The sequence below is a fragment of the Mesocricetus auratus genome, unplaced genomic scaffold (assembly GCF_017639785.1).
Source record: "Mesocricetus auratus isolate SY011 unplaced genomic scaffold, BCM_Maur_2.0 Super-Scaffold_100008, whole genome shotgun sequence".
In the NCBI taxonomy this organism is placed as follows: domain Eukaryota; kingdom Metazoa; phylum Chordata; class Mammalia; order Rodentia; family Cricetidae; genus Mesocricetus; species Mesocricetus auratus.
This window is the reverse complement of record NW_024429192.1, coordinates 11169962-11314140: the sequence shown is the minus strand read 5'-3', so window position 1 is coordinate 11314140 and position 144179 is coordinate 11169962. Positions and strand designations below refer to the sequence as shown.

Genomic DNA, 144179 nt, shown 5'->3' with positions numbered 1-144179 from the left:
TAAAATTTCAACAGTGATGTCTGATCAATATTTAGAGTATCCATGCAGTAGTAAATATAGTTACATGCCAAATTTGCTTCTAATATTCTTGCCATTTTCTAACAACTAAAGGAATTAGTTTGAGGTTAAAACATAAATTAATTAAAAATGAGATGAAATAATTCTTGGTTTTAAGTATATTGTAGATGTATTCGTGTTTGTTTTTAATAGGATCTTTAAACGTAGTGTATCTCATTGGGATATGCATATGCCATACATTTTGGTTTAAAAAAATGACATTGTGATTCACACAAGAAAAGTGAAACCAAGAACTATAAAAGGTATTTGCTCTGCTGTCTGGGAAAAACATTAGTTTCAACCTTACCCTCTTGGGAGGAAGAGGTGTGTTTGTTTCTTGGCTTATAACTTTTTCTACTGCCAAGACTGCTTCCCTGATGTCTTCCAGGGATTTTTCTGGAAGATAAATGGAAAGTGGAACATGGATGATAGCAGAGCTGAAGGACAGAATGATCCTGAGTGCATAGTTGGTGATGCTTTGGTTGGGATCTCTCGGGAAGTGTCACCAGGAAGCTAGCTTACCCACACTCTTTAAGGGATGCTGACATGACCATAGACACACAAAGGGGCACACATGGGGAACTACAAACAGGCATTACATATTACCAACTGACCTTTCCTCTCATAGCTTTGTTTATTAGATTAAGAAATGGCATTTGATTTGAATACTCCTTTCCTAGATGGCCGAACAGCTTTTAGCATTGTTGTGTGTGGTGCTTTCCATGAAATGCACAATACCAGGCATTTGGATGCTTGCTGTCCAGTTGATGACTCTGTTTGGAGAGTCTTAGGAAGCGTGACTTTCTTAGAGGAAATATGTAATTGATTTTTGCTGTATTTTACTCTTCGGGGGTCCGCCACTCAGCTCCCAAATAAACACATCGAGACTTAGTCTTACTTACGAATGCCTGACCTTAGCGTGACTTGTTTCTAGCCACCTTTTCTAACTTAAATTAGCCCATTTCTCTTTAACTATGTTTTGCCTCTGGGATTTTTACCTTTATTTATTCTATGTATCTTTCTTTCTTTCTTACTCCTTGATTGATTGCTTGACTGGATGGCTGGCCCCTGGCATCCTTCTCTCCTCCTTTATTTGCTCCTTGCTCTTTTTTTCCTCTCTAGAGCTCAGATTTCTCCTCCCATTTGTTCTCTTTGCCTGGCAGACCCGCCTATCCCTCTCCTGCCCTGCTGTTGGCCAGTCAGCTCTTTATTAGACAAATCAGGTGTTTTAGACAGGCTAAGCAACACAGCTTTACAGAGTTAAACAAATGAAACATAAATGGACACAACACATCTTTGCATCATTAAATATTCCACAGCATAAACAAATGTAACATATCTTAAACAAATATTTGTGATGACATATTGTTTATGGTGATACACATCTTTAATCCCAGCAGCCACACTAGTTAGTCATAGAAGCCTGGTGGTGGTGGTATACACTTTTTATCTCAGCACCAGAGAGGTATATAAAATAGGAGTAGAGTCTCAGACCTGGCATTCAGTCTTAAGGAATTCATCTCCAGCCACATTGAGGGCAGGATTGCCCCAGCCTTGGTAGAGGCAAGAGCTCTCTCTAGTGACTTGGTTGTTTTGCTTTTCTGGTCTTTAGCTTGAACCCCAATATTTGTTTCTGGGTTTTTATTGTTTGTACTACAAATATTCTACAACAGAAGTGTGTCTTTGTAAGCTGGCTCTGAGATTTTAAAGACCTGAGACATCCCCAGTGTTCACTCTCTACCTCAACTTTGTAGTTCAAGATGTCAGCTCTTAGCATTCTGCCTCAGCCTCCATGCCTGCTGCTTCTCCATCACAGCAGACTCTCTTTCTTCTCGTACTGTAAGTGAAATTGAGTCTTCCTTTTATAAGTTGCTTTGGAAATGATGTTTTGTCACAGCAACAGAAAACTAACAAGTACACTTGAGGAAGAGGTAAGAGTGGCGCATTGGATTGTAATAGACTTGGGCTCAAATCAGAAAACACACAAATAATGAGCTACCATAATGAAGCAAAATATGTCGTATATTGCTTTAGGAGAGAGTGCCCATCTGAAAAAAAACATTTACTTATCTCAATTAATATATTGCTTTAGGAGAGAGTGCCCATCTGAAAAAAAACATTTACTTATCTCAATTAATTGGGGGGAATCAAATGTGTATAAATGGAAGAAATGAAGTAGAGAAGTTAATTTACACATATACATAAACACAATTTATGGATTCACGAATTCATCATAGATTTTCCTTTCTAGGAAATGTTCTTCTCAGTTTACACATTGAAAATCTTTAAGTGTGTCCTTCAGTGGTCTTTGGGAGTTTGAATCAGATGCAGTGAGATGTTCTTTTCTCCTGACATCCCAGTCTAACGTTACCTTTTTTTCTTCTTATCCTGTTGTCCCTCATCTCCAGCACACTTCATTAATTGTCTGTGTAGCACAAGTTGCCATCTCTATTTCCTGTATGTCGATTATTGTTTCCTATTTATTCCACCTGTGTGAAAATAAGGACTATGAAATCAGGGGTGCAAGTATCATATACATTACTATATGGAAACATTCCTGGTGTTGAAAAATAACTTTGTTAAAAGATTATGTGATACGTAGAAAGTTCTAAAAAATTTCAAAGATCTGCAGAGACGTTAAATGCTGTAAATTATAATGGAAACTGTGTTGAAATGAGAAGATCCTATTCTGAGGTTGGAAGGTCTGTCTTGAGATTTTTTTTAGCATCTTATTCCACAAGGGGAAAAATGACACTTCACCTTGAACAACAAAAGTTGCTACTATGTGGATTTCTAGACTTTGGTTTCTCACTATTTTTTTCCAACCTAATGTGTGATATGGGGCTGAGGCATTTGTAGGAAACTGAATTGGTGCTATTTAAAGGTAGATTTTTCTGGGGAAAATTGGGCTAAGAAACGAGTCGTCCAGAAGGCACTTCAGTTGGAGGGCCTGTGGAATTGGAACAGAATCTAGCTAGCTTCTAATACGAGTGACTCCTGTCACCGATGGACTTATGGCATCTGACCTAAACCCTTGGAGCCTAGTATCTTGCTTTCACCTGTATCTCTTTCATGCCAATGCTGACTCACTCTTAGAAGAGCTGGGAGGGACAGCAAATTTGTGTGGTGTTGCTTTCATTGCTTGTTAAGGAGTTCATAGATCTATCTAATAATTGGAATAAGCAATACCAGAATCTTAAACATAGCCAGAAGACTGACAGTTTTTTCTTTCCACTGTCAACGTTATATAGTTTTGAGATGAGGTAGACTCTACAAATGAACCTTGCAGACAACACTGTTTAGTATGTCTTACACTTTACTGTCTATTATACAGTCTGTCATTTGTACCATATACCCAATGGTTAACTTGCTTCCAACTGAGAAGGAACCCTGCCTTCTACCTTCAGAAATGAATGCCTCTGCTCCACAGTCATTAGATATGTATTTAGGGCCTTACTTGTACATTCCCTCTAAATTATGAAAATATTATGTATTTTTATACGCTTTTGCCACCCTCTCTTTCTCTATGAGCAAAATAAATGCTTTTTTTTCTAGTTCTGTGTCCTAAAAAAAGAAATAAACAGAATTGCAGAAATATTCCCATTCTATGTGGTTAACTCAAATCTAGGGTGGTAGACAGTGTTTTCAGCATATATTTCATTACTAAAATTTTATAACTTCAGATACATATTGGCATCTCCTCTACCCATTTTTCCCCTTCAAGTCTTCCAATGTGCCCTCTTAGCTTCATGATCTCTTCTTTAACCATTATTGCTACATGTATGTAAACACATATGTGTATATAAATGTGATTTGTTAAATCCATTTAGTAGTGCTCATATGTGTAAGTTTCAGGGTTGACCACTTGGGATTGGATAAGCTCTCAGAGGTTCATACCTTCAGAATACTGATTGTTCCTCTCTTTTGAGTCATCAGTTGCCTGTAGCTATGCTTCTAGGAGTAGGGCCTTTTGAGATGGCCTCCACCTGCTTTGTGAAGGCCTTGTTTAGGCAGCAATGATGTTAAGATTTCATGGATGCAGGTTCCTTCTTGTCATAGATATGAGATACTATCTTGGAGCAGACATCCTGCTTCTCTGTCTCTTATACTCTTCTCATCCTATTTTCTGTGATAGTACCTTAGCCTTAGGTATGGGGGGGTTTCTTGTGAATGCATCAATTGGAGATGTTCTCGGCATTTTGACCAGTTGTGAATTTGTGTGATAGTCTCTGTGATGGCTATTTTAGGTTGTCAACTTGACTTAATTTGGAACTAATTAAAAACCAAATACACCTGTGAAGGATATCTTTTTTTTTATTGAAAACCGCTCTCTCTCTTTGCCTGTTTGCCCTCATTCTCACTAGCATGCTTATTTCTTTATTAGCATTAGAACCTATTTCTTCTGGATTCTGAGGTAGACTGAAGACCGTCTGATACATCCATTCTCATGGACTGAACAACTGCTGGATTCTTGGAATTTTCATTTGTAGACAGTCATTGCTGGACTAGTTGGATCACAGTCTGGGAGCCACTCTAATAAACTCCTTTATATGTATTTAATTCTATCAGTTCTGTTTCTCTAAGAACCTTGACTGATACCTTCTACATCTGTTGCAAAAATAAGCTTCTTTGATGAGGAACAAGAGCTCCACTTGACTGTGGATATAAGAACAGGAATTTAGAATACAATTGGCAATAACAATGGTTTAGCCAAGTGGCAATGGTAGGTTCTCCTCTTGGACCCATGACCTCACCAACCACAGGTAGTTGGCTAGGTTGATAGTGTCAGGCATTAATTCCTTATCAAGTGGACCTTATGTCTAATTAGCTGGCTGTTGGCTTTCCCCACACAGTGAGTGCCGCTATCGCACCGTTAGGCACATCAAGCTCTGTTGGTGATTGTTGTGATTAATAGACGTTATAGCTGGTATTTCTTTCAGTTGTTTTTCTCCTTTGACAGTTTATGCAGCACCTTCTGATACAATGGGAGCTAGTCAGTTCCAGCTCGATTCCTATGAATTCTGAACTTGACATGTGTGCCAGCTTGGGGGGCAACTAAGAACAGCAGCAATAGCCTGTATTGCTCTGCCAATCTCTTGGACTCATATGACCAAAGACTCAAAGGGGAGTTTCCCATGCCTGGCATTGGCTTTTCTGTTATGTAGTGTATGCTCTTGTGGAGGAACAAAATCACTCCCAGCAGCATAACTCGATGTAAACTGTATATATATTCACATATATGTATTTATAGTCGTTCTTACAAATGTATGCATTTTTATGTAAATATGAGCGAATGTTTCCTATGGCATTTTTGAATTACCCTTAGTCTTCTTTATTCCTCTTCCTTTCCTCTCCTTCAGTATTGCCCTTCTTTCTCTCTTCCAAGACAAAGTCCCTCCCCCATCTTTGTCATTTTGCTCATCATTGCACCTGTGTCCTACTGTTGTCCTGCCTGGAGTTACTTTCCCTACCTCCGTGGTCTACATTTTACTTTCCTGGTTTCTGCAGTTAGTCTAGGCTAGACACTCATATCTGAAGATTTGAAGACAGAACCCACAGCTGAGAGAACCTGTGGCATTTGTCTTTCTGCGTCTGGGTTACAAGAGTCAGTGTGCAGTCTTATTTTCCAACCACCTAAGGGTTACTTGTATGACTTTAAGAAATCTAAAGCTTTATCATGTCTGTTCTCTGCATTGTATTATAGATTTCATTTTTTGATTAGAATCTTTTTCTAGATTTCAACTCCCAAGCCAAGATCAGCATTTTCTCTTCTCCAAGGTTAATCCACCTACGTATGTTTTGACTTTTGCTTCCTAATTATTATGTCTCCAAGAGATTTGCTTTCTGGGTGTTTCCTTATTCTGCATTTTTGGCATATTTTTCTTCTCTAGCTTTTTTCCTCAGTATGTAAATATGACTGCAGATGTTATAAACTGGGAAACTATATAGTCTCTTTGGTAATTTTAACTGTTATGCATAAGTTTTCGGCATAGCTATGTATCTACGGATTTTGTTACTCCTTGGAGAAATGTTCTGTTTTATGAATATATTTATATTGTAATATGCTTGTATACTGTAATTTATTCTTGGAAATTGCTTGTATTCTTCCTTGACCAGGTATTTTCTGGAATGAGGTATTCATTCCAGGTAAAAAGAACTTCAAGAGAATGGTACAGGCATCATTTTTCAGCTTATATAACAAAGAAACAGAAAAGCAAAGGCATTAAGCTTTCAGGTAGCATGGACATATTATTTCTCAGTCTTGTCTAAAACCAAGTCACTTAGGTAGTTGGAAGTAACATCATCCAGGGCTCCTCTGTTCAGAGATGATTGTCCTATTGAGACAGAATGAAAGGCTACATTCTTTTCAGGGTGAGTCTCTCCTTCAGAGAGGCATTCTCTGTTCATCAGCTACAAAAAATGAAGAAGCCATGAAATAAGATCAACCCCAAGACAGGCTGAACCTATCAGTCACTGCACTTGGACCAAATATGACGAAGGTTCTTCTTGATTCTCAGCTTCATTATTGATATTATAGATTCTTAGGCTGGGCAGGATTTTATTAGCTAACCTTAGCAGTTAAATACAAATGAAAAGTAATTGACATTTTAGGAAGGTGTGCCTCCATTAGGTTTACAAGGTGTCTGTCTTTGGGGTTACGTTATTTTTAGCCCTCATTTCACCTTAAGACTGTGTCTCCTACTCTCCATCAGCAAGTAAATGAGGAATTGAGACAAGTTTTAATATTACCAAAACCGTGTAAACAAACCATAATTATAAGCACATGTAAAGAATTAAAAAGTTGAAATCTTGTTAATGCAGTTCAAAGTTCAGTAGAAAACGACTTTTTAATATATGCTCATGAGTTATGTGCATATAGCTTCCCAAGAGAGGTGTCTATTCAAATCTAGATACTGACCTCTGCATTATTATACCGCTGAGTGCTATAAAAGGAAGTGAAATCATTCTTCTCTCTCCTCCTCTTTCATTTTCATCTGTGACCTGGGAGAAAGTGGTAAGATATGACCCTCACTGCTACCAGGCTGACATCTGTTCCCTTTCCCCAAGACTTACTCCGTGGTGGGGGTTGTTGAGTGGGGAAAGATGTATTAGAGAAAGTACCTTGTGGAGAGGCTCAAATGTTCCTCCTGCTTGGAACCCAGTCTTCCTTGCACACTTGTATTTTTCTATAGGCCCGGTTGGTCCTCAGATTTTTCTGACAGCTAAGTCCATTATTAAACACTTAGCTGTTTTCTAGATTTTGAACTAACGTTGGTTGGCCTGTTCTTGCCTCTACTGCTCCCTATCCTCCTAAAATCATGACTTCTGTTTTTTTTTATCATTTGCTGTCATTTGGGTGAGATTCCTAGAGGCAAGAGTGGGAAAGTAATTCCCTGCCATGCACCACTCTGGGATAGATGTCCCAGAGAGTGTTTTGACATAGAGGGAAATAATCTTTGTATTCTCCCACTCTCTCCACAGACTTCCTCCTCACTCTTTGAAAGCACTTAAGTCTTAACAAGCTGTCAATTCATGTCCATGAGGAAGTAGCTGGTAGAAGCTTATAGAGGTAGCCTGTGAAGGAACACTGTACAAACATTTCTCCATCCTCCAAAAAGAAAACATTTGCTTCTCAGCATGCAAAACGATGCAGAGGCACACAAGGAGAGAGTGAGATGTCTTTTTTTTTTAAGGTTCTGGAAAGCACTTTATTTAAAATAAAGTTAATATTAATAAAATATGTATTATCATCATATAATGATTGTAGCATAATAAAAACAGAATGAATCAAATATTATGCTTAAGAATATACCATTTTGTCAATTTTTAATTTTATTTTTTATTTATTTATTTTTCAGTTTAAATTTAGATAAGAAACAGGTTGCTTCACAAGTCAGATCCAGGTCCCTCTCCCTTTCCCTCCCCTCCTCCCGTGCCCTCCCCCCCAACCCCCCATTATCCCATCATTTCCCCAGGGAGGGTGAGGTCTAGGCCCTGCCCTATATGAAATGAGATGTCTTTTAATGGGAACTCAAACAAACCCAAAGCAGATTAATATAACCAAGCGACCAGTAAATCATGACTGAGATTTCAGGCTGTGCCTATTACTTAGAAATGGAATATCATCATCAAGAATCCACATCAACCCAGGGCAATTCAAGTAGACAAAGAGCTTCCCACTGAGCTTCAAGCAGCTGCTATGTTACCAAACAAAATTTCTCATTGTAGATAAACCACAGTAAGTAAAGAAATAAAAGATCATGTAAAGAAGCTCTTGTTTTCCAAAGCACACATTTAAAAAAATGATAGTCTTGGTCGATTTTTAATTGATTGACTAGGTAACATTTCTAAATAAAGTTTAGAGCCCAAAAGATTAAGAAAAATATCTTTGTTATATATCTAAGAATTATGAAATTACATTTAAAAATAACTTCAGTTAAGAGAATAAGCATAGGGAAAGCAAATAATGCATTAGTCAGTTGTACAACATGTTGCTATCGTATATTACTATTTGCGCTAATCATACCTATGGCATGGTGTTAGGGGAAATTCTGAAATGAATATAAGGGCAAAGGTCTTGAATGTGTCCATAATCCTCTGAGAAAATAATTCTTTAGTTTATTGTTTCCTCATAAAGTAGACAGAAAATGAAGCAAACCTCCCAAATCCCAAGGAAAAAATAAGCAGTAATTAAAAATCTATTATTAAACAGTAAGAACAGCAGAAATTCATTTTTATGGCTCTATGGTAATAATGGAGGTGCTCGGTAAAGCTATAAGTGTAACAATATTTACAACTAGCCATTTCAGTATACAGAATGCTCCCAAATGAAAACTTGAGAACTTTCATTTGATATTACATCTTTAGCAAAGAAGCTGACACACTCATACTGCTAAGACCTCCTTGGCATACCAGAATCTTTAGTTGATCATTCTATTTTACTTTAAAAAAGAACTTTCTGGTCTAGATTTTTGTCTTAAAACTGATCTGGGGCCAGAAGACCCTGCAAAAGTGGTCTTTTTCTTCACCACTGTTTTCTCTTCCTGGGGGTCCTGCTGTGTTCCCTTGGGAACTAATACCACATTTTCCCTTGAGTAGCAGAATTGTGGTGGTGCTTCCTCTAAAGCCCATGCAAAAATGATCAGTCTGTGAGTATTAAGACTGTGTTGAAAAGGTTGAGAATGGACAGTGAAGGCTGTGTTGACCCAGTTTCTTTACTAGTGTTGGTGCAACACTTAACATCCTGTGGTTGTCAGCCCATGGCAAGGTTCATCAGTCCTTCTCTTGAAGATAATGTGAAAAACAAAAAACAGGCAAAATTGAAGTCAAGAATTCCTTTTTCTGGACCCATTGCCCTTCCAAGCTATTTGGACATCGAATGTGATGCATGCATTACATGCATGACTGTTGCTAATACAACATTAAGGGAAATTCCTGTATTTTGTAAGACCTTTATCATCGAAACTGACTTAATTGAAGAGGAGATAGCCCAGGAAGCAAAGAACCATGGTGTTCAGGGAACAGAAATACTCTCTTAGATTATGTGACACCAGAAGAGCTATTCCAAGTACTAGACATATTGTTTACGTTGTTATCTTTAGATAGAAAGCAGACATTTGTGGCCTCTAATCCATTATATCGGCAGAGAATTATCCTCACCTGAATCTGGAATTTGAAAAATGATTCCAAATCTATGGCTGAGATTTTATTTCAATAACTAAAAGGCTTTCTTTGCTTTTCTCTGAATAAATTTGAACTGTGGGTTCTCTCTAAAAAGTGGCCTTTTGGACTTTCCCTTGTTGTGGAAAGCAATTCTGCTTGCCTTATTGTCTAGTAAGCCTTAGCAAGCTTTTAAAAGTTGGCAGTGTAAATGAAACAACTTGCAAAACATTTTTGAAATAGAATGAGTTGAAAATGAAAAAGGCTACTTGAAGTAAGTGTCCCTAGATACAGTGCTAGGAGTTTTCCTGGACGCTGAGGAATGAGCTAAACTGTGACTTTGCTATTGATCAAATTATAGATAGCAAGACTTCTTCTGTTGAACCTGAAAAAGTGTTGGTTTTATTTTAATTTTTATTAGATTTTGTGTACATGTATGCAATGCATTCTGATTTCTCTCTCTTCGTGTCCTCTTTTATTGCTTCACCTTTATCAAAGCTCTCTTTTTGTAAGTCTCTTTTCCAGACTCACAATTTTTGGTTTTGTCTGGGGACTGGGGACTCATTTAGTTAAACCAGTCATTATTTTGGAACTATCTTCTGGAGTCTGGTGTGGTCACCATGGGTACAGAACTGAAGATAAAAACATCCTCTCTTTTTGAATGTCAGTGACAAATACTCCAGCTATGAGGATTGATTCCTCCAAGCCTCTCCTCCATACATTCCCAGCTATTGATGGCCTTATTCTTGTGAAGAAGCAATGTTGGCATTTTCAGTCATGAGGTCATGGTTTTAATGGCTGTGTCTCAACGGGAACATGACATTTCTCAGCCTTTCTCCCTACTTTCCAGCTCGTAGCTTCTTTTGGCCCTGTCTACAGTCTTCACTGGGCCCTAAAGAGAATGGCATAAATGTTCTCATCCACCACTTGTTCCCAGCACCTTGTGCAGCCACAGCTCTCTGAGTTCACCAGAGTTCACTGGAAAGTGAAGGCTTTGATAAGAGGAGATGCTCTGATTAATGCTGAGAGCAGCGTTTGCCTATAGGTGTAAATATAAATACTTAGAAGGCAGTTATTAAATGTCAATTTCTCCAAAGAGTATTCAGTTCTTTCCCTAGGACCTATGACCTACTCAGCCTTGGATTTTTCAACAGTTCTACAATACCAAACATGCACTCCTTCCTGTGGATTGGGTCTTAAACCCAACCAGAGAGTGCTGGCTTCACCTGTAATGTTAGTGTCACTATTGCATAAGTTGGTATATCTTACCTGGCAGAAAGATCTCATAGTTTCTAGTATTCACAGCTGGTAAGAACATTGAGTTCTTCTCTTTCCTGGTAGTGTGCTGGGGCTAGGAAATCTAGCCAGCAGAAAGCATATTTCCAGGTTAGTTCTCACTTCATTTCTCTCTGTCATGAAAGCAAAGTATGTGGTACCTTCACCAGTATTGTTTTATCATCTAGCTTTGGTAGGCAACCAAGAGGAATGGCAAGAACCTGTATTGCTTCAGGGCCTGGGAGACTCAGAACAAGAACTCTTAGAGTGCTATCCTACTCCTGACACTGAGGTTTTTGTTCAATAGCCTATGTCTTCTAGAAGTAGCTTTTTCTAGCCACGAAGGATCTCTCCCTTCAAATTATTTAAAAATTATGCTAAAAGTTTCTTATAAGATAGCAAGTTTCACTATGGCTTTTAAATACAACTTCACTTTGGCTAACCCTTGTCCTCAATCTTCTCTTTTCTTCACTCCTTGTTTAATCCTTTGACACCTAGTACTTTCCCTCTTTACTTTCCTATTACCTGCTTTCTACCATCCTTCCTCCATTGAGAGAGCTCCTTTCCAATGACCATTTTCTAGTTTACTGACCTCTATTGGTATTTTTTAATCGATACTACATTCTTCTCTCATACAATACGCCTGGAACACAGTTTCCCCTCCCTCACTCCTCCTAGCTCCCTACCCCACCATCTTCCCTCTTCCCTGATGTTCCTGTCCCTGCAGTTGGGCATCCCACAATATCAGCAAGCTAACAGCCACTACACATATGCAGAGGAACTGATGCAGACCCCTGCAGGCCCCGTGCTTGTTGCTTCAATCTCTGAAAGCCCATGTGGGCTCCAGTTGGTCGATTTGATGGGCTGTGTGTCCTGATGTCCTCCATCCCTTCTGATCCCTAAAATCTTTCTGCATCTTCCATGGGAGAGATGGCCAGGAGAGACTCCACATCCCCCGTTACTAGGAGTCCTCCTTGGATCACTCATAAATCCCAGGATGTTTCCATTGTACTAGGTTTGCACACTGCCCCCCAAATAGCCCCCGTATTCCAACCGTCTCTCCCTGTACTCTGTGCCTCCATTTCCCCTACCTGATTTCTCTAGCACCCATTCTCACCCACCTGTGTGGCTTTCTTTCTTCCGCCGGGATCACTGGCCACTGGTTTGTGAGGCAGGAGGGAGTAGAGGTGATGAGCAGGGTTCAAAGAATACAGTGAGACCACTCAGCTTTATTCCAGAGTAAGAGAAATATATAGGGCTGAGACAGCAGCTGAGGTATTGTCTAATTTGCATTTGGCTCCTACCAGACAGCTGGAGGACAATACCTAATTATTATGTGGGCAGCAGGGGGAGAGCTTTTGCAGGGAACTGTGTCAAAGGTCACACTTAAGTCAGGCATCCAAGTTCAGATCAGGCAGATACGGTCAGGCAGAGAGCAGGGAGCCCTACTACTAGGGAAAGGGAGTCCTCCATTTGGCACCAAGCTCAGAGATCTGTCCGGACATGGTGGGCTTCACCATTTGGCACCAAGCTCAGATAGCTGTCAATACATTGTGGACTGCAACCTTAAATAGCAGAGCCCTCCAATGCACCTGAAAAATCTATTCGATTTCCCCTTCCCCAGGAGATACTTGTGTTTCCCCTAGAGGTCTCCTTCTTACCCAATGTTAGGAATAAAGCATAACTGGTTAGGACCACAGGTGTCAGGTCCCTGGTCCTATAGCTCTGGGGGTGATGGAATATGGAGGGATGGGAAACAGAGACCTGTAGACTTGACTCATACTGAAAGTTTAATTGAGGGGGAGGTAAGAAAATAAAGGAAGAAAAGAGAAAAGAGGTTAAGAGACACAGAGACTTGGAAAGCACAGAGGAGAAAGGGGTGGGGGAAGGGACAGAAAAGTCCTGTCTGCCCTTCAGAGGAACAGTGGGAAAGAGAGAATGGAAGTGGGTGGAATCTTTCTTTTAAAGAGCAGGGTACATGCACCTGCCTTGCACAGGTGGGTGCGAGGTGGGGCCATGTTTGCCTGGATTACAATACCTAACCTCTCTGGTTATCATTTAGTTAGCAGCTAATACCCCCTTATAAGTGAAAAATACCATATTTGTCTTTCTGGGTTTGAATTACCTCACTCAGGGTGATTTTTTTTCTAGTTTCATCCATTTGCCTGCATATTTTATGATGTCATTTTTTAAAATAGCCGACTAATACTTCATTGTGTAAATTACCATACTTTCTTTACCCATTCTTCCATTGAGGGACATCTAGGTTGTTTACAGTTTCTGGCTGTTATGAATAAAGCCACAATGAACATGACTGAGCAAGTGTTTTTGTTGTAGGATGGAATTCCTTTGGGTATATGCCCAAAAGTGGTGTAGCTGGGTCTTAAGGTAGATTAATTCCCAATTCCCAATTGTCTGAGGAACTACCATATTGACTCCCAAAGGGACTGCACTCTCTGCAGCAAAGGAGGACTGTTCACCTTGCTGCCACATCTCTGCCAACATGAACTGTTGATGGGGAAGTCCTGTGTATATGTCAATAAAGCACTGTTGGCCAATAGGGAAGCAAGATAGATGGGACTAGGAGTCTAGGAGGATTCTGGGAAATGTAGTGAACTAAGCTGTTGCCATGTGATTCCCGGGAAGAGGGGATGCAAGTCTGTGTTCTGGGAAAGATAAGTCCTTATAAAAATATATATTGGTGATTATGGGTCAATAATTAGGTCAGAGCTAGCCAATGAGAAACAATAGAAAATGGCCAACAACTTCATAGTTAACATAGTGTCCTCTGTGTTATTTGGGGGCCAAACCAGCAATGGAACCCAGGCAGGAATCCTGCAACAAGCTGTCACTTTTGTTTTTGATCTTAGCTATTCTGGCAGGTGTAAGATGGACTCTCAAAGTTGTTTTGATTTGCATTTTCCCGATTGCTATTGTTTCTCAGGTATTAGAAATTCCTCTGTTGCGAACTCTTTGTTTAGATCTGTACCCCATTTTAAAATTGGATTATTTGTCTCTTTTTGATATCTGCTTTCCTGAGTTCTTTATACATTTTCTATGTTAGTCCTCTATAGGATATCAAGTTGGTAAAAATCTTGTCCTATTCTGTTGATTCCCTTTTTGTCTGATTGACAGTGTCCTTTGCCTTACTGAATATTTTCAGTTTCATTAGGGCCCATTTATTAATTGTTGATCTTAGTGCCTGCATTATCATGTTCTTTTTAGAAAGTTTCTTCCTGTGTCAATCAATGCATTCAGTGCTGTTCCTCGCTTTGTTTTCTATCAGGTTCCTTGTGTCTGGTTTTATGCTACATCTTTGATCCAGTTGGACTTGTTTTGTGCAGGGAGATCTATTTGCATATTTCTACATGTAGACATTGAGCATGAGCACCACCTTTTGTTGAAAATGTTGTCTTTTTTCCAGTGTGTATTTTTAGCTTCTTCATCAAAGCAACAGGTGTCCATATGGTGTGTGGATTTATGTCTAGTCTTCAATTTGATTCTATTGATCAATATTTCTGTTTTTATGCCAATAACTTGTGGTTTTTATTACTGTAGCTTTGTAGTACAACTTGAAAGTATGGGTGGTGATATCTCCACCAGTACTTTTATTGTTCAGGATTAGTTTTTGTTGTTGTTTTTTGTTTATTTGTTTGTTTTTTGTATATTGAGAATTGTCCTTTCAGTGTCTGTAAAGAATTTTGTTGGAATTTTTATGGTGACTACTTTTGGTAAGATGGGCATTTCTATGTCAATTCTACTACTCTATGAGCATGGGAGATCTATCTTCTGATATCTTCTTCAGTTTCTTTTTTCGAAGACTTCAAGTTTATCTTTCATTTGCTTGGTTGAAGTTACCCCAACGTCTGTCACATTAGTGGAGGATATTGTGAAAGATATTGTTTGCGTTCTTTCTTCTCTGTCTGTTTCTCCTTTGTATACAGGAAGGCTACAGATTTCTGTGAGTTAATCTTGTATTCAACCACATAATTGAAAGTGTTTGTCAATTTCTCTGGTGAAATTCTTAGGTTCACTTATTTTTTTATTACATTATTTGAAAATAAAGGTACTTTGACTTCTTCATTTCAATTTTCAATTGCCTTCAGTTGTCTTATTGCTCTAGCTGAAACTCCAAGTACTATATTAGATAAATATGGAGAGAGTGAACAACCTTGTCTTGTTCCTGATTTTAGTGGAATTCGAGTTTCTCTCCATTTAATTTGATGTTAGCTATAGGCTTGGTCCAAATTGTCTTCATTATGTTGAGGAATATCCCTTGTATCCTGTTCTCTCCAGTAATTTTATCATGAAGTAATGTAAGATTTTTGTCAAAGGCCTTTTCTGCCTCTGATGAGATGATCGAGTTATACTACATGCCCATATAATAAAATCAATGTGGTACAACCATGAAAATAGACATAGATCCACGGGATAAAATAGATGACCCAGATTTAAGTCTATGCAATTTCAGCAACCCTATTTTCAAAAAAGACTCCAAAAATACACAGTGGAGAAAAGAGCATCTTCAACACATGGTGCTGGAAAAACTGGATGTCCATATGTGGAAGAGTGAAACTAGACGTTTATCTCCCGACCTGCACACAAATCAACTCCAAATCCATCAAAGACAATAGCATAAAGGCAGACAATCAGAAACTGTTAGAACAGAGGGGAGAAGAATGCTGTAGCTTAGAGGCACAGGTCTTAAAATAGAGCTCCTGCCATTCAAGAAATAAGGCCAACAATGAGTAGATGGGATACCATGAAATTTTAAGGTCTGTACAGCTATGTAGACAGTCATTAAAGTGGATAATGGGAGGAAATCTTTGCCAGTTATACATCTGACAGAGCACTAATATCTAGGATATGTAAAGAAATTAAAAACATCAAGAAATGAACTTTATATTTGAATGGAGAATTCATGAATATCTGGTAAACACTTTAAAAGGTGTTCAACACCTTTAGTCACCAGGAAAATCAAATTAAAATAACCTTGAGATTTCATCTTTACCCATCAGAGTAGCTATCATCAAGACATTACATGTTTTTAAGTTTTTAATCTTCTCAGGTATGGATACAGCCCTTATAGACTCAGTTACTATTCAGAGAGCATGTTTAGGGACAGAAATGTAAGTAGAAATTATATTAGCTTTTCAATTAAAAAGAAAATTTAAGAAATGTGAGCATTGAGTACCATCAGGTCATGGCTGTAGGTGGCCGAGATGTTGAACTAAAGACAATGAGACATTAAAAATGTGATTTAATTATGGACTTACCAACACTAAGATTGTAAGTGTGACTATGAAGCATTTCTTGATCTTTCTTCAGAGATTAAGCACAGGTAGACTCAGTTATGAAAGAGTTTAATGGAAAGTCTAGGATGTTAATATCTGCTTTCAGGAAATATTAGAACCATGTACAAAGTTGTTTTACACTTGATGTATGCTCCTGTTAAGCAGGCAGCATCACAGACAGAATCACCTCAGAAATTGAGTGGTGGGCAAAAGGGACAGGAGGACGCTAAGATTTCTAAGTAAATAGAAACAGCTGATACTGCCCTGAAATGCTTTGACACTGTTGGGGTCATTCATAGATGACTATTTAGAGACATGGGATGTTCATGTGCTTTGTCTCGGGGAAAATAATAAAGCCATCTCTGCAGATAATATGTTACACCCCAATTTCCTATCATACATGGAACAATGCATACAGATCACCACACAGTCTATGCAACCATATGAATTTTTTTCTTGTATTTCCCAGTTGCTCAACGGGAACATTATTGCATACATGTGGTGTTCATCAGTGAGTGGAACAATTTAGTACAAAATGCATTTCTGAGTTTTACTTAAAAGCATAGGAAGCAGGATTTTGAAAACATTTTTGTACCTCCTCACTCATTGCCTCAACATTCATAATAACCAAGGACTGGAAACAACATAAACTTAGATTCAAATAAGTGGAGAAGCTACATATAATAAACACATATAATGCAATACAGTTCTGCTTCAAAAGAAACAGAAGCCTTTCTATATAACAGAGTAGTGATGATCCCTAAGAAGATTGAACATATGAAATAAGAGTCACAGAAAAACAAATATTACATGGTCCCACTTATATGAGAATCGAAGGCAATCAAATTCATGGAATCATTAAGCAATTTGATGGTTATCAGTGCTTGAGACAGGGAGAATCTATCCAAATGGCATGGACATTTAGTTGTGCAGGGTGGGAAATTGCCAGCAATCTGCCGTAACAATGAAAACTCTGTTAATAACATTGCAACACACACATCAATCATTAGTAAGTTGAATTTTACATTACATACTTTTACCAAAATTAAAAAATGCTAAATACATGTAACAAATGAGTTTGTGTTTATAGGAAACTGTGTGAGTTTTAGTTGCTGTGAGGGTGAGAATAGTTCCTTTGCAGAGACAGGTTTAGTATTTCTGGGTGTGAAAGGGATATCTCCTGTACAGTTTCCCCAGGAAGGTCTCTCTGAGGCTACCCAGATTCACCATTCACAAATGCCTGGGAAACAGCATCCATGAGAAATAAGGAACACAGATGTAAGTAGCGGGAGGTGATGGGCTCTTTTGGGTTGACATCTGCCAACCTGTGTCTGGAGAAGGATCGCTATGAGGGTTGTGACAAGTAAGCTGTGGATCTAGGATGCACATGCACCTGCCAGTGGATACTAGAAGACCCTGAAAGGAGACAGAACTCTGATCAGGGCTTCCCTGTTTGGTGACTGGTGGTCATAAAGAGAGGTTGGAGCAGAGGTCTTGGTAACACTACAGTCTCCATTTTATAAGGAGCATCTGTGGGCCAACCAGAGGGTTGAGAAAGTAAACACTTAGTACTCAGAGGTTATGGACAGATGAAGGACATGCACAGGAAAGAGGGGAGGAGATTAATCAGCAGATAATGTTTCCGTGGTGGAGAAAAGATGTGGGCTAAGTAAGCATCTAGGCTCTAGCACTGTTTGGGATTATGAGAGGAAATTTCCCAAATAATATTTTATATACGTGTCCTTATTTAAGATTGTCATAGTAATCTAGAAATATGATCACCTAGAAACTTTGGTTTCCATATTAATATGGTCTATCAAGTGTCACCAAAAGTTATTCTTGGAACAAATGTCACTTTTTATAAAAATTATGTTAGTACTGATCTCTGTCCTTGAATTTGTAACCGAGTCTTTGCTTTTGTCATAATTATTTATCTTCCTTATGCACATTTCACCATGGTATCAGAGTTTCTTACTAAAAAGACCTCTTTACCTTCTAATCGCTTCTCAGAGGTCATAATGATAATTTTGTGTCCTTCTTGCTCATATATAATACACGAACTGCAGAAGTGAGTTATTGGAGTCTCCCATTTACCTCCTTCATCACCTGTCCAGATGATATAGAATGCAGACAAATTTAGTACACAAATGTTTCCTACCTCTTTGAGTAGGCCAGTTGTAAATTTAGATTGTATATTCATTCATGGGACTTTGTTAGAATTAACAACAGGCTAGGGCTGAATTCCAGTCCTTTCTCTGTCATTAACTTTATGTGAGAACTTAGTGAAGGATTTTTATACCTCCTTGTCTCTTTCATTATTTGTAAAATCATTTTAGGTTGTATAATGCTTTCTAAACATCTCTATAAGTTGAAACTTGGCTGAGATTGCCTGTGAGTTTCCAATTTTTTTATCTTCTAAATGCACCCTTTGTTTCTCTTTGTAATATTCTAAGGAAAAAGATTATCATTCCTCACCAGACACAGCACATTTTACAGCAATTCCCCTTGCATGGAGGGACTGTGCTCTGTGGGTTTACGTGAATAGTCTAGGAACATACTCTGTTCCCTGTATATCCTGCAGCTTGTCCTCACTGAACCAGAGTTAACCTGTCCTTCCATGTTTTATATCCTGGCACCTTCTTGGCTTTACTGTCTTGTGCTTTGAGACAATTGCTAACTCAAATAAAGGTTCCTCAGAGAGAAGCACCATGGTACCATGGCGACTGATCTGAATGTCAGGATGGTTACTCACTAGCTATCATGTGGTACATGCAGCACATGTGTACACTGAGAAAAAGCGTGAATCATATCTTAAACAGAACAGAGTGTGACTCACTGATATTTCATCACATGATTTAGATGGTGATCTACTAATATTTCTGAAAGTATGCAGTAAACAAAGTTATACCTAAGGGGTAGATACTGTATGGTGTCCAGGTAGTTTGGGTACATAATGAAATTGAGGTTTCATATGTTGACTTGTTTTCCTCAATCAGTCCCAGATCAAAGGTGTATTACTGATCTATTACGTACATTTATAAAGTCATAAATGAAATAATTTCATTCTTTTTCATAACTGATCTTGTAATTTCTGTTCACCTTCTACTGATACTATAAGCAAGATCAAATCAAAAATCCTTTTCTGGAATGTCCTTCTGTTTTCCTATCCTGTCTCAGGAGGAAAGACAGAATACATGTTTCCATTGCTGGAGGTAGTCTATGACTGATGTGTGTCCTCTAGACTGACGTGAGTCTCCTGGCTGTCTGCTCATAGGTACTTGTTGTGGAATTGAATATTTTTTTCATTATGTAAAGATATTTTAAATTTGTTTGTATTGCAGGATAATTGTTTCACTATGTAAAGATGTGTTGTATTTGCTTATACTGCATTTGTTTAACTATGTAAAGTTGTGTTGCTGTTTTACTTTACCTGCTTAAGGTACCTGATTGGTCTAATGAAAAGCTTAGCAGCCAATAGCTAGACAGAGGAGGCATAGGCAGGGCTGGCATGAGAAGAGAAAAGGGGAGCCAGCCAGTCAGCAAGCCAGGGGACAGACAGCCAGACACGGAAGAAGCAAGAAAGCAGGATTACAGTATATAGATGAAGTAAATGAGCCATGGGACAGTACAGAGATGAATAGAAATGGGTTAATTTAAGTTAAAAAATAAAGCTATCTAGAAACAAGCCTAAGTTAAAGGCAAGCATTCATAATTAATAATGTCTCTGGGTCATGATTTGGGAACTGGTGGCCCAAGAAAGCCAGCTTTAGGTATTAATGACTGCTGTGGTAGAGCTGGGAACCCTAGAAAATGCAGATCATATTTTGATCGAAATTTCCTCTTCTATTCAGGGCACTGGGGAAGTACTTTCTCTTTGAGTTTCATGTCATTGGTGCAAGACTAATTTTGGTCTTTAGATGGATAAATTCTGCATGCTGTTTCCCTGTGAGTAACTGGTGATATTTATTAACTGGGCATGTCCTCCACAGTTCCCAGCAGTCAGAACACCCTAGATTCTTGACTGCTTATTTTACCTCATATCTTCTGGTCACCAAATTTCAATGCTCCAAAGCTCCTCAATTTATCTGACTGTGTTAAAACCAGTGGAAGCCTAAAGTGTCTGCATGTGCACCCCTACTTTGTGTACATTCTTCTTCCGTTTTCTCTCTCAGGTCCTGGCTTGGGCCCAATCCCCCCCCCCATTGGATAGGGGTTTCTCTTGTGTAAATTCTGTCCTCTCGCATTTCAAAGAGGGTATTATTTTTCCATTCTCCATGAAGGCCTGCTTGTCAACAATCATAAAGGCATTTTGAATGATAACTGAAGCATTCCTACTACTGAAGCATAGTTAATTCAAAAAGTAAAAATGAATTGTTTCAGTTTGTGTGAAAGATAAGGGTCCCTTTGAATTGATGACAGTGTGGGACACTGCGCTGATTCACTTGCTGTGTAATCTGTGGGCTGCTGGCTTTTCAGTGGGGAGGGGAGGCTTTCTTCTGCAAGGAAAGCACTTTGCCTTTGGTCCTTTTGAAGAGTTAGGATCGATTTTCCTTGAACTTTCTCTGGCTGATTGGAATGCTCTGTGTCTCCTCTGGTGAATCCCCAGAGGGGAATTATTGAGGTCTTGGGGGCCGCATGCTCCAAACTGTGTGTTGTGACCCATTAGTGAGTTGTGAAATCCACTTAACAGATCTTGAGCAGCATTTGGAAAATGTGATAGAGAGCAGAATGGAAAGAAATATATCAGAGTGCATAGCCCGCGTCAAGGGCAGCACTTTTTGGCACCTTCTGTTTTGTGCTGGTTTTAAGATGAAAATGCATCACTTACAGAGCTCTAAAGCTACATGTTTGGAAAATCAGTGCCTCTAAGGATATTTGAGCAACATCATGACCATGCGGTCAAATAATGTGTTTTCTTTGAAACAACAGCAAAAATGTCTTGGGGCTTGGCAATTAGAACTGAAGGATGATAAATGAGTCTTTGATGGTGGCACATGAGGAGACTTCATTGCTCATCACCAGCTGCATGTCGTCTGATCAACGACTGATAAATTAGGGTCTTCCCAGCACCGTTGCACTGTCAAATGCAAGTGGCATCTATGAAATCAGGTGGCCACCAATCTAAAGCATAGAAAGAACTAATGGAACTAGGTGTATCTCCTTCCCAGCCTGCAGTCTGCCACCTGCCCTACTGCCAGAGGCAAGAGTCCCAAGAGGGGCTTAACTCTCTCTAGACAGAACTAACACAGGATTTGGCAACAATGACTGTCTGTAGGCAAGCCTCCATGACTTTACACCCTTTAGAGGTTCACCATTTAACCTTTCCACAGTAAAAACCAAGCTTCAGACAAATGAGCACTTTGGGGTGGTGGTATATCCTATGCAAACCATAGAATCACCTCAACTTCTACCGCTTGTAAGTGAGAGTGCACTGACGGATATTCATCCTAGTATGGAACCACATGGAATGAGTGACTGTCTTGAACTTTTCTAACCATGAAAAGAAGTATTCTTACGTAAATCTAGTTATCTATTTCCTATCATGCAATAAATTTACTGTTCAACTTATTGGGTATGGCTTTAAAAGTTTCCTCATTCACCATGTGCAATGTTGAATCTAATCCAATGAGCCATCTTATGGTAAACAAGAAATGTAACTAGAGCCTTGTACTATTCACTAGTTTTACCCTGTATTCTATAAGTGGGAAGCTTCATTTCCCAAGAATAAAGAGGAAAAGAACATTTTAGTGACCTAATACAGCCCAGTTGCTAGATCATTTTTGCAGGCCACAATATGAGAAAGGCATTTACATGTGTGGCAGAATCTGTCATTGCCCAAATGAATGCATTCTGCAAGCAGGAAGACGAAGTGAATTTAGCAGTTCTCATCTTTACAAAATGTCATTTCCATCCCTGAAATCTGGGGTGTTTTTATTTAGAAAGCTCAGGACTCATGGAATAATTGCCTCCATTAAGAGATACAATAGTTTCTTCAAACCCAGAATAAGATTAAGAGGGAGGAATCTGGATGTGAAAAATCCAGTGAGTTGGCACGGTGCATGTACGTTAATCATCTTTATGAACTGATCATCCAAATGTGGCTTGATAGGAGATTGGGTTGCTTGTTAAGCTCCAATTCATAACTTCACACAGCACTAAGACCTAATTTCAGTATGAGTATAGGGAACTTCAAGGGGCCAGTATCACTGACCATTCCTCACTTTAATACCTATCTTCAAACTTGGCTATTAATTGGTTCATTAAACCTTTCAGGTAAAACTATGATTTCTATGCAATGTGTCAAAAGGTATAAGTTTTAGTTAGACATAACATTAAATTATAAATATAAACATAAATATTACCATCCTTTTCCCCTTTCTAGGATAGGTCACCATAGAAAATTCTGTGACTTCTTTGCTTTGCCTTTCCCTTTTCTTTCAAGGCCAGGGAGGATTGCTTGAATAAACGACATCAGACACTTCACACAGCATGTTTTTTCTTCCTTTTTTATTTAAGTTAGAAACAAGTTTGTTTCACATGTCAATCCCAGCTACCTCTACGTCCCCTCCTCCCCATCCCTCCCTACCAGGTCCCCCAGTCCCCCACCCAATCTCCACTCTGATCCCTAGGTAGAGTGAGGCCCTCCATGGTGGATCTCCTGTAACTGTCATGTCATCCAGGGTAGGGTCTAGGCCCTCCTTCAAGAGTCCAGGCTGAGAGAGCCTCCCATACTGTGACATGGGCACTCAAAGTCTATTTGTACGCCAGGGATAAATACTACCCAAGGCCCCATAGATTACCTAGGCCTCCTCACTGACACCCACATTCAGGGGGTCTAGGTCAGTCCCATGCTCCAAGCGCTCCACCTTGTTCAGGTCAACTGTTTCTGTGGGTAAAACCAGCCCAGTCTTAACTCCTTTGCCCATCAGTTCTCCCTTTCTGACACTGGATCCCAGGACTTCAGTCCAGTGTTTGTCTGTGTTAATCCGCCTCTGTTTGCATCAATCACTAGATGAAGGTTCTTGTTCCCAGAGTCTCTGGCGGTGGGATTGTTTGCTGGCACTCCCCTGATTCATCCCTAAAATCCATAAATGAGTGAGTACATACCTTGCTTCTCTTTTTGTGACTGGGTTACCTCACTCAGGATGGTTTCTTCTAGTGCCATCCATTTGCCTGCAAATTTCAAGATTCCATTGTTTTTTTTTTCTGTTGAATAGTACTCCATTGTGTAAATGTACCACATTTTCCCTATCCACTCTTCAGTTAAGGGCCATCTAAGTTGTTTCCAGGTTCTGACTATTACAAATAATGCTGCTATGAACATAGTAGGACAGAAATCCTTGTTGTATGAATATGCATCTTTTGGGTATATGCCTAAGACTAGATTTGTGGTAGACTGATACCCATTTTCATGAGGAATCTCCATTCTGATTTCCAAAGTGGCTGTACAAGTTGGCACTCCCACCAGCAGTGAAGGAGTGTTCCCCTTTCTCCACATCCTCTCCAGCTAACTGTCATTGAAGTTTTTGATTTTAGCCATTCTGAGAGGAGTAATATGGTATCTCAGAGTTATTTTGATTTGCATTTCCCGGAAGGCTAGGGATGCTGAGCACTTTCATAAGTGTCTCCCAGCCATTTTAGACTGCTCTACTGAGAATTCTCTATTTAGTACTGTACCCCACTTTTTGATTTGATCCTTTGGTGTTTTGGAGGCTTACATCTTAAGTTCTTTGTAAATTTTGGAGATCAGCCCTCTATAAGATGTGGGGTTAGTGAATATCTTTTCACAATATGTGGGTTGCCTTTTTGTCTTGTTGACTGTGTCCTTTGCCTTACAGAAGCTTCTCATTTTCAGGAGGTCCCATGTATTAATTGTCGATCTTGGTGTCTGTACTACTGGAGTTATGTTCAGGAAGCACTCTCCTGTACCAATTCATTCAAGGGAATCTCCTACTTTCTTTTCTGTGTGACTGGATTTATGTTGAGGTCTTTGATCCATTTAGATTTAAGTTTTGTGAATGGTGAAAGATATGGATATGTCTGTAGTCTTCTACATGTCAGCCTCCAGTTATGCCAGCACCATTTGTTGAAGATGCTTTCTTTTTTCTATTGTATATTTTTTAGCTTCTTTGTAAAAATTCAGGTGCTCATACATGTTTGAGTTAATGTCAGGGTGTTCAATTAAATTCCATTGGTTTATCTATATATTTTTGTGCCAATACCAAACTGTTTTCAGGACTATAGCTCTGTAATACAGCTTGAAGTCAGGGATGGTGATGCCTCCAGATGTTGCCTTGTTGAACAGGGTTGTTTTGGCTATCCTGGGTCTTTTGTTTTCCCATGTAAAGTTGAGAATTGTTCTTTCAAGGTCTGTGAAGAATTGTGCTGGGATTTTAATGGGGATAGCATTGACTCTATAGATTGCTTTCGGTAAGATTGCCACTTTTAGTATGTTGATCCTACCTATCCAAGAGCATGGGAGATCTTTCCATTTTCTGGTGTATTCTTTAATTTCTTTCTTTGAAGACTCAAAGTTCTTGCAATACAGGTCTTCACTTGTTTGATTATCGTTACCCCAAGGTATTTTATGTTGTTTGTGGCTATTGTAAAGGGTTGTAGGAGGAAGTCTGTATGCCGCCATTAACCATGTGACTTACTAGAGGCGCATACAGATGAGGTAATAAAAGGGTGGTTTACCACACCGCTAACCACACCCACTTTAGGCATGACTAAAGACGTATACGGCCGGACGTAAAGACGTATACGTACGTAGGCGGTGAACTACGTCACTAGCCAGGCCCACTTTTGGGCATGGCTAGGGGGCGTTACGGGGGAAGGCATAAAAGACAGCACACAGGAAGTCTCCGTCTCTTTTCCCAGAGTTCGGCTTCCGGTTCGGCAGCGGAAAACTACTTGGCTCATCTGGGTTACTTGTTTGGTATCTTGTGAGTAATTTCTACAATAAATACTTAGTTTTACTTTCAGTAAGTGTGTCGCTTATCGTTACAGCGTCATTTGGAGCATCAAAGGGTGATGTTTCTCTGATTTCTTTCTCAGCCCTTTTATCATCTGTAAATAGTAGGGCTACTGATTTTCTTGGATTGATCTTGTATCCTGCCACTTTGCTGGAAGTATTTATCAGCTGTAGGAGTTCTCTGGTAGAGTTTTTTGGGTCACTTATGTAAACTATCATATCATTTGCAAATAGAGAAAGTTTGATCTCTTCCTTTACAATTTGTATCCCCTTGATCACACAGCATATTAAGGATGAATTCTTGTTTGGTTTTCATGGAAGTATCAGAATTCATCAGTTTAAAGAGGCTTTCTTTTCGGTATGCTGTTGAAAGGAACCTCTGTGAAAGAATCAATTGACAGGTGTGAGATTTAAACTATTATTTGAAGACAAGAGAGATGAAGAGTGACATCTGGGAGAAGCATGCAGGCTTCCAGTGCATGGTGCTTAGAGGAAGACCAAGGCACAAAAAGGATACACCAGAAAGGGCAAGAAACGTAATCAAGGATACACTAAGGCAGTACGTTTCTGTGTGTCATAACAACAGTCTCTCTGATTCAATGATATAAAGATACTTAGAAGATTTTCATCAGTAAACTTGCATAAAAGGACAAAAAGATACAATTATTACCATAGCAATGTATTATAGAACTATATACTGACAATGTACATGAAAGACTATATCTGTTTAATGAATTTATTAAAACAACAGATGCATAGACAATATAATGTCTGTTCCTCAGGCTCAGGGAATATCAAGAAAGAAGTGGCAGCAGGATTCTAAGAGTCAGGTGACCTAGAATTCAGCTGTGAGGTTATGTCTCCTTGAAATGACAGGGAAACTATACCCATGCCTTCCCAATATAGGTGCCTAAACAAGACCTGAGTAATGACAGTACCAATAGACACGCTAAACCATAAGGGAGAAATCACAGAGGACCCATCCATAAACAAGGAACAATGCAGGTCACTAATAAACACTGAGACATGGATAACCCATGTTTCTTGGTTAGATCCCTGTAACTAGCTATCCAATATGAAGAGGTCTTCTTGAAATCATACACATGTAAGCAAGGTTAAATGGATTTGTTAGGTTATATTCATTTATGTGTTTGTATGTAACAAGAATAATCAAGAAAAAATATGGAGAGGCACGTGGGAAGGACTGGAGGGGGGAACATAAGAGGAGTTGGAGGAATGGTACATGGGAAGGGCTGGAGAGAGGAAAGGGAAGAGAAGAGTGATGTAATTACATTTTAATTAAAATTAAAAAATATAACACTGGATTATCTTAATCCCCTTGCTAAAATTTTGCCATATGTAAATACCTCATATTCAAATGAAAAAGAACATAAAAATAGAAATTGATATTTGCAATAATTGGTTTGTCATCAATTTTTGCTCTATTTACTCAAATGATTTTGTATCTCCTTGGAAATGCTAGTCATTTGTCAAATTGACTGTACTTCATTAGAACTGGCTATTTCTTGACCCTGGGCTTTTCCCATCATGCAAATGTTCTTTGTAGACAAGTTAATTTAGTTTTCTGTAAGAAAGTATATACTTTAGCTTGGGAGCTGTATTTCCCATCCAGAAGCTACACAGGTGACACTACACATCCTAATAAGAAATATTAAATTAATTCCTATAGCTTTTGTTTACTTTCCCTCTAATTGATTTGATCCATAGTTATAAAGTAAGTTGAAGAAATGAAAACACATTGTATATTGAAGGATCTCTTAAGGCCCACATTATAGATCTGCTTGCTTTTTCATACCCTCTTCATTGTTTTTATCTTCATGATTAATACAAAGTAATTTCAAAAACCTTTCAAATAGAATGGATGCATTACAGAAGAATTGGTTGTTTAGCTGATAGCATTGCATATTTTCATTAGTATCTCCGAATTCTCCCAATGCATGCTGTAATTGGCTTGAAAACATCCTTGGGAAATCTCTTACCTAATTAGGCACATAGTCAGTGGGCCAAGGAACCTCCAAAGAAGCTCATGCTAGCTTATTGACTAAACAGGTATTTATTCATGATAGAGTTATGCCAGTTTCCTGGGTGAAAGCTCACTTTAGAAACCACCCCCCAAGAAATCTTTTAAAACATTTATATAGTTGTAATAAAATTATTATAGCAAAAGATGCATTTTAAGCATTCAAAGCAAAGGGGATAGACAGAGAAGAGACAACTTAAAAGTGAGTAAACATTTTCCTTTTTTTTTGGTAAAATAATGCTGCCAATTGTCCCTTCTATCCCTTCTTCTACCATTATCACTCAAGATTCTTAGTTAGGAGCTTGTGAATCTCTTGTTGAGGACCTGAGCTCTTTCTCAGCACCCCTATCAGGCAACTCACAGCCTCCTGTGATTCCAGCCCTAGATTATCTGATGTCCTCTCCTGGCTTCTTAGGCACTTACACTTACTACACCAGCGTGTAACCACACCCACATACTCCCAATTCAATAAAACGCATTCAAAGTTATGACTGATCTCTTTCAAACTTGGCCATCAAAGAAAACAAGAAAACATGGGAGGTCAAGTGTTTACCTGTTTGACTGAATTATAAAACTGGATTTTTATTGGACCCTTGTACAGAACTCTTTTGTTGAATTTACACAGGTAAGCTCAAATAACTAGTTCACAAGGCCTTAGAGGGTTAAATAATATGCTTCTAATTTCAGGTATGGTTTCCCTAAGATTTCCCTAAGTCCTCTAACACTATTTTCCAAATAGGATACTCTGCTCCATGTATTATTCCCATTAAATCCGGAGTGATTGTTTATGCCCAACCAGTATAAAAGAACCTTGTGTATGAAAATGGAGCTGTATGAAGGTGGAGGACAAATGGAATATGGGGAGATGGTGATAATCTAACCTTCAGATTCTCCATTAAAAACATAAAATGTAGCATTTCTGTGTCTTGGGGAAATGATGTTGCTATGGCGACTGCCTTTATGAATCCCAGAGAAACTGACATCCGCAACAGTCCTCTGATTTCAGCTGGCAGGGAGTGAAGGCTGCTCAGCCTCCAGTGATTTCTGATGGTTGTTGAATATGTATCTCCAGGGCAGCAGAACGAAGCACATAGATATCTGCGGGACACCATCTTTTCCCATAACAAAGTGGAGAATGGGAGATAAGGCACCCAAACTTTGATAGAAGAAGACATGTGTCCTCATTGCATCGGGATATCCATGAAATGTCTCTTTGTAGTTCTACTTGTAAGAAAAAAGAAAGGCACAAGTTCAAGGTGCTGCTGCTGTGATGAGGGTCAAACCTAGGACCCTGTGCAGGTTGTGCATGCTCTCTACTGTTTTGGCATTATTGTAAATATATATAAAATATATTATGTATGTGTTTGTATGTATATATGCAAATATGCACACACACACATATATATATATATACATGTATATATATGTTTTCTCTCTGTGTATGTGATCATCTACATGTGTATGTAGTCCTCAGGCTTGGAGGCTAGTGCCTGTACATGTGGAACTCTCTCTTGGCTCCTTCTGGTTATTTCATTTTGGGAACAGACCCTTGTTAAGTTGTCCAAGTTGACCTTATGTTTGGTATCCTCTAACCTAATCTGTGTCATCAGGCCTGATTCTGAAGATGGCCTTTTGTGCTTTAAGATATAAATTCATAAATAAAAATTTTACACAAGGAATGTTTACATGCTGTAACTTTATCTCCATTGGCTTACAATTAAGATTTCTCAGTAACATTGTAAACAGTTTTCAACAGTGACACCTGTCTTCTGTTTTGATTCATAGTATGGAAATATGGCTTGTCTTTCTGAATGTTATTGTAATTCTGGCTCCATTATTTAAGAAAATAGAGGATAAACTTATGTTACTGAAACCAAACCAAAATGATAACCTATTTCTTAGTATAAAGACCCCAATGGCCATATAGTAAAGTATCAGTTTATACTGTTCAAGTGTCAAGATTTAATTTAAAAAGGGTTACTTTCTAACATATTGGCCTCTTGAAATGTGATGGTTTTGAACATGGAACTCTTGTTCTACATAACCCTCCCCCCCCCACATCTGTGTGTACCTTGTGCATTCTCTTAGAATACTAGTTTCCTTGGATTTTTGTCCATTCTTTTCTCAGACCATAGGACCCTGGGATAGAGTATCTGTGCATTTATTCTGTCTGTCTTCAGCAAATTCATAATAAAGCGCACAAAATGGAGTGTTCATTGAGAAAATATAAATCACAACCTGCTGAAGTTCTGGCAAATTCACCTCATAATTTGAAAAAATTATAGAAATGTTTGTTTTGGTGTTTATATGAATACATGTTTTAAAATACTCAGTTTTCTTTGTTATTCTTGTGATGAATTTGTGTTCCAGGTGAGACTATCTTAGGGACTGACAGACATTGGGAAAACATATCACTTTAGTTCTACTGCAGTAAGTGCTGTGTATCAGTTTCCTCTGTGATTCCAATGGTCCACCCTGCAGGGAAGTGTCATAAGGCAAAGATAAACAACTCACAATGGCTCCAGGAAGTCCCTGAAGCTGACCAGATTCACTAGGCTCTTCCCTTTCAAGAGTAGACAATGAAGCCTGCTGAGATTCATTCTCAGATGAGGCCAGCAGTAAATAAGATTGTGAGGCCAGACCCACTGCCTGGAAGAGGTTTAGACCAAGCAAGCCACCTGAAAAGGACACTCTCCTCCCCATTGACCGGCTTGCAGGCTGTGCAGTGTGCTTTAGGTTTCTAATTATTGTCAACTGTCACTTGCACTGGGGTGGACCTTAATGATTCAACAATCTTTGAAATAATTTCTGCTCCTATAAGTAATCCCAATGAAACTCATTGGTTCACCAAGTTGGACTTTGGTTTTATCTATACTTTGGTTTATTGTGGACTCCCTATCTGGGGTGGGTAGATGTGAGTGTAGTAGCATCTTCCCAGGAAAATTTTGTCACACAACAAGTAAGACATTTTAATGTAGGTGAAAAGTAAAACAGTCTATGCTGCTCATACACAAAATATGCTTTTAAAAACATGTTACTGAACATGCTTTGAGAGGTGGGCTACAAGGTTCAATCGAGTGCTATTTGTCTCACATAAGTTAATATGACCTTTGAAAATCCTTTACACAGGTGAAAACTAATATGCATGGCTTTAGCATGAGGTTTCATTAGATTTATGAATTCAATTGCTTAATGTTTTTCTTCTCCTGGTATTGACCAGAGGACTCCTGTCCTCTACAGGGTTGTTGTTAATCTATATTTATGCTGTATTTCTTCAAAGCATTGACTGTTTCCAGGGAACTCTTTAAGTCCCTTTCTCTTTAGCTCCATCTTCTGTGTGAAGAGCTGTGCCCATTGGTTTTCTAAAATATAATTGAAGAACCCCAGAACCTGCCATTCTGCATCTCCCACTGCTCCTAGAGCCTTTTACATTTTCTATTACAGATTCAGTCTCTCTCTCTCTCTCCTCTCTCTCTGTCTCTCTCTGTCTCTGTGTGTGTCTGTCTGTCGGTCTCTGCATCATCCACTCAAGTATGAGCCAAGAAAGCCATCTTAGTCTTTGTCTTGTCCATTATCCTGAACACCTCAGATCCTTTGATTCATATCCCTAAATATTTCTGGAATCTTGGCCTTACTCACCATTTCTCCTGTTTGAGATTCTCTAATTGTCTCTCACCTTACACCTTAACTGGTCTTCCATTTTTCAAGCTTGACCTTTTTGAAATACATTCACCAGCCCAAAAACTAATCTATCCAAAATAAAATTGACCTTTAGAAAAAAAATCCATCCAAGAGTGCTCATTTTCTACCCACTCGTATGAGGTGCCTGTGACCCACCCTTGCCCATCCCAAGAGTTTTGCTTTACTAATCTGGACTTGACATTTTTCTCTTTTCACTGGTTACCCATGTATAGAATTTACATTGTAAAATATCATTGGTCTTTTCTTGAGTTGAAAACTTTTTTTGACTTGTTCTTATTCCCTTGTTGAACAATCCACTAAAACATTGTCTTACTTCTGAAATCTCTTATCATTACTTTCTTGAGGTACATATCCTTTCTCTTAGGAATCCCCAGTTTATCATTAGTCATAAGATTATATTAAAATTATGTCTATTTGCTTGTTTCCTACCAGATACTGAGTTTCTTGAGAAACCAAGTTATTTCTTCTTCCTCTTCCCAGTACCTAATATAATGTCATGGTTTAATACCTGGGATTAAACAGAGCTGAGATAAGACATTTATCATTGCAAACTAGAAATTTCTGCCAATGCTGGCACAGAAAAGACCACATTTTCATATCAACTTGTATAATAGTCATTGCCGCTCTACTAGGTACTAAACATAAAGTGTTAAACTCTTACGTGCACCATAAACCCAGGACTGCGATCTCTCAAAAATTAATTCTAGACATAGATCTGGGGAGTGCCAGCCTACAATCCCATGGCCAGAGAGTCTGGGAAACAGAACCTTCATTCAGTGGCTGGTGGAAACAGAGGCAGACTCCCACGGCTAAGCACTGAGCTAAACTCAAGAAATCCAGTGACAGAGAGGGAGGACTGATGACCAAAGGCATTAAGATTAGGCTGGTTTAACCCCCAGAAACAGCTGACCTGACAAGGGTTAGCTCTTGAATCCCAGACTGATGCCTGGGAATCCAGCATGGGACTGATCAAGACCTCCTGAATGTGGGTGTCAGTGAGGAGGCCTACGTAATCTATTGAGCCTTGTGTAGTAGATCAGTATTTATCATGGGTATACAAATGGACTTTGGGCACCCATCCAACAATGAGAGATGCACTCTCACCCTGAACTCTTAGGGGAAGGTCTAGGCCCTGCCCTATATGAAATGACAGACCATGGACACCCCCATGGAGGGCCTCACCCTCCCTGGGAAAATGAGGGGATATTGGGGGGGGTTGGTGGGAGGGCATGGGAGGAGGGGAGGGAAATGGAGAGGGACCTGGAATTGACGTGTGAAGCAACCTTGTTTCTAATTTAAATTTAAAAATAAAAAATATATATAATTAATTCTAAAATGAAGAGGAAAATGGAGAATTTCTCTCACTGAACTAATAAGGGACAGAGGAGAACTGTTCATAGAGATAGATTATCACAAATAATGCCTAAAGTGTGGTATGATAACCTCATGTCCAAGCTTTAAACTAATTTAGGTATCTTCATGACAGGGGTACGTATGTGCACCACCACCTGTGTGACAGTGGTCCAGCAATTGCTTGTTCACCCAATGAAATTTGAAGATGAAAATGTACTGCTCATCTTCAAAGGTGAGCTTACTCAATAATGGCTACCACACGCAGAGTAAGTGGTCCATCGGGAACATGCGGAGCACCACAGCAATCTGGCATGTGTTTCTGTGGTCATTTGAATGACTTCTATGTGACTACTTAGCCTCCCATGGAAATTTGCTGTAATAACTGTAGATTAATGACCTTTTATGCTTACTAACCTCCAAGCTGAAAATGTCTGACAGTTTGTGATCCTGGAAACCTTGTCAAAGAAGGTGACATGTGTCAATTACACTTCTCTTTGTATATTCAGGAAATAGTCTCATTAGTATGGCCCATCTTCCAGATAATGACTACGACAATATAAAAGCACAACCATTATTCTATATGGTATGCCATTGCAACTATTATATTTACTTACCATGTATTTATTTTGTTCTTTGAGAATTCCCTACATAGACACTATAAATATGATCATATTAGCCCTTTGTTTCCCCTTCAACCCCTCCCAGTACCTCTCTAACACACCCCCTCTTCCAACTTTATATCCTCTTTTTTTGATAGCTTCTAAGTTCAGTTAGTACTGCTCATGTGTGATGGTGTGGGGCCACTAACTGGAGCTGGTGAGGGGGAATCAGTTTTCTATGATAAGCTCTTTCTTACATTTTTGCTTGTGAGCCTAGCTTTTAATGGCTGAGCCAACTCTTCAGCCTGATAGGCTCTATCTTTAAAGAATATTATTTTTGCAAAGCAATTGTGACCTTATCGGCTGAAAACAACAGACTTTAGAGTGCATTTTCTTATCAATTTTGTATTTATATTCTGCACAGTTGTGCTTCTGCACACCACAAAGTCATGCAGCAATCATTGCAGAAGCTAACAGAATGCTAATGACACATACGTGATTCAGGTCATTGCTAAAATGTTAGCAGTGAGCATTCAGCTGAATGCTAAACTTTGGTTATGTTCTGTGCTTGTAGACCTTATTATTTTTAAGATCTCAAAATAAAATCACAAAGTAGGAGGCATGCACGAGAGAGTGTTCCTTCCCTCTGTCTCAGTCTCGGGCTGCCATTAGTGACCATTGGGCTAGTGGCTTCCCATTTGGTCATTCCATTGTATAAGTGGAGAAGAGTCTAAACAACGTCTCTCAGAAAGCACTAAAGGCTGTGGAATAAATCCCTGTGTTACCATTGGTTAATGAAGTTGCCTTGACCAATAGCAAGGCAGGATAGAGCCGGGTAGAAATCCAAGCAGAGATATAGGAGAAGAGGGCAGAGTCAGGGGCAGAGGTCACCGAACCACCAAACAGGATGTGCTAGGGAACAGGTAATACCACGAAGCCACATGGCAGAATATAGACTATAGAAATGGGTTAATTTAAGTTAGTAATAAACCTGAGCAATATGCCAAGCAATTTGCAATTAATAATAAGCCTCTGAGTGATTATTTCAAAAGTGACTGCAGGACCAGGTGGTATAAAGAAAACTCTATCTACAATTAACATTGCAAGTATCATTATTAAAGAGTAGAGTTGCCTTTAAAAGTTGTCCGTGTTGATGTGTATAGCTTTAGTTCATTTTTTACTGTTGTTCATGTTAATATATACTATGAACATGAAAATACCATAGCCTCATTATTTGCCTGAAATTTGCTTCCAATTCAATTCATAAATCTCGAAGTGCTTAAAGAGTCATAATACTTTCAATGTTATTGGTTACATGAAGTTTTGCACATTTTTGTATATAGTCTTAGAAACACTCTCATTTATTAAAAGTTTTAAATTGCACTTCATAATGAAATAAAGTTTTCTATTGAGTACTGGCTGTTAAAAATAATGTTTATGCTAAATTATTACTGCTCAAGATCTCACTAGTTCTTTTAATTAAATTATTTATTTATACATTTTATGTGCATAATCTTATTGTTGGTGAAACTGGCTTCTTCACTTCTAATCTTACTTCTTTGCCTTGTCTGACAACTTTAGCTGACAGTGGAAAAGTGGGAATGTTCTAAGTAATATAGTAATACTCAGGAGTATAGTTCCTGCTTTATCTTTGTAAGTGATGCTAGAATTAACCTTAGCTTTCAAATTTACTGAGAAGACGACATCAATAAAATACTAGTATAGGAGCCCTTGGCTGTCTATCTTCCATAGGTGCACAAATAAATAGACCAGTTTCCTTTGAGAGAAACCCCTGCAAAAAACTGATATAAACCACATAACTGAGAAAATATTAAAGTGGGTAGGAAATTTTAGAAACATTCAGACCACATGCATGCATGAAGCCATGGGTTTGATGTCCTGTGCAGCATAAAGTATTTATGGGGATACATGAAGCAGGGCCTATGCCCATAATAACGGAACCTGAAAGGCAAGAGAGGAAAAATCAGAAGCTCAAGATCATACTAAGTTTCTTAGCAAATATGAGGCTAACCACCCCCCCAAAAAACCCAAAAAACAAGTTCAAAGTACTCAGGAGACCAGTGAGTTGTGAGGAGGCTCATCAGACAAGGGTCCTAGGGGCCTAGCAAACAATATACTTACATTTGGTCTTTGAAGCTCACATGGCAGATGGAGAGAGCCTGCAAGTTGCTCTCCGACTTTCACACCCACGCTATGGTACACTTGTATAAATATACATACTCATGACACATAAAAATCAATGAGTGAATGCAAAACTGTAAGTTAAAAAATAACAAAATGCCCAAGACCCGGTGAGTGAAATGTCTATATAGAAACTAAAATATTGATGAAAGAAATTGAAAAGGCTATAATTGAATGTAAAAAAAAAAGGCCCATGCTTATGGATTAAAAGCAATAATATCAAAGTGCCCATGTTACCTATTACAGTCCATTTTATATTTCTGTAAAAGAGACTGTGCAACTCATTAAGAGAAGAGGTAATTTGGATCATTATTTCTGGAGGCTGGAATGCTGAGACGGCTTTTTGCCAGAGTCCTCATTTTGGGTCAGGTAGCTGCACAGCGACTTGGCAAAATAAAAGAGAATCCACAGTATGAAGAAGGAGCATGCGTAGAAGATAGGACACAAGAACTTTATGGACTAGGTTCACTGTCTTAAACTTTATGTATATATATATATATATATTCATTCATTCATTCATTCATTTAATGTATACGAGTGCTCTGCCTTTTCCTGGATGCATCTTTGTCCATCACATTTGTACCTGATACAACTGAGGGCAGAAGAAGGCATAGGATCCCCTGAGACTGGATCATGAGTCTATCCGTTGGTGCTGAGATTTGACCCTATATTTTCTAGAAGGTACTAACATCAGAGCCTTCTCTTTAGTCTTCTAATCATTTAAAAAATAAATTATAGATGTAATGATGTTTTGCCTGGTTTTGGTCCCCATTGCAGCACCATTTGTGTGCTCCTGGAGGCCAGAATATGACGTTAGATCACCTGGAACTGGATTTACAGATGGTTATGAACCACGGTGTGGATGTGGGAATTGAGCCTGGGTCCTCTGGGGGAGCAGCCAGTGCTCTCAACCAATGAGCTATCTATCCCTCCAAGTCCCAGATTTACTGTTTGTATGTCTACTGGCCCTAACAGGAACAAGTCTACACTTGGTAGGCCTGATCAACTCCCAGAAGCCAGATTTTAATACATTTATGATGGTGATAGCACTCTGACCATATTGATTCCAGTGAAGCCCACGTCTGAAGGTCCCCAGCAGTACAGCACAACCACTCTTAGTCCAAGCCTCTATCTTGGAAACCCTGGAGAGTAAACTCTATGTCAACTAGGGCAGTATCCTGATGATCTATCCCTAGCAAAATACCAATAATGTTTCATCAGAATTTAAAAATTTTTTAAATTACTTCAAATTACAAAATAACTGACACAATGGTGCAATTTTATGAAAGAACAAAGTTATAAATTCCATACTTCCCCTCATTTCAATTTATATTACATGTGCAGTAATCAGCAGACTACAGTTACCTCATAAAATCAAATTCATGGAACAGTTAAGAAATAGATCAAATCTTCTATGGTCAGATAATGATGTCAACCACACATAATAGAAAGTGATATATTTTGAATAGATGGTTCTTTGGCAGCTGAGTATACACAACCAAATGAGAGAGAGAATGAGAGAGAGAGAGAGAGAGAGAGAGAGAGAGAGAGAGAGAGAGAGAGAGAGAGGTGAGAAACTCAAAGGCTTAGAGTAATACTTTCATGGAATTTATTTGGCTTCATATGCTGTTTATCTTTCTTTAATCACAAAAACTTGAAAAAGTTTGATTCAAACTTCTGCTTTCAAAATTTCTTTTCTCTTGGTCCCTAATTTCAGAAGATGTGTAGATGTGAGTCTACCAGAACATGTCACCAGAGAAATATCCTTGTGCATAGAACTTTTAATATTATATGCTGGGAACAAGGGATCAGGTTGCTATCCTTCATCTGATACAGACAGGGTTGAAAGAATTAACTTGCACTCCTTTTGTTCACAAAGCACCATAGAAGCAACCTCTCTGAACAACAAGAGTAAGATAAAATTGATTTTCTCTTTCCATTTAACTTTATTAAACATCTAGCTCATACAAAGTCAGCAGACCAGTGAAATAAACCATTCTTATCTGGTGATTTTATTCTGCCCCCAAGGAAGCAACTTTATTTTGGATTGATGTTGTCAACAGATAAAGGAGTTCTATTCATATTTGGTAATTTACTCAGAGTGGGCTTGGACCAAGATTAGAGGATAAAGTATTTCCTTTAGGAAAAAACAAAAGGGAAAGAAAAATTTCTTGCAGTGGATATAGAGTGATGCCTCACACAGACCCATGCACATGCGTACACACACAGGAACACCAAAATAAAACAAAGAATGCTGGAAGTCAGTGCTACAAAACACAAGGATACAGAACACCTAAAGAAATTTTCAAGTACTGACACACACACACAAAATGTATTCTATATATCACCCATTCTGCACTCAAGGTGTGCTGTCAAATCACCAACCAAAAAAGACATAGACATGAATGGCTATGCTCAGATAGCTTCATTTCAGTAGTTTTTCTTTCAGCTTTGTTAAAGTATGTTTGACAAGTGTTATTATACACACTTAAGAGGGAGAACACAGCGTGCTGGTGTATCTATACAATGGAAGATGACAATGAACGGGGTAGCTAACATGTCTGTCATCTAATATGCTTGTCATTTACTTCTAGTAAGAATGTCTAGCGTTTTCAACACTTTGGGGCATGCAGTACCTTACTGTCGGTGCTGTTGTGCTGGTCAGTTTTCGTCAAAAGAGACAAAGGAGTACAGTACTGTGCAGAGCTATGTACCATCTATAGTATGTTGTCATTTATGGTGAGCACATTGATGCTGTGTCCTCTGTCTTTGTCCTACAAGGTTGGCAGATACCAGCACCTGTTTCGAAAGAGGTGGACTTAGCACCTCTGTTACAGTGAGTATGTGTGTCTATAAAGAAGTGGACTTAGCACCTCTGTTTCAGTGAGTATGTGTGTCTAGACAGAGGTGGACTTAGCACCTCTGTTACAGGGAGTATGTGTGTCTAGACAGAGGTGGACTTAGCACCTCTGTTTCAGTGAGTATGTGTGCTTTTATTCACTTTCCTCTTGTTCTGGGGACTTGTTTAGTTACCAAAGGAGCAGGAAACACACAGATTCAAAGAAAACAGGAACCAGACTGCTCCATGGCATTCTGTGGTAAACTTAAATCCTTTACTGGATTGTTATTCTCCCAAATCCCCAAACTCTTTGATTGCTTCACTCACTAACATTTCTGAGTGATCAAAATACATTTGAATTCTAGTAGTTGCCACAGATTGTACCCAGGCTGTTAATTGCCCTGTTCTTATACATGCATATTGATTTTTTGAGATTATAATATAATTACATTTCCCCCTTCCCTTTCCTCCCTCTAAACCCTCTGCTATGCCCCTTTTGCTCTCTTTTAAATTCAGGGCCTCATCTTTTTTCATTAATTGTTACTACATGTATAATGTTTTAAATTAAAATTCTGATCCCTCTTCCAGAGTTTTAGAGCACAAAGCTTACTTTCAAGCTATTGAAATTTAAATAGCTTGGTTTCTTGTACCCAGACTTTTACTAACCTTGCAGATGAGAGAGGTGGGATGGCCAACCATCACTGTCAGCTGCGTTATATTTAGGATCATCATGGAAACACATGCATGGCTGTGTTTATGATGCAGTTTCCACCAAAGTTTAAGAGAGGAGTGTGGCAGCAGCTGCATGAGCTGGAGTCCCAGACTAAACACAAGGAGAGAGCAGAAAGCAGGAGCAGCACCAGTTCCTGAGTAGCTGTGATGTGACCAGATGCCTCAGACTCCTGTCACCCCCTCAAACTGTGAGAAAAAACAAAACAAAACCTCTTTCTTTAAATTGATTTCATGAAGTGTTTTGTAACAGCAACCAGAAAAAGCAAGTAATACAACATCTTGGTAGATCAACATGATTTACGAAAAGATAGATATATTTTATCACAGAAAACTGGATTCTATTGAAACTCATCCTTATAGTTTAACCTGAAGTTTTTTTAAAACAATTTTATTATTATTATTAGTAGTAGTAGTATTATTATTAGTCTCTCCTTCTCCCTGCTGTGTGTGCATGTGTGTGTGTGTGTGTGTGTGTGTTTGTGTGTGTGCACTCCTACCAGGGTGCATTTGTAGAGGTCAGGGGATACTTAATGGGATTCTGCTTTCTTCTACCTTGGGATGTGGTGATAAAACCGAGGACATGAGACTCGAAAGGAAGCTTCACTTGCCGAGCTGTCAGAACAGCAGGAGAAGTAGTTTTCTATACGGACTATAAACAAGCATATTTTCATCTCTCAGAGAGAAAAACTTTGGTCAAGATGGTATTGTTGTCCTTATACACTTAAATGTGAAATAAACACAAAATTTGAAAATGCATGGTTATTAAAATTCAGTAAGCAGTTGAATATTTTTTATTGAAACACATGTTGGAAAATAACACAAGTTGCAGAGAAAATGCTGATATAGACATGATCTAAACCCCAAGAAAAACATTCAAAGATGACTGCTCCTTGGAAAGGCCCAGGCTCTGTAGGGTACTTATTATTGTACCTTAGTGCCATGCAATAATTTTGAACATTTAACAGTGTTTTAAATGAACTTTTATTCAGTTAAACTATATGTATAGAAAGTATGTAGATCCTAAATTTTCTGTGGAAATAAAAATCTATTCTGTGATTTCTTCCATACCTCCTTCCAGAACCTTCTTTCCAGCCAGATGGTGACAGTTATCTTCTTTCCATACTATAGATATAATGTGATGCTGACTCTTTCTGATTGGAAACAGCCGTAAATGGAACTATATTCTGACATGTTCGTCTGGCTTCTTTTGTTCAGTATCATGTTTGTAAGACTGTATTTTGCTGAGGAATGTTGCTGTGGTTCATTAGTTTTTGGATCATCAAATGATGGTCTCCCAGTCTCTGAATACTACAACATCCACACATTTGGGGTAATGGGTGTCTACAGAGAGAGCCACAGTGAACACTGAGGAGTGAAGTACTCAATGGGGCCCTGATAAGCATTCATGTATGGACCTCCGTATGGATGCAGGTGCCTAACCCCATTCATTCATACTTGATGGTGTAATTGCTAGAACACAAGGTGCTGCATTTGTTGAACTTATTCAGTTCAGCATTCTCCAAAGCGGCTGTTTCACTTGGTACTTCCATCCTCAGGACATAGTCTGACCTATGGGCTGAAGATGGATGCTCCAACGTTACGAGGAACTTGGGGTGACTATTCAGGCAGTGAGATGTCTCTGTCAATTCTAGAATTTATATACTATCCTTCTGTGGTCTGTGATGGGGTTGAAAATAGATAGTTATGGTTATAGTTTTCCTTTGCTAGGATAAAACATAAGTTACATATAAGACTTTAGACTCACAAAGATAAGATAGATGATAGAATATTTTCTGTTAATTTTTCTAAAAGTTAATGTACTAAATATTGTAATTATAGTTCTTGTTTAATAACTGTTTTGTTATGTATAATTTTACTATGTTGAAGTTAAAAACCTTTTTATTTAGACAGAAAAAAGGAGTTATGGGGAATGTTCTTCTGTGTATATGTTTGTCTTATTGATTGAAGAATAAAACACTGATTGGCCAGGCAGGATGATAGGTAGGACTAGGAGACAAGAAGGATTCTGGGAAGTATAGGCAGAAAGGAATAGTCATGTGATCCCAGGAAGTGACATACTGGGCAGAAACTGTCACTAGCTAACCATTGTTGTCTGGAGATCTGTACAGACAGGCAGGAAGTGACATAGTTGGGCAGAATCAGAATATAAGCAGGAAAAACAGGAAATCACTCTCTTCACTGTGGAGACACTGAGCCGTCATCATGTAGCAGGCAAAGGAGGTGCACATCCAGTAAGCCAAGAGCACATGGAAATACATATATTACTAGTTATGGGTTAATACTTAATTAATTAATAATTAATCCATAGTCACCGACCAAGAGTTTCATAATTGATTAGCGTCCATGTGTTTATTTGGGAGCTCTGATGCAGTTGTGGAACTGGGCAGGAATTCACGTAGCAGTCGTGTATCTTTGCCAGTATTTGTCATTGCTACTCTTTTTAGTTTGAGTTAGCACAGTATGTGCTTAAGTATTTTTTTTATATTTGTGAAGCCAAGAAATTCTTTATATTCTATTGGTCATTTGAGAAGTCATTTACAGTGGAGCAATGTCTTTCTGCAGTCACCACTTGTATATTCATTTTTCTTATAACGTCTCTTGGTTAATATTTGTTATTTATCTCACTGTGGTACTTTATGAAACTGTAACAGCTAGTAATAACTTTTGAAGAAATCATTGCCAGCATCAAGAGCAAGAGGATATTTCCTTGTGTTCTGATCAGAAAGATTTGCTTTTGCCTTTTATGAGTAGATCTGCAGTTCACCTCTTGTTTGTATGGTATGCAGTCTGGTATGTGGAAAATGCTGTTTGTTCCATGTTGGTATTAAACTGATCTAACTTGCTTAAAAAACATCATTTTCTACCATATTATAGTCTTTTCTTTGTCATATTAAAATGACATGCACCCACCTCTTCTTAGATTTCCACGTAGATTTTATTTATACCCCGCTGTGTCCATGTCCCATGTCCTAGTCACTACAGATGTTAAAACCTTGATTAGAAGAACACATTTTCTCCCTAGCTTTTTCCCTTTTGTTCAATTTGAAATATCAGTCTTTTGTTTTTTGGTCTTCCATTGTTATTTTAGAGACAGTCAGTCCTGCATATTTGTTTAGGTGATAGCTAAATATAGCAGAAACTGGGTTAGAAAAAAAGTGTGGTGATACAGCATGTTTTTTAATGAAAACTTGTAGGCTGTATTTCTTGTTTCAATAAAACACTCAACACAGATAGCTCAAAGGAAATGGGTTTACTATGACTCTCTGTACCGGGTTCAGCCCATCACAGTGGGAACAGTAGGAGCTTGTCCCAAGCTTACTTCTGGGGAATGTTGTATACAATCCGGGATCTCAGTCCATGCAATGGTATCACCCACAGTGCAGTGGGGTCTTCCCACTTCAGTTAACCTAACCAAGATAATTCCACAGGTTCATCTCCCACTTTATTGCTCAAATTAAGAATTGAGATTAACTGCCACTTTACACAGACACTAAGGTTCCGTTCATGCCAGCTTTCCACAAATGAGTTAAAAAACATGAAACATGAAAAACAAAATGGCATAAACAATAAGAAGCAGGCAGCCATAGTTCTGATGATGAATATACTGAAATGAACACTACAAGAGTACCAACATGACAGTGGAAATAGCCACAGCTATAAATCCTCTAAACGTGTATTCAAAATCCTAAGCACTTTCAAAATCTTCAAATAGTAAAAGAGAACGACGAATCATGATGTTCTTGTGAAATCAGATGTGTAACAGCATTCATTGGGGCCATTGATATGGATTTCTACATATGTGGACAATCATGAAAGCTGAGTTCTCTCTGTTTTATTTACAGTAGGTTGCACATAACCAGCTAATATGTGGGATGTATACAAAGAAAACTTTAGACACCATTAGTCAAGAACTGCTCTTCTTGAAGGGTGATATTCTGATCATTAGATAGTTAAGCCATCTGGAATAATGCATACTCTTAGAAAGTTGTTTGCTGTTTAATTCATGTGTTTAAAAAACACCATGTCACTGAGTGATGACTATTTCTATATATTGTTAATAAGAAATATCTAAAAATGACAAAAAATTGCTGGTAGCAAAGATTGCTAAGCCAGGAGATGTGTTACTTTCAAATTTAATGTTGTTTATGGTCAAAAGATATATAAACAGTTGGGAACTGGTGTCCGTCCTTGGTATGAGAAAAATATTTCCTCTTTTATTTTCTCAGTTGTTAATTACTTCTGAGACACTAAAGGCAGTGTTAATAGGAACTAAAAGGCTTGAGGCATTTTGGAAATAATTTAGAAAATCAGGGTCTCATGAAAATGAAAAAAAATATGGTACCCCTAGCACTTGATCTTAATATTCATCTTTTGTAGAAAGGTACTAGACAACCGTGTTTTCAAAAGTGTCATGGGAACCTGACCATTAGCCTGTGTGCTGTTGCTCTATTTTTAGGGATGCTGTTGTAATTGACTAGATGGCAATTAAGTCTACTGTGTTCTTATGCCTGCTCCTTTGTACAAGCAAGCCCTAGTGCTCGATGGAGAGCCAGGGGATTCCTGTGGAGAAAATGCAGGAGCTGGCCAGTTCTTCAATAATTCTAGAACTTCAAGCAAGCGTTAAGAGCACTGGATAAATTGCATTTGGTGGGCTACTTGACAGCCGATTTGCACAAAAGATGCTATGGGCTATGGGAAAGTAATGTGTTTTACTTGTAGAAGGCGTGCTCAGAATAAAAACATACTAATGTAGCAGTCTCAGAATGGCCGAGTGGGGAATAAGACAGAAGTTAAATTGGAGTACTTCTCTTGGCCTTTTAATAAACATTCAGCAAAGTGAGATGAAGAATTGCTTCACAGAGAGAAACGCTTCTTTTTAATAGGCTTTTAGGAGCTTTTATAAGGCAATACGGGAACACCGAATTAGTGCATAACTAAACAAAATATTGTTACAAGGTTTGTAATAAAAGCAAAGCATTTCAGCAAGATGAAGCATACTCAAGAAAGATAAAAGATGCAAAATTTAAACCATCTACAACCTCAGTAGCAATCCGACCATCTCTAACATTGCTGTATATGCCATTTTTTAAATACAACTTTATATTATGTGTATATGCAAAGTTAATGCTTTTGTACTTCTTGGTCATCACTTGATAGCACATTGTATTGTCTCATGTTACTAAAAATTTACTGAAAAATCATTCAAATTGTTGCTAAGAATTATTTAATTTAGTGATGTATCGTGGGCTTATTATACTACAGTTGACAATCATTTAAACATTCTCTACTTTCTCTTGCTCCTATAAGTTTCTTATATATTTTTAGCAAAACAATATTACAATGACAATCTCAAGTTACATATATATGTGACCATGCATAACTATTCCTCTACATTAAATAACTAGAAACATAGACAATGTCTCAGTGGGTACATGGCATACTACAGAAAATAGCAATAGCATATTAGAAAAACTCTTTATTCCTTCTAACACTGTTCCTAAAAACCTCTGATTGCCAAGTATTAATTTGATTTTGCTACAACTGAATAAAAATCATTGTCAGATGCCACAGTTTTTGAACCTTTTAGATATAAAGCACACAGTTTATCTCAAATTAAACTTGTCGTTTCATGGTGCTAGAGATACAGAGCTCAGTTGGTGGAGTGCTTGCCTGGCATATGTAAGGCTCTGGGTTTAATTGCAAGTTTATCAAGGAAACCCTCAATCAAATCCTATGCCTACAAGAATGTTATGGCCTAATATGTGATTAGGTTCCATTGGAAGTAACTACTGTTCCTTATGAAATTCTCTGGGACGTTTCTGGTAGGTGACACTAACATTGAACCCCGCAATGAACAACTTAGTGTTCTAACAGTGATCAGCCTCAGGAAAACTAAAGTGCTTTAATCTCACCAACAGCTCAGTTTTCTACAATCTAATAGTTATCACACAGTCTTTTACTGACAAAATATCCTTCCAAGAGGCATTATCTAAACTGTCATATTCCTAAATAGCGTTTGTAAAAATTTTCAAGAAAAGCTCTGACATGCTCAAAATTAGTTTCCCTAAGATATTTCAGAAAAATTTATCTGCAATGCCAAGGGGAGTTTATTCCAGTAAGATAAGCATGATTTTTAAAATGACTGACACAATTTACTAAATTGATCAAATAAAGAATAAATGTCATATGGTTGTGATAATAAAGAGAAAATATGTGTTTAAATTCAATACTTATGATTAAAACCAGTTTTAAAAACATCGAGTCAAATCCAATGAGTAGAGAGCTCCTAAGGTCTAAGAAAGAACCTATTGACAAATTACCCTCTAATCATTTCTGCTTATTCCCTAAGAGAAACTTCTTATTACAAAGACTCAAGACTGTTCAAAGTGCTGATAATATGTTACTATATCAACATCCTCACTCCCACCCTCAGCAAAGTTCAGGGAGCATCATGCAAGAGTAGGTAGAAAAAAATGTAAAAGCTTGAGGTTAGGGATGAGAGCTGTGAAATATTGTTCTCTGGACATGGCATGGTCACTATATGAACGAACCCATAATTTAGCTCTGTTATCTGCAGAATATCAAGCCATTTACAATTCTGGCATGGAAGGAGGAGGTCCGGATGTAACACACTAATCAAAGAGCTATTGTCAATTGATAGATGCTGGAGGAGGAGGAATAACTTTCCTTTGGGAGTGTCGAGGTCAGAGGACAATTTTTATGGAATTGGTTTCTCCTTCCACCTTTATGTGGGTTCTGGGTTCAAACCCAATTTGTCAGCTTCACCCACTGAGCCATCTCTCTGGCCATCTTTGTCTTTCTAAGCTGTTTCTCTCAAGGCATTTTTGCCACAGCAAGCAACTAACACCATGTTCTTCCTGATCTTATGGACTGCTATCTAATGTTTGAAGAGTGAGCAATGGCAATTTGCAAAGAAGAGTCCTGGGAAGGAAAAGCTGCATGGAAATTGTTGCAGAGATCTACAAAAGGGACAGTGTTACTTCTGTTGCTGAACACCAGGGTGTGCTACATACATGTAGGGTGACAAGCTGTGGTACTGGGTAAGGAATGACCAGCATGTTGTCAGCTAAGCAATCCCAAGAACTCACAAAAGGCAAGAATATCCTTTATTTGCTAACAAAACATGAAAAAAAAGTCTTTATTGAACACTTGGCACATCCAAGAGGAAGAGAGAAGGAAAGTGGCTCAGTCACGTGGCCGAGTCCCATGTTACTCTTTACAATCACCTTAACAAGGCTTTAGGAAAAACTCTGGGCTCAGCAGTGGAGACAAAGATTGACAGCAAAATTGAGTTCCAGTTTTTTATTGCATCATGGGGTGACTATAATTAACAATAAATTATTGTTTATTTCCAAAGAGCTACAAGAGCAGGTTATGAATATTCATATCATAAGCGATAAAAGCGTTTGAGTTCATAGACAAGGTAATTACTCAAATGAGATTGTTCAAATTTGTATACATGTATTGAAATATAACATTATACCTCACACATATATGTGATTATTATATTTCAATTTTCTGAAGTTAAAAACAAGCTAGGAAAATAAAGCCATTGTGATTTAATTAGGGAAAGAGTTTAATATTTTTAAAGGAAGACTGAAAAACTGAACTCTCAAAAACATAAATACACTGTGTCCAAAAGTACTAAGCAGGCAAAGCCTGTAAAGCAAAGAGTCATAACCCATTAACCAGAGAAAGAAGTGGCGATAGTAAAAGATGCATGAGTGACAAAGACGATGAGATGAACAGACAAGAACACTGATGTAGCTGTATAATCATGTTCAGTGTGTTCAAGTGCTTACGAAGATGAGACAAACGAGCTTGGAAACAGAAAGCAAGCAAAGAAAGTGTGAGCCAGGATTGGGAACAGTTAAGAGAGCAAGCTTTACAGCTGAACAGCCATTGTAGGCATTTCTGCAAACATAGAGAACTGGTGGGAAGCATGGAACCTTGGACTTGAAAAGGGAGGGAAAGACTGTGTTTTATCTAAAGTCCAGTGACTTTCTAGATCCTTTAATATAGAGAAACCTGTGTCTATTTGTAAAGGAATGTTTGCATTCCTTTGATCCATGGGTTTATCATTTAATTGATGTTTTTGACTAGTTTTTCTTTGTGAATCTTCAGGTGAAATAATTATTAATGTTATCTTGGGGGGAAGTTCAGGTGGGTTGTGGAAAGCCTCCATTCCAGCAAGAAGAGGACAGACCACTGGTTAGCTCACACATGGTTACTTTCTTGCCATCTAAACATTGATCTTCAATGAGAAGCTAAGATGACTGTTACAGGTCACCCTTTGGCTCTCCTTAGAAGACCGCCCTGAACAGGATCTACAATGATGAGAACAACAATGAGAGTGGTTTTATATGCCTTTGTTGCCTACACATTGATTTCATCAAAATTTCCTTCTGCTGGTGCAGAGCTACACATCTACTCACAAACCATAGTAAGCTTCAAGGGGCATCTCTTTTAAGGGTAAGAGCATGCAGGGCATTAAGCAGACTATTATATAATCCTGAAACTCAGGAATCAAACATGACTTGTCTTTCAAGACGGAAGAATTGCTCCAAAATAGTGTTGAGGGATGTTCTTCTCTCTATATGTTTCTCTTATCAGCTGATAGCCAGGCAGGTAGTATAGGTGGGGCTACCAGACGAGGAGAAGTCTGGGGAGAGGACACAGAGAGGCTGTCAGGGAGAGGTCATGTAGCCGATGAAAGAGTAACATGCTGGAGCATTCTCTGGTAAGATAAGACCACATGAAAATACTTGGATTAATAGAAAAGGGTTCATTATTAAGAGAGAGCTATCCAATAAGAAGCCTGAGCCATCAGCCAAACAGTTTATAATTAATGTAAATCTCTGTGTGTCTATTTGGGGCTGAAAGGTGGCAGGACCAGGCAGAATAGAAAAATTCGTCAACACCTAAATAGCACTAAGACCTGCCTTTCTTTATGTGATACACATGCTCTTATGTGTTGATCTATATTCTACAAATCCATTTGCTGAGGTCCTTATCTGCAGATGCTCAAAATATAATGACTTATAAATGAGGTCATGGCAGAGTCTGTAGTTTAGTCCAGTGGAATCTTCCTGGAGTAGGGAGGATGTCTGATCTAACATGATTACTACTCTTATAAAGGATGGGAATTTGGAGGGGTAGTAAAGACAGAGATCTAGGTGATGCATCTAAAAAAAAAAGGAAGCTGCTCTTTCACAGTAAAATGGAAGAGACTCTCCTTCACAGCACTTAGAAGGTACCACTCTGCGCACACTTTTATCTTGAACTTCCAGACTCCAGAAAGGCAAGCTGTTGTTTCAGACAACTGGCCTCTGGCTCTGTTATATGCTCTTGATGAAGCATAGGATAGCCTCAGGAAATGATGAACAAGTAAAGCAAGATAAAATAAGCAAAACTGCCATTTGAAAAGTAGACGTACAGTAGTAGTCTGCATTAGGTGTGGCACATGTGAAACAGATGTGCATGTTAACAGCCTTCTTGATTACAAGATCATTGTTGAAGAAAGAAGCCCTGTTTTTAAAATAAGGGATCAGATAACCAGTTTGAGCCACTTTTGCATGGCATCATTCTTTAAATGATAAGGACTTTTCAAACATTGTGCTGAGAGATTAATAAGGCGTGGTGGGAACAAAATACATTGCTTAAAATATAGTTTACCATTGGTTAGGCTTCACAACTAGCATCTTCATTACTTAAATTAAGCTGTTTCAACCCAGGAAGCTCCCACCTTCAAAAATGTCTAAATTTAGTTCAAAATATCTTTAAATTATAACAAGCAGAGCTGTATAATTCCAATTCTTTTCTTTGTGAGTCTCTAGTCCTTGAGACTAATAGAGTAGGGTGGTGAGTTATTATTAAAATGCCCTTCGATCTGAAATTTTTTCCAGCAAATTATTTACAGGGATCACTCATTGTGATCCTTTTGCCAGTTATCCTTTGTACTTCACAGGTCAGCGAGGACCATGTAGGATGCTCTTACATTGAGTGACTTCAATATAAAAGGTGTTAAGGAAGCAGAACTGCGTGCCAAGCAAATCTTCATCTAAATTAGCTTCTAGAACAAGAAGAGCTTGCTTCTGTGCTGGCAAAAATAACCCTTCTTTGGTGTGGCCTTTGTCAAATTATCCATCACAGGCCTGTACCTATATTTAATGGAGGTAGTAGAATTTTAAAAGAGAAAAACACACCCCTTTCGAATGTGCTATATTCTGCAGTCCAGGGAGACCAGGAAATCTCCATCAAAACAGGACTTAGCTGATCTTAAAAGTTCCCTGGTGAAGCTTACATTCTGGGGTACAGTTTCCAAATGGCAATCGTTACACGTTATTCATCTTCCTTAGGCAGCAAAGGATGCCCCCGAATGAATTTTTCCTGGAAACTGGCTGACACTACTACTTTTTTTCTTCTAGGCTGCAGGGTTTTTTCCCCTCATAGTGAAATTGAGAAGCAGTATCTTCTCTGAGTTTCTGGTTTCTATCCTTATCAGTTAGCTGTATGACCTGGTGTCACAGAAAAGCTCCCGGCTGTACTATGGAACTTTTCCACATGAATTCATTTGGCAGAGATGATTTGTGCAATCCGTATTGCCTTGATCACAGCTATTACAGTAGGATGTCATCATTCTAGGTAGCTTGTCCAATTCAAGAATAGCCCCATTTAAGGATTTGTGGCTGCTTTTGGAACTTGGAAACACACTAGAGAAAGATTGATGCTGAAGTTGGGTTGGTAAGACACAAGCAGGTTAGCCTGTGATTATTGAAGTTGAGTGACTGACCTACATGACCATGGAAGACCAGATGGATGGTACAAGAAAAAAATTCAGAAGTCTGATGTAAGGGGGTGAGGCCACCTGATAAATGTTGAATGCCAACGAGCCTGTTAGCAGCATCCCACCGATAGAATGTCACATCCAAATAGGACGGGAAGCATATGTCCTTTGTTGCCTGCCATGCTGCCTCATGTGGGTTCCGCCTTTGGGTGTGCTGATTGTGACGTTTTCCACTGGTTCCGTTTTCCATGTGTTCCTTTGCGATTTAGGATTCTCCTTTTCAGTATGTCCTCTGACCCTGGAGGTTGCTCTTTCATGGATCTCTGGTCTTTAGAGGCAGAGAGAGAGAGAGCACTTGGGAAGGTATTCTTAGGATCCTTTTCTCCTGTAGGAAGCAGTTTCTCTCCAGAATCCCTCTCCATAGAGGAACCCTTTACAGTTTCTTCTGGTGTCAGCATTACCTACATTTGTTTCCTCAAACCCCCAAATACACCTTTGTAAGCCACCCATCGTTACATTCACCCGCACCCCTCAAATTACTCACTCTGTTGAGAATGTCACCTCTTCTTGCCAGGACATGGCTGGCTGATACAGCAACTAAACCTCTGACTTATTTATTTATTTATTTATTTATTTATTTATTTATTTATTTGTTTGTTTGTTTGTTTATTATCTATAGAGTCCAAACTTTCAGGTGAGTGGAGTTACATTGTGTTAGTATAAGCATAAGACTTTAATGATAAAGGGTTTGTAGAGCTATGACTGAGATGTAGAGAGACTTGACTTGTGGTTTCTTGTTTCTTAATGATTGAAGAAAGAAGGTAGCCAGAAATTGCTCAGATTTTTCCTTCTCTCTTCTTTCTTTGTAACATTCAGGTATACTTTTTGCACATCTGTCCATGACAATTAGGTGAAAATTGCATCTTTTAGAATTCTTAAGAAATAATCTATTTATATTACATGCCAACTGCAGTTTCCTCTCCCTTCTCTCCTCCCAGGCCCTCCCTTCTACCTTCCCTCTGTCCCCCATCCTCTCTTCCTTTGTTTCTATCAGAAAACATGATATATCAAGTTGTGGTAAGACTAAGCACTGTACCTTGTATTAAGACTGGACAAGGCAACCAAGTATGAGGAATAGGTTCCTAAAAGACAGCAAAAGAGTCAGAGACAGCCCCTGCTTCCAATGCCACAAGAAGATCAAGACACACAACTGTCACATATATAAAAATGAGGGCCTAAATCAGTCCCATACAGACTCTCTGTGAGCTTCTATGTCCCAGGTTAGTTGATTCTGTGGATTTTTCTTGCGATGTCCTTGACCCCCCTGGTTCCTACAATCTTTCCCTCTCTTCAACAGGATTTCTGGAGCTTGGTCTAATGTTTGACTGTGGGTCTCTGCATCTGTTTCCACAAATTGCTGGATGAAGCCTCTCTGAGATCATCCACCATGATCAAGTGGGCTTCATCCCAGAGATGCAGCAGTGTTCAACATATGAAAATCTTTCATGTACTCTAGCATATAAAAAACCTGGAAAAAAAACTACATGATCATCTCATTAGATGCTGAAAAAAACCTTTGATAAAATCCAGCACTCCTTCATAATAAAAGAGATCAAGGATACAAGGGACATACCTGAACGTAACAAAAACAGTATACAGCAAACCAATTTTCAATATCAAATTAAATGGAGAGAAACTCAAAGCAATTCCACTAAAATCAGGAATAAGGCAAGGCTATACACTCCATATCTAGTCAATATAATACTTGAAGTTATAGCTAGAGCAATAAGACAACTAAAGGAGATGAAGTCAACTAAAGGATGCAAATTTAGAAGGAAGGAGCATAATTTTTGCAGATGATATGGTAGTAGGTAAAAGTGACCTCAAAATTTTCTAACTAGCCCAGATTCATTTTCAAGAGATCAGAATGACAAACTAACTAACTTCATGGCTGCATTCCTCTGGATGTCTCTAGAGTACAGTAATTATCAAACAAATCTTAAGAGCTGAGAAGTATGAGTGCGTGTGTGTGTGTGTGTGTGTGTGTTTACAGTCTGCGGGGAAGATTACAGTTTTCCAGCCTGAATCTTACAGGTATAGAAACACAAATCACTATCCTAGAAAAATGTAGGTAATATGATGTTTGTGTTTGACATCTTGCCCCAAATATTTTCCACCTCCCAGGGCTATAAGAATAAATTGGACCATCTGTTTGAGTACAAGGTGATAAGGTGCTGAAGACCCCCTTCTTCCTAACTGATTAATAAAAATAGTGACTTGCTGCACAGAAACAAAACTACAACCTGAGAAGAATGTGAAAATGTGTAAAGAAAGGGGTTTTGTGTTTTGTTTGTGTTTTTGTTTTTTAAACCACTGTCCTGAACATTAAGAAAAGAGAAAGTGAAAAACTATGATACTTAGAGAAATAATGATTACAAAATTTACAATGCTTTAAATAAAATGTTTTCTCCTTTGGGAGAAAAGGAGATGAACTCAATGTTGTGTAGCTCAGTCAGGCTTCCTAGCTGATGAGAAGAAACCTGTTTTGTACACTGGTGATTTCCTAAGAATTTGGAAGAAAAATAAACAACCTTCTCTATGTAAAAATTTTTTGCAAGACCCAAGAAACTCATTGGCATGTTCATATCTGCTGCTATATGCTGTTCCCACCAAACACCAAGAAAAGTTAAATCTTAGGCAAACAGTTAAAGACAAAGGATACAGGGAATCTTTTTTGTATCTCTAATGAAAAAAGAAAATTTTTGTACATGGTTAGCATTAAAAATTGGAGTTGAATTTTTCTGGTAAATAACTAATAAGTGCACTTGTTTTTGACTGGGGTAGTGTATTACATGAGTCCGGGGAAGGATACGTCAGAGAGAAAATGTACTTATGTGACTAAGGGGACTTTGAGTATGAAATATGAGAGAAAGTATGCAGTTTCAAAAATAAGCAAGTAAAAATGTCCAGACATGAAGCAATGGTTGAGACATAACAAAGCAACAGTATTCCAGATTCACCCAGTCTTAGTGGACTGCTAGTGTGCACCTTCTGAATGATAATCAGCAGAGTCTGGGATGACTCAGTTGGCACAGTGCTTGCCACAGGGACATGACAACCTCAGTTTGAGCCTCAGCATCTATGTAAGAGGCCAGATGCGGCAGTGCACACCTAGTTCTTAGACTGAAGAAGCGGAGACAAGTGGGTCCCATGGCTTGCTGGACAGTTGTCCTGGCTGCAGAGAGCTGCGAGTTCAGTGAGAGATTCCATCTAAAATACAAAGTGAAAAGCAACTGAGAAAGACACTAGAGGGCACCTACATTTGGTTTACACACACACACACACACACACACACACACACACACACACACACACACACACACATGCACACGAGAGAGAGAGAGAGAAAGGGGTGGGAGCAAGCACCCCGATGGCCTTTTGATTTCCTTAACCAGAAACGCTCAGCCTGAACAGCTAGGCACCTGCCCCTCATGCATGTCTCAGTAGTGAGCATCCTGTGAGGGACAGCAAGGATCAGAGAGCAGCTGAGGCTCCCTCTTTTAAGAACTGAAATAGGTTTTGGAGAAATGGTGGGCTGCATCGGCCCATTCCTAGAGAAGCTAGCTAGTAGTCAATAGCTAATCTGAGCTTGTTTCTCCGGTCTTTACGCTGTGGCCATAGACTTCATCATCCAATTTCCAGGCGCTCACGTCGTCTTTTATCTTCACAACATTATAGTCATCAGGCTGGAGAGATGGATCAGCAGTTAAGAGCACTGGCTGCTCTTCCAGAGTAGCCACGTCCAAGTGCCAGCACCTACGTGGCAGCTCACAGCTGTCTGTGACTTCAGTGGCAGAGGATCCAACTCTCTCACACAGATATACGTCCAGGCAAAAGACCAATGCACATAAAGGGCAATAAAATAATTATGTAAAAAAAACCACTTTGTACCTCAGATTCCTCACCTTCCTTTTCTGTTCTCACTCAAAAAATAATACTATGAAACAAACGTTTTTCTGTCTCTTATGAATTTATTTATATGTCTGCCTTCTCCCTCCCCACAAAAGCTGGTGTATTTATAGTAAGGTACAAGTTTAATTACACTTGTATTATTTTAAATTATACTATTAGAAAAATCAGTTTATGATTTTGAAAAATGGCAAAGAAAAAATGCTATACCTAGTCTCCTCAGAGGTTCCAATAGATATATGTGTAGAAACATGCAGCGGCATGGAGATACTGTTATTTGCAAGTTATTTATTTATTCATTTATGTTGAGATGCCATTTTCTTCAAGAAACAAGTTCATCAACTTTATGAGAATGTATTGACTACCTTCTTGAGCATTTGACTTATTTTTGTTATCTGGTTACTGTGATCCAGTTATCTGTTGCACGCTGGTGTGACAACCTCCTCCTCTGCTGAGTACCATCCTCAGTCCCTGTTCATATCACAGGAGGTCCTCAGCCAGAGGAAAAGAAAGGGCAAGCATCTGGCCAACGATGTTCATTACGGCTTCAGGTAACTTTCCCCAAATTATTTCTTTCAGTTCACGTATCAAATGTTAATAATGCTATTGTATTATGTATATTCTATAAATCCTAAATATTTTCTGAAGCAAGCTGTCATATAAGTAAACTAGGTAAAGACATGATAGATGGATAGATAGATAGATAGATAGATAGATCGGATTTTAGGTACATACTCCATATTGAACAACACAACACTAAAAATTATGATATAGTGGAAGGTCAACTGGACAGTTATATATTGCTGATTTGAGGTTCCTGTTTTTCCCTCAAATTGCTTTGAAAATTACATTTTTCTACGCCTTTATGATGTGCTAATATAGAGAAAAATTTGACAACATTTGAGATCCATTCCAACTTTAGTGATATGTAAAGATGAAAAATACTATTTACAAAGGCCTGTTGGGAGTATTCATGAAGAAGTGTAGTACTGACTTCTAGGTAACCCAAGGCAGCACCCTTCTGAGAATTACTCTTGGTGAACAGGACTCTTCACATATCTAAGGAGTGCCAGAGAAGTCAGATCTTCTCTTCAGAGGCAGCAACTGACAAAAATGAATTAGTCTCCTTGTCTTAGAAAGAGATGTCTACAGTGGTATCCATAGGGCAGGCTCTTCATAGTCTCAGAATGAGGTTAAATTCCACATGAATGTCTACATCTTGGAATGGCTGTAGGTCAACTCTGTGTCTCATATTACCTTAGAACTATATCCTGTAAAAGTCAGTCCTTGGGGAGTACTGACATAACTAAGAAAGGAAGAGAAATAAAGCATCTAGCTGCTGATTCCAACTACTTTCTGGAAGGTTCCAGAAAGCTGTGGACTCCAGCAACCAGAGCAGTGAAAGATCCTAGTAGCTCGGTAGCACTTAGGCCAATGGGCTTACTTAAGTTTCTGATTTCAGGTCAGTTACCTCCTTCCATTTTGAACTCTTTAATGTAGTCCACTTTCTTTTATTCCTCCAGTCTTTAAGTACCATTGTAAACACTTCCCTTTAAAAAGAATCCTGTAATTTCTATCTTAAGATCTTCTCTATTTGAAAATCTTTTTTATTCAGACTTGATTTTACTTAATAAACCACTTAGTATTTTTTATTTAGTGACAAAGCTGCCCCAGAGTCTGTAGTGCTTAGTACAAACCAGAAAGAATCCTTACAAATGTTAACTGACTCCAGTTACTTTACAGATAGTGAGAACTGTAGAATGTAGCTAAGATAATGCAGGTATTAAGCAGCAAACCTAGACTTTGATTTCAGGCTGTTGAGTAGCATTAGGTCTTGAGGGTACAGTGTATTTCTTCAGTGCCTGCCTTCTGTTAATTGTTTAACATTCTTTCAATCTTTATAAGCACACATATATGATAACATACTTAAAAATCCAGTGAAGCTTTATTGTATTGGCTTTTGTACACTCAACTTTGGTAGAAGTCCCAAAGATATATCAGGAATAACATCATTAATGCCTACTTTCATGAACTCATCACCTTTTATGAATCCTATGCCTCAGTATTGTGAGAATGTTGATTAAATTTTTGTTTGATTTTTAGAAGGAACACTGCATTATAGCAAAGTGGCATGTGACTATCTTTTCACCTCCCACCTTTCCCTCTCCTTTCCTTCATTCCCCTCTCCTCCAGAACCAGAATGCAAGCACAAATCCATAATTTATAAATGAACTATTCTTCTCCACCTCTGTGATTAGAATCTAAGCTGTTAAAATATATTGCTTATTGAACAATCACAGAGGAATTCAGTCTAGGAACTGTGTTGGCTGGAGTAAGCTTGATTCTTTGATGTAGACACAACAGAACTAGCTGTCATTTAAATGTTACCAATAAGGATAAAATTATTTCCCTTGGTGCTAAATTTTTACTGTGGCACTTTGAAAAAGGAGAAAGAATAAATATCCATCTACAATAGTACTGCTGGTTTTTATAAACAGTTTGTCAATTTTATGAGTCAATTTTTGTTCTATTTCTTGTGAGTCATATTGTTCCTTGTGAAATGTAATGAAATTTTATATCACCAAAGACTTATTGCTTTTTAAACAATGATGAGGAGAATATTTTGAGGCCATATAGATTTTAAAATCCCATTTACAAATATTAATGCATACTATCTTATATGATAATTAGTGATGGATACAAGATTAGCATTAAACATTCTCCAGTCAAATAAAATGATTTTATTACTATCTCCTAGATATTAACTTACTACCTAGAAAATTCATTTAAACTTCTTATTTTTTAGTCCCCACCTAAAACATTGAAAATTATTAGGAATTTTTGTAAAGCTTGCATGGGTATGAGTATTAATCAAGAGAGTTACACCAAGTTCTTGAATTGACAGGAAGAGGAATGGGGAGGAGAATAAAGCCAGTAGAGGAACAAGAGAGAGGAGGAAATGGGAAGAGGAGAGAGAAAACAAGATAGCAGGAATTAAAAATAGTCTTGGCCTGTTTTCTGCTAGGGGGAGAGAATGCCATAGAACTGGAAGTTTGTAAATGGCGGGAGTTTATTTGAATCCTGGTTCTGTAAGCTGGGAAGTCCAAAAGCATGACTCTAGCATCTAGGGAGGACTTCTATGTCATATCTTCAAGCAGACGGAAGGCAACAAAACACGAGTAGTTGAGAAAAAGAAAACTGAATTGCTTTTGTCTTAACAGCAAACTCACTCTCATAACTAACCCCTCCCGTCATAGCAGCAGCCATGCATTTGTGAACACATATTCATCACTAATAATTTCACATCAACTAACTTTAACACGCCCTTCCCCCTCCATCTCCTTCCTCTCCCCATTTCTCCTCTTCCTCTCCCTTCCGCTTTCACTTACACTTTGGGTTGGATATTTTAAATTACAAGGGGTGACTTATGTAAAAATGTGTTAAAATATAGTCAACTCAATCACAACATTCACATTTTAATTTCCTTGAGTAAGTATCATAGCTAATAAAATCCATAGTTTCCTGACTCAAATAAAAGCATGCCTAGTAATTATGTCATTTCAGACAGAATTCCAGAATTAAATTGATAAGAACAATCTAACCTAATTATAATAAAGTCAAGGAATTCCCAAAGCTTCTTTAATTAACAAAGCAAATCTTACGTTCTTTCTGTTTGTAGTTTTACCTCACCCAAGATTCCTGTCAATTAAAACTTAGATTTTATTTAACAGACTTTTAAAGAAGAGAGAAATATAATGGGAAGGATTTTTAGAAAGCACACCTTACTCTTAAGATAGACACGTAGTTGGTGGATGGTTACCCAGACATAGATGGGATCTGTAAGTTCTATTGTACAGTAGCTTGTCTGTAAGTAGTGACAATGCACTGCAGAGTTCAAAAAGGCTAGAATTTGGGTATTTTTGCCACAGTAAAAAAATAAATGTTTGGAGAAGAGCATGTATGCTTATACTTATTTAAAAGTTGTCATATATGTGTATATCTATATATGTGTGTATGAGTGTATATCATACATTACCCAATAAATATGTATTCTTTTATGTCTCCATTTAATGCATTTCAAAAGAATATCATAAAACCTTTATTTGCTAAATCCATTGGAGTGTGTGAAGGCTTTGCTTCATCAACAAAGAAAACAGCATTGCAAGTCTTCAGTACACATCAAGATTTTGCTTCCAGGTTTCTATGTCAGAATAAACATTTCCATTCCAAAAGCAGAAGAACACAGAGGAAGAAAAAGGACTAAAACACAATCCTAAGTCAGCAAGGCTAACATAGGAACACCATTTCCAGCATCTAAGGCATATAGTGTTGTGATGTAGGCTCTTATTATTAGGCTTTGGAAATCCGGCTCCTAAAATCCCACTTCTGATCACACACATGGTTGTCTCTTGTTCTAACTTCACTTAATGCCTTAAGTTTTCCTGAGGAGATGTCTCATGTTCGTGACATCTCCAACATCCTGGTGCTTCCAATGCAACTTAGGCTTCCCTTAAAAAAATCTATGCATAGCCCACTGAAAGACTCCCTAGAAAGATTCTACTGTACAGTGTTTCCTCCGAAGCCTCATAACAGTTATGCTCTGCATACCTGCCAAACGAGCATCACATAGATAGATGGTGACATCCCCTTAATAGTGCTAATCTCTTTGACAGTTTCAGCTGTCTTGTCTGAATTTGTCTTGTCTGCCAAGTTAAATGTGTTCCCACATCTTTCCTTCTTCCCTGGAAAAACTAGGTTTTCAAATCTTTCTGCTCTGCTTTTGGGCTCTTGATTCTCATTAGAAGCTTGGCTAAAATGAACTAACAGTTCACATGCCACAGCCTGAATGCTGTGTTGTCTAGGGAGGTGGTAGGATTTTAAGAGGTGAAGGATAGTGGAAGGTCTTCAGCTGGTTGAAGGATGCTCTTGGAGACAGAGCATTCCTAGTCCTGCTCTTCTCTTGATAAGACGAGTGGGTCCTTCTACCCCACTTTTTGGCCTGGGTGTGCCATTCTCCCACAGGATCCAAGTCAACAGAGACAACTGATCAAGGACTAGAATCTCTGTAACTGTGAGACTCTCATTTATATAATCTATATGACTGTCTGTCTGTGTATCATTTATTTATCATCATCTACCTATCCTCTTTACAAGTTGATTTTTCTCAGGCATTTGTCATAGTGAGTGGACTCTGATTGACATTGCTCCAAGTAGCAAAGTTTAAGGTTTCAGTGTACTCCACCTAAAATACGCCCTCTAAAACTTACCGACCTCACCTGCTTTGCACAGCTCCTGCTTTGGGCTTCCTTCATCAAATCCAAATGCCCTTTTATGATCAGCTCTCTCATGCTGTTGATGACTTCATTCTTCTACTGTGTTAGAACTTCTGTCTGCCATGATCACTACAGGAGCCTTCACACTGTCGTAGTTAGGCAATCTGAAAATGATTGAATATATTCCCTGAAGACAAGGGATGGCTAAGAACTGTTGCAGAGAAAGAAGCTCTAGGAAGCTTTCTCTGGAGGAGTGCCCAGAGGAGCAGGCAGCTTTCCAAATACTCAAGTCTGGTTTTGCTTATGTCTCTAAGGATTACTGTTTGCCCCTCTTGACTTACCAGAATATCCTAATAGCTACTATTCCTGCTAAAAATCAGAGAAGTCAAAGTAATTTCAAGCAGCTTAAAAGCTACCATAATGAAAATATGAGGCTGTGGGAAAATCATTCAACCCTAAATCACATAACCTTAGTTTTAAAGCATTGATGGTAAATCTGACCACACCATCACTTAGGGCAGGAGTGCTGGAGTCAGGAAAAAAATTGTATTTCTTTACTTAGTAATCATAAGCTTGCTTGATAAATTAATTAATGAAGCTGTGAGAAAGCTCCACTTTGCATTACAAGTGGAGCAGAGCAATGCACTATTCAGTTGAAAATAGAATTTTATGGTTATGAATAGGAACATCTTGTGATAAAGGTCAGAGCGGTGTTTTCGTATCCCTATACTCAACAGAGCACAGCTACAATCAAAGGCAGGCATCCCTCTCTCTGTATTTGTATTATGCCAGCAAGACCAAGGGGCTTTGTCAATACACATTCTTTTAAAACTATGAATGCTTTCTCTTGACCTAAAAGTCAAAGCTGTTGCTTATATAGAATCTAATTTGTATGTAATGAGATCTCTAGCATGTGAAGTTTTAAAAGTTGTCAGTACGTATTATATAACATAGTTTAAGTCTTGAGAAAATGCATTCTAATTTGTTTTGGGCTCATTGCTTCATCCATTTTGTTGCGTATCTAAAGGTCCTCTGTTGAGTATGCTAATGAGAAGTATTTGCAACACAGGAGTTTGCTTTGACACAAAATAAAACTATTATTTATGTAACTCGGATGTTAATAATTAGTATATCTTATGCATGGAAAATTCTCTCTCATATTCCTTGCTTAAGAACAATCTGAACTAATTAGATAAAATTGTCTTAATAACCCAAAATATGAAACAGAAAGGTTTTCACAAATTAAGCCAAAAATGAGGCTGTTTTTAAGCCCCTTCCCTCTCATTATATAAAAAATTTTACATTCAATTAAGTTAAATAAAAAGAAATGAAAAACGAGATAGGGTTCTGCTTGACTAATCTTCAAAGCTGGCCACCTGAGCAGAGCTGGGCTAAGAAGTTCTATTACTGTGTATTTGACTGGATTCTCCTGACCCAAGAGCAACATAATTAAGAGAGTGTGAACCCTGCTTCAGTGTTTCTCTCCTGGTGTTAGGGGAATTTTAGAGTGAAAGCTTTTAAACCTCCCAACTGGTTTTTTAAAAAATGAGTGAATGTTTCTCTCAGGGCGTAGATGCTTATTACTTCTGCTGTAGGCACCTACAGATGTTCCAGAGAGTCATCCATATATTAAGCAAAGAGTATCCATGGGCATAAGATAGCGTGAAAATAAAAGGCAGGGAGCCATCCAGAGAAACAGCACAAAATACTGTCTCCTGATGATTTGTTGGTGGGGCTCAAGCACTTTCTTTGTCCTCTGATCTTCAGAGATCCCAATCCTTAGTGTCTTGACTCTTAAGACTTCAGTAAACAACAAAATTCTTATGCTAGTCTCATCTCCTACCTGGTAGGATTTGTGGTAGGGTTGGGCACAGTACTCATGCTTTCAAAAGTAGGAGATTTGGTTTCTCATAGAATCACTTTTTCCTCATTAGTTCACCTCTCCATGTTCTCACTTTAGTCTTAGAACCTACCATTTATTTTCTCAACAGCCAACTAGTGTTTCTCAATTTTTTGTCTCAAGTCATATTGGCTTTATTTCAGGAATAAAGAGAGTTTGGTAAGTTGTTGTTTTCAACAAAAGGGTTTTCTTTTTGTTTTAACTCCCAGTCTCTTCTTAGAAATAGTAAATGATCCACAAGTGCATGTATGGTTGTGTGGTATTGTCTTCTAGCCTCCATATTAAACTGCAAGCAGATGTGCATCTGAAAACTCACGTGTATCATACATAGGAACACTCACATCCACCCACATTGATAAAAGTGTATTTTTAGAATAAAACTTGCACAAAAGTCATATTAATTTCAAAGGTAGCAATAACATACAAACTTAAAACATCCATAACTTGGGCTATATGTTTAGGTAACTTTTAAGACAGTTTTGAAAATTGACCACAACACTTCAATTTGTAAATCACAAAACTACGTGAATACAACTTGCTGTGTTTGCTCTATCTTGTGCTGGTTTTTTTTGTAAGTTATATGCACAAACATGTCAGGAATTTTTTTCTATGGGCTCTTCAAAACCACCTAGCATATTCACTATGGGAGTGGGCAGAAGTCTGAGAAAATCTCTTGAATCATTTCTCTCATACTGAAAATATTCATTCCACTATGTATACCTTTGTGCAAAATTCCAGTGTAAGTAGTTAGGAGATAACAAAGAATGGCCCTGTAGGTCTGAGTGTGAAAAATCAGGCTGGGTGTGTCTGAGAGAGTAGAATAGTATGGAATGTGAGTGCAGAACCAGAAGGGGACATGGTGATATCATAAGCTTCTGTCCATATTACTATGAAAAAACAGTCTTTTCTTTAATGCATGCATGCACCTCCCTGAATGCTAATGAAAGTGGAATGTGCCCAATGAGGGAGAAGAGAGCTGAGATTAGAAACCAACACCAATGATGCACATTGAAACAACTACTCTAATGGCTTCATGCTATGCATTTATAAAATTCTTGTCTTTTAATGGGGCATTGACAGTTTCTATTTGAGGCTAAGAAAAAGGTGAAAAGAGAAGGAAAGAGAAGGGTTTGAAATTTTCAGGAGTTAATGGTTCTCATAGTGAACAATGGCATCTTGCTTTGTGGTTGTATTTAAGAACATATTTTTGTTTTGCTCTTTACAGAAATGTGGGCATATTATTAGCCAGTATCCAAGGCATCGTCATGTATACCAAGTCTACTCAGTCCTTGCTAGAATGTATTTTCTGTAGTAGTTTATTACATTCTTGTATTGAAGGGTGGATTGAGTATCAGATGGCTGAGATCTTAATAAATTTGGAGAACACTTATTTGTTCTTTACTGTCATTTTGAATATTTTTACCATGTGGAGTATTCTACTTAATGTAACATTATCCAATATTGACAATAGAAAATGTTTTGAAAGCCTGTGATTGAGAACCACCTCAAATTATTGGCATGTCTTTTCTCAAAGACTACCCTAATAAGTGGCTAAGACCATTATTTCACTTCAAAATTATCTTAATTTGAACAAATTAACAAGGTGAAGAATGTATGTATCAACCCTTATTCTATCTACTCAATTATATAAATTATCTATTGTTTCCTTGGTTATACAAAAAGCAGAATTAATGAAGGTTAATATTTGATTCAATGAGTTAACAACTTTTTTATTTAAATTAGAAACAGTTTGTTTTACATGCCAATCCCAGTCCCCTCTTCCTCCCCTACCCCTCCCCACCATCCTTTTATCCCATCCCCTTTCTGCTCCCCAGGGAGGGTGAAGCCTTCCATGGGGAATCTTCAAAGTCTATCATATCATTTGGAGCAGGGCCTAGGCCTTTTCCCATGTGTCCAGGCTGAGAGAATATCCCTCTATGTGCAATGGGTTCCCAAAGTCCATTTGTATACTAGGGATAAATACTGATCCACTACCAGAGGCCCCCTAGATTGCCCAGGCCTCCTAATTGACACCTGTGTTCAATGACTTTTTAAAGCAGTCTTTGTTATAGTGATATTTCAGGCCAATAACATCAACACATCTGGGTGCTCTTGAGTTGTGCTTCTTTGTTATCAGTTCTAGAATTCTACAACAGAGAAAGAGAATGTTGAAATGTTTCTAAGGTCCTTTTGTTGAAACATGGAATGCCACATAATGAAATAAATGAAAAATATGAATATCAGTAGATATCAGAATTAACTTGTGGACTGTGGACACACACACATTTGTTTGTTTTGGGGTTTGTCACATATGTAGTAAAACAAAATTGGATGAAGAATTAAGTGATTTAATATCAAATTCACAAAGACTAGTATAATAGCTTGTGATTAGCTTCCCAATACACTTTACATATTAATTCTGTTTAAATTGTGTTGATTATTTTCTAGTATGGTGTGTTCTTCTATGTCCATTGTGTTTCTTTTTCCATTACAGATATTTATTGGTATATTTTATGAGAAAATATAGCCCTTTATCTATTTATTTATTTCTTAAATTTTGAATGTAAAACTTATTAATGATTTTCACTCTCACTCTCTGTTCAGCTGTTCTTGAAGTCTTTGGTTTTAGGAATGGCTTCTAGCCGCTAAAATTTTATTTTACATCCAGAAATTCACTCTCATTTATTGGTCTTTCATTTTAGTAAGAAGCACTAAAATGCTACCAGTGCAGAGATTTCTGCAATTTTACTTAAGAGTAAGAAAGAAATTATTTTAGTCAGTATTTCTTCAAGATGCTTATATATGGATAGGTATAGATATTGTCATGATTTTTCTCTCAAACTCTGTGATCTAAACAAGGACAAAGAAGAATAGACCTTAGGAAAATAGAAATAAAAAGTTAAATCCATCCAAATTGCATATTTTACTTTGCCTCTAAGCCTGAGGTTTTTGTCTTTGCAATGTCTAGTCAACTTGATTGACAGATTTGAAGGAAGGTCATATTTCTTTAAATGCAGCCACTAGATGATTGTTTAGTCCATTCAGTCCAAAGGGCAAGTTCAACGTCTCTAATCATCCATGTTCCACTAATGAGACAAGCATCTGACTTTCCCTAAACTTAACATTTTGCTACTACTGGAAAGTAATGGAATGCAGCATACACGTGATATGAAACTTTTACAAGAGCAAGATTTTACTTTTAAAATAAGTGTCTCCAGTGGAACTTCTTTATGTTCTTTCTCTGCAGTTATTAACAAGATGATACAAGTAGTAGCATCATAAAACTGCCGTGCTGGATGGCCACTTGGTTTTCCGCTCAGGTCATATTTTCTATTTTCCTTTAAAGGATATGAATCACTCAAGCCTAGTGTGTGAGGTACTTGTCTTTGAGTGCTATAGTCAAAAGAGATAATAATATAGCCAAATATTTGAAAGTACATTATACTAATACTTTAACCTGCAAAACTGCATATTCTCTTATTCCCTTGAAATATACAGTATCATAAAGATGAATATCTTTACTTACTCATATTTAGCAAAATTGATGAGATGGCCATCATGCAGGAAGTCCTTATCACATTAAATGAACAGTGGCTTCTCTTCCAAACTCTAAGATGGTTGTGTTCCTTTCCTGTCTCCTTCGTTTTTGCTTCCCAGAACAGATATTTTTACACACCACACCTGCGTATTTATGCTCATCTTAATCTATATTTATATGACAGCCATCACTCTGAAATCAAAGCTTTTTGAATTCTAAATCAAAATAAACTTAATTAGCAGCATCAAGGAAGTTAGATAGCAAAAGTGCTTCAGGAGCTTTTCCCACAGAGACTAGAAAAGTCACTGACTCTTCTACATAGTCTCTGGATGCAACGGCTCACCCATCACTTTTAATGCAGAAAAGAATGGCTGTTGCAGGAGTCACTCAGAGGAACGGACTAGAACAGGATGACTGTCCTAAACCAGAGGTTCAAAACCCATAAAGCACACTGCATTCATTATGGTTATAGCAAGTGAGTTAGTCAAAGCTGGTGTCACAGCAAAAGTACTTTACAAGGGAAGAGTGAATTCTGTGTCAACTGATAAAGACTAAATTCATGGGAGACGAGAAATCATTCTAAATTTGATGCTAAAACACGTAGCCATTCACTATTATGGGCCAAGCATCTACCACACAGGTTGGCTGGGGGATTTTAAGCAGGATGATAGAATAGGAAGGAAGTGTGTAGGAAGTTACACAAATTTGTTTGGATGGGATGAAAGGTATTTTCTAGAATGATTAATTTGGAGGTAGATGGGTGGCTGTGGCATAAACTGTATAAAGAAAGCTGAAACAGCAATGAAGAATAATTAAAAGATGCTCAATGTAGAAATGACTACTGGATGTCTTTGCAGTACAGTGATGGATTTATCTGGTTGCATAGGAACGGGTGGTTTTAATTGCTTTTCTGTTGATGGATCTACATTACAGCTCGGTTGATGGAGGAATTACGTTGTAGAAATTGATGTCTATGAAAATAAATTTCGTTTGAGAAAAAAAATTTATTCCTTCCCAGTAGGAAAGACAGGCCTAAGGCCTAAGCATTATAATATATTGTCTTATAGGACATTAGCCAGTTTTGTGTCAATTTGAAATCTCAGTTCAGTGTTCCTTGTTTTATATACACAATAAACATGTATACATTCATATAATACACTGTACATTCCATTTTTCTTGTATTATTTTATCAGCTTACTGATTCTCTCAGTTATCAATTCTTTTGCGTTGATACCACTTTCATATTTGAACAAGTCATTTTTGAAGCTCTAACCTAGCATCTAGCTGGATTACCTGGGGTGTGATTCTGAAGTCTAGAGACTAGGCAGACTGTCAGGGAGCATAAGAGATCCTGATCAGAGGTGGTAGTCTTAGAACTGGCTAATCACTTAAGACACACGGAAAACAAAACCAAGACAGGACTTCTTGCTTTTTTGGCAGGGGAGTTAAGAGAAATCAAAGAAGAGTCAGGTGAAGATGCAGGTTTTAAGCCATTTGAGGGAAGGCGTTTGTTCTCACCACGGCCTCCTTAGAAGGCGTAGTCTGGTATCTGTGGTTGCCCACACTCACCCTCAGCTCTGCTCTCTGTGGTCTTGTTAGCCGCCATCATCAGCATCCCAAACATCTCCAGTGAACAAATGCCAAAGAGAGGAAGCTGTAAGTTTAGAACTGTGTGTCCTCCTTAGCAGTGAGATGGAATCCTCTCTGTCCTGTTGGAGGTGTGCATCACTTCTGCCTAAGGTGCCATGTTGCGTAGGCTACTCAGCCACTGGTTCCCCCAGCTGTCACTTAGATTATCAAGTAGAATGTCACAGAACTATAGCTATGTGTTCAAATAAACATAAGTTTACTTCCTAATAAAGGAAGAAATGTTCCTTAGCAATTTGGGTCTTCCAAAGAGAAGTCACAAAGTATTTTGTTTGAGCAAATAAAGGAGAAAGAAATTCTTGACAGTGTTGAAAGAAAAAAAAACAAAACAAAACAAAATGAAAGACTCCAACTGACAAAAATGCAAAGGCCTGTGAAAGAATAAATTTCTGCATGAGCTTGTAAAATTGGTAAGAGTAAATCTGTGTTAGTTTTTCTGCTTCACCTCAAATTACAGAAGTCCAGCAATCAGTAAGTGTTCTGTCATCTGGGTCACTTCAGACTGAGCGTAGACATTGTGGCAGCCCACATCACCACAAGGGGGAGAACAACATAAGATACTTACATGTGTGAGAGACTTCAATTTCAGTATGTTGCTTACTACATGATAAATACTATTCTGTTTTTTATCAGTTTTTTATAGTCTCTTATTGTGCCTAAAGTATGAGTTGAACTTTACCTCGTACATATGAGTAAAGAAAAGCATAGCATATGTGTAAGATTTTATGCTTCTATGGTTTTATTATCAGAGTTAGAGTGATAACTTTTTTCTCAAAGAAATCAGGTTCAGCCACACATCCTTAATATAATTAAATAAGTTCAAATTAATGGGAGAATGTTAAAAAATAAGATTCATTCAACATGTACACATTTGGAAAGGGGGAAATGATCCAGTGATTTCTCCAAGTCCTGTTTTCTGAGTCCTGAAGTGAAGTTAAGATTTAAAAAGAGGGCTGGTATCATCAATATCTACAGTTCCCCGAGAAGGTGTAGCCCTGCCCACTCAAACCATTCTACTAACTCTTGCATAGGTGATCTCACAAATTATAAACCTTTTTGGTTTATGGAGAGGTTCCTTTATGGTATGACATCCGGGTAAATTAAATTCCTGAGAAACAAGCTCCAAAGTACAAAAAAATCAACAATTTTGATTAGTAGCAAGGTGATAATACAAAAGGGTTCAGAGGGTGGAAAGGTAATGGGGAAATGGTGTGATTGTATTAAAACCTCAGAAAGTAAAACCAACAATTTTTAACAACTGATGATATTAACTGCCTACTAACCCTGAGCTCCGACACTGCTCAGTGTTGTAGTTTTCTTCTTTTGGTGATCACCATCAAAGAGAGCCTGAATGGTTAAAAAAGAGGTAAAAATAGATCACGTGAGACTAACAGGGTGGGATTGGTTTCATGTCAAATATTGTAATCAGAAGAATAGTAGAATAGTAGAATTACAGCTCAGGACATGTCTCGACAGTCGTGAGCATGACACGTCAGTGAAGTCTCGTGCTGTAACTGCATCTCAGAAGTCTCTATGTAACACTTTTCAGGGTCTTTGCTTAAAAATCTGAGTCTGTTCTTCGTTGAACCTGATACAGCACAGCTTTGTTTCTCATTGACCAGTTATACATAAGTGGTACTGGGTGTGTGTGTGTGTGTGTGTGTGTGTGTGTGTGTGTGTGTGTGTGTGTGTGTGTGTGTCCATGTGTACAGGTCAAAGTTTTTAGCAGTTGATTCTAACCTTCCACCATGTGGGTCCTGGGTATCAATTTCAGGTTTCCAGGCAAGTTCCTTAACCTGAAGAGCTTTACTAGACAAACTTTATCTATCCCGAAGACAAAATATCACCAAAACTCAAAATACTTTTGAGGTCAGTTGTCATTGAAAGAAGCTTTCCACTTCAGTGGGTTAGTAAGATTCAGAGTATACAATCAATGTAATGATTATTTACCTTATACCCTGACTCCAAATACAATGTGATCACAAACCCATGTTACAGAAAAGTCTTCTCTCTAGCTCTAGGAATTAGCAGGAATTTGTACTGTGAACAGCGATAAAAGAGTTGCCACTCTATAGAGAGCAGGGATGTCCTGCCAGTATCCTGAGGGATGCACGCTTCCATAACTGATGAGTGAGCTGCAGGAGAGTTGTAAAAAGGAAAACCTAGGTAGGAGTAAATGGTGAGAGACTGAGGTGCTAAGAAGAATGTTCATATTGTAGGAAGCAGGATGAATTATATTCAAGATCTCTAAGCTATAGTTGATATCTATGTTATCTATTAGAGGGAATCTAAAGCCGTGTGTTGGTGGCACATGCCTTTAATCCCAGCACTCGGGAGGCAGAGGCAGGTGGATCTCTGTGAGTTCGAGGCCATCCTAGTCTACAGAGCGAGTTCCAGGAGAGCCTCCAAAACAATACAGAGAAACACTGTCTCAAAAAAACAAAACAAAAGAGGGAATCTATATGAAACTTCTATTATCTAATATATTATTTGTTCTTATATTTCCAGTGACTTGATTTTGACTGTCATAACTGTAATTTTCCTATCTATATTATTTCATTGTATTGTACATGTGAAAGGTCTTAGTCTAGATCAGGAGCAAACTTAACTAACATGAAGTCTTTGAAACATTATTTGAGTTCAAAATTAGAACAGAAAATGTCTGCATCCTAAATTAAATTGACAGTGTTCTACAACATAGAGAATGACAAAGAATCTATGCTTCTTTAGTTTGTGACAGCATGAAATGAGTTTTATATGGATGATGAAAAGATGAGTAGATAGATGTAAGATGAGAATGAAGAATATTCTAACCCTTGGCCAAGACATATATCACAAATGTTTTCAAATTTTTGTTTCAAGATAGTCTTGAGCAGAATAAAGTACAGTATCACGGGACTCCAGAATCTCTGATCTCAATAATATTTATAGACAGCCTTGAGTTCATTAAGACTGTCCTCTCCATCCTACCGGTGTTGTGAGAAGCACAGGGGCCACGGCTACTGTGGAAAGGGAGGCTGTTAGGAGGCAGGACAGGGACTGAGACAGTGTCTTAAAACTGTAACAGCTATAGTCTGACACTGTTTTGTTTGAGGTTATTTTTTTAACTTCTCCGTGACTGAGAAGATTTGTAATATTCCAATGTCCCTTAGATCCAATCTCATCCATTCTGAATAGAGTTAGGGAACATAGTTTTTTAGGATATCTTCACCACAAGTGTCTCTTTGTATAAAGATTTGTGCACCTTTTACATCTCAACATATTGTCCTTTCTTTTTAAGATGACCAAATTATTTCTTTAGAGACAACAGATTCTCCCGTTATCTGCTCTCAGATCATTATTTTATTAAATAAAACCACTCTTATTACTTTCTTAATGACAAACCATTTTTATTAAACTGCAGTTGATAAGATGTCTTTAAGAATTATTTGTGCATTTTGCCATTAAAATTTCACTTTGAATAAAAAAAACAACTTTAGGGTGTGTCAGATAGTCACTTAATTGTTGTGTTGCATTTCACTCAATAGCATAGTCTTATAGTTAAAAACCCATTTCCCAAAAGTGATAGTGGCGGAGCAGAACAGTTTGTGATAGAGCATAGTGGAATCTTTTTAGGTTCCATTCCATTTGCCAGTGTGTTGAAATTATAAACCTCATTTATTCAAAAGTACCATGACTTATTGCATTACACAGTTAAGACAATTAATTTACAAGGAAAGCTTTGGGTGACCTACTTCCATGGAACTATGCTGTTTTGTAGGACATGGTCCTAAGTGGTTTCAAAATCATCTACTCTTCTCTTTGCTGGTAGTTCTCAAGAGTAATTGCAGAATGTGCTGAGGTGCTAATACCCTGAGACAGAAACAGCCTGGCGTGATGAGGATGGAATCTACTTGGGATTTGTTTCAGTGCTTTTCATCACTCCTTCCATTGCCCTGGGAAGGGAAAGCAAGATTGAGCTCTTTTATGGGGAGTTCCTTAGTTGTGGTGCAAATGAAATGCACAGCTAAGAGTCTCTCTGACCTAGGGATCTTTACTGAGCCTCAGGGGAAGAAAGAACTTGCAAAGAAGTCCTAGTTCTGCTGTCCCTTACTGTCTATGTCTTTAAGCCCATTTTCTGTAGAATGTGTCTGAGGATTCTTATTCACAAGACTTAGACAGTTGGTGAACCCACTTCACACTTTTAAAGCCTTGCTAAAACGATTTCTTACTAAGTTTTCTTTTTTTATTGTGGCTATTTGTGAGGACGTAAAAATGAGAGAACTCAGAAAAGGCATTCTTTATTTGAATAATACTTAGCATAATTTCATATAACCAAGTTCATCCTTTCTCATATGGTGTCTGTGACACACATATGATATAAACTCTATATTCTCAGTTCAAGAAAATAATGTGGTAATCCCATTATCTCATGTATTTTACTCTAGGAGCTAGAATTGAAATGACTATTTTAAGGCATGTATATACTAGATAACAGTCTCTTCTTTTTCTAGATAAATCAACAATAAACATTTCTTGGATTTTTTTACATAACCTTGACAATCATGTTGCTTATTCTGTTTTTCTCAGAATAGCTTCTCAGACAGCTCACCTTATACACAAAACTCATAACATACACTTAACCAAATGGTCTCTAAGCCTTCTGAGTGTTTTGTTGGGCTAGTAGAAGAATAGGATAGTACATTAAAACAACTATCAGGCATTCCAAGATAAAAATGCTCTTGTGATGCACAGATTTACTATTTTCTCTTTCCCTAATGAAATGCTGTACTATAGTAGCCAGAAGAAAATGTTCACTGGTTGTTAGGAATAAATGATTTCAATGTATGAATCTCGGTTTTACTTAGTGTGCCAGAAACATATTCTCTGTGCACACACACACACACACACACACACACACACACACACACACACACAGAAAGAGAGAAAGAGAGAGTACCATGTATGTATAAAAGTATATTCTTTGTAAGAAGAAGAAGAGTACTGTCTTAAGAATTTAATTATATTATATTACATTATATTTGTTTATGGAGGGGGAATATGCATGGAATGGCACCTGCATTGATGTCAGAGGACTCCCACATTGACTCAGATGCTCAGGTTGGTGGCAGATGCTCTAACTATGGATCTTTCTAATAGTAAATTATACAATAAGGATGAATGCTGAGCCTTCAAAATAAGAATATATAGGATAACAAATTAAAAAATTCTGTAATGGTTTTCTTTTTCTGTTAATGTTGTAGGCTGGCTAGTAATGGATAAACAGATTCAACTCTGTTAGTTGGTTGTTTTGTTGAAGACACATAATCTTTATAAGGAATTCTAGATGAATGTGAACCCACTACATTCATTCATTCATTTACTCATCTGTTCCTCTACTAAACAGTCATTGATTTATCGCTACCACCTCAGACTCAAGCACAAATGAGGAACACAAAATTATCTGATGTTAAAAATCTCATGAATAAAATGATATGGGAAGATAAGTGATAAGTAATTGACATAACAGGTACCCTACTGTCAGAGTGAAGAAAATACTGCATTATAACCAATAATTAGAATGAGGCATGAAGACAATCATGGAAGACTGAACCTGAAGGAGGGATACATGGCCTCAGGAGGGAGCAGGGCAAAGGCATAAAACACAGAATACATAAAGGATTGTGTCATTTCTATTCATATGCCTAGTTCTCTGCCTAGTGATACCTCATGTAGCGATGTAACTTCAGTAGAATGTCAAGTTAGCAAGAATCTGGGTTGCAGATATTTTGTGGTTATAAGTTTTGGTACTGTCCAATTCAAAGGTCTTTTGCCCTTCTGAGGTATATCCTAGAGACTAATTAATGAAAGACTTACAGTCCCCACCCAGAATTCTTCATGTTTTGCCTGTCAGTTATTGGTAATCAAGTAACTGTAGTGATAACTAACATCATGAAGAGACTTGCGACAATGGTAGGATAGGATGCTTTCTATATGCAAATTCTCCCTGCCATGGCCAGTCTTGCAGGTGGTAACCAGGGATCCAGTGATTTCAAGCATCTCCAGTGACAATAGTTTAGGGACTAGGCAAGATGAAAGGCCAAAAATTGGTGTAAATTGGTGGAAGAAATGTTGCAAAATGTTAAGGGAGGCTTTTTCTTTGAGAGGAGCCTTCCCGCCAGCCTGATTCTAGAGCCGCATCAGTCCCAAATAAACACACAGGAGACTATATTAATTATGAAGCTGTTGGCCTTGTTTGTTTCTCTGACTTAAGTAATTACCCCATAATTGTTAATCTAAGTATGTTTCTTACCGGAGAATAGTTCCGGGCTTCCTACCCCATGGCGTTACATGTCGAACTCTCCTGTGTTTCTCCTTCCCAGAATCCTTCTGGACTCCTAGTCCCACCTATCTAGATTCCTATTGGCTCAACAGTGCTTTATTGACAAAAGACTTCCCCAACATCTCCTCTTTTCTGTTTAAACAAAAAGAAAGGTCTTAACTTTAGCATAGTCAAATTGTATATGACAGAACAGTTATCAAGTAAGAACATAGTTACAATATTTTAGCAAGATTTAAAGAAAATATCATCCATCCCATTCTTGTGAGTCTAAAGTTCTATATGTAGCTTATCTTTTATTGTAACTAAGGAAAACTATAATTATAACTATCTGTCTTCAACTCTATCAAAGACCTCAGAAGGATAATATGTAAACACTAGGTTTGACAGAGACATCTTGCTTCCTGGACAGTCACCTGGAGTTCCTCTGTAATGTTGGGGCATCCATCTTCAGCCCATAAGGCCACAATGTGTCTGGAAGACTTCTCAGCAAGCAGGAAATTTCAAACTGTCCATCTGCATTGGCAGTCTGTCAGTCATTTCTCTGTGTCCTGCAGAAAGTCTCGTAGACTCTTACATGAATCAGGAACCCTGTAAGACTGAGTTCAGCAGTCACTTTCCTGTGGGTCCTGCATATCCAGTTTATACAGCAACTGTCAAACAGTCTGGGCAAGAGCAGTTTCTTGCCCAAATGGCTAATCTTGCCATGTTGAAAGCAAACTCCATATCGAGTTTCTTCGATGCCCATCTTCCTCTCAGACGTAATTGGTGTTACCAGGAGCAGAAATTTCTCATTGTCACGAAAAGCCCTAAACCATTTTAAATGCCATTTTCTGAAGGTCTTTGAGAGGTTTGAAGACTGTTTATCTATCTCAAATATATTTCTGGATATCTAGAAAACCTAACTAACCTAACTATAAGTTCTGACTATTATAAGTAACTATCTATATTCTGTATTTAATTATGCATTATGTTTTAAAAGATCAGTATAAGCACAATACTTAATCAAAAGGAGAAATATACACATCACAAAATTGACCTTGAATTTGTATCAATAAATGAAAAACAATACCCATAACATAATTCCCCTTTTTACCATTAACAAGAGATCGGCTGTGATCATTAGCCAATTATAAACAACCCCATTTAAATGAAAACAAAGATTTATAAACAAGATGGGAGTGATTTCAAGCATCTCCAGTCACAATAGTTTGGGGACTAGGCAAGATGAAAGGCCAAAAATTGGTGTAAATTGGTGGAAGAAATGTTGCAAAAAAATGACTGACTCTCTATAATTCTCTGTCTCAAGGAAACAGAGTATAGACACCAGTCTGGACCTTCAAGAACTTCTTGCATAGAGACTGAATAAGATAGTTTTGTTGTTGTTTTGTTAGTTTTATTGAAACAGGGGTTCTCTGCGTAGCCTTGGCAGTCTTAGAACTCACTCTTTAGACAAGGCAGCCCAAAAACTCTGAGAAATCCACTTGCCCCTGGCTCCCATTTTCTGGGATTAAAGGAATGTCACCACTACCTGGTGCAACAAAATGTTTTCAACAGGGCATTGTAAACCATCATATGATAATTTTGGGTGCCACCACCTAGATAAGCCTCCTTGTAACTTCTGTAGTGCTTGGTGATTAGAAGTCACATTCTGGCTCCTACAGATAACATCTCTCCTCAAGTCTCTGGATACTTTATCAAATTTTCCTAAGCAATACACTGCTTCAAGTTTCTTCTCTTCCATTCTATCTTTTTAGAGCACGTCTACCTTCCAAAAAAGTACCCATTCCCTAGTGTCTGGTTTTATATAAAAGGTGGGCCATTACTGAACTATCCTGTATTGTTTTCTCTTCCACACTCCCAAGACTCATCTTTATTTTCCTAAGGATCTTGTAAGTGCTGAAGAGGTAGACACTGTGTTTTATGACTTATACAGCTTATAAAGCTCACCATATACTAAGACACACTTAGTGTTTACTTATTGGATTTCAATTTACAAAATGACATACTGACTTTAAGTCTAACTCCTCAAACTTCAGCATAATTATACATAATTACACATCTGTAAATGTATAGGCTTTCTTAGTGAAAACTATGTAGGCAGTTGTACAGCTGCAGTCATCCCACATGTTCTAATAAATGGTCACAGCTTCTGAACATTTAGTTCTTTCTGATGCTGTATTTATCAGGTAGCTCAGAAGTAAAATAGAATAATTCCTGTACAAAGAATTCGAGATGAAGATGAATATAAAATCTCAGGCCTTTGCTATAGAGCCCCGTCAAGACAACTTTCTCTATAACCTTGGATTGGGTAGCAATGTATTCCCACACAATGTCTGTCACCAGAATATCTTATAGGTAATCCATGTGCAATTGTTTTTCTCCTGTAGCAGAATGGATTTCATGGGCTATAGTGACCAGAGTCACAAATGGATGTAAGTCAGGGTCTCACATGGTGGACAGATCCAAGAAGGGTGGGAAAACCATACAAGGAGAAATGCCTACGAGCAAGTGAAAAAAAGGGAGCACACAGAGGCTAGGATATCAGGGGATAATGATGCAAACCTCACCAAGGGAGGAGAGAGGAAGAAAAGAAAGAAGGAGGGAAAGTTGGATGGAAGCCTCTTAGACTATAGCGCAGTTCTACAAAGTTCTCACAGGATATCGCTGTTACAGAAGTGTTATGTCTGGAAAAAAAGTAGGATTTCCTTTGTGTCATTGTGCTTGGTCATTCACTGAGATTGCCTATGTAGAAGTGTGGGTGCAAGGTTAGAAATGGGCTCAGCACCCTTGTCCCTCAGATGTCTTACAAAGGTGGTCAGAAGGGCCCATTCTCAAGGCAGTCCCAAAGGTCATCCAAGTGTAGTGTCATTATGAAGTAGTCTGTCGATGCCCAAACACAGTGATATGTAAGGGAACAACTTCTGTGAATAGCCGACAACACTGGGTTTGCAACACACGCAAGTCATACAGTGAGTGAATTCATTTAAGAAGTCTATGAGGCCAAGGTAGAGCCCCTAATAAGTTCCTCATCGGTGTAAAATCTTTGGAGTCCCTGGTGGAGAAAGAGTCTATAATGACCAGCACAATTTGGTGATAACTTTGATGTTGATCATTCTTGATTATAAACATGCCTAGATACAATATTGCTATAGGCAACATGTTCTTCAATAATTATGTGTTAAAGCCATAACCTTAGTGTTATGGCTTTGGAGAAGAGGTCTTTGGGAAGTAGCCAAGGGTAGATAATGTTATGATGGTGGGGTACTCATGGTGGGATAAGTGGTTTTCTGAGAAAAAGAAGAGGCCACTCCCCCTGACCCAGGAAGATCCAGTATACAGAGGTTGATCATCCATAAGTCAAGAAAGGAGCCTCAGGAAAGTCTGCTGGCATCTTGAGAGCTTGTCCTTCTGAGCCTCTAGACCTGTGAGACTCTGAGAACTGAGTGTGCACTGGTTAAGTCTCATCTGTGAAGCCTTTTCATGGTCCAATTGAAAGATTAAAACAAATACTTAACAGAGGGAGTTCAACGTCAAAATGAACATGCTTCTTTAGCTTAAACAGGGAAATAATTTTTGGAGAAATTCACTGCTGAATCCCTTGGGTCTTGAGATGCTCATTGCTCTAATTCCTGTTTCTCTTGATGGCTTCATGCCTTGCTGGTTGCTCTTCTGATTATGCGTCTCTGAAAAAGAAGTCCATTAGGTGAAAAAACATATTCACTAAAAATATATGTGATAGCTTCTAGAACTGTAGATGAACTGGAAAGTTAGACTCAAGTCTCTGGACTAACTCTACTCTGATAAGAAATGATCCATTGTCACTGAATAGTCACTGCTGTTGTTACCATTGAGAGTAGGATATAAACAGCCTCTTCGTTTTCTTTAAAGAGAGCTGGCAGGTAGAATCTGACTCATACATCATCATGACTAGCTGCAAGGGAGGCTGGGAAAAGTTACTTTCAGGGATAGGAGCTCTTTGTGCCCTATTAAGATTAAAAAGCAGCAGAATTCCTCAAACAAGAATGATATTAATTTGTTGAGTTGGCAAAGCATATGACACTGAGTTAGAGTGGGTATCACCTCTACCCCAGTTGTCCTTCATTATTTAGTGCCTAGGAGTACAGGCTCAGTAGCTATTTCTCAAATAAGTGCATGCTTCCAAAGAAGCACATTCATTATAAGATTCTCAAATCCTAATATAAGGAATGGAATAGACACTTAAGTCTGTTCTTTCCTGATACTAGACACTAGATTCTGTGTAGAAGTTTGAGAGAACTATTTTATTGCTGGGACACTAACTTAACATCTGAACATTTGTCTTGAAAGACATTTGATCCCATTGCATGATTGTCAAGTGGATGGGAACTGGATTCGTCTAAAGGCAAGTTGCTGGGTCCATCTGGGAAGGATTCTCTTGACCAGATTATTCGAAGTGGCAAGCCCCACCTTGAATGTGGACAGCACCATTGAGTGCAGGACAGCCTTGCTAAAAGGCAGTGGAGGAAGGCAGTTTTGTTTTTGCCTGCTTGCCTTCACAGTCACATGGCAACCTCATCTACTTGGTGGCTGCAGCTGCTGGGGCTGATTTCAGCTTCTTTGGCCTTCCATCGTTGATTGGTGGGGCTATTCTCCAGGAGTCCTTTAGGCCATTGGTTCCAGGTTGGGATTCATAGGGCAGCCAGCTTCACAAGCCAAGCAACTACTGGGTTCCTGGCTTCCCTGGTGTGAGCCAACTTGTGTTGGCTCCTTCAGACCACACTGACCAACATAACCCAGAAAATCCCCTTTAGATGCACTCGTTCTGTAGGTCTGATCCTCCAGAGGCAATGACTAGCAAACGTTTTCAGAGAATTGTTGTTTGCCCACTAAACCTCTTGTTTTCCTGCTTGCTTCAGCGAGGCTACGTGATGAGTCGATGCTGTGCTCCTGTTTGCCCCTGTGCCTCACTGTAGTCCACTCTCCACGGTGTCAGAAACTACACCTTTCTAATTTGGTGTTGTGTGTAGGACATACCATGGGCTCTACTGTTTGTAAAGCATTCAGTGCACGATAAGATCATGGTCTCCAGGTAGTACCCAACTTGTAGCCAAACTGAAGAAATGATGGGAGGTATCATTATAATAGGCTTTTGTATTGTAGAGCTCATATCATTTTTCTCTTATTTGGTTCAGATTCAGAAATTTTTTTATTTAATCCCCTCCCCCAGAGGTTTAGATTCACGCTACACCTGCTATATGAATATATTCATATCGTCTCAGAGAGCCAAGGGTGGTAGAAAGCATATAATGGTTATTGATTTTCCTTAAAAAATGGCATTCCTCATGTTGTTCACTTTACAAGCAATTCAGGGACATTGAATTTAAATAAGGAAATTGAGTGAATTCTAAAATCAGAAGCTAACATTTTAAATTGCTGCAATTCACTCCAGTGTAGTCTTGATGATGTGCCTAAAGTCTGCATATTTCTTGGAGTTTCCAAATCAAGAAATACAACACCTTAGTGATAATCAGTATGAGCATGGCTTGGATGATTTGACCCGTGTCTGGGTGTCATTTTCCTCATTTTTAGTATGTGGCACTCAGCTCTCCCTTACAGCATCAGTAGCAGAACTGGGCTCACACTATGTGGGATTGTCCAACGGGGACGCTTCATGCTGCCCTCTGCCCTCCAACACTCTTCGATCATCTCCCTCATCTTCCTCCTTCTCTTCTAGGCAGAGTGCTCATGAGGGGCATCCCTCTGATCTGTGTCATCTGTCACTGGAGCTCTGCTTCTGTGTCCTTCTCACTGCTCTCCTGGGCCCTCTCCTTCACACAGCCGTCCTCAGCCAGTTGTCACATCAGGAGGCAACAATGAATCATTATTTGAAGAGTCAGTTGCAGATATGGCAGGCAGGGTGTAGTAGCCCTCACAGTATTGCTTGTGCTCTCTTCCAGAAATCATCATTTGAAAATTGAAAAAAAAAAGAGAAAAACTAAAGATAGTATTTGCAGTCTAAGACACAAGAAAGTGAGTATAGAATTCTCCAATAAGAAGAATACCGCTGTTCTCTTTAAGACTGTTAATGGATTTTCACAATTATGTAAAAGATATAAAGTGAAACAAAAAATGAGTGAATAGGTTTTGAACGTATATGAATATTTGCCTACTTGTATGGATGTATAACACATGTATTCCTGGAACCCATAGAGGCCAATAGAGGGCTCTGGATCTTGTGGAACTGCAGTTATAGATGATGGTGGTTCTTCCTGTGTGTGCTGGGAACTAACCCCATGTCCTCTGAAAAAGAGACAGCACTCCCACTGTGTAGGACTTGTTACATAGGCAAGGCTGGTCTTGAATTCATTGAGATCTATGTGCTTTTGACTCCTGAGTTCTGGGATTCAAAGTGTGCATACCATGCCTGGATTCAAGTGAACATTTCTAAAGGATTGACTCACTTGTCTCTTTTCTTTTGGGGGGGACTGGATAGTCACAGTCATATTACTCGTCATACAGATAAAACTGTGATTGGTTCTTGGGCTTCTTGAATTTTTTTTGCTGTTTTTTAAAATTTTTTTTAATTTTATTTTCCAGTTTAAATTTAGATAAGACACAAGGTTGCTTCACAAGTCAGTTCCAGGTCCCTCTCCCATTCCCTCCCCTCCTCCTGTGCCCTCCCCCCAACCCCCCCCCCGTTATCCCCTCATTTCCCCAGGGAGGGTGAGGCCCTCCATGGGGGTGTGCATAGTCTGTCATTTCATATAGGGCAGGGCTCAGACCCTTCCCCAAGAGTTCAGGGTGAGAGTGCACCTCACATTGTTCTATGGGAGTCCAAAGTCCGTGTGTATACTTGGGATGGGTACTGATCTGCTGCCCAAGGCTCAATAGATTCCCTAGGCCTCCTCACTGACACCCAGATTCAGGGGGTCTTGATCAGTCCCATGCTGGATTCCCAGGCTGATGCCTGGGAGGGCTTCTTGAATTTAATTACCATGAATATATTAAGCTTCAAAGCCCCTTACCTTGCGTAATCATTATAACAAATAAATGATCTATTAAAATGACTAAAAGCTTATAATTACAAGACATATGTCTAATTTCTAAACTATAAAACTGGACTTATATTTTTCTTTTTCCCTCTGTTTCCTGATGGGAGGAATTGTTCAAAACTAGATACAAAACACTGACCCACACAGCTATGATAACCTGCATGCATATTTGCAGAGTATATATGCTAATGTTCAACTTGCATATTTACCAAGAAATGGTAAACTTTTAATGATTTCAGCACTAATTGATAAATGTCTTAACAATCCAAGTAAACAAACAACCTTTGTTTCTAGAAAGACAGTCTATTTTACACCTCAATATTTTTGTCTTTATTTACTGTAGTATTATGTATTTCACAAGTCCAAGGAAGTGCTTGGGCTTATCATTCTATGGAATTCAACATTTTTAAGCATAAAATACACGTTGTTATTTAACAAGTATCAAGGATGAAAGTCCAAAGAGAAAATCACCTATAAAAAGTGTCACTTGTTACTGCAGTAATAATCAAGAAAGCATTAAACGCCACATTTTATTGCGATGGATGGAGAATAAACACGGAGACAGCAGTGTACTCTTGTAAATGGTATGACTTGTAAATGTCATGGAGGGCTTATTTAACACTAAAAGGCTTTAAGCATTTGGGAAGGGAGCTTTAAAATTCATGCCAGACAGCTGAAGGTTACATGAGGAAAGGGCAGCTATATATAGCATGCAGGCACACAGGTAATGTAAAATATGAATGGATTATAAAAAAATGCAGAATCTACTTCTAATTGGAGTGTTCATTATATTTGGTATTCTAGAAAGAGCATGTATTGAAGGCTGCAAGCTTGGCATTATGAATATTTTATTTGGTCCCTTGTTTTATATTCATATAAAACAGGATTTCTTTTCTAACTCTCACTTTCTCTCTCTCTCTCTCTCTCTCTCTCTCTCTCTCTCTCTCTCTCTCTCTCTCTCTGTGTGTGTGTGTGTGTGTAAAGCTATTTAAAGACTCACAAATAATTGGGGTTGAGTGTCTGTCATGGATTTATAGCAGTTTTTTCTAGGACATTGTCTTATAAAGTTTATAATAGCCAATGTTAACAGCCCACATTATTCACAGTATTCATTTCTCCACACAACCAAATTAAAGTTGACTGAATTACTTATCCCACTTCTCTGCAAATGATGGTTGATAAGGAAGATTCTTAGAAATTTTCCAAGTCTCTAAACTTTGTTAAGTAGGGAATTCTGTGCAAGACAATCATGGCATTCGGGGGTGGGGAGGTTCACTTGGTGATGAGAAGAGTCCTGGAGGCTCAGCTCAGTAAGCGATGGACAGCATCAGTTAATATATATATATATATATGTATATATATTATATTAGATGATTTAACTATTGTTAGAGTAAAGTTCTCTTTCCAAGGTCGACTTTCAATTTCTTCCCATGCATTTCCTTTAAATTGAAAACACTGGGGAACTCTGTCAAAAATTTGGACTGTGTTCTGAACGTGCTGGAGCAATTAACAGAAGCAACCATGCTATTTTGCATATTTAATTTAGCATTTCTCAGCAGAAAACAATAACAAAATAAGGACCAGGATTGTTTTAAACCAAGATGTCTTATACTATCTAGAGGTTTTTGAGAACCCAAAGAAAAGAAACAAATGGGGAGTGTGCATGCTGTTCATTCTGGTTTGGGAAATCACAATGTTCTAGAAGCTTCGACTGTCTTGTGAGAACAGTGAGCATCTTTTCTGTGAGCATGGACACAATTATCTCCAGATTCTCAGTTGCTCACTAGAAACGGTCTCAGTTGCAGATGTTTTTCATTTCTGAGTCTAAGGAGTGTTCATTTTTCTTTTTTAAGTTATTATTCTTTTTCTATTCTCTAATGGAAAACATGATGACAACAGAACAGAAAGCTCATTTCTGTACAATGCATAGAATTGAACAATGACAGAATTACAAAATCCTAGGGATTTCTTCATTAAAACCATGACACATGTCCCACTACAGCCTTTAGACATGGGACAGAGCTTCCCTCTTGTTGCTAACCAATGTTGTTTTGTGGGTTAAACTAGCACAAATGTATAGTTGTATAGCACAGCTATTAACCCTATGGACCAAAAGTCCTTAAAAAATGGAAAAAATAGAAAAAGGGAATATAGACTTGCCTACAGGCAAATCTTAAGGAGGCATTTTCTCAATGGAGAGTCCTTCTTCCCAAATGACTCTAGCTTGTGTCAAGTTGACAGAAGTCATCACCGGTGAAGTAGCTCCAAAATCTACCTTTACTTCTGAACTATCAGGTGTTGATAGACTCTGGGAGAAGTGAAAACTCACTATTTTTAGTTGTGTGCTCACTGACGAACCCACCAGCCTGCAGTGAATAGCCCCAAACTCATGGTTCATGGTTATACAAACAGCCTTGATTAAACTCAGTGGCTTACAAAACAGTATGAGTAGACATGAATGTGTGAGAGAGATTTGTAGAGAAAGGGGAAACAGACTGGAGGAGCAGGGAGGACAGAGTTAGAACAGTCTGTATTCACTGTGAACTTAGTGAAATTGCCTACAAACAAATTTAATTAAATTTTAAAAAGGCCTGTAAATTGGATCTTGTGGCTGTGCTCCTCCTGCAAGCTACAAAGGCACATCTGTTCCATTGCTTTTGTGTTGTTTTGTCTGTTCTTTTTTTATGAAGCAGAATTGGGATTTAACAAAAATATTTTAGTATAGTCTTAAGAATGAGGGTTAAATGAGAGAGCCCAGGAAGAGAGACATGCATGTCTGAGAGAGTGGATGTGGTCTCTTTTAAGAAGAACTGTAGAAAGCAAGGTATACCCAAGCATAGGAACAGACTCCTCAAGTGACAGTCACCTTCATTGCTTTTTCTTTCTTCCTTCCTTCCTTTCTTTCTTTCTTCTTTCTTTCGTTCTTTCTTTCTTTCTTTCTTTCTTTCTTCCTTCCTTCCTTCCTTCCTTCCTTTCTTTCTTTCTTTCTTTCTTTCTTTCTTTCTTTCTTTCTTTCTGTCTTTCCTTCTGTACTTCTTAACCTTTCCTTCTTTTTTTCTTTATTTAGTGATTTGAGAGTTTTATACAACATTGTTTCCACTCTCTCCCCCAATTAATCCCAGATGCACTACCTACACAGCCAGTTGTGGGTCCCAGTTTTGAATGATAGCTGATGTATCCAAGGCAATACTTTTCAAAGAACACTGACTCACCCTCTTCCAGAAGCCATCAATTGTCAATAGCTTCTTGAGTATTTCTTTGTGTCCACCTCCCGTCTTCATTCTGGAACTTATGTTGGCTTGGGCTTCAACTGGTCTTGTGGATGTTGTCACACCTGCTGAGAGTTTATATATGCAGCTACCCTGTTGTGTCTGGAAGACACTGTTTTTAATATTTTAGTCTATGAGAGAGAGAGAGAGAGAGAGAGAGAGAGAGAGAGAGAGAGAGAGAGAGACTACAGTAGCACATTCTTGTCAAGGTCAGATGACCTTTAAGGTATGTGCTCTCTCTCTCTCTCTCTCTGTCTCTCTCTGTCTCTCTTTCTCTGCCTCTGTCTGTCTCTGTCTGTCTGTCTGTCTGTCTGTCTCTGTCTCTCTCTGTCTGTCTGTCTCTGTCTCTGTCTCTGTCTCTGTCTCTCTCTCTCAAGATTTGGATCAGTGCTCTTGATAACACTGTTGTAGTTAAGATGCCAGGCATGACACGCTGCTTTTTTATGTGGCAACCCAGGTTGCCAGAGTTTCTTGGTGCTTTTGTCTGCTGAACCAGCTCTCTGCCAAATCCTTGGAACTACCTCCATTCCTTGGATTATGGGCCCATAGCCTCTCTGTTCTTTGACTCCTTCATGGCATCTCCTCCCTTTAGTAAAGATCCCTGTGAATACAGAGTAATCACCTAGGTAAAACAAAATACTCTTTTCATATCAAGATCCTCATGCTAATGTTACGATCTCCCCCTCACACACACTTCAGCCCAGGCATCACGATATGGACACCTTTGGGGATTATTTTATATATCCTCCATAGGTCGTGTAGTGTCATATATCTCCAGCCCTCATGTGTTTTTGGTAGTTGATCTTAATTGATGATTATTTTGAAACTCATTTCAGAACTTTAGGGAGGAGAGTAGGACATCTAAATGGCTAGATACGTGAGGAACCGAGATAGCATAGTTTAAGATCTTCAGACTCCACCCCAAAGCATTGTTCCTCCATGTATTCAACATTAGCAAAATTGATTCCAAGATACAATGATTTTTTAATTTTAATTTCTTTCTCTACTCAACTTCAATATGCTCATTTCCTGTGCAGGTGTTAATGAGCTGTGAAATGATGGGATTGTTAGATAATATTTCTGAGAAAAGTAATAGATGTTAGAGAACTGACTCATACTCATGATAATAAAGCTATGATCACTTGGCCCGAACATATTACTAGTTAGGGAATAATGAGATTGCAATTACAGAATTATCTGTAAGTAAGAAGGTCCTCCAGAGAAATGACAGTGAAATCACTCTGAGATGGTCCTTTTGTCCATCACCTGCCCATCGTAGCCTCATCTCAGCCTTGAAGAGAGATATGGTGCTTCACTCTCATCAGGAATAAAAGAAACAGGAAATTAATTGGGGCCCATTTTATTTTGTTTTATTTCTGGCATGACATTTTTTAGACATTGATATTTCATAATAATGAAATTTTCCTTTTTTTATTAGCCTGGAAGGTTTTAGCATCCATGGCCTGTTGCCAATACACGTTATTTTTGGAGAAGATCTATTTAATTGTTTTTTTTCATTTTTTAAATTTAAATTAGAAACAAGCTTGTTTTACATGTCAACCCCAGTTCCCTCTCCCTCCTCTCCTCCCCTGTCCCCCACCAACCCCCTATCTCATCTCCTTTCTGCTCCCCAGGGAGGGATCTTCATAGTCTGCCATATCATTTGGAGCAGGGTCTAGATCATGTCCCATATGTCTAGGCTGGCAGAGTATCCCCTCTATGTAGAGTGGGCTCCCAAAGACCATTCGTATACTAGGGAAAAATGTTGATCCACTACCAGAGGCCCCATAGATTAACCAGACTTCCAAACTGATGTCCTCATTCAGGAGTCTGGAGCAGTCCTGTGCTGATTTCCCAGCTATCACTCTGGCGTCCAGGAGCTCCCCCTTGTTAAGGTCAGCTGTTTCTGTGGGTTTCTCCAGCCTGATCTTGACCCCTTTACTCATCACTCCTCCCTCTCTGCAACTGGATTCTAGAGTTCAGCTCAGTGTTTAGCTGTGGGCGTCTGTTTCTGCTTCCATCAGCTACTGGATGAAGGCTCTAGGATAGCATATAAAGTAGTCATCAATTTCATTGTCGGGGAAGGGTTTTAAAGGTAGCATCTTCACTATTGCTTAGATTATTACTTGGGTTAACCTTAGATCTCTGGACATTTTCCTAGTGCCAGATTTCTCTTTAAACCTATAATGGCTCCCTCTATTGTGGCATCTCTTTTCTTGCTCTTCTCTGTTCTTCCCCTGACTCAATTTTCCTGCTCTCTCTTTTCCTCCTCTCCCCTACTCTTCTCCCCTTCCCATTCTTCTGACTCCCCTCCCTTCCCCCATGCTCTCAATTAGCTCAGGTTAGTTTGTACCCTTCCCCTTCTCCAGGGGACCATGTATGTCTGTCTCTCTTAGGGTCCTCCTTGTTTCCTAGCTTCTCTGGTAGTGTGAATTGTAGGCTGGTACTCCTTTGCTCTATGTCTAAAATCCATATATGAGTGAGTACATACCATGTTTGTCTTTTTGTGACTGGGTTACCTCGCTCAGGATAGTTTCTCCTAGTTCTATCGATTTGCTTTCGAGTTTCAAGATTCCATTTTTTTTTTCTGCTGAGTAATACTCCATTGTGTAAATGTACCACATTTTCTCCATCCATTCTTCAGATGAGGGGCATCCAGGTTCTGGCTATTATAAATAATGCTTCTACAAACATGACTGAACAGATGTCCCTGTTGTATGAATGTGCATCTTTTGGGTATATGCCTAAGAGTTGAATTGCTGGATCTTGTGGTAGACTGATTCCCATTTTCCTGAAGAATCTCCATACTGATTTCCAAGGTGGCTGTACAAGTTGAGTTGGCACTCCCACCAGTGGTGGAGGAGTGTTCCCCTTTCTCCACATCCTCTCCAGCATAAACTGTCATTGATGTTTTTTATTTTAGCTATTCTGACAGGAGTGAGATGGTATCTCAGAATTGTTTTGAAATTGTAAGTCTGGTCAGCCTTCCCTGTCCGTGGCTGTATCTACAGACTTAATCAACTGCAGAAAGAAATCCTGTAGGAAAAATGCTGCATCTGAACTGAGTGTGCACACCATTCTTCCTGCAATCATTCCTAATCAAAACAGAATATTCTGATCAAAAGCAACTTAGGGGAGGAAAGGGTTTATTTGTCTTACTCTTCCAGGTCACAGGTCATCTTTAGACAAATCATGGCAGGAACTTGAGCAGAGGATATGGAGGAATGCTGCTAACTGGCTCACTCTCTGGCTTGTTTCCCAACTAACTCTCTAATACAGCCGAGGGATGTTGCTAACACAGTGGTGTGGGCTCATTACCAATTAGCAAGTGGGACAATCCCTCACAGACTTAATCACATGCCTATTGTCTGGTTAATTTGTCATTTGAGATTGTCTCAGATAACTCTAGGCTGTGTCAAGTTGACAGCTGATATTAACTAGGATGCTGGATATGATTTGAATTATTTGGGAAGATTAACATAGCTTTAATGAAAATGCCATGATATTTTAAATAAGAGATTCATAATCATCCTCATATTATGATATCCATAAGTATTCTGAAATCAGTTGCCCTTGGATAGGAAGAAATCACTGCTAGAGCTAAGTAATTTGCTGTAATTCCTTCCTGAGACTTGTTTTGTGAACTTTGAGATCAGTACATAAAATTTTCATGTACTAGTAAAAATTTTTCAAGTAATAGTTACAATATGTACATATAATTCTCTCATTTGTATTTTGTGTTTAAACAATTATTTTCATGTGGGAAAGTTAAAAAACACAGTCTTACATAATATCTCAGGTTTCCTAAGACCTACTATAGAGATCCGACTGGCCTTCAACTATGTCAATCTTTCTGCCTCTGCCTCTTGAGTGCGGGATTAACAGACAAGCACCATTTGCCTCCCAAAACAACTAATTCCGAATAACTATGTTCTCACTTTAAGTTACAAATGTAACTATGTATGTGGTGCTAATTATCAAGGCTTTGCCTCATGTAGCATTTTTTCTTGATAGGAATTAAATACCCCCAACTGGATGCAGGCATGTAGAAGACTGTAGAAAGATCCATATCTATCGCCATTCACAAAACTTAAGTCTAAATGGATCAAAGACCTCAACATAAATCCAGCCACACCAAACCTCTTAGAAAAGAAAGTGGGAAGTACCCTTAAAGGAATTGATACAGGAGACCACTTTCTGAAAGTAACACTAGTTGCACAGACACTAAGATGGACAATTGATAAATGGGACCTCTTGAAACTGAGAAGCTTCTATAAGGCAAAGGACACAGTCAACAAGACAAAAAGGCAACCCACAGAATGGGGAGATATATTCACTAACCCCACATCTGACAGAGAGCTTGTTGCAAAAATTTATAAAGAACTCAAGAAGCTAGTCACCAAAGCACCAAATAATCCAATTAAAAAGTGGGGTACAGAAATAGAGAATTTTTAATAGAGGAGTCTATAATGGCTGAGAGACACTTAAGAAAGTACTCAACATCCTTAGCCATCAGGGATATGCAAATCAAAACAATTCTGAGATACCATCTTACTCCTGTCAGAATGGCTAAAACCAAAAACACTAGTGACCATTTGTGCTGGAGAGGATATGGAGAAAGGGGAACACTCCTCCACTGCTGGTGGGAGTGCCAACTCATACAGCCACTTTGGAAATAAGGATGGAGGTTCCTCAGAAAAATGGGAATCAGTCTACCTCAAGATCCAGCAATCCCACTCTTAGGCATATACCCAAAAGATACACATTCATACAACAAGGACATCTGTTCAGCTATGTTCATAGCAGCTTTATTTGTAATAGCTGGAACCTAGAAGAAGCCTAGATGCCTTGAAGCAACCTAGATCAACTGAAGAATGGATAGAGAAATTGTGGTACATCTACACAATGGAATACTACTCAGTGGAAGAAAACAATGGAATCTTGAAATTTGTAAGCAAATGGATAGAACTAGAAGAAACCCTCCTGAGCAAGGTAACCCAGTCACAAAAAGACAAACATGGTATATACTTACTCATATATGGATTTTAGACATAGGGCCAAGGAGTACCAGCCTACAATTCACACCACCAGAGAAGCTAGGAAACAAGGAGAACCCTAAGAGAGAAATACATGGTCCCCTGGAGAAAGGGAAAGGGACCAGATTGCCTGAGCTAATTGGGAGCATGGGGGGGTGCAGGGAATTAGGAGAAAGAGGAGGGGAGAGGAGGATAGGAGAGAGCAGGAAGATCGAGTCAGGGGAAGAATAGAGAGCAAGAAAAGAGATGCCATAATAGAGGGAGCCATTGTAAGTTTAAACAGAAATCTGGCACTAGGGAAATGTTCAGAGATCTACAAAGATGACGCCAACTAACAATCTAAACAATAGTGGAGAGGCTACCTTAAAAACCCTTCCCCGATAATGAGATTGATGACTACCTTCATCCAGTAGCTGATGGAAGCAGAGGCAGACACCCACAGCTAGACACTGAGCTGAACTCTGGAATCCAGTTTCAGAGAGGGTGGAGTGATGAGCAAAGGGGTCAAGATCAGGCTGGAGAAACCCATAGACACAGCTGACCTGAATAAGGGGAACTCATGGACCCCAGACTGATACTTGAGAAACCAGCATAGGAATGACCCAGACCCCCTGATCATGGTGTCAGTTAGGAGGCCTGGGCACTCTATGCGGCCTCTGGCAGTGGATCAGTATTTATCCCTAGTACACGAATGGACTTTGGAAGCCCAGTCCACATAGAGGGATACTCTCTCAGCCACACAAGGGAAGGGCCTAGGCCCTGCTCCAAATGATATGACAGACTATGAAGATCCCCCATGGAAGGCCTCACCCTCCCAGGGGAGCAGAAAGGGGATGAGATAGGGGGTTGGTCGGTGGCACGGAGGAGGGGAGAGAAACAGAACTGGGTCTGACATGTAAAACAAGCTTGCTTCTAATTTAAATTTTAAAACAAGGGAAAAAAGGAGTCAAATGTCCCATGTGCTTTGAGTGCAGTCCCATCTCACATCCTTGATGACTGCCACCTCTCGAGTTATGACTTTTCCTTGCATATCCCACCTTCTTGGTGATTTTTATTTAGATAAATATCCTACCTTGCCACCAATTGAAAAAAGTAACTTTAAAAGTCAGAAGTTTGTTTGGTGGCCATTGCTCCAGTGCTAACTTTCTCACTGGTACAGACAGTCCTCTCCTAGCCTTTTCTACGTCCGCCATCCTCTGAGACCTCTTAGGCTATTTGATCTCTCATTGTTCCTATTCCAACTCTAAGGCAATATGCTGAATAATATAATGAACACATGTAATTTTCAAACACTTTGTGCCTAATCCAAATATTTAGGAAGAAAAATTGATTCATAGGTAATATAACTTAAGTAGTATAATTCAGTATTTAGCACATTCAAATAGAATTACATCACTTTATCTCTTCCCTTTTCTCCCTCCAGCACTTCTCAGGTACACCCCTACAACTCCTCTCCTGCCCACTCAAATTGACAACCTCCTTTTTGTTTATTCTTGTGTGTGTGTGTGTGTGTGTGTGTGTGTGTGTGTGTGTGTGTGTGTCTGGGTGTAAATGTAGCGCAAGCTCTTCTTATAATGCCTCAGTCCTGCCCCACACCTCCCTTACAGAAGTTTCCATGAAGTTCTGAACTTGTGTGCATAGCTGGTTATCAGATATTGATAACTACGGGGTATGTGGTGGTCTGAAGGAAAATGACCCCAAAGGGAGTGGCACATCAGGAGGCGTGGCCTTGTTGGAGGATGCGTGCCACTGTGGAGGCAGACTTCGAGGTTTCATTTATGCTCAAGCCACACTCAGTGAGACAGACCACTTCCCGCTAATTGCACAGCATGTAGTACTCTTAGCTATGTCTCCAGTAGCGTGTCTGCCTGTGTCCTTCCATGTTCTACCATGATAATAATGGACTGAAACTCTGAACTATAGGCTATGCAATTAAACGTTTTCTTTTATAAGAGTTGCCATGTCATGGTGTCTCTTCACAACAATAGAAAGCCTAACTAAGACAGTGTAGGAATATTCAATAATTCTTAAATCCATGTGAATGATGTCCTCTTACAGCTTAAATGTTTTTCATTTAGTATGATTTTCAAGATTTTTTTCTTACTGACACATATATCCGTAGTTTCCTCATTTTCCACTATGTATAGTTTGTAATGCTTTAGTTTCCTGTAACATACTTACCCATCCTCCTTTCATTTGCTGTTAGACTGTTACCACTTTTGTTGTGTTAAAAAAAAACACCATACTGCAGTGAATACTCCTGTAAGCTTCCTGGCAGCAATTCTATTATAAATAGAATGTTTAGGGTAGAAGCAATATGTGTACTCAAATTTCCTTATGAATTTTAATTTATGGATATTATAACACGAGGTGGTTTTCCAAAGTGTGGATACCAAATTTTTGGTCTTTGTTGAGCTTGCAGGATGTTACTGTGTTTTGTTTAGTATTATTAGTTTTGGTGAGTCAGAAATCCTCTCCATCCTGACTCCATCATGAGAGCCTCCCACTGCCAGTATTTGAAGAGGTCAGCCCCCAACTGTTTACTTCTTTACTGGTTTATTTTAGTTTCTTAAATTGTAAGAGTTTAATGACAAATGAAAACCCACTTTTTTAAATTGCTTGATTTACAGCAGTAGGAAATTATATATTAGTATTTTATATTAGTAGAGAAATGAGCTAGAATCTAAAGAATAGTAGACACCGTAGCATCATGAGCTGAATAATCTAGAGCCTGACTGATTCAGTCACCACTGAAGCTCCACCAGTTCTGAGTCACCAAGTTCTTACATAAATCAGCACAGTGGACATCCTTTGACTCCACAGGTGGCATGCCACAGCACAGGACTTGTCCTGAGGATATTTCTAGGCAACTGGACTGAGATCCAAGTTGGTGAGTGAGTGATTGATATCTGCTCTGTTTCCTTTTGCTTCTACCCTGAATGCCAAAATGGAGCAATACATGCTGAACAGATTACTCCAACAACAACAAGCTAGGTCAGGAACCATGGACTCTCATCTATCAACTGTTGCCAACAGTGTGCGTTGAAGTCTGCAGGAGTCCAGGACATAGGGAGGCATTGCACTGCTTTTACTGCATGCAAAGATGCCTTTAGGAGTCATGCATAGTTCTATTTCTTGCAGATACCCTTCCTTAGACACAGAAGACCAAATATACCTGGATCTGTAATTATCTACTTTTGTTTTTTATTGGAACAATGTCTTGTTGCTTAGGAACTGGGGTGTATTCCATAAATACATGTTTAATTTTTTTGTTTTGCTCCCACGGTTATTAAGTTTTATTAAAATACATGCCCTGTGCAGCATTTGTTGGTTCAGAATAAGTATGAACTGCACATAGCCCATTAACTATAAATAAAATATTCCACTTTCAATTTTCATTTCAATTTATTTTCTGACATAATTTGGTTTCTACAGAAAGCAACTGTTTATGTACAATAAAGAGTGCACAGCTAAAGGTGATTTATCCAGTGTCCCATTAGGAGATGCTCTCTCTCTCTGAGCATTTCTCCCACAATGAGTGCTATAAGAAATAATATTTATTATGTTGACACTGGAAAAATAATGATCCTAAATCTTCACAAAACTACCTAATCCAATTCCCTGATTGTATATGCCAGAGAACTGAGCCTCTGAGAGACTGTGCAGATGACCTGAGTCCTGTTACAACCAATGTCAGAATTCCCACCATGTCAATCTTCAGCTGACATTATCTTTTTCTATATATACCATCCATTGTAAATGTACAAGTGCCTCAACCAGTGCCAAAAATGATCTCTGTAGATTTTTAATGTTGAAAAAGCCTTTAATGTCCAAAACTTCTGTCTTGGTAGTGAGTCACATTGATTACACATCTAACAAATTCCTTCCACACCTCTGTGTGACCACAACTAACTGTGCTGAATGTTACCATCTGTTTTATTAAACCTGCTACCACATTATTCCAGAAACAGTGTATATGAGACTGTGAGTATGTAAGAATTAGGCAGTATGATGGTCACACAAACACTCTGTATTCATGATATAAGTTGAGGACCAGCGTGTGGCCTTTGTTGAGGTTAATCATATGTCTCCTTCCCTTTTAGAATCTATCCTCCTGGTATGGAATGCTATCGTTGGGTCTCTACCATGGCAGGTAAGCAGTCTACTTATTTCTATTATGCTATGATAACTTTGCTTAACAAGTTCCTCTGCACAAAACAACATGTGGTCTTTCATGGCCATCTGGAAATGTCTTATTCAAAGATCATGGAGTTTGCATGCACTGATAAGATCGGGCTATGGGTAAATAAAAACATGTCTGGTTCTACATCCAGAACTTTCCCAGTGTACCCAGGCCCACTTGAGCATCCGCCGTCTAGCTAGTACCTCCCTAGTCTGCCGGTTTTGTAGCTCTTGTTCAGGAGGAGCAGACACTTCTCTGTTGGCCACTGTGGCAGTACTGGGAACATGGCTGGGGAGCTGCTGGGGCCTTCTATCGGCTGTGGCTTCATGCAGCTCTTACAGAGGTGCATGTCTCTGCTTCAGCTCTTTGTCTTGCTTTATTATGCCGCCATTTCTCATTCCCCGGCTCTCACCAAGTCAGCATCTTATCTGCCTGCCATATCACCCCCAAAGAAAATCCAATTTGCTGCCTTTTTCATAAACAATATTGATATTTCATAACAACTTGTGACTAAGAAGGTAGATAAAATAAATCTGTTTTTTTGTTTTGATGATAGTGCCACACAGGTATCATCTGTTTTGATACAATATTAAATTCTTAAACTAGTTTCATTTTTTGTTAAAGTAACCTCATCTAGAAATATTAAGTAAAATGAACTATATAGAGTAGCTTAAGTTCTCAATATTGAAAGAAATTTTATTATCAAGGAGGGAAAAACCAGGAACTGAGGTGAAACGATAAGAGAAAAATCAACTAAATATCTTACCTGTCTGTTTATATTTATATTTATGTTTATATTTACTCTAATAGTGTGTGTACATGCATGCTGTCTCTCTCTCTCTCTTTCTGTCTCTGTCGTGTGTGTGTGTGTGTGTGTGTGTGTGTGTGTGTGTGTGTGTGTGTCTATGCCTGTGCTATGTTTGGGAGACTGTGGAAAAGACAAGTTTATTCTTCACTCGATGGGGAGTTCTTGGCTAGACTGCACTATGTCTTGAAGATTCTTGGCTGGAAATTGTAGGGTGACTATGCAGATAACTATATGCATTTGTGTCTCTCAGAGACATCATTAGAGAAGGAAATTAGTAAAGCAGAAATAAATCACTTTTAAAAAGTATATATATGCACTGTCTTAAAAATCTGATTTTCATCTTGGACTTCTTAGCCAGCAGCAGCAATGATGTAAGGGAGGTGAGCTGTGGTCCCTGTGAAGATATGTTGGGGTGTTCCTTCCTTTGTACCTGAGAATGTGACCTTCTTAGCAACTAGGGTATTCACACATGCAATCAAGTGAGGCACTGCTGTATGCTTAACATTGGTGATCCTTATAAGAGGGAAGACCATGTGAAAACAGATAACACTGATAGAATGACAGCCACCTCACAGGTAGAGTGGGAATGATACAGCTACATGCCAAGGGACATATTCTCGTGGGGTATTTCATTGCATTTGAAACCTGAGACTGTTTTAATAAAATCAATCTTGATCAGGGGGCAGAGTCAACAGCTAGTTGACAGGAATTAGCCAAAGAGAGTACAGAGGAGACAGAAAGATGGATAGAGAGAAGCCTAGGAAGGAGTAGGGAGGGACTTGGAGTTTTGTAGTCTTTTTGTTTGGGGATGGCTAGAGAGATGCTCTCTTGCTGGGTATCCAGCCAAAAAGGTAGGTCAGCTTCTTGGCCTCTCTGAGCTAGCAGGTTTTCACCCCAACATCCAACTCCTGAACCTTTATTGGTAAATTGAATGATAGAGACTTAGTTAAAAACTACGTTTGATGGCAGTGGCAGGGCTGGTGCCAGCCTTGGCCTAAGGGCTGGGTGCTAACTGTGGGACCAATGGGCCACACATGCTACTTAAAATATCAACAGATTCAGGTGTAGCCAATAAACCTACCAAAAACCGAAGCAGAGAGGAAAGGCAGCTCTACCAGAGTGGAGAGCAGGCAAGGACGGGTTCCATCTGGAGTAGCAAGGGACTGTCACTCTATCAGCATTCTGAGTTTTCCCTTTGTCTTCTGGCTTCATCTATGCTTTAAGTCACTGTATTTGAGGCATTTCTTTACTGCAATCTTAGAAAATGAGTTCAGACAGTTAACATCAAACATGGGAAGAATCTCTTGCTTGTGTGTTCATGAGTCCCGCTTTTCTCATAGGGTGAAGAGGAGATTTCCTCCCATCTTCCATGGAGCCAATAACCCAGAGCCTGACTCTGTAAGGCTTCAGGACCTGGCTGGGGTCCATTGAGGAGCTCAGAGAAAGTGACACCATCATTATCTGACTTTAAACCTACTAAAGCTGAGTGGATTAAAGGCCTGTCTTCCCTCCCGTTGTCCTCACTGTGTGATTATGATAATGGAGAGAACGTGGTATTGGTGGTTAAGCGGGGATGTTCTACAGAGTCCTTGTAGAAAGCACAGTTAAACTCAAGCAGTGTCAGTACACTTTTCCCCACACACAAGCTGTCTTTCCTGTTAGTTAGTTGCCTGTGGTTCCACCTACTACCGGGGAAACAGCTCTCCATTTTATCAGGCCCAGGATTTGGATGAGACGAAGATTCACAGCTCTGGGGCCAGCATGGGAACCAGCGCTGCAAGGACAGGATGCAGTTGTCAGCATTAGGTGTCATCAAAGAGAGCCTGTACCTGCCCAGTCTTGGAAGCATTAGAGGTCCTAGTTGAGCGTCCTGAGCTGCTCCTCCTCCGCTCATCTGTTTGCAGCTGTCCATGAAGCAGACACCTTGTTGTCTGAGGCTCTGCCTAGCTGTAGACAAGGATGGTAATTCTCAAAGAAACACTGTGCTGCTGAAATGGAGTGTGCAGACAGAGACATCTGAATGATGTGCTTGGGAGAGGGCAAGGGGCCTTGGATAACCTGCTCCGGGTGCGCCCTGCCACCAGCCCCTCACCAGCTAAGACAGGGTCTTACTCTCCACCTTCCCCGACCCTTCTTTCCAAGATTATTAGAGGTAACAGCTGCTCTTCTTACGACATCTGTGCTAGTTATGTTGGTTTGCTCTCTCCAGGACATAGCCAGTAGGATTGAGTGCATCTCACAACATGTGGTCTCTGGAGTGAGTGTCCTGACTGTGTTCCTGGGAATCTGAACTGTGTTTGAAGCATTAAGATCTTTCTGTACCTGAGCACTGACACATATGGCCAACGCTAATGTTAGTGATTGCAGAAGGAGACATTCCATGCTAATTGTCATGCATCAAATGCAGGCAGCCAGGTCATCTGGTACTCATTGCTTTGAAAGTGCTTGTCACACATTGCAATTTGTTTTCATGTAATCGACATCAGCTCAGGTCAAACTCAGACCTTTTTCTGGTTGGGGAATGGTTTCCTGATTTCTGTAAACTACAACCTAAGGACTTTGTTTAAGCAAATGGAGCAATGAAGTTGAGTTGTGGTTAAAGAAGTCAGGTTCCCACCTTATTTACAGCTGCTACATTTTACACGCCAGCCTGTTTCAAAGTGTAGGCTTACATAAATCTTTCGTTTGGTGCATTCAATAATCCAGGATCGCTGTTTGGCCACTATCGTCTTTTTAAAATGCAGATCATATATTTAAAGGCCACACTCAAGTATACTTTGCTAAATTTTACTTAAAATTAAGATTTTAAAACACAAAATTATCTTATATTTCAGCATTACATTCCTTCCTCAAGTAGTAAAAATGTCTGAATAAAAATAAAATATTAGGTTTAGTGACAGCCGATTGTGAGCTAAGAGTTCCATCTAGTGGACACCTAAGGAAGTTCATTTAACTATTAATTAAATGATAGTGCAAATTATGGGGCCTTGGGTAGTATTTATCCCTGGTGTACAAATAGACTTTGATTGTCCATGACACAATATGGGATGCTCTCTCAGCTGGGACTCTTGGGGGAGGCCCTATACCCTGCCCTAAATGAAATGACAGTCACTGGAGATTCACCATGGAGGGCCTCACCCTCCCTGGGGTTCAAAGTGGAGATTGGGTGGAGGACTGGGGGACCTGGTGGGGAGGGCAGGGGAGGAGGGGAGGGAGAGGGAGCTGGGATTGACATGTGAAACAAGATTGTTTCTAACTTAAATAGAAAAAAATCAATCAGTTTTGCTTCCATATTAGAAAGTGGTGCAGTTGATAGCGAAATTATTCATAATCAGGATATATATCTACAAAGATGACATACTATGGCATGTGAGGAAGCTATACTTTGGAATATGATGTTCTCAGCAAATGCCATGGGGCCATCTGGTTAAACACGAACAATGTAGACATATAAGACGGGAGGCCAAGACTGTCCCTCTTGCTTATAAACTTTTCCTGAGTTTTCTTTTGACATAATCAATTAATATTATCAAACCAAACTCCCACAGAAATAGTAAACAAAATAGAACTCCCCCGCCCCACCCCACCCCACCCCTGCGTGTAGAGATGGGCGTGGATACAGGAAAACAACTCACTTAACTATCCTCTCAGAGACAATTCTCACAATGAGTGCAGGGAGAAAGAAGGCTTCATCAACCCCTCAGGAGAGCTCTCTGGCCACTGCTAGAAGACCTGGTGACATCTCACCCATTTTCTGTTGAGCCTATGGCCGCCAGAGTCTGCTGGAGTTCTTCCGGCATGATCATCATGGGTTTCCGCCCTCCTCTTCTGAGAACAGGTCACCTCTGTGGGTTGCACCTCCTCTCACTTCCCTAGCACGTCTGTCCCTTTGCCGAATGAACTGCGCGTGAAAGCTAGAGTCCCATCAAATGCTACGGAATGTTTCTTTCCAAATGACCCTGTTTCCTGACTTCGGTAAAACAGCTTATGACAACAACACAACTCAGGATTGAGGAGTGTGGTTCATTACTGTCTGTGTGTCGACATCAAGTGCGAGGCTCGGAGAGAAGATTTAGGTCTCTTCCTCACTTTTCTTCCTTTACAAAGGCCCCAGGGTTACTTCTGGGAGAGCCTGTCCTCACAAAGACTGCCCTGAGTGTGTCGTCATTTGAGCAAAGCAGCATGTGAGAGAAAGATGCCATGCAATAGGGTTCAAGCAGAGGGGGTTTTGGTTAGGGGGAAAGGGATCATAAAAGGGGGAGAGGGGAAGGGGGAGACTGGCCTCTGGGGACAGGAGCAGCAGGAGAGTGGAGACAGGCAGAGAGAGAGAGAGAGAGAGAGAGAGAGAGAGAGAGAGAGAGAGAGAGAGAGAGAGAGAGAGAGAGAGAGAGAGAGAGAGAGGAGAGCATGGGAGGTAGGCAGGGCCCCTTTATGAGGGAAACATAGTGAATAAGCACTGGTGGTGGTCTTAGTGGCTGCAGCTGAGGGCATATCCTATCAGAACCCCAAGGACAGGCCAGTACAGATACCTGAATACTAACAACAAGGTCTGTTTAAGATCAATGGGTTAAAAAGGTAATTTCACACTTTTGACTGAATTCACTCTCCTGCAGCATTTGTTAAATAGGTGTTTGACTGCTCATTTGTTAAATAGGTGTTTGACTGCTCATTACAGAACATAAGACTGGGAAAACTATGCAAGTGAGTAGTAGAGTAGAAGACTGCAGTTGAAGATAAAGAGAATGGTGGTAAAAAGTTTACAGTATTATACTGGGGGTATTGCTCAGTTGGTGGAGAGCTTGCCCAGTGGTCAAAGGCCAGTTCTAGCCTTGGAACCACATAAACTGGTTATGGTGACCCAGGCCTGTCATCCCAGCTCATGGAAGCCAGCCACAGAAAAATCAGAAGCTTGAGGTCATCTTCAGCCACACAGTGGGTTCAAGACCACGTAAGTTTCTGTCTCAAAAACAAACAAAAATACAGTGTTTACTGAGCACTAACCTCATCCATCAGTGATATGCTAAGCACTTTCCAAAGCAGCGTTTTCCATAATAATCTGAATCACACAAATCAGGCTACGAATGAGACTATTTAGCAGAGTAGGGAACTGAGGCACTGGGTGCTTGTAAACACAACCAATGTCACAATGCTGAAACACAGCAATGTAAGATTTGAATCCAATGAGCAGTCATGTTCTTGGACTCAACACTATTCTAGACTATTGTGATCACAAAGGAAAATCACAATTGCAAACAAACAAACAAATTTAAAACAAAAACAAAACAAAAATAACCTTATGCCAGTTCAACAAATCTCTGTGACTGGTTTGTGTCAGGTCCTGTGATGCTTCCTAAAACAGAGATAGGTAAGTTGGTCTCAGATGGTCATGTTCTCATGAACGTCTTTCAGACCTTGAACACGGCTGTGAGAAACCTCTACCACCATAGCCTTCGCCTACCATGCAGCCCCAGCAAACGGTGTCTAGACACCACATACCATCCAGCTGTGTGCTGCCTTGCCAGCCATGAGCTCACCCCACACCGCTGCTGTTAGCAGCACACGGGCTGCTGTGCTGGCAGTAGCTCAGGCCTGCTAATTGGGACAGGTGCAGAGTGTGATGACAGCCGACCACCCACAGAGTTGTGACACAGCCTGCTAAGGCCAGAGGAACGGAAAGGAACAAACAGGAAAACCTGATCTGCAGGCTAGGCGGCTATGGCTGCCAGCTAAGAATGAGTAGTTGGAGACCCTCTGAGGGTACGTAAGGGGAAAGAGGACCATTTCTAGAATGGGAATTCCTTAATCTTATTGAAAAAAATGGTAGAACCACAGGAAATGAGTCAACTGAGAACAAATGGTAGGACCACAGGAAACACATGCTACACGCAACCACCAGTCTGCCAAAATAGATCATTTACATGTATGAACACATGCACCTATACAGGTGCACACATGCACACACACACAAGCATGCACACTCCCATCAGTTACATTAATCACAGCACAAACAGTGGTTCTTTCCAAGAAGTAGAACAATACTATTGGAGGGAGGACTACTCTGATATTGACATTTCAAATGGCTAGGCAAGAAGTAGGGGTAAATTTAAAGATCATTTCAATGACCCATTAAGAGGTACTTAGAAGACACTGTGGAAATATGAAATAAACCTTCTTGGAGAAATGAAGACATTGCTTTGATATCTTTAGATCCCAGAGTTGTAGGCAAAACTGGTCTAACGTTGTAAGCATTGACAAGAAGAATGAGACAAAATTCCACAAATTAGACCAGAAATCATTGAGAGGTGTTCAAAGTTTCAATGAAGCAGTGTCATTTCCTTGTGAGCTAATAGATATTAATTTGTGTCAAAACATTTAACAACTGGCTAGGATACCTAATCTGGGTAGGCAGCTTGATGGGATTAGAAATTGTTATGGAAATAACTACTGGACATGTCTGTGAGGGAGTTTCTAGACTGGGTTATCTCAGGTGGGAAGACACACCCTGAACTCAGGCAGTACTTTTCCATGAGCTCAGGTCCCACACTGACAGAAAAGGACAAAGTGAATTGAGCTCATCTCTCTTTTCTGACTATCGTAGCTCTGTGAACACTGCCTCATTGCCTTGCTATGCAGGCCAAGACAACCTTTCATCCCATTTAGTTGAATCTGGTCATTTGTTTGATTACAGCAATAGGAGAAGTCACTACTACACTGATTCTCAACTAAATGCTACGAATTTATATGTATAACTTGCACTTCTCATAACTGTCTTTTGTGGTTTAAGTGAAATTTTAAAATGATAGGCATATAAGTCATTGAAATGATATGCCAAATATGAAAATACTGTATGTGCTTTATATTATTATGTAGTGAGGAGCCAATAATAATTACTCATCTATGTTCTTGGAATTTGGCTACTAAATAAAATCTTGTGTTGATAATTAGATACTCATTTGCATTTTCGTCCATATTGAAAGTTATCAGCCAATCAGAGTTACTTAGAACATTTTACTAAGTCACCTTCCTTTATTTCTGAAGCTTGTACTTTACAATGTACTTGTTATCAAGGAAGTGCCTAACAGCTACGCTGACTGGTTTGTTGCTGGAATGAAATTAAGATAATATTCATGAGGGCATTATTATAGAGAGTTCAGATAAATGTTCCTTTGTAATTAAAGAAACCGAAGTGATCTTTTAATTCTCCCAATATTTAGTTCTTAATGGTGAAAACCTGAGAGCTATTTGTTATCTGTTACAATGTTAAGACTTGCATTCATGTGTAAAAGAGGAAGTTAAAGCATTTGTCAGTGCATATACTCCTAAGTGTGTGTGTGTGAGAGAGAGACAGAGACAGAGACACAGCAAGACAGTGAGAGAGAGACAGGGAGAGAGACAAAGAGAGAGAGAGACAGAGACAGAGACAGAGAGACAGAGACAGAGACACAGCAAGACAGTGAGAGAGAGACAGGGAGAGAGACAAAGAGAGAGAGACAGAGAGAGACAGAGACAGAGAGAGACATAGAGAGAGACAGAGAGACAGAGAGACAGAGAGACAGAGAGAGAGAGAGAGAGAGAGAGAGAGAGAGAGAGAGAGAGAATTATGCTCCAGAAAGACACCAGCCTCTATGGCTTTCTTCTTTTGGGAATAGTTGTTACCTCTGACAAAGGGGATTTTCAGATGTGATGTTATGTTTTTTTGGTGGGGGGTTGTAACGTGTAGTCTTCCCGCCAACCACTTGGGTCCCACTGCTGTCTCAGCCCCCAAATAGCACACCAGACACTATATTAATTATGAAGCTGTTGGTTATTTGTTTGGTTTCTTATGGGCTAGCTCTGACTTAATTATTAACCCATAACTGTTAATGTGAGTGTGTCCACGTGGTCCAAACATATACAAAGAAGGACTTCCTCCATCAGGGGGTATCTGGAGCTATTCTGTGGCCTGAATGTAATGTCAGAGGTCTTTAAAAAGATGCAGAGAAAAGCAGAGTCAGCAGTACATGGGAGCCAGGAGGCGAGGCTGCAGCAATGCAGAGAAGTAGCAAAGGTAGCCACTGAACGGTGAACAGGGCAAAAAAGCAAATTCTCCCCAGAGACTTGGAGAAGAGCCAGCCCTGCGATGGAGTTTGAACTTTTGACGCCTAGGACAGCAAGAAATGAATTTTCATTCTCTTATCCTACGCAATTATTATATTTGTTCCAGCAGCTGAGGAATCCCACCCATATTCTCCCCCCACACACACACACACAGGCAAATTCCTGTGTTCAGCATCATGTTCAGCAGTAAGAATGTGAATCCAATCACTTCTGACTTGAATTGAATGCAGCAAATTTGGGGGAATTCTCACTTTATCTTTAAGGTTCCCTTCCATGTCAGGGTGTGGTTACTACAAAAGACAAACAGACAGCTCTTCCCAGGATGCAACTGACTGACTCTTGCATCATTAGTAATCCTCAGAACCCATCTGGAAGCGCTTTTCACTAGGGGATGGAAAGGTTTGTTTATCTGGGGTCACACATTGGCATAAAGGAACCTGGGCACGAGCAGCTGTTCAATCCTCACTTGTAAGGAAGACAGCCACCATTATTGCAGCCCAGGGTTCTCTGTGGAGAACAGAGAGAAAGAGAGTCCAGACTGTGTGCCTTCCTGGCCCTTACAAGCATTTTCTTCTCTGCACATCCTTTAAGAATAAGGGGTAGGTCCAAACCTTTCCTGCTAAAATGCCATTTTATTGACATTTTATCAGGAACTAATTGACAATAATGGTTGAATAGGTGAAAATGCAATTTGAATTTTTGATTCAGTGTCATTAAGGAGTAATTTGTAGTAGTTGGCAGTACTTACCAGAAAGCTGGAAGCCTCCTCATGGTCCTGCTTTGCATAAGAGACGTCCTGACACCTGCTCAGGTTATTTTCGGATGTTTTGCTAGGTTTGTTCAGAAGAAAAACAAAAAAATGTTCTACAGACTGACACAGCGTTCTCCGCATGACATACCCATACAGACCGAAAGAGCTGACCCATGGATATCAAAAGCTTGTAGAATTAGCTGTTGGCCTACTAGCAGCATAAAATGCATTTTAAGGTGCATTTACACCAGAGAGAGTGACAGATTCTGTATATTCAACAGGGATTCTCCCAGCGTCTCTCCTTTTGTTTCATCATGACTGTTTTTTTTGTCATTTCTGAAACAGCATTGCTTCTGTTCTCCCTGAGATGTAAGCCATCTATCTACTTCAGCAGGGACTTTGAGTCCATGGTCACGTGACTTTCCTGAGCATTGTGGTTTCCTTTGGATATGGTTGGCTCATCCAACAGCAGAGGGAACAAAATGCCTATGGCTTCTGTTACTCTCAGGAGCTGAAGACATGTTTAATTTCTTTTCATATAATTATTAATTATTATGAGTTTGGCCTAAGCTAAATGCATCTATATAGTAACACAGTTGTAATTTTATATACTTATATAGAGAGGGAAGGGATCCTAAAGACAAAAGTGCTTAGGTCTAAACAGTTGCCCCGTCCCTGGACTCCTCTGAACTTCATGATGCAGAGTTGGAAGGTAAATAAGACTTGCTCCTTCTGCTGTCCTCTTGCACGAATGACCATTCACATGGAATGATGTATGTGTCTGGCCATGCCTCGGAGACTTTAGAAGGCTAAGTGAATCAAAGGCTTGCCTACATCTCTCTCCGCTTCGTCCATGATCGATTACTAGAGTCTCACCATGTTCGACTTCATTTGAAATTATTTTTAAAGGATGCCTGGATTCCAGTGGGCAGGGCTTCTGTCCCCTCCTCATATATTTAGTGTTGTGCTTCGTTTCACCTCTGCTTGTAGCCGTTTAAGCCAGTAGTCTGGATTCCAGTGAAATATTCTGCTTCCTTTCAAAGTTGCTGGTGTATTCATAAATGTGCCCCACCCTACACATTTAATCTTCCTTCTCTTAAAAGTGAATCCTGAAGTCTTTAGATCCAGACACTTACCAGGGCCTGGTAACACCATAGTGGGAATAGTTATGTAGACCACAGAGCCACTGAAGGAAGTGAAGTCACCCCCATAAGCTCATTATTTTCAGTCACATTTTAATGCCTGCCATAGCACTTCTGTCTTTTCTGTCCTCCTTTCCTTCTTCATCACTGATTCCTAACCTCTTCATCCCACACAGGGATCATTTGACATCTTTTACTGTGAATCCTTTAGCATAAGTTATTAAAATGCATTCTTTGGACTCTGCCTCTAAGGATTCCAACATAGTAGAGAAGGCTCTGTTTGTAGCAATATGAGCTTGGGCAGAAAATGATACTTTATTTTAGAGAACCTCCCAAGCTGCAGTGAGCATAGGACCGGGCTATGAAACGGCTAGAAGATGATCAAAGGAGGCAACAGAATATAGTGTTGCTACCCACTCTTAACAGCATACAGTGTTTAGTGACAGCATGCCATTCAGAGCTGAGCACACATTAATTTTCACTATTATCCCCATGTTGGAGGCCAGAAGCCATCATCACCCTGGTGTAACTAGAGAAATGAAGCCAGGAAGGATGCAACTTACTCATCCTGTCACTTGCAGCAGAGATGAGGAGGTAGGTGAATCTATGTGCAACCTTGAAATACTTGTTCTGAGGAGGAGAAAGTTGACCTGATAGTCTCCAGCACAACTAGGCTGAAGTCCTTCCAGACAGGAAACTTGAGATCCATTAATAGATCCCAGAAAACAGCACAGATTAATTAAAGGGGGGTGTTTCTAAGCCAGCAAGGTGGCTCAGTGTACAAAGGTGCTTGCCACCAAGACCAATGACCTGAGTTCAAACCCCAGTCATACAAAGAGGAAAGAGAGAATAGATTCCTGTAAGTTGTTCTCTGACTGCATGTAACCTTGGTTTGTGAACATACACACACACACAAACACACACACACACAGAGTAAATAAATGTAATTGTATATATAGTTCTATAATTAAACATATATGCAAATAGTCAGCCTTTTTTGTTTACCTATTTGATCGTACTTTTATGCTTTCAGGTAAGATATTTTGTTTGCACATGGCTTCCAGGGGTGGATGTCTTTGCCTGGGTTTATTGAGAAAGTAAGTTCCTTTCCTCCTGAGAAGAGATTTGATTAAATTTATCTGGCACTTACTGATATCCGCTGTTCAGTTGCCTCTCATCAACCATAAGTCCTTGCTCGAAGGTACTGCGTAATGATGACCTCCTCGCTGAACTTCTGTCATTCTCATGGGCCGATCTCAACCAGCCAGCATGATGTTTTCAAAGTGTAGGTGAGAGATCTTGTTCTTATTGCTCTATGCCAAGCACTCACTTTTTCAAGCATCATTTGTTTGAAATTGCTCCTAGATTAAAAAGAAAGAGATAGCTCTGCAGCATAGTCCACTTTGCTTGCTGCTTCATGCTGCTCTTAGATCCTGCCTGTCTCCCGTGTCCTTTCCAAAGCACGGCTGTGCCCTTGTGTTTCTCGATCCTCTCTCTCCTTGCTTAGCTAGGCTTCCTCCTGAGGCTCTTATCTCACACATCACGGCTGTAATTTTGCTCTTAATTAGTTCCCCGTTTGTGTTCATTCGTAAAACCATGTTCTTCTCTGTTGAATTTGGAACTTAATGTTTCCCACAGGACCATGTACGAAAGGACACATGGCCATTGTCCAGTGCTATTCTTGGGAGCAGGGAGGGTGTGAGGTCTAGTGGATGGAAGATAGGCCATTGGTGATAGGTATATCCTCCTGAAGACCCTGGGATCCTGATTTCCCTGAGTTCTTTTTTGTGTGTTCTGGAATGTCAGGTAAGGATTTAATATATGGGTTGAGTACAGAACACAAGAATTCAGTCTGTTTTAATCTTATCACCTTGAGGAAGGGGGCTTGTGACTCTTAGAATTTTCCGAGCTTCATAAATTTCATTAACTTTTTGAACCACGTACATTTTATCAGCTTTGGAGTGGCTGCGCAATTCTCTCATCTTTCTCCTGTCTCTTACAGTCTTTATGATTTCTGTTCCTTGATTTTCTGTGAATCGTAGAGATGGTGGTAGCACTTTCCTTACTGTGGTGAAAAGAAATGCTGTGGCTAAAGAAGCTCCCTTTTATGCTAGCATTTTCTTCTATTTACGGCTAGGTCAACATGACAGTAACAACAGTCACTTATGCTTTGGAATTTGACTTATTATGATTCCTCACAGAAACCACAATTCACTGCCAAAAAGACATTTTCCCTATATAATGTAAGCTCAAATCCAACTTGAGGTTTGTTTCCCTTTTCTAATCAGTACATTCTAGCTAATACTTGAGATGCTTTTACCTTGTAGTCTTTTTGTTTCTTTATTAGGAATATTACATGCCTAGGTTTGTCATACTAACTTTTGATAGTACTTGTTGATCTAGTAGACCGAATATAAGATAAAAATATGGAGGCGTGGGTTAATTAACTCGCTAGACCCAAGATAAATGCTAAATGGGTGTTTTATTGAGGAGAAACTTACACAGAACAATGAGGAAACACCACAGCGTTTTCTCTGTCCTTCCGATGGGATCCACGCCTCACACTTTCCTCTTTCCACTTCTGTCCATCTGAAGCCATGGCCAAAGGGGTGTGGCCACTGTGACAGGTTCAAGGGCAAGATGCCATTACAATTCCCCTTTTAGTCTAAAGAAGAAGGCTTTAAGCCTGATGCAAAAACTATAAACTATGATAACAAATGTCAAGTATATTCCAGGAAAAGGAAAGTTAAACATACACAAGTTAAAACGTACTACCAGCGAGAGCAACATTGAGCAATAGACACATACTATGTGTGCAATATCAGGGTAAAGACATGACAGAGATTACTCCCACAGCAGTCCTAATGTGGAAAGTCTCTTGTCTGTCTAAGATAAAAGAAGAGATAGCTGTGAATGTCTAGTCTGTTTGTTGTGTTTCAGTCACCAGCCTTCTGCATCATAGGATAGGATGGCAAAGTGTGATTTATCAAAAAAGGATTCTCTGAAAGTCTAAATAAGTACTCTTGGCAAAATCCCTCAGAGCCACTCATCTAAATGTTCCAATCCCATGTTTCAAGATCCCAGAACTCTTTCTACCAGAACGTTGATCTGCCCCTTTGCATGTGTATTTCAACATGCAGAGTTCAGAGATGTGGCTTCTGAGGTCTTCAGCCTACAGTTTTTAGTCTATTCTTCCACTGAGTATATGAAGACTTCATCTAAACTGTCAAGTAGAATATCACATGCAATTTTCAACTGCTTGTTAGCAGCTCTGATTTTCTCATCTTTTTTTTCTGCATGGAAACAACACAATTCATCAGTAACTAATCCCGCATTTGCTGTCCTCTCTTTGGAAGCATTGCTTCTCTTTTCTTTTTCAGATTACTAAATCAATATATATTTCTTACCATTCTTCTTCACCAAGACATTGTCCTTAATATTCAGAAACTGATCCACAACCATAGTTAGGTATACCTCCATGCTCTATCTACCACAATTAACTAAGCAATAAGTAAGCTAATCTCAAGCATTCCTCTTAGATATACTAATTCAGATTATTTCCTTCAAATAATTTTACCAAGGGAAATACTCATTGAAGAAAAGAAGGAACTAAGAGAGAATTCATATCATGTATCCTGGTTGACCTTTTTGTTTTGTTTTTAAATTGATATAAACAAGAATTATCTGGGCAAGGGAACCTAAGTTGAGAAAATGCCTCCATCAGATTTCCTGTAGGCAAGTCTGTAGCACATTTTCTCTATTAATGATTAATGTGGGATGGCACAATCCACTATGGGTGGTACCACCTCAAGCAGGTGGTCTGAGATGGTATAATAAGCCATCCTAGAGCCTTCATCCAGTAGCTGATGGAAGCAGATGCAGAGATCCACAGCTAAGCACTCAGCCAAACTCCTGGAATCCAGGAATCCAATTGTAGAGAGGGAGGAGTGATTAGCAAAGGGGTCAAGACTATGCTGGGAAAACCCACTGACCTGAGCAAGTGGGAACACATGGACCCTAGTCTGATAGCTGGGGAACCAGCATAGGACCAAACCAGGTCCCCTGGATGTGGGTGTCACCTAGGATGCCTGTGCAGTCTATAGGTTCTCTGGCAGTAGAACCAGTGTTTATCCCTATTGCATGAATGGACTTTGGGAGCCCATTCCCCATGGAGGGATATTCATTTAGCCTAGATACACGGGGGAGGGCCTAGTCTCTACCCCAGATGACTTGACAGATTTTGATGATCCCTCATGGAAGGCCTTACCCTCCCTGGGGAGTGGATGGGGGGTAGGATGGGGGGGTTAGTGGGAGAGCATGGGAGGATGGGAGGGAGAGGGAACTGGGATTGATATGTAAAATAAGATTGTTTCTAATTTAAATTGTGTGAGTGTGTGTGTGTGTGTGTGTGTGTGTGTGTGTGTGTGTGTGTGTGTAAGCATACAGAGGAAAGCATGGGGAGCAAGCCAGTAAGCATTATCCTTCTGTGGTCTCTACTTTAGTTCCTGCTTCTAGATTGCTTCCTAGAGTTCCTGACTTTGCTTCCCTCGGTAATGAACTTTGTAAGCTATAACCCAATTAAACCCTTTCCTCCCCAAGTAGCGTTTTTATCACAGAACTAGAAAGAAAACTAAGTTGCCATGTAATCTTGGCTTTGAGTGAAGGAGGAAGAAATGTAAGGCTTGGTGGAAATATCCCAGAATAATGTGCAGTCTAAGAGAAGTTCCATAAATCACCACATAGTCTAGGAAACAAATCTGCCAATAAGAAGAATCCCTGAATCCCAGGCTGAAAATTGTTTTACAATAAACAAACCTATGGGAGATATGTTTTGTGGTAAAACATGGTGATGAATTCCAGAAAAAACAGCATCCAGAACCCTTGGCCAACTGTATTCTCTATAGTTCTTCAATTTACATGATCATAATCAACAAAGCATCCTTATATAGGCTACTTATGTTGATTTCTCATATGATTAATCCACAACTCAGTTTTGCAAAATTTAGTCCTGTATCCAGCCTTACAAAGAACGTCTACTGAAGCTCATATCTACACCCAAGCATGTTGTCTGTAATTTCACATGGGTTCAATTCTTAGTTTAATGCTATTTATGAGAACACAACTTCTTTAATTTGATTGTCTTCATAGTTAACTTCATAATTTAATTTTGTATTGGGTAGCTAATGGACAGTTTATACCTATATAAATTATATATCAAAGAGAAAAATAATTCATGGCTAGGAGGGAAGAAAGGTAAACCAGTCATCCAGAGAATACCCAGATGAACTTTATGATAATGTCATTATGTGTCTTTGGCAACTTAGATCCTTGTTTTCATGTACTTTTGTAAGAGTAAACCACTAACTGTCTTCTTGGCTATTGTCTGAGTTATAATTAGCCAGTGAATCATGTCAAGCACCTCAATTGTGACTGCACAGCTACTATCACATCAGATGACTCAGAGGACTCAACAACTTTTCCTCTGACAAAGGGAACAAGGCTGACTAACCCATGGTCATCTAGAGATAATCTCTGGAAAAACTTGTTTGGCAAAAAATTGTATTGTATATTGTGTCTCCAAAACTAACATTCTGTACCCTTAGCTAAAAGTGAAAACTGAGAAAAACAAACAAAAAAACAAAACAAAACAAAAGTTAACCTCCTGGTGGCTGTCCAATTTGCCTGTCTACTCCCGATGATGTTTTGCTGAATGTAAGGAGTGCTGTAGAGCACTACATCCAAGGGACTCTGACACACAGAGCAAGAGAAAAACAAGACCACTCCATTGTCAAGTCTTATTGTGCACTACCAGTCAAGAAAGTAAAATATATAGGCATGAACCTCACAAAGAGGTGAAAGATTCTACAAAGAAGACTTTAAAGTTCAGAAGAAACAATATCTCTTAAATACATCTCATAAATGCTGGAAGCATTATGTGGGTTTAGGTAGACAGTATCTGTGTGCAGTTTTGAATGCTAGTCTAGATTAGTTGGAGTCAATAAAGTAAATTTTTCCCCTTATAAAATTTTGCTAAAAGATTTCTGTGGAAAATTATCTCTCATAGCCTTGCCAAGGCATGTTTTCTGAGATAATCAATAAACAAAGGCCAAAGCCTAATGTTAGTGGCAGGCAACAGGGGCAGCTCTCCCACCCTCCCTCCCTCCCTCTCTCCCTCTCCCTCTCCCTCTCCCTCTCCCTCTCTCTCTCTCTCTCTCTCTCTCTCTCTCTCTCTCTCTCTCTCTCTCTCTCTAACACGCACACACACACACACACACACACAGACAGGCTACAGATAGGCTACAGGCCACACTTCATGCTGACTGAAATCACAGGGGAAGAAGTGGAAGGGGGAAAGAATTCAAGTTTGGGGTCACACTTGGTCTAAACTACCCCATGAGGATGTCCACTTTTCATTCCTTTATGTGACACTGACATACTTCTATGTCCCATATGAGCACCCCTTAATGCGTTATTGACAGAGTTGGTAAAGAGGGAAGGAGACTAATACAGAAGGAGAGAAATAGATAACACAAAGGATTTTTAAAGCAAGGAATCATATATTGTTTTATTATTTCTCAAAATTAGATAAAGTATATACAAGTACATACATATACTGATATAATTTAAAGGAAATTATGCCATTTGGATGATAAGTCTACTCCCAAGAACATAGGCTATCTAACAAACACTCTTGTACTAGGCTTGAGAAACCTTTCCAAGTTGTTTGTCAGGGGAGTAAAAGAGTTTCCCAAATCAGTGTTGTCTATTGCTGTTGCCCATGGTGCCTCCAAGAAGTTGAAGATAAGTCTCTACTGTTAAAGACACCAGACACTTTATTTTATTTTATTTTTAAATTTAAATTTAAATTAGAAACAGGGTTGCTTCACATGTCAATTTCAGGTTCCTCTCCCTTTCCCTCCCCTCCTCCCACGCCCTTCCACCAACCCCCCCCCAATATCCCCTCATTTCCCCAAGGAGGGTGAGGTCCTCCACGGGGGTGTCCATAGTCTGTCATTTCATCAGGGTAGGGCCTAGACCCTCCCCCAAGATTCCAGGGTGAGAATGCATCTCTCATTGTTAGATGAGTGCCCAAAGTCCATTTGTATACCCAGGATAAATACTGATCTACTACCCAAGGCTCAATAGATTACCTAGGCCTCCTCACTGACACCCACATTCAGGAGGTCTTGATCAGTCCCATGCTGGGTTTCCAGGCATCAGTCTGGGATTCAAGAACTAACCCTTGTCAAGTCAGCTGTTTCTGGTGGTTAAACCAGCCCAGTCTTAATGCCTTTGGTCATCAGTCCTCCCTCTCTGTCACTGGATTTCTTGAGTTCAGCTCAGTGCTTAGCTGTGGGAGTCTGCCTCTGCTTCTATCAGCCACTGAATGAAGGTTCTGTTTCCCAGACTCTCTGGCACTCCCTAGATCTATGTCTAAAATCCATATATGAGAGTACATGCCATGTTTCTCTTTTTGTGACTGGGTTACCTCCCTCAGGATGGTTTCTTCTAGTGCCATCCATTTGCCTGCAAATTTCAGGATTCCATTGTTTTTTTTCTGAATAGTACTCCATTGTGTAAATGCACCACATTTTCTCTATCCACTCTTCGGTTGAGGGGCATCTAGGTTGCTTCCAAGTTCTGGCTATTACAAATAATGCTGCTATGAACATAGTGGAACAGATATCCTTGTATGAATGGGCATCTTTTGGATATACACCTAAGAGTGGAGTTGCTGGGTCTTGTTGTAGGTTTATTCCCATTTTTCTGAGGAATCTCCATACTGAATTCCAAAGTGGCTGTACAAGTTGGCACTCCCACTAGCAGTGGAGGAGTGTTCTCCTTTCACCACATCCTCTCCAGCATAAATTGTCATTGGACACCAGACACTTTTGACACAGAACTCAGAGGCACTGAGCTGGATCTAGCATAAAATATTCCACAAATAAGTGTAGCTTTCACTCTTCATTGAGGAAATTCCTTTTTGCAGAAGATGGTGACCTTTAGAGAAAGCCATGACTAGTCAAAATGTATCATGGGATGTGTAGACTCAGTTGATACATCCATAATAAAACTCTGACACTAGAGGCTCAGAGACCATTGCAAATAAGAGGATGGTAATGTACAACCACCAGATCTAGAGAAGCCAGACATCTGCTGCAAAGACAGAAGTCTCCTGGAAATGACAGGGAAGACACACCCAAGACATTTCAACAATATGTCTGCTTAAATAAGACCTGAGCAGTGACAATACCAGTACACTTGCTAGTGTGGATAGGGAAAATCTCATGGAGCCTTACCTCTACATGAAGAGGTGCAGGCAATTAGTGACAGGTAAGAGGGAGGATTAATCTTCCCTCCAAATGAGCCCCCCTAATGATTAATCAATACCAAATACATACATACATACATACATATATTCATTCAGGGCTGGCCATACACACACACACACACACACACACACACACACACACACACACACACACACACACATATAGACTCAGCAGATTGTACTACGATGTTTCTGCATGTATGTATATCTGTCTCTCTCAGTATGTATAAATAATGACTAAAGAAAAAGAGGCCATGAATTTGAGATTTGAGAGGAGTGAAGGAAGGAAGGGCATTTGAATATCTGGGGAGAGGGGAAATATAATGTAATTCTAGTTTTTTAAATTGCAAAAATGCAAACTAACATGTAGGAGTAGAACTAATAATTTCATTGATTTCCTTGTATTATTCCTTTTGTTACCTTTCGTTAATCCCTTCTCTGATCTTTATTATTTCTTTGTGTCTACAGATTCATAGTTTTGTCTGCTCTTGCTTTTCTAAGGTCTTGAGGGACGTCATTACATTATTTATTGGGATTTCCCTGACTTCAATGTAGGTCATTTATAGCTCTAAAATTGTCTATTGGAGCTACTTTCTTTGCTACCCCTGGATTCTGGTATGTTGTGTTTCATTGTCATTCAATTCTAGGCAGTTTAAAAACTCACTCCTGATTTGTTCAATTGTGCATTCATCATTCAATAGTGCTTTGTTCAATTTCCATGAGTTATGCATTTTCTGTAGTTTCTCTTGCTGTGGATTTCTAATTCTATTGTGATCAGATAGAATACAAGAAATTATTTCAATTTAGTTTTATTTCTTAAGAGTTGCTTTGTGTCAAAAATGTTTTCAATTTTAAAGACAGATCCATGGGCTGAGACGAATATGTATTCTTCAACATTTAGCCCCAATAAGATGTAAACGTTATTTTGATGTCAATCAAGTCAATTTGATCTAAATGACATTTAACTCAGATGTTTTTGTATGGTGTGTGTGTGTGTGTGTGTGTGTCTGTGTGTGCGCGTGTGTGTGTGTGCGTGTGTGTGTGTGTGTGTGTGTGTGTGTGCTGGTGTTGCTTTTGTCTGGATGACATATCTACTGGTGAGAACAGTGTAGTAAAGTCACTTATTATCTTCTTTCAATTTCTGCTCCTGTCATTCTCTCTCTCTTTGTCTCCTTTAAAATACTCTTATTGAAAGTGTAATGCAAATATTCCAAGGTTTTCTCTCTCTGTTCTAAACCATGTTTCTGACCCTCTCTGCATGGACAGTTTATCACCTAGAGGAGGTGTTCCAGGATTGGAATAATGCCTGGAAGAGATTCTGGACTCTCCATTCTGCTTTCGGAGTCTCTTACTTCACTTTTCTGCTAAAAATATTTCCCCTCTACCTCTTAGGATAATTCCCTTCTATTGATCCTACACTTATTGCCCAGATATTCTAGAAGTTGGTGAATGAGTGCCACTCACTACCTTCCAAAGCTTCTAACATTTGACTGGAAATTAGTTTGTAATATATTTCAGGTACCGGAGCTATGGTAGAGAAATACTGAAAAAAAATTGAATAGTAGAAGTGTCTGCAAAATGTATGATTATTATGTGTCCAGATTTTGTGAAAGTCCTTAGACAACTTCAAGGATGTGTTTTCATCTCTCTGTAATTTCCCATATATATCTTGATTGCTTGACAACAATTTTAGATTATTTTTGCATTTTCTTATAATAAGGCCAAGGAAAATACTTTTCTTTGTGCTGTCTGCTTGTTTTCATTATGACAAAACAGGAACAACCAGAAGAAACACCATGTTTGTTATTTTTTTCCAAAACAGTAATCAATGCTAGCTTTGAATATTTGTCTTGGAAGGACCTTTCTGTGTGTATTGAATGATGAGCGAGTATCAAAGCACTCTTTTTAGCAGATTTGTTTGACCAGCTAAAATCCTTCCTTTTACAGTGAATCAGCAGAGGGCTGGTGTTTTTGCACTACTTGGTTCTCATTCTATTGCGTGACTGAGCTTTTTCAACCATCCTAAGTTCATCTTAGGCAACAGATGCTACGAATTTTCTTTAAGAATAAAACCATGGTTATCCTACTCAGCTGTGAGGAACTCTGAGTTACTCCAAGCATAAGCAAGAACGGGAAGAACTGTTTAATTCTAGAAGGTGGTTTTGCCGACAGGGCCTGGTGCTCATGTTTCAAACTATTATTTTCTCAAACTAAGGCAATTAAACTGCCTGTCTCTAACTGAATAGTAAAGCCCAGCTATTTTCCCAGCCATGAATAAAATATTCTGCTGTGCTGTCTGGCATAAAGAGTCTGTCAGAATCCTGAAAGAAAGCAAGGGCATTTCCAGAAAGCTGATCACACTTCCAAGTAATGCCCATGCACTTCTGGGGTAAAGATGCAATACCATTGCTGCATAGACCTGTTACAGCACTGAGCCCAGGCTTCATGCATACTCACTGGACAGTGTTCTGACATGTAGTGTTGGACTTCCTGTCAGAGCATACACACATGGAAGCTGCATGTGTTCACACCTCCTCTTTATGAACACTAGGCTTTATTTCCATTGCTCTGAAGATTCAAATTTATGTCCATGGAGGAAACATATATGAGCAATTGAAGCCTCTGTATAGACTGGAGAAACAAAAACACATGTTTCTTTCAAGAAAAGTGAGTTTTGAGGTTTCTCAATTCTGTCTTCTCTTTGGATTCTAGCTGCAGTCAGTTTTTTTGCTGGCATTGACTCAAGGTGCCGTACATTTGTTTTTCTCTTATTGATTCGATTTTCTTACTTTTTGTGTTGTTATTTGGATTGTATACTATGTTTCTTCCTTCAAGTCTTTTTTAGTAGGAAAACGTAAGTATAAGATAAAGAATTACGTTAAAGTTAATATTGAGGGCCTGTAGAGATGGCTCAGCTGTTAAAGGGACTGGCTGCTCTTCCAGAGGCCCTGAGTTTGATTTCCGTCGCCCACATGAGGCAGCTCACATCCGCCTGTGACTCCAGCTCCAGAATATGTGACACCCTCTTCTGACGTTCTCAGGAACTGGCATACACGTGGTAGACACTCACACAGACAGACACATTTACACATAAATAAAAATAAAATAAATTTTAAAATAAACTTAATATTCAAAATAAAAACTATATGAAGCTAATGGGGTTTTTCCTTTTTCCTATTGAGTTCCCTGTTTCAGGTTCTCTTTAGGAGAGTCCCTACTCAACCTGGAAGTATAAAGCAGGTGTCTTACTGTTTCTATTGCTGTGAAAAGACACCAGCAACTCTTATAAAGAAAACAGTTAATTGGGGTGGCTCACCTGCAGTACCAGAGATTCAGTCCATTATCACCATGATGGGGAGCATAGCAGTGTGCCCACAGCCTTGGAGCTCCAGCTGCCTGAGACACTGGGTTTTACCCTGAGGATAGGAAACCTCAAAGCCCGCCCCTACAGGGACACACTTCCTTCAACAAGGCCACGCCCACTCCAACAAAGCTATGCCTCCCAGTAGTGCCACTCACTCCCTCTGAGATTACAGGGGCCAATTATGTTCACACTACCCCAGTGGGGGTATTGTTAGCTTAGCTTTCTTTTTTTTTTTTTAAGATTTATTTATTATGAATACAACATCCTGCCTCCATGTATGCCTGCACGCCAGAAGAGGGCACCAGATCTCATTATGGATGGTTGTGAGCCACCATGTGGTTGCTGGGAATTGAACTCAGAACCTCTGGAAGAGCAGTCAGTGCTCTTAACCTCTGAGCCATCTCTCCAGCCCCAGCTTAGCTTTCTTTCAGAGGTGGAAGATAGCACCAACTGCTGAAAACCCTTATTTGTCAGAGAAAGAAAATGATGGTAGTTTCCCTCCTTACTGAACATCTCTGAAAACTGATGAGCTTTAACACCATTTCAGCTGTCAAGTCACTGCAACACAAAGACTTGTGAAGATCCATTCAGCCTAAACTGTGAATTGTACCATGAACTATTTTTAAGGGCCTGAGAGGAAGGCATGGCTTGCCATTTTTAACCAAATTCTTTACACTAAATAGATAAAAGACACCCATATCCTCTTTTTAAAATACTGTTAGTATTTTAATATACACAATTTATATAGTTTCTGATTTAAAAAAGAGAGAGCAAGAGAGAGAACTACGTTTTCCTGCGAAAAGAGAACTGGCACTATAAATTGCAGAAATGCCTTTTTGTGCCAATCAGTTCACAGAGATGTGCTTCCCTGAGCAGAGGCTAGTCTAATGAAGATCTATTTTTTATGACTTGGCGTCTTTATCCGTTCTCCTCTCATTTCCCACATTCTAAGATCTCAGAATAGTGTGCAAGTCAGAGTCATCCTTTGAGAATTCAGGGTGTTTAAGTGTGGGCATCCCTGTGCTCATGTTGCCATTTAGGCTAAGATTTGTGGGAAGCTCAATATAAAGCAGCAGAGGGGCCACCCGCCTGAGGAGGTTTCATCAGGTGACTAAGAGCTGGCCCCGTGTTCTCTTCTCTCTCCCAGTTTGACATCTCCGTTCTCCCTTTTATTTATATTATCCCTGAACATTTATTCCCTGTGACAAATTCTGACACACAGTTAGTTTTGAGCTTTTCTTTAAAAAGGATCTGGCTCTCAGGTGGTGAGAGCTTTAAAATAGAAACCCAGGCATTCAAAAGTCTATTTTGAAAGCTCTATACATGGCCATAAAATAAGCATAGAATATTTCTCTTATAATTATCACACATCTTGGTACCAGATGCCTGGATTTCTCATAAAATTGCAGCTCCTGGGGGGGATTTTAGGTCATATTTAATATTTAATTTTATTTAGAAAAACTAATACATAATATTTAGCTACTAATTACTGTGGATTAAATTTAGATAGACTGAGATAAATCTGGAGCCATGTCAAGAATTGATTCAACTATATTTCTGTAGCAGTGTGAGTCCACTCTTGGTAGAAAAATCAGAGGAATAAAATGGAATGGATAGGTTTTGTAGGAACGATGAGCTTGCTTTGGTCTTGGTCTTGTTGTCATTGAAGCTAGAAAAAATTATATTGTATTAATGTTGGGAAGAATAATATCCAGTGGTTCAAATTACAAGGCCTGTGACTTCCATGTTCTTCAGTATTCTGGCAATGTACCTCCTTCATGCTGCTGAATAGGTATGGATAGATAGTCCTGGATGCATTCTCTATCTTGAATTGATTCAAGCTCTGAATAAAATAACAAAAAGAAGGTTATACAGGGGATGGGGGTATGTTCACACAGCTTCTTCATAAGCTTCAGTAACCAGCCATGTTGTCAGGTTTGGGTGGAATAAGTATCCTCTTAAGTGAAAGAGACACTCCCAAGTTTATAAAACAAAGCAGTAGGATCAGGCAGAAGGCCCTGGACTGGGAATTCAAACTGAAGAGGTAAGTGGAGAGCTAGTGATATAGAAGGCTGTCACAATACAGTTCTAGTAGCAGTGGGTTTAATCTGACTTCAAGGGACCTACACGACTGTGTCTTGCCTACCATGGAAAGGATCCCCAAATTTAAACAAAATGTATGAGTCCCTTCATTAGTCTCAAGTGGGGAAGACATTCTCCTCTTTAATTTTTACTTTCTGGACTCTTAGCCACTGACCACATAGTCTCCTAAGGATTGAGTCAGTGCGGTTTCTCTTTCACTCTGACATTTTAGGTTGCCTGCTGTAGTTGGGAACACTGAATAGCTGACAGAAAGAACACAGTGTCGGCTGGGAAAATAAATGAGGAGATAGAAAGGTGTTTTGGTGTTGTGATACCAGGGTAATCATTTGTCTCTTACTGGTCTTTTAGCCTTTCTAAACAAGACTCACTAGACAAATAGCACTGAGTGAATCTGGACTCTTTCCAGTGAGAAAGAGTTCACTCTGCAGAAGCTATCCCAGCACCTCCCAGTTCAAAAGAATGACTCTGCTCAAAATGGAAAAGAAAAACAAGACATTTAATTGATGACTGTTGGTCTTTAAGTGGCAGTTTTGAACTGCGAAGTTAAGAATATTTAAAGCATGTCTTTGTGCTTCAACTTGCAACTTGACCAGCCTGATGGCAGGAGGATGCGCTTGGCATCTCCCTGTCAGTGGGATCTTTGTTTATTAGAGTGAATTAGGTACACTAGAACTGAGCACTGCAACGTCTACACAGTGTCATCCCATACCACGGCTTTTGGGGCCTGAGGACATAAATCTCATAAACATCCATTTATGTTCCCAGTGTTTTGTGCTGTAAAGTGAAAGCTGATCATAACTACGATTGAGTTCACTGAGCCGTTGTGTTGGTGATTAAGGCACTGACTAAGGTAGCAGATGGTGGTGATGAAAGCGGAAGAGTGAGTCAGAAAGACAATCTCCATCTAGGATGGAAGAAACAAAGCTGGAAGCCATTCCATGATGGACCAGATCCCGGTGTAATCAAGCTTCTACCACTTAGCTGACTCATACCATTGTCTTATGGTGATAATTTTGAACATGGACATATATTGGTTATTTGCAAATAAAAAACAGCAAGAGTTGGGCCTGCATTTTAAAGGGGGCAATATTGCAATGCCATGTACAACTTCTGACTGTTGTTACTAAAACTTTTCCCAGGACTTCTGAACTAGCGATCTTGGAAAGCAACTAACTTACATCCATAGGTCAGGCCATCTCGTGTAACACTTCACTGAAAGCTCTTCATGAAGTCAGCACACTGTGGAAAGTATTTATTCAAGTCAAAATTTGCTTTCCATTTGGGAATAATCTTAAAAGTTCTAATCTACCCTCTGGTTTAGATATAATAGTAACAAACATAATCTTTATTTCCTTGCTAATTCATAATTATCTGGTCAAAATATTATTAGGCATCCATTAGTCACTATCCCGCAGTTATAATCATCTTTTGATTCATGCAAAGTATGTAGCCAGATGTTTCTCTAGAGTTTCCCTTGTCTACTCTTTCTCCTCACCTTCCCATCAGAGACAGAAAGTTCATTTCTTCTTTAGTTTGAAATTCATTTTAACCAGACTCATTTTTTCTTCTTTCATTGTGAATTTATTTGGCTTTTCTTATAAATAAATGTGGACTAGGGAACAGAGTAGAGAAATAGATATAATAGTCTAGAAAGTATAACCATAAGCTGCTGCCTTTCCTTGATTTTGTTTATAAATTTTCTCCTTGAGAGGTTACTGTTTTGATGGTAAACTTTGTGAGTAGAGGGCAGTTTTGTGACAGTAGGCAGCTCGTGGAGGATATCCAAAATCAAACAATCAGATAAATTCCAAAGCTAAGCACTTGGTCTCTTTAAGGACTTAGTAGTGAACCAGGGGCTATGAGTTTATGGGGTGCCTATATGTGTGCTTGTATCCGTACTTCAGTGAGAATTTGCTTGCATAATGGAGCTTGGATTTACTAAAATTCATGGGGCTCTGCATGGTCATCCTTATGACAACCCAGTTTTCCATGGTATCCACACAGAACGCAAACCTGCTACAGGTAATTCGAACACTACTTTGTCTACTGGGTTCTAAAGCAGAAATAGGAGAATGGTTTGACTCAGCCTGCACCAGCTGCAGTCTGTTCTTCACCTGACCTACAGGAAAGCTAGCATCTTTGTAGGGTTGTAGCACAAATAATAAAAACCCAGAGACAGATAGTGGGATTCAAGCTGAAGATAAGAGAAGCAAAGCAGAGAGCCAGTAGCTCTTACCTCTACCAAGGCTGAAATGGAGAGTCTGTCTACCCTGTGACTGGAAACTGAATCTCACAGGAGACCCTTTGCTTCTTCCTTATATACCTCTCTAGTGCTGGGATTAAAGGTGTGAGCTCTGTTTCTCTTTTAGACTGATTCCCTGTCATGTAGCCCAGGGTGGCCTTGAACTCACAGAGATCCATCTGCCTCTGTCTCCTGAGTCCTGGGATTAAAGGTGTACACACCACTGCCTGGCTAGTGTGGCTGGCTTTACATTTGATTCCCAGATAAGCTTTATTAAATCATAAACGTTATATTGCCACATAGAATGCTTGGTAACTAAGTCAAAAAAGCTCTGAAAATTATTTGTCAACAATTATTTTTGCTTTTTAAATACTATCATTACCCTTTGAAAGGTGAAGAGTACAAGATAGAAAAGGTTTGCTTCTAATGATAATGGAATGCCTTTTATTTTCCTTCAGTCTCTAGGAATTTCAAAGCTTTCCTGGAATATATTTCTGATTTTGGTGAAATTTTACTTTGACACATATCTGCTTTATGTGAAGAACCTGTTGTTCTTTGTTCTTTAGGTTTAGTCAGTATACTTCCACTGCTAGCCAACTAGCAGTAGGGTCCTATGAGACAGGGATAATTAAGATTTCTGAGAAGCAAACAGATCTTTGATGATTGACATTAATTCAGGCCAATAGCACTCCAGCCATATCCTTGGTAATTTTCCCTATCCTTTATTTTCCTTTAAATTACACTTACTTATTTACTGTGGGGCCAGGGCTTATGCCACCACACATGTGTACTGGTGAAATGACAATCTGTGGGCATCTATTTCTCTTAGTCCCAGAGACTGAACTCTGAAGTCTGGTCTTTCAGCATATCGCCCATTCACCTGCTAAGCTCTCTTACCAGCCTCGGATTCCTGATCTTGAAAGATAAAAGTATGCAATATAGAATGATGCTAATGCCCTTGAAAGAGGTATAATATGCAAGCATTACAGCTATGGAGGGAAAGGTATCCTGGCTGTAATAAGCCAGGGAATGCCTACAGCTCTGTTCTGGTGGGGGAATGGCTTCCCCACAGGAATGGAGTTCTGCTCCTCTCTGAGAGGGCTGTTACAGCTCTGCTCTGCTAAGGGAGTTTCCCTGCAGAACTGCAACAGTTCTGTTTCTGCTCTGGTGAAAGTTGTTACTTCTCTGGCCCTCTCCACTCTGGCAAAAGAAGGTTTTTCACCCAAACCTGATTCAAGAGATGTATTGGGAGGGGAGAATCTAGGAAGGTGGCTGGCTCTGCCATGGTGGAAAACAGGCAGCAGCAAACTGAACGGGCGCAGGGCTTATATAGGGTTTCTCAGGGGCGGGGTTTTTCCACGGTGAAGATTTTCAGGGTGGGAATTGGCAGATTTCAATCCCTGAGTTTAAACAATCTCAGAATCATGCTCAAGAATTTTGAATTTCATGCTCAGAGAATGTTTGGTTTCATGCTCAAGGATTGGTTGGTTTTTGTGGTGAGTTGGTCAGGGGTACAGTGTGTTTCTTTGGCCTCTGGCTTCAGGGTCAAAATGTGTTTCTTTCACTGGCCTGTTTTAACCTTTTGGCTCTGGTTTCAGGCCCAGGGTGTGGTTATCTTACTTGCCCTTTCTAATCTTTTGGCTCTGGTTTCAGGGTCTGGTTTCTTTGGCTTACCCTTTTACCCTAAAAAGTGGTCATAGTCCATCTGTATTTGTTACTTGGTGTATAGATGAGCCAGTGTGATTATATATACAAATAAGAGGAAATCTGTCTACTCATGTCACTTGAATTTTGTCAAACTTTAAGTGAAAAATAGTTTTAATCATAGGCATCATCTATTTCACAAGCTACAGAGAAAAGTGTGGGTTGAATTGATAAACTCCTAGATCAGACTTACATAAGATTAACAAAGTCAACAAATTAATGTGCAGCTATGTGCCTGGGGCTTTGGGATCTAGCAACAAAAGGACATCTACATTTCTTATCAGCAGAGATAGCAGATGTTACTAGTTGCCAGACTTGGCACAGAGTACAATGATATAATACTTCAAAACACCTCAAGGAATTGTATTAAGCCACAGCTCACAGGAGAGGCTCTTCCAAGGGTTGCTGGTATACCTCTGTATAGCAGTGTCACAAGACTCTACAGTACCTCTTGGTCTAATCACGCCTTTTTTGACGCAGAAACAATATAATGAGTTGTATTGTAGTACATGTCTGGGATAGACTTTCAGAATTAATTTCTTGGGTTCAGAACAATACAAAAGTTAATTGTTTGTGGAGTCACTGAACTCTTGAGAACCAAAGAGCAAGATCCATATGGCCCTATGTTAGATGTCAGACACAAGTAGGAGAAAGCATTTTCTTATCATCAGGTTGAGTTCTGGAGCACCTTATGTTCATTTTTTTCCTTTTCTTTTGTTTAATTATCTAGTTCAAAAATATGAGTCAATACACAATCAAGCATGGGTGTGTTGATTTTGTCAATGGTATACCAAGATCCAAGACAGTATAAGTAAGTTTTATGATTGGAAACATTAACCAAAGAAATGCACTGGCTGTTTGAAGAGTAATGAAATATCTGCCGTATGTTGTATGAAGATAATAGGTGTTCAGTTTTGATTAAAAAAATAGGTAATGTTCTGGATGAAGATGGAAGTTTCCTTGAAGATAACTATTTCTAACAAATTATACTCTGTATGATGGTAAAAATTTAGTTGTTTGAAACACATACAGCTGTCATCTCAGCCTCTGTTGGCCAGAAGCCCATATGTGGCTTAAACAGGTGTGCTGCAAGATTGCAATCAAGTTGGTGGCTAGGATAGGTTTCTACATAGAGGCTCAGCTCTAGTAGTGTTAGCTTGGAACATTAGTGGTTGACAACCTTAATTTCCTGTGAGTATAGCATTCAGCAGCTTGTTTCTTCACAGGGAACAGAGGTGACTTTGATGGCTAAATTCATATGTCAACTATGAAGACATTCTAGAATGAGACTAAAATTGGGGAAGTTTGGTTAAAACAAATACCATCTTTTATGTGGGGTGTCTCAATCCAATGGGACCAAAAGACTCAACCTCCACCACTAAAGAGGGAATTCTCCCACAAATGACCTGATTATCATATGCCTTATGATATACCATTCTCTGTCTCTGTCCCTCAGTTTCCCCATTTCCTATGTTTTTATTTCTGTGTCTCTTAGAGATGTACATATAACGCATACACCTACCTATTAGCTCTGTGTCCCCGGAGAACCTTGATTCGTAGAGTCACTCAAGCCAGTGAGCTATTCAGGTGGAATGGTTGGCAGAGTACTGAAGAGGGTGACATCCCATCAATTTGACCATAGTCTATAGATGAGAAGCAGATTCCCGACTTGATCAGCATTTTGATAAAGGTGGTGACAGCTATGAAATTACCAAACAGTCATCCAGGAGCTTGGGGCCACCTGAAAGTTTGTCTGCCACATCTTCTAAATCCTTAAACCATGAAAAGTAATGTATAAATCCCGCCAATTTGCCACAGTCATGATCTGATGCTATGTGCCCACAGATAGATATTTATGACATCTCAGGCATGCTGTGGAATATCAGTTAAAGATGTGTTACAATTGTTTTATGCTGTGGAATATTTGTTTAATGATGCAAAGTTTGTTGCATTCTTTTATGTTGAATTTGTTTAACTCTGCAAAGCTGTTGTGTTACTGAACGGCAATACCTAGGCAGGAGAAAGAAACTGGTGGGATTGCCAGGCAGAGAGAATAAATAGAAGGAGAAAAAGAGAAGAGGGAGTACTGAGAAAACGGAAAAGGAAAGGAAGATGTCAGGGGCCAGCACCTTGCCACACAGCCAGACATGGAATAAGAGTGAAAGAAAAGATACACAGAAACAAGAAAGGTAAAAGCCCAGGACCCAATCTCAGGGAATGATTTCATTCACATTTAACCTTGATCTTCCCACATCAGTGAACATAATCAAGATAATTTCCATAGAAATGTTCATAGATAAAACTGATCTAGACAATTCTCATTAAATTCCCATTATAGGTAACTCCAGAGTGGGTCAGTTACATGAAAAGTAGACATAACTCCCAAAGAAATTCAAATTGGGATTATTTAATTGAATAAAATATTTTCTCTTACAATAAGATACAGTAAAAAGTATAGATCACTAAAGCAATCTACAGAGAATTTAGATGCTAATCTGAGCTCCCTGCTTCCTTCATGATTAGTATGCTTCTAGAAATTGATCAAAAGATATTATACTCATGAAAAAATACATTTATTATCTATCATCTATCTATCTATCATCTATTTTGTACCTATTAGAGGGGACAGGGAAGGAAAATGGTGGTGGTTTAGCCTACTGAAATTAAGATTGCTAAAGGTAAAAAAAATTGCTTAGAATACTGACTTTGAGTTACCTGGAAACAAGAATGATTCAAAACATGAACTAAATCTTATTAAGAGATATGACAGGTGGTATTCAAGGAGTCCTGACAAGTATGAGTTTATCCAATGGCCAGTCAAGAAAGGAGTCAGAATCTAGAGAGCACACAGAACCCAGTGGAAAAATACTAACTCCACCCAGCCTGGACTGACGTCAAGTGTGTTTACCCTGTCATAGCATCAGGCCCTGTACAGATAAAGATCCTGTGGTGAGCCTAATCTTCAGACATGTTTGTCTTGCTTGAAATAGTTATGAATGTGATAGTAAGTTACTCCCTGCTCATTTACTGTAAAGAGGGCCCGCTTCAGACAATCCTACTTCAAAGACCCAAGTAATTGGTAGAGGTGGATGATCAGACATCTCTTAAGAGCATGACCTATTGAAAAGCAGAGACAAGAGAGATGATGGAATTAGTAAATGTGACAGCTAACTCCAGAGAACTGCTACTTATTCAGGGAGTGTAATTGCCCAATAGGAAACAATGAAGTCAAAGAGTTTGTTCTGTTGGAGTTTTTATTTTTTTAACTGATACTTCTGTTAAGTTAGTTCTTTTTTCGAGGATCCTCGTCGGAGGTGATTTGAGAGGAATTAGGAGTTGAAACTGGGGAGGTAGATATGATCACGTCTCATTTTATATATATTTGGACATTCAAAAATGAAGGGATTGGTATGTAAAGTGAGAAAAGATTGTTTTAAAATAAAAACATCATGTCTAAAAAAATAAAAGCATGAACCACTGTCACCTGGCACAAAGGACAATTTTCTGTTTAGGTTAGCAGGTATTTATAAGATTTTAATAATAATAAAGATTGACTAATAGAGATCATATTACATAATAATTATTATTTTGTATATAAGAATAATTATAAAATAATAAAATCGTGTTAAAACCTTAAATAAAAAGAATGAAGACAAACTATTATTTTTAAAAGTATATATTGATCTTCCTTTTATGGCTTCCCAGAAGTGATTTGTGGATTCTGCTTATTCATCTTCATTTCCGACTTCCAGGCTGATGAAGGTAAAAGTAAGAGTTGTGGACATTCTAAAGGAGAAGTCACACTTGAGCAAACTCTCTCTCTCTCTCTCTCTCTCTCTCTCTCTCTCTCTCTCTCTGTGTGTGTGTGTGTGTGTGTCTGACTCACTGTCTGTCTGTCTCTCTGTCTGTGTCTCTCTCTGTCCCTCTCTGTCTCTGTCTCTGTCTGTCTCTCTCTCTCTCTCTCTCTCTCACACACACACACACACACACACACACGGAGTGTTATGACACTAGAAGATGAATTTGGTCATTTTCAGAGGTACCCAAAACTAAGCCTTTAAAAAAAAACACACATAACACATTTCTTTCTATATAGATTTTCTATATATATTTTCCGGAATATTTTAAGATACATTTTCCAGATACTTTGATATTGCCTGACAAAGGCTGTTGGAAACAATATTTAGGCATTGCAGGAGGAAAAAATATAACAAGCAGGCTTGGTAATTTAATGATTCACTACATAGATAACTCCAAATGGCTATGCAGTTACACACAGTTTACTTTTGAAAAGTTGTAAATGTCTTACTGTTTTGAGGACAGCCATTGTTTAGTCTCTCCTTTGCCTCCCACCACCACAGTCTCTCACACGCTCACTTACAGTTCATGCCTCTTTTCCTTGCCATGTTCTCCACGCCAGCCAGAGACAACAACGGAAAACTTGTGGGAAGCAGTGACTTTCTGGAAGAAGGGGATAAAGAGCTCTTACCCTGTGGGGTCAGGAAGTAGCACCAGAAGTTAACAAAGTGCTGGGAAACTTTAGACTTCTTCCCAACACTGTGAGTAGTAAATCCCCTAGGTGACGCTCTTGCCTCGGTAGAGAAGGTAGAGGTTGGTTGGATGCTTGGAACTCTCTCTCTCTCTCTCTCTCTCTCTCTCTCTCTCTCTCTCTCTCTCTCTCTCTCTCTCTCTCTGTCTCTCTCTCTCTCTCATGTGTACACCTTCCCCTCTAGAGATCCCACCCAGTGAGACGACCTGAGTTGGCTTCCTGTGATAGAGCAAGGGTAGATTACCCATGTGGTCAGATTTCATGCCTTGATAAGCACAGACTTAATGAGACTCCTTACCTCATCTAATTATTTTTTAAATCAACAAATAAATAGTTCACCCATTACAGTATCTACAGGAAAAGAGACACTGGTTTCTTTCAGATGAGAAATTTTTAAAGCCTGTCACAACCACCAACACAAAACAAAAGCAACATGCCCCAACCAGATCCACCACAAAACATACAAAGGCTGTTTCACAAAGAGAAACACGGAGGTAGTCCCTGAGCCCTTGGTGGATGTTCTCCACGGTCCCCCACACTTTGGAGGAGCTCTATGTAGCCTCCAAGGGTGTTGAAAGCAACCTGCACAGTGCAGGTGCTTCTGAGTCATCATAGCAACAGACAACCACAAGCTAAAGATTAGCTATTATTATTCATTCATTTCTTGCCCTAGTGTGTCTGTTAACAATGTCCTCTTTCACTCAAAGAGGATGCATAGGTCTCTCCACAAAGCTTTGGGGTTGCAGTTCATGAAGCATCTAAAGCTATCTCTCTATGGCCAGACGAATTTTGGTTCTTTCCCCATCTCTGTTCATGTGTTATTTTATATTTTCCACTCTTACCAGTGCTGTAATCCACTGGTGCAATGATGTGTTATCCAGATTCACAAAAGTCATGAGGTTACTTAGTGAAGCCGGGAAAAGTGTCATTGTATCACTTAAGACAATTTTGGAAACATTCCCATGAAACACAAACTTTTCCCCATTTCTAGAACCAGAACAGGTTGAAGATCTTACCTTTGTACCCATGAAGAACCAGTCTTTTTTGTCATTCCTCTTTGGTATAGCTCCCCTAGCACTGACTAGCATGTTAAGATATCCTAGGTTATTCATACTTACATCTTAAATGCTTCCTGTTGTATATTAGATTTTCCTAGGAAGACATGAATATTTAGATGTCTATTTGCCCCAGACAGTGTACCAAATACAGAACAAAACTTGTCTCTGTCGAGGTCTAAGTTGATGAGCCAACGAGTTTAACTGGGAAACTTACTAACAACTACACTGTCAAAGAAGAGTTTCTTCTGTCCCAAGCAGTTGTTTTGACTTTCACATCCACTGGAGACTCCTTCACTGCCTTGGAAGACCTTTGGAGCCCCCTGTGGGCTATCGCATGTATCACAAGAACCCTCCCTGAAACACTTGAGGGGATGTTAGTGGGTGAATCTTTTGAGGGCCCCAGTGAGTAATGTCAGCCATTCCAATTTTCAACACAGCAATGGCCCTATCATGCATGGAGAACAGAACTGTACAACTCCATGAAATATTATCGGTAATGTGTTTGGTTTTCTAGGATGGTTCTGAAAGATAGTATTTGATTCTATACAGATCAACTGCATGTCAGATCCTGGGTCACACAAATTGGTAAAGCAAATATAACAGCTGTCAAACCTCATAGGTGAAGCTTGACCCTTAGTGGGTGAAGGAAAAAGTTTTACATTGAGTCCAGCTTCTCCAGTGGGTTTGGTGTGCACTACCTAGGAGTCACTTAAATTCAGGGTGTCGTATTTCACATGTGCAAGATAGAATGGATATTTGGTTTATGACTGTGGTAAAAAATGGAAATATTTTCTGTGAAAGCATTCTGTAATCTGAAAATGCTCCCCAGCAGTATGTGTGCCATTCACAGCAGCTGCTACCATTTTGAGAAGAAAAAACTGGTGGCATTTAGACAGACATTATTCAGTGAAATACTCATTTTTAACAATATTGAAATAGGGAAAAGCAAAAACTTGACACTCAAACAGAGGGACAGAATCTGTTAGGAAATAGATTATATTCAAACACAGAATGATACCCTATAGACACTCAACAGATATTTCTTTTTAAATCACCTTAGGGTAGCAAGTCCAAAAATAGTTTACCATGACAAAGCAAACACAAGGGGGCGTCTGCTCCATTAATTTTAAAAGACTAACAGATTCCACACAGACAAGATTTTTAAAATCATCTTCAATAGCTCTTTGTATGCATGTCACACAGCATATACCCAGAAAATTGGTAGTCTCACATACCAAATTTATGCACATTATGATTTTGCTTCTTTGTTCTTAATGTTTCATGGTGAGATTATAATTCTATTTCTTGCTAAAAAGATTTTCACCATACTTACTGATTTCAAACATGAAGAGATGAATAGTATGAAATGAGGTATACACAGGTACCATATATTTGAAGAATTTGAAAGACAACTCTGTTAAAAGTGATCAGTGGTCTCACACCCTTTGTACAAAATTTTGCTCAGCTATTAGGCAAACAACTTATAAGTCTGGGCTAGTTTAGCTTGAGTTGAATTTTGTAAGCCCTATAAAAGAAAATGTATACTCCCAATCTTTGTATATCTAGGATGTGTGTGTGGAGAAAGTCATTAGAAACAATACTTATGATGAGTAATAATTAAAATAACCAAACAGCAACAACATAAAGCCCAGAAGGGTTAACCCTCCTCCTTCCCTCCTTCTCTACCTCCCTCCCTCCCTCCCTCCCTTCCAAAAGTCCCTTCTGGACTGTGTAGGAACACATGTTTTAGCAAATATAGACGTGGGTGCATCTTTTGTGTGTGTGTGTGTGTGTGTGTGTGTGTGTGTGTGTGTGGTAGTGTAACAAAATTTGGAGGGATTCAAAGTCACGGTATTACAAAGGGATAATAAAAGGTATAATATCTGGAAAACCTTTTAAGGCCTTTCTGGTGAAGAGATATTGTTTCAGATAGCATCAACAGAAAGCTCGAATCTACTGACTCAAATCTTTGAAGTCAGAGTCAATGTGGTTGGAGCTGAATGAGAAGGGCCATGTTCAATATGAAATGCAGAAAGTACCAGAGAGAGAATTAGGCAGGGTTTGTAAAGCTACAACCATGATCTGAATGACAAACAGTAGAAACAAAAACAGAGCAAGTCCTGAGAAGAGGAATGACTTGGTCCAACACCTGCTTTCGAAACATGAGATGGTTTGCACGAGTAGATCCTGGACAGTTGTTAATAACCTATGACAAGACGACCTCAGAGCTACAGCTGAGAGGTGGGGATGGCTGGCATCAGGTTAGTGTAGTGGCTGTGATAAATAGAATCAAAAGTGTGTGAGTAGAATCTGAATTGTTAGTGGATAAAGTACAGAATGTAAAAGAAACGAAGGGGCTTAGAATGGCTATAGTTTTAGCCTCAAGTAATTAGAAAGCAGAGTTAGGATTATCTGAAAGGTAGAAATCTGTGAGGGAAGAAACCCAGAAGGAAAAGAAACCATGCAAACTAGTCACTAGAGAAGATATGAGGATTCCAAAGTATTTTACAAGCAGCATGATAGCTTCTAACAGAAGGCATGGGCAACATTGTACTCCATTCCTTCCAGATGTTTCCTGACAACATATTAGTAAATGCATGGGAGATTTTAAAAGCAAGTGTGGTGGATTGAATGGAAAGTGACTCCATATCTCAGGCCCTGTCGGTGGCACTGTTTGGGGGAATTTTAGGTGCTATATGGCTTTGCCAGGAGAAGTATCTCACTAGGGCTGCGTTTTTTAGAGTTAAAATCCTTGCTTACTTTTAGTTCAGCGTCTCTGCTTTGTTCTTGGAATTCAAGGTGTGAGCCCTCAGCTTCCTGTTCTTGCTGCCATCCCTGTCAGTAGCTGTCTGGTTTCTCTTCCATGATGGGCTCATTTATCTGGAACCATAGTCCAAATAAACTACTTTTTCCATAAGTTGTCTTGGTCACAGTAACAGAAAAATAACCAATGCAACATGCTTGAGCAAATCTATTATTCATTTATGTATCAATTATTTATCTATTTATCATCTATCTATTTTGTCTGTTTCTCTAACATATATCATCTATCTATCTATCTATCTATCTATCTATCTATCTATCATCTATCATTTAGTCAGTGTCCTGTTGCTGTGAAGAGACACTATGACCAAGGCAACTCTTATGAAGGAAAACATTTAATTGGAGCTTGCCTACAGTTTCGTAGGTTAAGCCCATTATCATCATGGAGCGGAGCATGGCAGCAGGAATGGTAGGCGTGGTGTTTGAGAAGTAGTTGCGAACTACATCCTGATCATCAGAGAGAGAGAGAGACACTGAACTTGGCTTGGACTTTTGAAACCTCAGAGCCCATCTCCAGTGACACTCTTCCTTCAACAAGGCCACACTTCTTAATCCTTTTAAGTAGTGCCATTCTCTGGTGACTAAGCATTCACATATATGAGCCTAGGGAAGACACTCTTATTCAAACTAACACTCTGTCTAATCTACCTTTCTTTGTATGTGTCTATTGTCATTTATCACTGACACATTTACAGATATACATAATAACTGGATTACATATAATCTTTAAATAAAATTAATCTCATGCCAGAAACTAAAGAGACTTGTAGTAAAAAATGAAAAAACAAAAGGTGTTTCCTTGATTTTATTGAAAATATTTTTGTGACTTTGACTGGGATTTCTCCTTGGGTCTCTTCTGGAATTGAAGGTCTACATTTTAGTTTTTGGACATATTCAATATTTGTCACTTTTCCTTTGTGAACTGACAGTTACAGGGGACACTTGAGCCTTCTTAGATTCTACAAGGCTTATTGAACTCTGGATTGTAGAGAGTTAGAATAGTACAGGTCCAGAAACTAATTACTAATTATCTTTGACATTTTGCTTTTAATATTTTAATTATATCTGTGTGGGGGTGTGCAGATGCCCTTCGAAGCCAGGAGAAACTGGGTGATGGGAACCAGCTCAGTGTTTTGCAATAGCAGTGCCTGAATTTAACCACTGAGCCATCTCTCTATTCCCTATCTCAGTCCCCTTAGTATCTGAAGACTATCAGGTTATATCCTATTGAAATTTCCTAGTATGACAGTAGCATCCACTCACCCAAAGGCTGAGAATACTGGCCTATAGCATCTGAGGCCTACAGCAGTGATTCCCAGCCGGATTGTAACTCATCCTACTCCATGTTCCTGCCCATTTGAAATTGTCTTGTTTTTGTTGCCTGCCTGCCTGCCTCCCTTCCTCCCTCCCTCCCTCCTTCCCTAGCCTGTCCCTTCTCTCCTATCTCTCTCTCCCTCTCTTTCTTTTGCTATGGTTCCCAAGTTGGATATGACATTTGGGTAGCCTTAGTCTGTGTCCCCAGCCTATGGTCACTCATATTTAGCTCCAAAAGAGATGTCCTGTGAGATGGGAGCTGTGGTTTTGTGCTGGTGTTTTCAACCCATTTAAATGAATTTTTCTTTATTTTTCTGTGTTTAAATTTTGCTTTTTTATTTTTACCTTCTCTCACACCAGATTTTATGTGTTCATGTTTCTTCATACTTTGTCCTCAATCCCTGATGCCACTTTTCTGTCACTTCTCATGTTTCCTGCAATCCCCTCATACAATCAGAAGTGTACGGTGTCTGTGTCCCTTTGTATTTCCATTGCCTTCCAACACTCTCAGCCCGTTTTGAATGAGGAGGTCATGGGCTTGCTTCACCCTGAAGGTGTCACATGTTCTCTGTATCTAAGGCTGTTGCTTAGTTTCTTGATGTCCCCCTGTCCTTTCAATATTCCTGTAAGTGGTTTGGGCTTGAAAGTTATTATTTGCTCATTTTTATTTGAGATTTTTCTGAAAATTTTTAATTGAAATTTTCAGTTCTGAAGAATCAAACAGTTACCTCACAGATGCCGAGCAAGAACTCAACCACCGGGGACATCGCCAGTCAAATCTCTAAACCTCTAGAACGAGATGGGTTAAGATGACTTTTCCAACTTAGTGTTAAAAGATGCAGGAGCTTATTACATTTTTTCCTTTAGTGTGTGTGTGTGTGTGTGTGCGCGTGCTTGCGTGTGTGTGTGTGTGTGTGAACATTTGTGACCCACCCTCAATGTTTATCTGAATTTTACTGACCCCTGTTCATCTGCTTCTCGGTTTGTTTACAGTGCCTTTTCAGCATAGCCCCTGTCTCAGGTTGGGGTGCTTCAGTGGTTCTAAGTCAGGTGCATGCAGCTCCCTTTCTGATGGGCCCTCACCCTCAGGACCAGCACACCCGATCAAGCCTCTCATGGTTTCGCCTTCCATTCATAACTGGTCCCGGCTTCCCTACAGGTAGCCACTGGCTATTTTCAAGTGTGTCTCTTCTCAGATGAGGTAGACCATTTTGTTTTCTTTTTTCTTCTTCCTACACAAATGCAGAGACCATGAAGTCTTGTTTGCACTCACTGTGCTTGGCGTTATGTTGGCATTTTCATCAGTGGGGTGGTGCATAGGAGTTTGAGATCTGCTCTGTTCACTCTTGCCAACCTCTGGGATTTATAACAGACCTACAAGTAGATCTGAGTCAATGCTGCCATATGCTCAGAATCCCAGGTCTTTAATTTTTCCAAGGGAAAAATTTTAATCGATGAATTGGGATTTTTCCCCATTATTATCAAGATGGAAAATGGTTCGATTTTAAAATGTGAGCATTTTAATAATGTTAGACTTCTATTAGTTAGACTTTTGGGTCTGTTCTTGGTAAGCAAGAATCAGCAGATGGCTTAAAGGAGTAAAGATAATAATATAAAATATGGGTCCTATTGCACTGGAGGGACTGATTTCAAAACACATTTCAGAAGTATCTGGAAACAACAGCTTGTCTGTACTGAGTGATGTCTTCTCGTTCTAGTAGATTTAGGGTGATTCAAAGAGCAGCTCAAGGTCTTGTTTGAAGTCTTTCTAAAGAAGGTGCTACCTATCCATTTAAGACCACTCTGGGCTGGAGAGAAGATGTAGCTAAGAGCACCCGCGGTTAACAGCACAGGCATCCTGTCCTTGCAGAGGATTCAGGGTCATTTCCCAGCACCCACACCTCGCAGCTCCCTGAAACACAAGTTCCTGGGATCCAATGCCTCTTTTGTCCTCTGAAACTGCATGTATACAGCACACATGCAGACAAGTGACTACACATGTGTGCACATAAATTAAGGAAAAAAATTAACACAACTTTGTTCACCTGCTTGAAGGTCCCTGACTGACTAGCACTGGCAAAAAGAAGACAGAGGACTTGCCACACCCTGAGTAGTCTCTCTGCAATGGTCCCTATGTTGTCTCCATGCTTCTTCTGGATTCTCAGTGAGGAATCTCTTCATGGGCACTGACACTGGCACCCATTACTAACTACCTGTGCTAGCCAGTCACGTATTTGATGTAAAACTCAGCAACTAATTTTTTGTGTGTCTCTGTGTGTGCACATAAATGCAAAATGCTGTTTCAGAAATAAAGTAATTAGTAACCAGTAAGGATAAAATTATAATGAACAAATAAAAATTTCAAAAACATAGTTTATGAGATATGTATCCAGTAGAAAAGTTACATCCACTAAAAATAGTTAATATTTCTAATTTAAATGTTCTGTTCCATTAATTTTGATTTTGGGCTCTCTAAAAGACTAACTTTTGTGTTTCTAAATGTTTGCAAATTTTTCTCTTATATATCTGTTGGAGGAAAAATTATGTGTTTGATATGCTAGGTCAAAAGCAACCACCTAAATGAATGAAGTTAAGTGTAGTGAATCCCCATGAAATAAATCAGTTATAAGAAAAGCACATCTGAGAGCATCCAGGAATCTTGCTATTAATTTTCCTTAATTTAATGCCACTTGTTTCTTGTGAAATTTATTAGGTTCTGTGTGAACTAATAGCTTTTTTCCAGGTTTTGTAAATTTAGAACAAATGTGTTTTCCATGAAAAATGGACATCATTTTTCTCATTTTGATTTGCAAAAGCAGCATTTATCAAGCTCTGTTTGAAAGTTCCACAATATCTTTCGTGAGTTCTCTCTTTCAGTGGGCATTAGTCACTTTTATCTTCAAAGTGAGTTTTGGTTTATTTTTAAAATATATATTATTGCTTCAACTCATGCTAGTAAGAAAACCCATTTTAGTCAGTCTTTGTTTGCTAAATATCTTAGTTAATTTTCTGTTGCCGTGATAAAGCCACATGGCCTATATTAACTTATGAAGAGTTTGTTTTTAAAAGGCTTATGTGTTCAGAGGAATAAGAGTCCATCATTGTGGGAGGTGTGACAGCCACTGGCAGCAATGGCATAGAAACAGAACGCTAAAAGATTACAATTTTTTTCTTCTTCTCTCATATAATACAACCTGACCACAGTTTCCCCTCTCTTCTCTTCTCCAAGATCCCCACCCCCCATCTTTCTCCCCAGATCCACTCCTCTTCTGTTTACCTTCAGAAAAGGGGCAGGCCTCCCAGGGATATCAAACAAACATGGCATTATCAAGTTGCAACAAGACTAGGCACATTCCCTCATATTGATGCTGGGTGAGTCAACGCAGTAGGAGAAAAAGGGTCCCCAAATCAGGCAAAAGAGTCAGAGACAGCTCCCACTCCCACTGTTAGGAATCCCACAAGAGCTCCAAACTATACATCCATAACACATATGCAGAGAGTCTCGGTCAGAATCATGCATGCTTCCTGACTGCCAGTTTAGTCTTTGTGAGCCCCTACAAGCCCTGGTTTGTTGATTCTGTTTTTTTGTTTTTGTTTTTGTTTTTTTTTGTGGTGTCTTTGACCCCTCTGCCTCCTGTAATCCTTCCTTCCTCCTTCCACAGGGTTATGGAGCTCCATCTAATGTTTGGGTGTTCCCATTAGCTGTTGGATGGCACTTCTCTTATGATGATTGTGCTAGGATTTCATTTTTAATCACAAACAGAAAGCAGAGAGCAAACAGATGTCCTGCAAGGCTATAAACTCAAAGCCCGCCCCCCGGTGACTTATTTCCTCCAGCAAGGATGCACCACCTTCCCAGAAAGCTGTACTGACTAGAGACCAGGTGACATTCTCAGTCAAAGGAACACACAAGATCTTTCCACAAGGACCCAACAGTCCATCTTCAATGTGATAGAAAAATTACAGAAGGGTCTGCAGCTGATGCTTAGTGTTCCTGATGAAAGAATCATAATTTGTGTTTCTTTTAATCCCATAATACCTCAATATAGCAGAGACAAAGATAAGTTTTACACATTAATACCTATTAAAGTCATCCAAGGAACACTGTCTGGACTTGGGTAACTGCCTTTAAGTACAAGTTTCACCATCAAAACAGAACACAATTCAAAATTAAATATGTTTGGAATGTAAGATGGCTCAATGGATAATAGAGCTTTCTGGGCAAGCACAAAGACCTGAACTCAGGTCCCTACACACTGTGTAAAAACTCCAGGTGTTGCTCATACACCTGAAACATAGTGCTTTGGGGCATAGAGGAAGGAAGATTTGACAGGACTCACTGGCCACAAATCTAGGCAGAAAATGGTGACGTTCATGGAAATAAGGGGAAGAGTGGTGAATCAGGACACTTGTAGTCCTCTGGCTTACACGTGTATACCTGCACACATACATGCACACACACCACACTCATACACAAAAAATCTAAAAGAAAGTAGTAGTCATGCCTGTGCCCAGACTAAAGTGAATTTATATATGACATGTCAGGCTGAGGGACAAGCTTTAATGACATTGAACAAAATTCTTTAGCTCTATCCACGTTATTCATTTAATCTACTGTTGTCAATTTTTGTCAAACCAAGAAATCTTCAAAGGTTATCCTTGCCAGTTGAATTTTAAGTTCTGTCCTGAAGATATTGAATTATTCTAAGTTAATCATAGGCTTCTTGTGCTAACTTATAAACAATAATAACCATGAGACTTAGTGTCCTAAATCATCACTGATGATTTCTACAAGTTTATTGAATACATTCATCTTGACCATGCTTGGCTACCCTACATGAGACAAAGAAACCCAGAACCAACTGTCTGTGGGAGTCTGTGGGAACCCTTTCATGCAAGGATCTTCAGTGAGAAAGCTGTTAGCTAAATTAGGGTATCACTGGGTGTTTCCTGTAGTCTCTTTTCCCAATAGGTGATGTATGTTTTGGAATCTACTAGACACCTCCCTAGATTTAGTGATACCAGGATGAGTCATAAAACTTAGCACGTAGGCATATCCATAGTGTGGTTTATTGAAGGAAAAGGAAACCAAGCAAAAACCCCATGGGCACAAGTCCTGAGGAAACTCAGACATAGTTCTCTGGAATTCAGTTTCAATGGAGGTACACAGGATGCACTCAACCCCTCCAGCAATGGGTTGTAACATATCTGCAATCTTATCTACCAAGGAAGTTCATTAGGGACTCGTTTAAAATTCACAGAAGACAGGTTACAAACACTATCTTCCTGGCTTCCCCAAGAGTCAGAATCTCAGAAGGAAAGCAGAATTTTTGGGGGGAGGGGGATAAACCAAACTGTTTGCACAACTAGGTTATGCAAAGATACTAATCCAAAAACCATCATGAAATCCTTCCTCCCTCCCTCCCTCCCTCCCTCCCTCCCTCCCTCCCTTCTTCCCTTCCTCCCTCCCACCTTCCCTCTATCCCTTCCAGGGTCTCATGTAGTCCAGACTGGCATCAAACTCACTCTGTAGAAAGGAATGACCTTGAATTTCTGTTCCTCCTGCTTCTACCTCCCAGGTATATAGATTTCAGGCTTACATTATTATTTGTGATTCATTGTGGTGCAAGATATTAAACCCAGGGCTTCATATACACTAGGCAAGTACAATATCAACTGAATGCATTCCTAGTCTTCCCTGTGACCTTTTCAATGTGATATTTGATACTCTTCCTACCTCATTTGGAGTTATTGCAAGATCACAAGTCAAATGCCATAGTCAGAAGTTGCTACCAAGGATGCAATTAGTCTATTGCATTTCCTTGGTCTTAAAAATTTAGGAGAGGCTTATGCCTTTCTTGGCTCCTATTCTAGAATGATATTTAATCGCCATTGCATTTTAACCACTTCTATATAAGAGTCTCATCTGCTCACCTTTAGATGGCTAGGACTCAAGCTAAATGGATGGAGCCTTCTGTAATGCCTATGATCTCTGCATCCATTCCTAAGTGTGAATTTGCAGTAAGGTCTCCATCTCTCATGGGCTATGGAGAACTGCTGTTTAAGAAATGCAGAGACTCTCAGTGTCTACATTCCACTGATGAACTGTACTTGTCACTGTCACACCCAAGAGGATTGTACTTTAACCAGAAGCCAAATATAGAACCAATACTACTGACTGTAGTCCAAGTCCATAACTTTCCAAGAGCTCATCCAGACCTTCTTGGGCAGCTGATGCAGAGGACTGGAGGGAAAGTTCCAGGACAGTCAAATATAGATGCTAAATTCTGAATTGGGACAAGCTAATTATATGGAAATTAGAAATAATTGATGTGTAACACTCATTCTTCTTGGCATTTTCAGGTTAACTGTGATGGAACCAAACCTTGTCAGTGCTATGAAAATGTGGGTTTTATTGGTCACAAAGCACAGCCATGACAGTTGCATTTCAGTGGTAATAAGTATAGTCTCAACATCCCCAACAGCAGATTTTAGCATGGACTTTAAAGGAGTGTTCCTCTTAGGATTGCTCCTGAACAATATAATTGCTTTCCACAGCATTCCTTAGCAGGACAAGCTGACCAACTCTGTGTAAACTGAGACATGACCACACTAATTACTGCTTCTCATGGGCTAATGAGCTGACCTCTTTGATTACCTTCTCACACTCATTCGCTCTAACTTTTAAAGCAAACTGAACAAACCCATCCCTGTTATAAACATGTATGAAGAGAGGACCATTTCCTTCACTGAAGTGGCATTTATATTCTCAAAAGCTGAAATTTTGGAGCAATTTTTGGTAGAAAGAAACATGCTTTCTGAGTAGTCACAATACATGCCCAATTTGATTTCCAGAGCAAAGGCACACAGCTGCAAAAGATGTTTACATTCAACAAAATGCTTTAGCATCAGAATTTCAATAAGTTCAAAAGATTAAATGAGAAATTTGAAGCTAAAATACTTTTTAAGTAATACTCTTCTATAATTGCTTAAATGACAGTATTTTTCCTGATTATTATTTAAACAAATGATTGTATAGTCCTCAACTGTTTTTCTTTATTTTTATAGTGTTGTAGGTCAAACCTAGAGGCTTGTGCCTACTAACCAAGCACACTGTGGCTTAGCTATGTCCTTAGCCTTTGAGTAAATTATTTTAAAGTAAATAAATATCTGTCTTACCCTGAGTTTATATCACAGGAAACCCAATACATGGAGAAGTTTTATATTTAATCCTATATGCCAGTCGTATAGCAAAGGAGCTTTTTCATGGATATAATCTCATACAGAAAAGCACTAAGGCTTACAGAAGTTTAGTAGTTGAATTAAGATTACAGGACATGACTTTGTTCTTCTCCGTGGCTAAAAATGGTTCACTGTGCTTGTGGAAAGTGTATCTCACTTACTTATTCCCTCTGTCTGTGCTCAATTTTAATCCTGACTCACTCAAGGGACAAAAGGTGATTGGCAAGAGTTAGTATACTTAGATATATCCCAAGCACCATCCTGTGTATTAATTAATGTGTACACACACACACACACACACACACACACGAACCCATGCACACACTCGTGCACACATGCATGTACATGGCACTTATATTGCATTTGGATTAAATAGTATTTGGACACATGAAAATGTTACCCTTAAAGTGATTGTCAAAACATTATTTGAGAATCTAGAAAATAACCCCTTTAATTTTCTTCACAAAGTGCCTAAAATAGAAACTTTGTTTTTGTATGCTCAAGCAGGGTTTATTTCACAAGGCCACTGATTTTGCAGCCATCGTCACAGTGAATTGTAGAACATTCTCATCACATTACATAGAAAGGTCAGACCCTCTAAAATGTCAGTTTTGAATGCTGTTTCTGTAAGACCCCAAGAGGATGATTCTCCACTCAACATTACCAGTGGGGAAATAGACACAAACACGACATATCTGGCAAACATTTAATGTTCCACGCTTTATCACAAGAGATTTAAAATGTATGCATCGTAATAACTATCTTAAGGAATAGGCTGAGTTCACTGTTTTATGTCAAAGACACAAAGAGAAAGTAAATGGCTGGTCATTATTCCCAGTGAATTCAGCGTCATCTCTCCCCCAAGCAAGCCATGACCCTTCTGCTCCAAAGAGCCACGCTCCTGAGACAGAGCTAGCCTGGCTCAGAGAAGGAAGGTTTCAGGGTCAGAGTAGCAAGAACATCTCTGTGTAACCACTTGAAATAACTCCTGCAAAAGAAAACTTTCCCATCTTAAGGTGGAAAATCATTATCAGCAACAATTATTTGTTGCTTTTTATTTTGATGGGGAAAATATTAAAGGGCATTATCTCAAAAAAAAACCTTTGTAAAACAACACAACCAGCATTCTTTAACACGTCAATCATGTACAACACATAGAAAGAAGCCCTTAACTATGCCCCACTGATTATATCGTGGAATGTTCCATCAAATTATAAGATTTAGGAGACTGTTGCCAACATTTAGTTAGTTGTGTTTTTTTTCCAAAATGGTAGTTCTTGGCAGGCAGAGTGTGATTTTATTCACAGGAACATTGTCTTAGGGAATTTTCTTGGTAGGAAAATGTTGAGAATTTATAGAAAACACTACTCAGAAAACTCCCTTTTCAAGGCAATCTGTGAGAAAGCTGGCCCCGTCAGGGAAAAAAAAACGCCTAAGAAAATATTCCAAAATGAATCATAGAAACTCTTTTGATAAATGGTTCTCATGAACACTCTCAGCTGAGAAAGTTTTCAGTGGAACTACGTCTAACACGTCACAGAGATGGGCTCTTGCGATTCTTCTCCCGTTTTGTTTTTATTTACTTAGCTTTTCTGTCATGTAGTATCCTGGGAGTTGGGTAGTAGGAACCCTGAGTAAAAGGGACACGCGTTTTTATTTAGCAGACTGGCCAGAGTTTGGCCCTTTGCTCAACAAGGCGCCAGTTTTGCGAAGGGCACCTTTATTTTGAGGTATCTCGGTTTTCTAGGACTCTTGGAGCTGTTAAGGAGGACCTTCTAGAGTTCATGACACAGGATGAGGCAGTGACAGGATTCAGGGAGCCGGGAGTGCATGACAGCATTAGGAGGTGGAGTCCATCATTCCAACTTGACCCCATAAAAATAGTGCTCATTTGAAACAACTTAGAACTCAAGCACACACACTAACCATATTGCACGTACTAACTTGATGTATCCTGGGAATCCTTTGGTTCTGTGTCTTTTACAGACTAGAACGTGCAATGGGTGACGTGGTATTCTGTCTACTTTAACATCAATGTGTCATGACCACTTTACACTGACATGGCTTCTCACTTCGATTTCTCCCATCCTGTTTTCCCGACTCTCACTCACACAAAAATCAGACTTTTGCAACTACTTATGCTCTTGATTCCAGACTCATCATACAGATAAGAAGGCAGGGTAGGGGAGACTAGGAAGAATTGGATGTTGTCACTCAGCCACATTTGGTGTCATTGCAGTGGTAATTCGGGCAGTATGGACTTAGTTGGTGCAGAGAGAGTAACCCCTTGAGATACACGCTATCCAGCTAGAAAATTTCTCCACATCTTGACTACACTACTCACCAGCGAAGAGCCCAAGAGATGAAGGTCAGGGCTGTCTGCACCACATCTGTGTTCTTACTATCCTTGCTTCTTATCGGTTTCTCTATTCCTCTTCCTCCTCTCCCTGGATGGCTTGTCTTCTGCCAAGTCTTTTTCTGAAACTCTTTCCTTGGACCTCCTGCCAGAAAGCTTATAAAGTGTGCTTTTCCACCCTGGAACTGTAAGGGATACAGATCAGACAAGTTCCTACTCTGTCTCTTCCCCTGCTGGAATTTTCCTTTGCACTTTTAACTTCATGATTTCCATGATTGCCCTTATACTGACTGGTCCTTCACTTCTGACTATATCAGACCTTCATCACTAAGAGCTGGAATTTTCGTTTGAAAATAATAGGAGTGGGGAGGAGAATGCCAACATTCATTTAACAAATTCAACAATGAAAAGTATCATAAATAAACTCTATTTCCCAGATAGAACATTATGCTAGGAAAGCCTGACATAGAACACAGATACCTCAGGTGTGTGACATGTCTGGTTCCTATTATTAGTTCCAGCCATTTGGAGATGTGTTGTCAAAGAATGTTCTTTGACAAGAGTTAGCTAAATAAAGCCATAGGAAAGCCTTCTTGGATAAAGCTTTTGTCTGTTGCTTGTAAACTGCTTTGAGGTTCACTGTATTCATTTGGATTTATTTTCATCAGATCCACACCTATTGTCCTTGTCTAAACAGAGAAAACTTTTTCTCTAGTTGTTATTCGATTTGTTATTTTTTAAAGTAGTATGTTTTTAAAACCAGTTTGGAAAGTTTTATTGGCCTTCAGCGTTTCCAGTTTTGAATCTAAAAATGAGCAGCTCATCTCAAGTCCTTCCAGTGCAGAAGATGCATACCAGAGGCCCTGCTTTTGAGGCATGAGCATTTGAACAATGAGCTTGATTTTTAAGAAAATACATATATTAAAAGGCAAATATTTCACACCCAGATAGGACACATGATTTCCTAGGTGTCTTTTGTAATCTCTCCCTTTAATCTCCAAATTCTCTCTATGTTTTGGTTAATTTAATATTAAGCCTCTGAGTGATTATTTTAAAAGTGGTTGCAGGACCAGGTGGGATGAGAAACCTTCAGCTACAGTTATTTCTTTCTGTCTGCTATATTGGGGTATTTCCCATGGGTGCAGCATTGGCCTGGATGTTATTGGAGTACCTAACCACTTTCTGATGGGATGTAAGCCCTATTCCACTGGAGGAAACACATGCCTGGTACTGTACACCTGGCCAAGACCCTGTAGTTGGGGAGCTTGCAGGTCCCAGGAAAGAACCTGTTACTATTATTCTACTGAATAGACATAGTATCAAGCTGTCACCTATGTTCATATTTCTCTACCCATAGATTCGTAAATCTCTTGGACTTTATCAGAGAAGTTTCTTCATCTAATAGATAGTAGTTAGCAAAACACCACACCGTTGGTCAAAGTACAGAGAATAAGTTCCATTGGCATGCTCAGCTGCACATAGAACATTTATATAACTTCCCAATGAAGCCTAGGGAATCATTGCAAAAGGGAGTGGAGATCTATAAGAACCAGAGGCCAGGGACAACCAGAGTAAAACACCTTCTTCTGGACATGACAGGACACTGCATTCATGAACTCACATTACTTGATTTCCTGTGGAAGATCCACAAAAGATAGAGCCAGTCAGCATTCTAGCGTGGGTTAGATAGAAAGGGATTAATTAGCTCTAACTCATAACTGATGAGCTCTGGATAGTTGATGGCTCTTGGGGAGGAGGAAAGCTGAAGTTAAATGGGTTGCTGTGAGCAGCTCAAAGTGGCATTTGAACTAGGGCCCTCCTTGTATCCTCTTGGATGTAGTCAATCTTCTCCTCAGAGTGAAATTTTTCCTTCTAGTATTTTCTGTCAGGCTTTATTGGTATAGAAATTTCTTACGTTTACTTTTATCATTAATTTTTTTTCCTTATTTGAATGTGATTGACAGTTTTGCTGGGTATAGCAGTCAGCTTGGGGATCTATGGAGAAGAGAAGGTAGACATTGGACAACTTGAACGAAACAGTGTTTTTCAGACACAACAAAGCTGTAAATGCTACTCTATACATGAGACCTACACAGGTTCAAACCAGACAAAATCCTAGCATGGAGAAGGAGAAGTGAACACAATGGCCCACCTCCTAACCAAGAATTTTTTTTCAATGATGTCTTCTTCAATAGAGTAACACAGAGTATATCAACCACCCTCCAAGGCTGGACAACACAGAATGGACCCCACATTTTTCTCTCTTTTATGTTTTGCTTATGTGTGTGCTTCTTATAGTCTAGTTTTATTCTTAAGAGTGAGAATAAATATTAAGTTGTGAGGGAAGGGAATGGGACTGGAATCTGGGACAAGCTGTGAAAGGGGAAAGAATATGACCGAAGTAGATTGCATAAAATTTTTTTAAAAATTGAAAAATGTTTTCATCCTTTGCTTTCTCTAAAGGTGCTGCAGAATTTTATGCATTTCTAAATATAATTTCATATAATTTCTCTTGTATATATAATTTGTTTCATGTTCATAGATGCAGACTCAAGATCGATGAGTGATTTGATTTTTGAGCATGTTGCTCTTTCAATTGTTAAAATGCACAATATTTAATGTATAAAGGAATATTTTAGAATAATCACTAGTTACAAAATCAAGAATACTGGTATTAGAAATGTGGTTTTTAAGTCATTATTGTTGGCATCTCCTAACCAATATTTCTTTTCTTTAACTGGGAAAGCATAAATAACACAAACTTTAGTGGCCTTAGCTTGCTGGGAGACTTCTTTTTTTAATTACTGGATCAATGTTCTGTTTCTCATAGGTATAGTCCTTTTTCCTCTTTTTCTTTTTCAAATATTTTTATTAGAAATTTTAAATTTGCATAATGAGAGGTAATGAGAATGAAAGGCATAAATCTGAAACTCAGTGATATAATTAAGTACCTAGAAGTGTATAAAACCAGAGTTCTACAAAATTTTTCAGCAGGATTACTAATCAGAGCAGAAAATACATGTAGAAGTAGACTTGAGCAACAAATGCTACCAGAACATAGAGAGGAAAATAAAACATTTCATAACTGATGTTAGGTTTTGGTCTTTGACCAATGGCTGATTGGCACATTTCTTCTAGAATATTTCTGGAACCTCACCATTCCAAACAGTTTCATATGATAAAGCTTTTCCTTGGACTTGGGATTTAATTTCTCTACTTTGAATTTTGCCAATAGGCCAGTCCACATGCATCTAGTGATTTCTCCCCAAGAAATATCAAGTAAATAATGGCAGCTATTCTATTCTCTATGAAATTCGCCTTCATTGAGTATTTTATATTTCCTAATAAATAAAAAGAAAGAAAAGAAGTCATATTTAGATGAATGTGCTATATTCATGTATTAATGAGAGTGAAGCTAATGATTTGGAATGAAGTATGAGAGTAAACATAATACCTAGCGTTGAAATTAAATTTCTTAATTGTTCTGAATATATCATATATCTGTCTGATATTTTATAGTCTGAATTATAATATTAATATAGTCTAAGTAATTTTAAAGTTTCTATTTTTAAAACATTCAGCAACAGTCTTTGTTAGTATAAAGTATCAACCAAGTTATTGTTATCTTTATTGATGTAATACAAGACACAGACAGCTGATCTATTGTTTCACAGAAACAACTTCTCTGTGATTTCAGTACTTGTTTAGTTTAGTCTAAAAATACTGAGGCTAATCTTCAGGACTATAATAGACTATTCTATTGGCTTTGCTACAACAGTGGAACAATATACACTGGGATGTGCTTGTTGTCACAGGACAAACATAGAAGCAATGGGAATCTGTCCTGAGGAGATAACATGGCTCTGATGGTTACAGATTTAGACTTCAGTCTCCCTTCTTGTTATGATTTCATAGCCTATGCTGTTTTGATTTTGCAACTACTTTATGAACTGTTGTACCTGATAGGTGATTGCATAAAGATGTCTTTTAACAAGCAATATTTCAGAAGAGTGTGTGTATGTGTGTGTGTGTTAAACATGTGGTATATGTATGTGGCATGTACACACACTTGTGGGCTGGGGGGTGTGAGATTGTCTGTGAACATTCAAGGGCCAGAGGAGGATATCAGCCATCTCTGCTCTAGGACTCTGTGCCTTATTCCCTTGAGACAAAGACTCTCACAAAATCTGGATTGAGGCTGTTAACCATCAAGCCCCAGAAATCCTCCTGTCTCCACACCAGCACATAGTGTTGGGGTTACTGATCAACAAAACCATGCCTGACTATTACCGCTGGTCTGGGACTTGAACTTTGGTCTTCACGGTTGCACAGCCATCATTCTTAGGTATCAAGTACCCTCCCCAGGCCCCAGAACGTAGGTTTTGTGTCTTTTGTTTTGCATTGGTGGACCTCTTTGGATTTATTGGGCTGTTGGGATTTCTCCATAGCTTGAAATCCCTATTCAGAGAACATCTACACTTTTGCTAAATGGACATGTTGTCATACTACCCACTAAGTATCTACGAATATACACATGTGTTTGTGCTCTTCTCAGCGTTTACCAGGGAAG

General features: G+C 39.1%; 1 long non-coding RNA gene across 2 annotated transcripts; it reads left to right on the top strand.

The window, feature by feature from the left end:
* The first annotated feature begins 32487 nt into the window (after nucleotides 1-32487).
* On the top strand, nucleotides 32488-94044 carry LOC110341582. 2 transcript variants are annotated; one of them, XR_002383549.2, is made up of 3 exons: nucleotides 32488-32588; nucleotides 91645-91694; nucleotides 93873-94044. It is a non-coding gene; the product is annotated as an uncharacterized LOC110341582 (long non-coding RNA). The 2 variants fall into 2 exon arrangements; XR_002383550.2 differs by lacking the exon at nucleotides 32488-32588 and adding an exon at nucleotides 78136-78214.
* The last annotated feature ends 50135 nt before the right edge of the window (nucleotides 94045-144179 follow it).